This window comes from Xenopus laevis, chromosome 6L (assembly GCF_017654675.1).
Source record: "Xenopus laevis strain J_2021 chromosome 6L, Xenopus_laevis_v10.1, whole genome shotgun sequence".
Taxonomy (NCBI): Eukaryota; Metazoa; Chordata; class Amphibia; order Anura; family Pipidae; genus Xenopus; species Xenopus laevis.
Window position 1 is genome coordinate 94,255,471 of NC_054381.1, and position 144,179 is coordinate 94,399,649.

The following is a 144,179-nucleotide window of genomic DNA, read 5'->3' on the forward strand; positions in this document are numbered from 1 at the left end:
CACCTGCCACCAATGTTTTTAAAAAAAAAAAAAAAAAAATTGTAATTTTTTTTTTTTGGGGCCCCAATTTTTTATAAGGGGGCCCTGACCATCAATAGCTTTTTACAACTTGTGTGGTGGGGGTTACTTTTTTAGCGCTGCGATGTGGAGTGGGCGGGATATGGGGTGGAGCTTGGTCGTCAGTGTTGTCGGGGCCCAGGGGGCCCCAAAAAATTTGTTGTACGGGGCCCCGTGATTTCTAATGGCGGCCCTGACCATAGGGTTACCCCAGACTACACCAGGGTAAGCATATCTATCGTCTTTCATGTAAAACTGATACTTTTGCAGCGCATTGTGTTTGTTTGCTTATTTGTTTATACAGTTAATGATGACTGACAGGCACCTGGGTACAGGTGTTGTGGCGCCATTTGTAACCTATTTAAGTTTTATTACACTTGTGCACTGTTCTACCCTGACGAAGGCTCCTGTGTGGAGCCGAAACGTTGGACCACAAATAAAATCTCCACTTTATTTGCCATATTGACCTGCTGTGAATTATTGCCTTGGAGTGCTGTCAACCCTTGCAGCCTTTTATATATATATATATATATATATATATATATATATATATATATATACAGTATATATATATATATATATATATATATATATATATATATATATATATATATATATATATATATAAGCATTCACAAAGTACCTGCACTCCTTCCTTGTTGGTCGAATGCGGGTGCTTGGTCAATCAGCGTATACAATGTTCAAAGTGGACCAGCACACCAAAGTTTTCAATCCAAAGAGTTTTATTTCAACATCACAGGACACATGAGTGATGTTGAAATAAAACTCTTTTGATTGAAAACTTCGGTGTGCTGGTCCACTTTGAACATTATATATATATATATATATATATATATATATATATATATATATATATATATAATATCAATAATCACAAACCGCACTCCAAGGACTTCAAATAAACACAAAAAAAAAAGTTTATTTCAACGTTTCAGCTCCTCTACTCGAGCCATCTTCAGGAAAAGTTTTGTATGACATTTTTTAACCTGCACCTAGGCATTGATGTTTTTGTGGCTTGAGTGCACTCATTTTGGAGAAACTATATATATATATATATATATATATATATATATATATATATATATATATATATATATATATATATATATATATATATATATATATATATATATATATAGTCAACTACAAGAGGTCCTCTGCACTCAACCCATTATCAATATATTTAAGACAGAGCCCTTGTTTGATATATATATATATATATATATATATATATATATATATATATATATATATATATATGTTGTAGCTCCCACCCTTCCCAACTATAGTCAGGTGATCCCACTGGTGTCTAATAAAAGGGCAGCCAAGTATGGAGGTTTACTTTGAAAGCAGCAAGTTAAGTTGCAGGTAAAACCAAGTCCCTTTGTAAAATGTATAATGAAGCAATAGAATTCTTAATGAATCAGATAAAATTGAGCATAGGACCGGCCAGATATGGGATGACTTTGACGTAGTTGGCCAGCTTAAATATATTGCAATATATGGACAAACAATCCCTGTTTTGTTTAAAGGGTAAGGCATTTTTCAGTAGCAGTATGCACAAAATGTCTCTGTCTTAAATATATTGATAATGGGTTGAGTGCAGAGGACTCTTGTATTTGACTATATATATATATATATATATATATATATATATATATATATATATATATATATATATATAAGATATATATAAGAATAGCCTCAAGGCATAGTGAAAAACATTGAGAAAACTCCAGATCCCATGTACTCAGGATAACAGATCCTGTACCTATCTGTATTACTCAATTATTTTTTGCCTGTGTAAGCTACCTGACAAAATATACAATGAATGTGACATTGCTTAAGGCTGTTTAATATTTGGAAACGGTTTGATAGAAAGGTAGGAAATTGTCTAGGTTGCTGAGTAAGCGTTACATTAAACAAGAAAAAAAGATCACTCTAGCTAGATTATCTTAAGGTAGTGTATTAGCTAAACGAAAAACATTCATTTCCAATAGACTTTGTTTAGCCTGAAAATATAACCACTTTTTTACCCTTTAAATTTTTACATATTTTATCATATTTTCTTGCTTTTTGTTCTTCCCAAATTCCACCTTTTTGCTTCCCCTGTCATTATATTCTTTGAAAGCACCTTGCACATAACATGCACCCAGTGGGCTGGGTTTAACAGCTGCTCCAGCTTGTGAGTCGTGACATCAGGGTTAGTCAGTCTGTGTGCATGTTATAGAAAAGGATTTCTGTTTTGGACTGATGTAGAACAGTGAAACAAGACTCACCTCTGAAGCTTCTAAGCAGCTATGCCTTCTCTACCTGACCAAAAGGTACATTAACCCCTCTGCATTCAAGCACCCTCCAGTTACAAGAAACTTCTTCATTTTATCAAAGGTAAGTTTAGCTTTTTTTTTTATTAATTTTCAAATGAATGCACTACTCTAAGCAAATACAACTGGAGAGCCTTTCTTCTAATAATAAACAAGGTTGATATAACACTCAAATTAATTGTATTTAATTATTTTGACACTGCTTGACCAGATTCCACTTATTATTCCACTCTAATTATATATTAGATTTTTCTGTCCTCTGTTTTTCTCCCAGTTTTGGTACAGAAAATGCCATTCAGATGCAGATTACACTTGTAATAACAGTGTCATGCTTAGAGTGACATTATTGCTTGAAAAAAACAAATGCCTGCTAATAATTGGAATAGTAATATCACTAGTGACAAAACAATGGTGATGTCTGCTAGACCTATCACAAGTTAAATGGATTGTTCACCTTCCACTTTTTTCAGTTCAGTTATTTTCAGATTGTTCACCAGAAATAAATACGTTTTTTTTTACATTTTTTATTTTATTTATATTTTATTTTTGACTAGTTGAACAGTTCCTGTAGCAAATTTTGCACCTTACATTATTAGACTACCCCGTATAAATTGGTAAGTTATAGAATTCTGCAGGAAACTTAGGGCATCCAAAATGGGCAGTAAATTGTGATATTATTATATATCTGCTAGTATGCTAGAATATATCATTTAGGAAGTTCTGAACTGGGAAAAGTGTAAGGGAAGCCAAAACACCTAAACACAGCTTGTTCAGATATGTTTGTTTAAGGCTTGAGGGGTTATTTACAACTGCAGGTGAGGTTGTGTTTTTGCATTAAAGGTACTTGCATCAAAATGCACTCTTTGCACTCCTGTATAGTTGCGCTCAGCACTACTCAGTCCTTCCTGCCTCCCATTCTGAGTCAAGCACAGATACATTTGAAACAAGTGCAGAGGAACACTGGGCCTACCGCCACCTCCGGACCAGGTAATAGCTCAAGAGTTCCCTCAGCTCCTTCTCCATCAATAGGAGCAGCTCACTCGATTATAGTGGAGAGGGCAAAAAAAAGGGGAGGGGGAATATCCAGTTATGTATAAATGTAAGCAGTAAGCTACACTTACCAAAAATGACAGGGGGTCCAGGTGCTCAAGCCGCTCACTTGAGTCTAAAGAATCAGAATGGGAATTATGCCTTGAAAACTTTTATGCATTGGACACAAATGTGTCAGGCTCAACGCCCCCTGCAACAACTCTGTACTCATTCCACTGCACTTGAATTTTTTAGTAATTATTTTACCTATATGTTCTCTGTAGATTTAAAAAAAAGTAACTAAATAGGTCATCACATCATAGCCTTGCACACAAAATAAATGTTTTAAAAGGTATTTGAGCAGACTAGGGGGGCTGATTTACTAACGCTCTGATTTCTACAAATTAAACCTTTTAGCGCAAAAAAATTGTGTATTTAACAAATTACTCTAACCCATAAAAATGTTTATATTTATTAACCGTAAAAACCACAAAAAACTCTAACACAGGAATGGGACCTCTTGTCAAGAATGCTCAGGACTTTCTGGATAATGGATAATGTAATATGGATCTTCATACCTTAAAGGATAACTAAACCCTCCATCCTAAAGAGAGTCCCATCTACTAGCCCCCATTGGCCCCCCTCCCTGCTTTAAAGTTGCACAGACCTCTTCATAGCGCAGTGGAGCTCACAGGCGCCATCTTCAGATCCTCTTCTTCCCTTTGGCTATCTATGGAGCTTTCCCACTCATGCGCAGTATAAGAGAACAGCAAACCGGCTCCTACTGTGCATGCACGAAAAAGCTTAGTGTCGGTGGTACTCTGCATGGAGAGGTTTGTGCAACTTTCTGCGACACTTTTTTAAGTAGTGGGGAGGGGACCAATGGGAGCAAGAGGCTAGTATAAGAGTACTCTCTTTAGGAGGGGTTAGTTCTCCTTCAAGTCTACTAGAAAATTGTGTAAACATTAAATAAACCCAGTAGGCTATTTGTACTTACAAAAAGGATTAATTATACATTAGTTTGGGTCATGTACAATGTACTGTTTTATCATTACAGAGAAAAAAGAAAAATGTTTTGAAAATTTTGAGAGGTTTTGGAAATTTTATTTTCATGATCTCCGATGACATCTTCTTATGAACACCTAACACATTGTACATTGTTTGGGGAAGAGGAAATTTACAGCATGACTTCAAAGGCATGACCCCAGTTACTAGCAGCAATGAAAATTTGTGTTGCAAAAACAGCATAATTAAAGGAAGGCAAAATTGTTTAGAGGTTATGGTATTATTAGCTCTGCAATAGCATTTCTTCCATGGGCTGGGGAAGACTCAGAACCCAATGGTTGATGTGGAAAGCAACAACAGATCATATTTTTGTTTCGAAACAGTGTTTTGTTGGCAAACACATGGAGAAATTCTAGTACAGATTCATGAAATTTATTACCACTTTCCAAACCGTCTCAGGCGAAAATTTTTGCTCATACCTAATTATAATGATCTTGTTTTTATCATGTCCATAGAATTTTCTTTAATAAATGTTATATAGATTTCATACAAATAATTGGTTGGCCTTATCTTCGGAATTAAACACTGTATTTATTAAAGTTCTGTGCAGGAATAACATTTCAGCACAATCAGGCACTTTTTAATGTTTACAGTTTGATTTGAATTTTGCAAAAACAAGGATGTACTTGAATATTCGGTGACCCTCAGGATATAAAAGGTGACTTTAGATCCACAATCCATTAAACTCAAATGTATGACTTCAGGCACAAACTCAAAAAAGCATTCACACTAAACTCTATCAATCACCATTGATGTACTGTAAATCTGTCCTTATCTCCAGGTGAATTTTGCTTTTTAATGTAGAAACTTTCCAGGAGGCGATAGCTCGATGGCCTGTGACTCTATCAATGAAATGAAATCAGCCATTACATTCCTGACTCATTACACTTAAGCAAAATAGTAATTCAGCCTTTGGGCTTTAACATGTGCTGACTGGTTGGATAAGTTCCTGTTTGGGATTTTGGAATACAGAGAGTATCATGGCACATTGTGTGCAAACTTTAATAACCGCTTCTATTAACTCTGGTAGTAGGTATGTGATACAAGACAAAAATCATCAATAATGTCTATAGATAAGGGTGGTCATTTAAAGAGACATGGGGGCATATTTACTAAAGAGCAAGCCACAGTTTATCAGAGTGAAATTCCTCTGCTCTGTATTCAGTTCTGTGGGATTTATAGGGGCATATCTATTGATGAGTGAAACTGAGTGTTCACTGTATGGCAAATACATATTTAACATCCCATAGAGATTAATGACAACAACAGGATTTCACTCTGGCTAATTGTGCTGAGCTGTAATTTCACGCTATCATAAATATGATCCATGGTATTCTCAGTATAGGCTATACGTTTATTTACAAGCAAATGCGCAACATCAAATGTGTCAGCAAAGTTGCCTATGCATACAGTAAATGCTATTCACAAAGGTACTTTACAGTCCATCTAAATTGCATCTAGCTTTGATGAACGCTGCATTCAAGATTCAAAGAACATGGAGCATGGATTCATGGAGCCCTGAAATTAACATCTGTCCTGAGCAAGTGTTCCCTCAGCTTTTTGTAATTACATTAATGATGGCAGGAAGTGATACTGTTTACATACACCAGTGGTGCAGTTTGTGCGATTTACCATTGGCAATTAACATTAAACTAAAAAAGTCCCTCCTATTAAGGGCAGAGACACACGCTGCTATTTTGGGAGATTAGTCGCCCAGCAACTTGTTCTGGTGACTAATCTCCCCGAACTGCCTTCCCGTCAGCTAGAATGTAAATTGCCATGAGGCAACTTCGGGCGACTTCAGAAAACGAATCATTCCGAGTGCCATCTCGACAGTGATTTACATTCAGGAAGGCAGTTCGGGGAGATTAGACGCCAGAAACAAGAAGTGATTTGTCGCTGGGCGACTAATCTCCAGAAATAGCATTGTGTGTCTCTGCCCTAAAAAAGGCAATGTCCAAAAACAAGGATTTGTACTACAGCCTCTCCTTTTGAAATGGCACCATGCTCAATAATTTTTCGACAATGGGTATATGAAACTAAGCAAAATAGATCCATGATTAGAATGGTGGAAGACTTTGCAAGAAAAAATGGTAAATATTAGTACCTGTGTGCTTTGTAATCACTCACAAAGCTGTAAAGTGTTGATTTTAATGTAACATAGTGATAATATAGTTGCCTGAGTATATACATGTCATCGATTCCCCGTAAATTTCCTGTAGATTTTCTTCACAACTGTTGCTTTAAGTAAATCTGCATTTTTTGCTTGCTTGTTTCAGATCATTTACAAAAGAGGAAACTGAAAACATGAAACCAACATGTATATATAGAATATTAACGATGAGTCTGCTGCCATACTTGTTTCCTGGACAAGAACTTTTAAATGATGATACACAAGTTGGTATGTTATTCTTCCTGGCAATCGTTTTGGAAATACGTGTATAAAAGGGACTCCTTGAAAAACCATGTAAAATGTCTTTGCTTGATTCATTTACTACTAACACAGATCTCTGAGGATCTGTTTCTCCTCTGCCCACGCTCTGACTTACTGTAAATGATTATGACACAAGAATGACAGATGGGCTTTAAGAGGAAATTTGGGACTGTGGGAGTAATGCACAACACTGCTTATAGGGAAATGTAAAATTTGTAAGTACCGCTACCTTTACAGAAGTCAGAGCAACAAGAATATCATTATATATCTGTTTATTAACATTGCCAACAGGTAAAACAGCATAAATGGAAACATACCTTAAAATGAGAACTAAAGCTCAACACAGAATTCATCTATACATGATAGTCCTTGTGTTTTGGGTGTGTATATCAACTCAAAGCTACCACAGCCTTTAAGCAGTGAAAATCAGTGTCTATATAAAAAAAAAAAAAACAACTTCTGCCACTTAGGGCAGAGACACACGTGGAGATTTGGGGAGACTTAGTCACCCGACGACAAATCACCTCTTCTTCGGGTGAATAATCTCCCCGAATATCCTTCCCGCCAGCTAGAAACTAAGTCGCCGGCAGGATGGCACTCTGAGCATTTGTTTTCCGTACTTGCCTGAAGTTTCCTGGTGAGGCAACTTCAGGCTGTTCGGGGAGATTAGTCGCCCGAAGAAGAGGTGATTTGTCACCGGGTGACTTATATCTCCGAATCTCCATGTGTGTCTTTGTCCTTAAGGTGACCATACACGGGCTGATAAAAAAACTTCCAATTCAGTCCTTCTGGACAGTTTGAAACAGGTGTAACATCTGTGGTTTTTGGTATTTCTTGAGCTAAACAGGAACTTTACGCTTGGTCCATGTGAGGTAGATAATGGGATTAACAGTATACAACCCCCTCTCTTCTCATTTTGATGTCACTCTTTTGTTAGCAGGAGACCATTGTCTAATTATCTACCTCACAGGGACCAATCATTCACTCAAAGAATTACAAAAACAATTAATTTAATTAATGATTAAAACAAAATGTATGCTTAGCATAAGCCCTGTTCATTGCCCTCTTGTTGATAAAGTAGGTATACTGCCCCTTTAAAGCATGCTTTTCTAATACATCGTTTATGAACATTCAGCTGTTTGTGAAATCCAAGATCAAGACTGGCACCAGTATAATAAATTACCAAAGCATACACTGGCAACATTTTTGAAACAGATGTTGAGATTTTTCACATTACTGGAAATAAATATAGCATTCAGGAAATTAATTCATTCTGTTTGATTGGTGGACACATATTATTTTGTGTATCTTACATTCAATGCAAAATACAAGGGACAAAAAGTCTAGTTGTGAAGAATGTTGCCGTTTGGTTTACATTTATTTTTACTTTTTGTTGAGTCACATCTAGATTCAACTGATGGAACTGGAAGGCGTGTAAATACTGTAGGTAAAGATGGCCTTACCATGTGCACTTATGTGCTACTTTCATTTAGGCAGATTATGCCCCTTGAAAATAAATTCAGTTTCATGGGAAGAAGAAATACACCGATAAGCATAAGGTTTGTCTGGTTCTTTTAGAGGATTAGATGTACGGCATTCTGTAATCAACTATAAGTGCTTTTATACTTTTAAAAATAAATTATACTGTAAAGGGGTCTATTTAGTATGCTGTGTAAAACAAAATTCGCCAAAAATGTATAATCTCAAATTTTAAATGTTTTTAATCTACAAGACAATTGAATAGAGTTGTCTAAAGTATATATGGGAATACTTGTAGCTGACTATAAGTAGATTTCATTAGTTTTCATGGTGTAAATAGTTTACTACGGCACCAGAGATGCCAAGGAACTCAACTTACAAACAGCTATTAGTGAACATGTCTAGGAATGGCACGAGCTCCTGTATATTCCTAAAATATAAGTAGACTGTGTCAATCCACTGAACATATATCTATAGTATGTCCATGCAGGGATTTTTCACACAATATCAATGGAAACCCACTGTATTAAGTATAAGTTACCTGCATCTTGAGAGCACTTTATTGTTGAGTTAACACATGGCAGCACCAATCTCTTAACACCGAAAGTGATAGAAAACGCAAGACATTGCATTGATGAAACGTGTCCTTATCCTTCCTTAACTATGGGTCAAGAAAATCAGAATTCATAACCATTTTCAAAAATACAGCCCTTCTAGCAGTCTCTGTCTGTTTTTATATGATAGCCTTTCTGTCCTGCATCTTACATAACATCATTGGCTGGCAACTCTATGAGAGATGAATATTTTACCAATCCTTGGGATGATCAACTTGATTTCAGTACAATTTAGCCACGCAGGTGAATGGCATAACGGCATTGATTTGGTCACTTTCTTGGATTGTTGGAAGTACAGCTGAATAACTGACAAAACAGAATGAATCCATTGGCAAAATTATAGATCATTTTAAGAGACCAACATGTCACTGATGATTCTGTAGTTATATCCTAAATTAGGAAGTAGTAATAGATAAATGTCAGGACATTGGTAACTGGAGTCCTGGTTGAGAAATTTTGAATGTGAATGTTATTATCACTAAAGCACCTATTAGGTTACAAAACTAGACACATAGGGGCCCATTTACTTTGGTTGAGTGAAGAAATAGAATAAAAAAACCATCGAATTTCGAATGTTTTTTTTGGCTACTTCGACTTCGACCATCGAATTGGCTTCTTCGACCTTTGACTACGACTTCTACTTCAAATAGAACAATGCGAACTAAAAATCGTTAGACTATTTGACCATTCGATAGTCTAAGTACTGTCTCATTAAAAAAAACTTGACCCCCTACTTCGCCACCTAAAACCTACCAAGGTGCAATGTTAGCCTATGGGGAGGGTCCCCATAGGCTTTCTAACAATTTTTTGGTCGAAGAAAAATCGTTCGATCGATGGATTATAATCCTTTGAATCGAACGATTCGAAGGATTTAATCATTCGTTTGAATGATTTTCCGTTCGATCAAACTATTTGCGGTAAATCCTTCCACTTCGATATTCGAAGTCGAAGGATTTACTTTCGGCAGTCGAATATCGAGGGTTAATTAACCCTCGATATTCGACCATATAAAAATCTGCCCCATAATATTGGGAATTCACTTCTGAAATGTTAAATCTGTGTCTCTCAGTATGCTCTTGCAGTTTTATATATTTAAATTTATAACCCTGATCTTTTATAGGATGCCGAACTGCAGTAAATGACTTAGTTTTCATTGTGGATGGATCATGGAGTGTTGGATACAGAGACTTTGATACTGCCAAGAACTGGCTACTGAATATAACAAGTAGTTTTGATATTGGTCCCTCATATACTCAGGTGGCAGTGGTACAGTACAGTGACTTCCCCCAACTGGAGATCCCTCTTGGGCACAATACATCATATCAGCAACTTTTAAGTGACCTGAAAAATATTAAATATTTGGGAGGAAATACTCATACAGGACGTGCAATCAAATTTGCCACCGAAGAAGTTTTTCCCTCTTCTAAAAGGGCGGATGACTCTAAAAACAAAATTGTGATTGTTGTCACTGATGGCAAGTCTCAAGACGATGTAGATACTATTTCCTCAAGCGCCAGAGCTCAGGGTATAATCATGTTTGCTGTGGGAGTTGGATCTGAAATCATGAAATCGGAACTGGTTGCAATTGCTAACATGCCCTCTACTCAATATGTGCTCTATGCTGAGGACTATACAACCATCAACAGAATTAAGGAGACAATGAGACAGAAGATTTGTGAAGGTGAGTTAATCTCTATGCAAGGAAAGTTGACTTGCTAATTAAAGGGGTTGTTCACCTTTGAGTTAACTTTAAATATGATGTAGAGCAGTGTTCCTCAACCAGTTGCTCACCGACCCCTTAGATGTTGCTCCCAGTGGCCTCCCAGTGGCCTCAAAGCAGGTTCTTATTTTTCAATTCCAGCCTTGGAGGCAAGTTTTGGTTGCTTAATAACCAGGTGCCTCCTGTAGGCTGCCAGTCCACACAGGGGCTACCAGTAGCCAATCACAACACTTATTTGGCACTCCCTATAACTATTTTCATGCATGTCTTGCTCCCCAACTCTTTTTTTACATTTGAATGTGGCTCACGGGTGAAAAAAGGTTGTGGATCCCTGATGTAGAGCGTCATGTTCTGAGACAATTTGCAAACAGTTACAAGAAAAAGGCAAATAGTTAAAATTGGTCATTTTATAACATACATAAAATTATGTTAAAGGTAAACCACCCTTTTAATGCTATTAATATAATAAATGGCATAATTGACCATGTTCAATATTTTATCTTATAATGCGAACGTTCTCTAGTTACAAAGTTACATTTATATTTCTGATAAGAATATTATATTTTTCTGTATGTGCTGTGGTTGCCTTGTTATTTAGAATGTAAGAAAGCAAACTTCAAAACTACAAACATTATCTTTGGACACAGTTGAATAAATCAAGTATTATAGGTTATTTGAACCTCTATTGCTATGCTGCTCATAGTAAAATGGAGCTGACTGATGTGATCAGCTGATCTGTGGAGATAACACAGTGGAGGCGTGTGTTCCCTCACAGCTATGGAAAGAAATGCTGCATTGTGGCTAAATATACGGGGATTTACAACCAAAATTGCACTTTGCACACTGTATTTGTAAATGAGCCTTTATATGTCATTTAATACAGAACAATAGTTTACTTGGCCACCCCTCTTTACTCCCATTTCTTACAACAGCCAAATCTGTGCTTTATACTGTGCATACTCCTACACTCTTTTCCATCAAGGATTAACCTAAATTAGCCTTAATTCATGTATAGATAAGAAGCATGCATATTTTTAAATCGATTTGGATGAATCCTCAATCTTTCCTGAACTAAATTCGAACTCAAATTTGTGAATGCAGATTACTTTAAGAAACAAGTGAAATAAAATAAGCAATTCTCTTATTTATGTCACCTTAATAGTTTGGATTTTGTTCAGCCGAGACATTGGATTCAGCCGAATCCTGCTTAGAAATGCTCAGAATTGGCAGAATCATGAAACAAATCCGGAATTTGGTGCATTCCTACTTGTGTATGCTGAATCTCATTTGCCTCTTAGATGCTCATTTCATCAATTTCTTTAGATCCCAGAGCAAATATTGTATGGTATATTCTGTATATGTTGTACATAGTTTTGTGAAAATGGAAACTACAGATACATTGCTTTCAAGGTCCAGTTGCAAGTCAACAAATGTAGACTAGACAATATTAGCTCCAATTCAGAGGCCTGTGGTATATCATTTACAACCCTTATGTAGTTACCAACTACTTTATATATGATGCATCAGTCTGTTTCTACCTATGTGCAAGTAGTGCTAAGAAGGATAAGAAGGAGCATACAGCATATATTTGATTACATTTGTATATCAAGATAGAATTGACTCCTAGTTATAGATGATGTATGGCAAATACTTTAAATGACTAAATTATTAACTCTGCATTGCATTGATATGAGTGTTTTTGTTCCATAAAAAAGCTTACTAGGTAAGTACCATAGTAATAAGTACAGTCACAGTGCAATTAACATTTGCAGTTCAATAGTAAATAAATGTTTTCATTAAAAGATCCAAGGATACTGTAACACGCAGGCCCAGTTTTTGTAATGCAAGAGTGCTTTTATTGGCTCAAAGTAGACATCAAAGTTTGGCAATGTTTTGGGCCACACTGGGCCCGATTGACTTTTTCATTAATGCAATAATCAGATAAGTGAGCTTTCACTATATAATATTATGCTTTATGTATATAGTGCTGACATCATTCACCTCTCAGTGGAACTTGCAATCTAAGGTCATGTCACAATCAAACACAGGACCTCGATATTGATATATACATGCATTCTGGGTCAGTGAAAGCAAATGCTTACCTTGAGGGTGTGTTTACAGGCTTGAAATGAAGAAAAAATTCTCGTCTATGCCAATTGTGGGAGAGCAAATGTCACAGGTGTGAAATGAATCGTGTTGCTCTTAGTAAGGGTATCTCCAAAAAGTTACCATATCATCCAATGTTGTGTTCACTGAGAGAGGGTGAGTTTATTGTCTCTGTCTCACATATTCTAACATGTTAACACTGACAAGTACTTCTCCTGTAATTTATAAAAACAATTTATAAAAAAACATATAATGTCCCAAAACACAACTACAAAAAAAACACTCATAATGTCTCCCCGGGGTGGAACAATTGTGGTTACTCTTGGCATTAATTTTAACCTAATACCAACTGGCTGTAGATGCAATTCATATTCGTATATAGGTATCATGGGTTCCCATGCTGTTTAGGGTAGGTCCCCTTATTAAAATTAAATGTATTGCTTTTAGTTGTAATAAAATAAGGTGCAAAATGAATTATATATGAGTTGTTTTCGGGTTGGCAAGCAGACCCCAGATTTAATCTGGGTCCCCTCAGAAAAAGGTTAAAGAACCCTGTATAACTTTCATCTTTGGGCAGATCACTCTGGCACTATATTTTAGTGGATCTGCTCAGGTCCTGGTTTTGGTAGGTGGGCAGCACCAAGCCTAAATGCAAATGTGTTGAAGCAGAACAAAGGACCCTTTGAGCTATATGGATGGATGCAGTCCATCCATTTCTTTTTTGCCAAATGAGTGAAAAACATCATCTAAATGTTTCCTCATGTTGTAAACGTAACTGAAATCATACAAAGGTAATTAGATTTCCATGACATTTTAGTATTTAGGCAGTATTTAAATTTCCTTTGATTCTGATGGACCATTTTTCTTGGCTTTTTAAACTCTTTCCCTGCATAGCTTTTCAGAGTGCAACTGTATTCAGTCTGAAACATTTTAAAAGAATGTGTGGGTTCCTGAATATCTGGATCCACAATTGGCCATTCATTGCTCCATATTTGTGTGCCCCCTCTTGGCAGTTTTATTGTTGCATATTGGAGAAGATAATTTCAGGTAATAATTTATGATTACCCAATGGCACATATTACTAGAAAGGTATATTATTATGAAAATGGTTTATTAACATGAATCAGCCTTCACGATGTTCGAGTTTTTATTAGAGGGTTTCTTTCGAAAACTCTATCAATTCGAGAGATTCACGTTTTTTTCTGCCAAAAACTTGATCGATTCTAATTTTCGAATTCATCGATTTGAGTTTTTTCCATTAAAGTTTTTTCTTAAATTAGAAACCATTAGAATTGTGAGTTCATTCGAGGTCTAAAAAAACTTTAAAATTCGACCTTTGATAAATAACCCCCTTAATGGGATTATTTCGTGATTTTTATGATGTATTTTTTTTAGAATTTTAAATTATACTGTTTACGCTGTAAATAATTCACTCTACAATATAAAATTTAATTCCTGAACCAACACGTGTATATTTTTGGTTGTAATATTGGTGTGTAGGCAGCCATTTCAGGTTATTTTGTCTGGTCAGGTGCTTTCAGAAAGAGCCAGCACTTTAGGATGGAACTGCTTTCTGGCAGGCTGTTGTTTCTCCTACTCAATGTAACTGAATTTGATACAGGGGGGCCTGGATTTTACTATTGAGCGCTGTTCTTAGATCTACCAGGCAGCTGTTATCTTGTGTTAGGGAGCTGTTATCTGGCTACCTTCCTGTTGTTCTGCTGATGGGCTGCTGGAGGAGGGGGAAGGGAGGGGGTGTTACCACTCCAACTTGCAGTACAGCAGTAAAGAGTGACCGAGCAGAGCACAAGTCACATGACTGGGGGCACCTGGCAAACTGACAAATTGTCTAGCCCCATATCAGATTTCAAAATTAAATATATTAAAAATCTGTTTGCTCTTTTGAGAAATGGATTTCAGTGCAGAATTCTGCTGGAGCAGCACTATTAACTGATGTGTTTTGAAAAATAAATTCCTATGACAGTATCCCTTTAAAGTTGACTTAAAGGTGAACGATTCCTTTAAGAAATTGAGTCTTTGATTTTCTAGTATTTTCACACCTAAGCGTATATCCACAATTTACAAATATTGATAAATCTGCCTTTAATGCCATGTCTTTTTTTTAATAAAAATACTGTATATGTTTTTGGATTGTGGGTGTAAATAGGGATGGGCAAATTTTTTCGCCTTGTTTCGCCACAAAAATGACGCCCATAGACTTGTACAGCGGCATGCGTCAAAAAAAAAAAAAACGCGTGTCAAAAGAATTTCGCCACGCGACAAAAGTTTTTTTGACGCCCATAGACTTTAATGGGCGTCGGTGACATTTCGCCAGCGGCAAATTTTTGGCGAAACTAAACGGGTCAAATTCGCCCATCCCTAGGGGAAAACTTGAATTCCCAGAGAAAACCAACACAAGAATAGGAATAAAAGACAAACCTCCTTGCAGATGTGTCCTGACTGGAATCTAACCAGTGCTGCAAGGATGCAAAATTAACTACTGTACCACCATGCCCCTCCTTTGTCGTGTTTACCCTTGACTGCTGCCCCCATGGTTACACAGCAGCTTATTTATATGAACTGTAGTAGTAGTTTTTCTGAACCAAACACACAATGATTTACAAATGCAAGGTATCAATGTACATTAGTGTTAAATGCATGCCAAAACATATTTTTTGTTATTACTTGTTTTTAATAAGCAGCCTGTCAACACTGCAGAATGGGGCACATGGACCAGCTCTGATGCAAGTAGGCAGCACTGTATTCACGAGAGGCAGTTGGGGGGAGGCACATTTGTGTTCCTCACCCCTACCCATCCATTACCGAACTTAGGGAGCAGCAGTGGATTTTTAAATTGGTGGGAAGTGTAGAAATCGGACATAAGGGCTTTTTGAATGAGCACTAAGAGAGTCGATTTTGTTCTCATTAGTGATGTAGCAATTGGGGTCTTTTTAAATGACCCCTAGAGTCAAACATGATTTCAGCATTGTATATTGGTGACTGGGCTGCATCTATGTTAGAGGGAAATTATTTATTTCAAAATGCCTCAGTTAATAATACTGCTCCAGCAGACTTCTGCACTGAAATCCTTTTCTCAAAAGAGCAAACTGATTTTTTTATATTTCATTTTGAAATCTGACATGGGGCTAGATATCCATATATTGTCAGTTTCCCAGCTGCCCCCGGTCATGTGACTTGTGCTCTGATAAACTTTAGTCACTCTTTACTGCTGTCTCTTTACTGCTGTACTGCAAGTTGGAGTGATATCACCCCCCACCAGCCCATCAGCAGAACAATGTGAAGGTAACCAGATCTAAGAACGCAATAGTAAAATCCAGTTCCCACTGTGACAATTCAATACATTGAGTAGGAGAAAAAACAGCCTGCCAGAAAGCACTTCCATCTTAAAGTGCTAGCTCTTTCTGAAAGCACATGACCCAGCAAAATGACCTGAGATGTCTGCCTACACACCAATATTACAACTAAAGGAATGACATTTTATACAATAGAGTTAATTATTTGCAATGTAAACAGAACAGTTATTTAGAAATAAAAAGTAAATCATAAATATCATGACAAATTCCCTTTAATATTTCTTGAAGTAAGAATTAACAACATGAACAAAAACACTTTGGCCTCTTACATTTTATACAGTAATAGTAAATATCTAGCAAAGAGGTAGCAGTCACTGAATTTGGTTTCTGTTGAATGGAACAAAATCCATTTAGGAAAGGCTGTTCTCAGTCAACTGGACTGTTGATTGTTTCCAGAATTCGGCTCCGGGTTGAGTATTTTGTTTCAGTGTGTGTCTGCATTGGCAGGACCATCATTTTTTTGGTAGGTTCCCAAAACCAATGTGTACAAGTCTTACTTATGTAAAATATATCAGGTTGAACAAATAAATGATTTCACCATGAACAGATCTGGCCTTAAACAGAGCAAAGAATATGCTTCCTTAGTAGTGTAACTGAACATTTCTTAAAGAAATTGGCATTTGTAATCACAGAGACATACATATACATGCAAACAAAGAAACATACAGTCACAATAACCCTTACATTTGCCATTTCTTTTTTCTAAAAAAATGGTTTTAAGATGCGACAGCTGGGCAGGATGGTAGAGGAGAAGAAGGATAGGACATTGTACATGATATATTAAAGTGCATATGGATGGGGCAAGGTTTAAATTTTTTATTTTAAATATGAAGCACTGTCTGTCACATAATCCAAGACTCCAGCAACTTGTTTCAAATGATTCACTCTCGCATCCACTGACACCTGTAGCACTTTGTGAGCCATGCGTAATCGGCTCTCCTACAGGTGGCAATGCACCTTAAGTGGCTGGTTCACCTTTAAGTCAACTTTTAGTATGTTATCGAATGGCCAGTTCTAGGCAACTTTTCAATTGGTTTTTCGTTATTTATTTCTTTATATTTTTTAATTATTTGCCATTTTCTGACTCTTTTCAGCTTTCAAATAGGGGTCACTGACCCCATCTAAAAACAAATGCTCTGTAAGGCTACACATGTATTGTTATTGCTACTTTGTATTACTCATCTTTCTATTCAGGCCCTCTCCCTATTGCAGTCTCTTATACAAAATAAATGAATGGTTGCTGAGGTAGTTTGAACCCTAGTAACCAGATTACTGAAATAGCAAACTGGAGAGCTGCTGAATAAAAAGCCTAAATAACTCAAAATTCACAAATAAAAAATGAAACCCAATTGCAGATTGTCTCATAATATCACTCTCTACATCATACTAAAATATACCTCAAAGGTGAAAATCTCCTTTGAAATACCTTTTAATCTGGAAGATAGGGGATCAGCACATGTAAAACATTATGTGGTAGTCCAGCATAATCGCAGAAAAATCTGGCAAAAGTAATTATACCACAATAATGGCAGATCCCCATTCTTCAGTATTAAATATATTTTAAGGTGATTTGTCGCTTGTGGGAGAGCTGACTAACCATGTTACATGTATGATAGCACTGGAGATTCATATGTTTGGTTTGGAGAAAATACTACCATATAATCTCGAGTATAAGCCGAGGTACCTAATTTACCTAAGAAAACTGGGAAAATTTATTGACTCGTGTATAAGCCTAGGGGTGAGAAATTAATTTTAGGTCATGGCCAATTTAAAGCTTTAAAGTTGCTGCTTACTCACTGATCTGAAGCATGCAGTGACTCCTCCGTGCTGCTGCCCATACTTCTCCCCCCTCCTAAGCCCTCAGCCCCTCCCCTCTCAGCTCTCGTCAATCAGTCCTCCCTCTTCAGCCCTTCCCCTCCGTGCTCAAAGCTCAAATGACAATGGTAGCTCACAAACTTACACGGAGGGTTAAAGGAGAAGTAAATGTTTAAAATAAAAAACTTTTTTTTTAAATCATAGCAAGCCATAGGACACGATACACAATTACAATTATCTGGCACTACCTTTTCTCCACAGATTGACCCATGCTTCGCCTCTCTTCTTTCTGACAGGCGCCATATTTAAAAAGTATAACTCCAGAGCTGCAGCCCCTCCCGCAACTGAAATCAGGCTACAGGGAAGCGCAGGATACAAACGGAAGAAACAAAAGCCAAGGGATGTGAGGCCGCGCCCCCTTAGCTCTCAAGTTGCCACCTCCTTTTCCCCTTTTACGAGGCTGCAGCGTCCCAGGGCACGTCACAAAGGGAGAAGACGCGCGCCTCCGCTCCCTGTACAGGTGCGTGCTCATATCACAGAGTGAGCGCGCACCTCAACCAACTGTCATCTCAAGCGCTCCTCTTCCTACTCTTGCGGGCTCCTATTAAAAATACGGTAATGCGCACACATTTACCCACATCTCCTGCGCAAAAAGGGGAAGGGCTGAGGAGGGCGAGTACTGAGTGACGAGAGCTGGGAGGGGCTGAGGGCTAAGGGAGCCACAAGGGGGGAGAAGTATGGGCAGCACGGAGGAGTCACTGCACGCTTCAATCAGTGAGTAAGCAGCAACTTTTTTTTTTTTACTTGGCTTATACTCGAGTATATACGGTATTCGTCTGTGAGCTTACCAGTAGTGATGTGCAAATAAATTGGGCAGGCATGGATTTGCGGTTAATTTTACAGATCGTACTAGAAAGCATAGAATAGTTCCAGTAAAGTTGATTTGATCAGTATCTATATTGATTTGATTGACTTAAACAGAATATTATCAATGGCAATATAAACTAGTGGTTCATCTGGCATATCAAGCACTGCAGGCTCACACAACAATAATATCAGTTAAAGTAATATTGAGGGGATTGATCACTTGGCTAGTTGAATCAATTCCATCAGTTCGAATAACTGAATCTATAGATTTATCTTAATATAAATATAAATATATAAATATATATATATATATATACTGACGATACTCAGATCTATCTCTCATCTCCTGATCTCAACCCAGAACTCCTAATTCGCGTCTCCTCCTGCCTGTCCGCTATCTCTACCTGGATGTCGCAATGCTACCCTAAAATTAAACCTCTCTAAAACTGAAATGGTTCTCTTTCCTCCAACTAACACCAATAACATCCTGGAAGTATCCATCATAGTTAACAATTCCACTATCACCCCCTCTCCCCAGGCCCGGGGCCTTGGGGTTATCCTAGATTCTGCCCTGTCATTCACTCCTCATATCCAGTCACTTATTAAATCATGTCACTTCCACCTAAGGAACATATCCAAAATACGATCATTTATCACCCAAGATGCTGCCAAAATTTTTATTCACTCTCTCATCATATCACGTCTAGACTACTGTAACTCTCTTTTAATTGGCCTCCCCCTCCAGAGACTGTCACCTCTCCAGTCCACAATGAACACTGCTGCGAGGCTCATATACCTCAACAACCGCTCCTCCTCTGCCACGCCATTCTGTCAATCCCTGCACTGGCTTCCGTTACCTTTCAGATTCAAATTAATGACCCTGACTTTCAAAGCACTTCATAACTCTGCCGCACCCTACATCTCTGAATTCATCTCTATATACTCACCCAACTGCTTACTACGCTCCTCTACTGACCTGCTACTCAACTCTTCTCTCATTACCTGCTCACATGCTCGCATTCAAGATTTTGCATGGGCTGGAATTCTCACCCACGGTCTGTCCGACTTTCTCCCAACCTTTCTGCTTTCAAGAAATCTCTTAAAACGCACTTCTTTCGAGAAGCCTACCCTCACTCTGCTTAAAGGAGAAGGAAACCCCCAGGGCGCTAAACCCCTCCCCCCCTCCCCTGTGCTGCCCCCCCTCCCTCCTCCCCCCTGGCCTACCTGTCCCCCTGGGCAAATGCCCCTAACTTTTTACTCACCCCTCTGCGCAGGTCCTGTCCACGGAGTACGCAGTCGCCATCTTCTCCCACGCGCGTCTTCTTCCTGCTCTGATCGGCGTTTTCTGGCGCATGCGCAGTAGGAACAGGTACCGGTACGGCTCTACTGCGCATGCGCCGAATGTCACGAAGTGAAATCGGAAAACTTCGTGACATTCGGCGCATGCGCAGTAGAGCCGTACCGGTACCTGTTCCTACTGCGCATGCGCCAGAAAACGCCGATCAGAGCAGGAAGAAGACGCGCGTGGGAGAAGATGGCGACTGCGTACTCCGTGGACAGGACCTGCGCAGAGGGGTGAGTAAAAAGTTAGGGGCATTTGCCCAGGGGGACAGGTAGGCCAGGGGGGAGGAGGGAGGGGGGGCAGCACAGGGGAGGGGGGGAGGGGTTTAGCGCCCTGGGGGTTTCCTTCTCCTTTAACTACCAAACGCAACACCACATACAGTACCACATTTCTCACCTACTTAATTCGATCTTGCCCACTCCCACACCTTGTGTATTACTCCCTTCCCTTTAGAGTGTATGCTCTTTTGCATAGGGCCTTCCTCACCTTTTGTACCGGTATTGATTGTGATGTATGTAACTCCATATGTTCTATGTATATAATTCATGTGATTTAGTTGTATAATCACATTTACTTTACAGTGCTACGCAATATGTTGGCGCTATATAAATACATTTTAATAATAATAATAATATTCCAAGCTCCAAACCATAGACCGTGTCATCACCCGGGTGCCCGCATCAAGGGTATATATAATTTTAAGCAAATTGTGGCAAGCAAGAATTTCTTTATTAGACTCAACGTTTGAGTCTAATAAAGAACTGCAATATATATATATGTGTATATATATATATATATATATATATATATATATATATATATATATATATATATATATATATATATATATATATATATATATAAAGCTGCAAAAGAACCGCACTCACAGGACTTGTTCAAAGTGTACAAAAATAGAAAATCAAAGAAAAAATAAAGATTTTCTATTTTTGTACACTTTGAACAAGTCCTGTGAGTGCGGTTCTTTTGCAGCTTTGTCTATTATTTTTAACCAGCACCTGGGCAGTGACCTACGAGGAATTTTGAGTGCACCGGCTTGTGGCTATATATATATATATATATATATACACATAAATTAGTAAATGGTAGGCAGGCAACAAAGGAACAATAAGACACTGACACCATGGCTCTTCATAGTAAACAAAGGTTTATATTACCAAGTTTCAAACATACACAGTACATTTGAGCCCAGGGGTGACCATATCAGCATACAAAACATAAATCATGAAAATAATTCCTGCACACTGGGCGCTACTTTCACACATATGAAGAGGTCCCTTACTAAACTGGGCTCCTTGTGGACAACCAAAAAAAAACAAACAGTTGGCTCACCCCTGTACTCACAGTACTCCTTTTTTTTAAGTCCTCAGCCTCCTGGCTTTCCTCATTCTCACTCAAGACTCTCTGACACTTTGTCACGGACTCCCTCTGCACCTTGCAGTGGCAAGCAACACCCACAGCCCCTCTGGGAGTTCCTAACACAGACATGCTTCCTGCTCTGTGCCCTGCTCTGAGAGAGACACTCCAATTCTCCAATTAAGTTTACATTCCTATTACACAGGACAGCTTTCTTTTGGAAAGTGAGCTCCTATCTCTGGACTAGACCTGGGGAATGGCATGTCTGGCTACTTTATACAGAGTACAGGTTCTTTGTTTAACAACTACCTTCCTGGAGCATATCTTGGTCCACGGGCAGAAACTGGAGGCTAGCGTGACCCTTTTCCAGACCCTACATCAGAAATATTTTTAGTTAGTTAGTTAGTTTACATAATAAGATAACTCTACCAATAGTACATTGTTATCAAAAGGGTAGACATATTAGATATACTATTTAGGTGTTCATTGAAACAATTATGGTTGCTACTTAGCCAGTATTTTACAGGCCTAGTCGGTAAAAACCAGGCTAATGTAATAAATAGGGAAAATATACAAAAATATAGGAAGCATTTTTTCCTAAATACTGCCTAAACACTTCAAAATAGGACAGAGTGCATCACAGTATGGGATTTACATACAACAAACCTGTCAGGACCGCTCGCACGGTCTTATCTCTCGGGGCCTCTGTCCACTCCAGCGGCGCATCCAAAATGGCGGCGGCCATGGCCACCACGTGGGTAGCGGCGCCGGCACGATGACGTCACATCCGGGGTGAAGATTTGAAATAAAGAGAGGCCTAGGTCACGTGTTCGATGCCCGATAATAGGATTTCTTATGTGACTCCTGGGTGTTTCTAAAAGCTTATAAAGTTACCCTCTTAAATCTCTCTTTTATGTCACAAAAAATCTTATACACTATACAGCAAGTTATGTACAGTATAAGTCCTGCTATTTCTTGTGCTAATGGGACTGATCAGGGACTTGTGCTAATGGGACTGACAGGATGTTGCTTCATAGTAACAATAAATCTTGCACCAGGTTTAGTAACCCATAGCAACCAGATGTATGCTATCAACGAGATGACCAGTAAATGTTTTGGGGCCCCAAATTGAATTTATTGTTTGGCCCATTAACATCTAGGTTAACTAGATGGCCAGTTTAACCACACCAAGTAGTATATTCAGTATTTTTATAACATACATGCACTTTTGGCTAAATAATGTGCTTTAGTCTGCCATTATCTAACTCGGATTAGCAACATACCAATCATCAGCTCAATATATGTAAAGCAGAACCTAGACATAAACAGCAAGGATCATGCCAAACACTTGAGGGAACACACTGCACTGAGCATGTTTATTTTACATTATGAAAAATTCACAACTGGTTTGTTCCAAAAGCCTGACTTTTCCAAAAATAAAAAAAATGATTTTAGACTACGGAAACAGAGGCATTTACATTTAAATAAACGGAGCAAAATATACTCTATAAAAATATACATGGAAGGCAAACTTTGTAACATGGGTTTTGTTTTAGCAGAAGGTTTAGATGTCATGCAGACCATGGCATCCCCTGTTTTTGTGCTTCTTTTAACGCTGAGTTTATTTTTGGGGAACAAAATAAAGTAAAACATTTCTAAAACTGATTTGGCAATAGTTTTAAATGCCCTCAATTTCCCACAGAGTCGGTGTGTCCTACGCGAATTCCAGTGGCTTCACGTGACGAGAAAGGGTTTGAACTGCTTGTTGGAATGAGAATTAATACAAAAGGTCAACTAGTAATGGGTTCTTTGGCTTCAGAAGTAGCCTACCTTCTTACACCCAACGTGGACATCACTGAAAACACAAGGTAATAAATGCGTCTATGAAGATTTCCATTCATCCAGGTCATGATATACAGTATCTAGTAGAGTTAAGTCTAAAGCAACTGGATTTTTCTGAGTTTTCTTAAAAATGTTTCACCACTCATCTGAGCAGCTTCTTCCATTTAACTGAGTGGTATGAACAGCGCATCGCCTGAGGCAGCAACCCAGATGCCGCCCTTCCTCTACCGCTCCGTGCTTAAAAGTCAGCATCGGATTGGGTCAAAAGGGGGCAGCATTGCTACTACATTGAGCGCAATTGTGCTCTTTGCACTAGCCGAGCCGAATTTCCGAGTTAAAACCCGGAAATTCTGCTCTTAAAGGGGAAGGAAACCTAGTCGGCGCAAACCCCCCACTCCCCCTCCCGTTTGTTGCCCACCCTCCCTCCTCCCCCATGGCCTACCCGTCCCGCTGGGCAAATGCCCCTAACTTGTTACTTACCCTTCCCAGCGGGACGGGTAGTCCATGGGGGAGGAGGGAGGGTGGGCAACAAACGGGAGGGTGGGGTGGGGGGGTTTGCGCCGACTAGGTTTCCTTCCCCTTTAAAGATACAAGAGGCGGCTTTTTGCCACCCTCGCAACCGGCCGCTCGCTGCCACCTTAGGCAAGATTCTCATCTTGCCTCATGGCAGGAGCGGCCCTGGGTAGGAAATTCTCCGGCTATTGAAGGAGAACTAAAGTTTAACTAAAGAAGTAGCTATAAATGTTATACGTTATGTTTGGGCTTCTGTAGCAGCCTAAGGCACCCACAGCCCTTTAGCGGTAAAAAGCCGTGTCTCCAAAGATGCCCCAGTAGCTCCCCATCTTCTTTTCTACTAATTCGATGCACATGCTCTGTGCTGTTGTCACTTACTGAGCTTAGGGAGCCACTCACAATATACAGTACATATAGAATATAAATGTCACACTATAGGGCTGATTAGTAATTAATACAGATAATTACTACATGGCAGCACAGAAACCAGTGCAACTAGCATCAGAATTTAATAATCATCTTCTATTACAGACCAACCTAATTTTCTCAACAGCTCCTCAGAGCCCACTGAGCATGTGAGTGTCACAGACACTTTCTAAGATGGTGACCCCCTGTGACAAGTTTGAAGTCCTGGATCATTGCTGCTATTGAGAAGCTGAAACTTTAGGCTGGTACAAAAATTTTAGTATGTAACATATGACATTTTTGGTCATTTATTTTTAGGGTATAGTTCTCCATTAAACCCTTAAAGGTAGTACAGTCACAATGGTACCATGATCCTCTTTGAGGCAGGTGTTGTTTTCAATGTACATGACTGTAAGTGTGAATTGTTGTGAAACCGCATAGGTAAGATCATCAAAGTGGCATTGTATGTTGATCACAAGCAGTGTTGCAAACCCCCTCCTCTGTTAAGGGATGGTATTTCTAGTTTGGCATAAATGGCCTCATTCACTCATCTTTCAAACCATCTGTCTTTTCGGTCCAATATATGTAAGTTGCAGTCCTCAAAGGCTTGTCCCTTTTCTTTCAGATAGGTAGACTGTAGATATAGACTTAAGGTGGCCATACACGGGCAGATTAAAGCTGCTATTGGTCCTTTAGACCGATTCGGCAGTTTATCTGCCCATGTGTGGGGGTTTCTGACAGGTCCCCTGGATAGATATCAGGCCAAAAATCGACCAGATATCTATAGGGCAAGTTTGATTTCTTCTTCAATCCAGAACCACATTTTATGTGGTCCTGCGACCCGTTGGTGCTTATTCACATCATTGCAATCTGATCGTTTGGCCCCAGGGCCCAACGTTTGGATTAACAGGATATCGCCCTGCCATTAGTGTGCATATAGGATTAAGGTGCGCTCATTTGGTGACCTCCCCAAACGAACAGATCTAATAGTGTATGGCCACCTTTAGATGAAGTATTTGCCACAATCACATTTTATTTCTCAATTGCTAGTATATTTATGAAAAAACTTGCATTCGCAAAAATTTGATCATGTTGAACTGAAGAAGTTGCTCGGAGGAATGATGAAATGTTCTCAACAAAACCCAGAAAGTCTAGTTGCTTTAGACTGTATCTACTACATAATTCACCAAAAAAAAAAGTTAAAATGTAGGATGAGTCCCAAGCAGTCGTTGGTCGTTGAAGCTGCAAATTTCTTTTATTGAGGAAGTCTTCCTCAATAAAAGACATTTACAGCTTCAAAAGACTGCTTTGGACTCATCCTACGTTTTACAAATTTTCTTTGGTGAATTCGCTTTGGGATATCGGCACAGGATACCCCGTGGGATGAGCAACAAAAACTTTATAGGTGAGCAACAGTAAAACGTACTTGATTTGCAATTACTAGATACAAGGTAAGAAAGTGCCATGATCCATGAAGGAGTATACATATATAACGTGGTTGGCATTTAGATGACAGAGGTATAGCCATTAAAAAAGTAAGTTTAAGTAGGGCTCAAAATATATTCCAGAAAAAGCCATTTTGTGATTTCTCCTTCATTATCCATTGTTATATAGTATTTTTTTCTTAGGGACATATTTCCTGAAGGACTTCCGCCAACCTATGTTTTTGTGGCAACCATACGTGTTAAGTCTCCTGGGAACAACCAGATTATTGACCTTTGGAGAATATTTTCCAAGGCTGGGGAAGTGCAGGCAGCTGTTACTCTGAATGGGACAAATAAATCAGTGCTTTTTACGGCAGTGAAGATAAATGCAGATGCCCAAACTGTTGTTTTTGATGATCCAAGGCTGAAGGTAAGATGACAAATATAAGGTATTCTGTAGGTTTTTTTGTACCTTCATGTAATGTATTATTTTAGATTTTCCAGTGGAAAGTCACACTGACGTTCTGTTGTGCATGCTTAATTATGGGTGCCACGTACTATGTGCCATCACCTTTAAAAGGAAGTAATCAATAGGTCATAGATAAGCAAAGATAATAGGATAGATAGGTATAGATGATATTAAATTGTTAGAAATAGATCAAATTTGATCACATAATTCATTTCCATTTTAATCTATAGACTTTAATGACGCTTGCAGAGAATGAAAATTATTATTATACGGGGAGGGTTATTTACTATAATTCGAATTTATCTCATTATTTTAATAAAAAAACCATGATCAAACTCCCATACCCGATTTGACCTTATTTATTATTTAAAAAGCTTGATTGGTGCGGGGAAAAATCGTACGAAAAATCGTATTGTATGATTTTTTCTGGCTTTTTCCCCGAATCGAGATTAAAAATGAAAGTAGCTTGACTGTTAAAAATATACTTCCCATTGACTAACTAAACTTTTTTAGCTGCTAATTTTTTTCCATAATAAAGATCTTTTTGCATGATAAAGATTTAATTGTTTCACTGCTATTTAATCACGGAAAAAACATGATCTTGACTTTTAATAAAATGTTTATATATTTATATTTTCTACCAGGCTGTTTTCAACGAAGACTGGCACCAGCTGAGAATCGTAGTAAGGGATAAATACACAGTGTTGTACCTGGATGATGATCTGATTCAGAGACACCCCCTTGAAGAAACCGGACAAATTTTCATCAATGGCAAGACGCAAGTGGTGAAAGAGTGGAAGACAGATATAACAGTAACTGTGAGTAACATTGTAGGGCTTATTTAACAGCAGCAATCTGTGTAAGCTGAAAACTTCGGATGCAACACACCATGCTGTAACTCCCAAGGCATGGCCATCCTATCCCACTACCGCTAATTCCAACAGTTGTCTGCTCATACCCCCTCACTGTTACTGCTGATCACTTTCTTACCTTCATTAGACAGGGCTTTAAATGGGTAATTTAAGACATTCATCCTGTTGTTCACAAGTCACTCCAGTGTTACTTTGACCTTGTGTTTGAAATCATTGTCCTGCTAAAAGATAAGCTTTTACTTAAGATTTAGTTTATTTTAAAGGAACAGTAACACCAAAAAATGAAAGTGTTTTAAAGTAATGAAAATATCATTTTATGTTGCCCTGCACTGGTAAAACTGATCTATTTGCTTCAGAAACACTACAATAGTTTATATAAACAAGCTGCTGTGTAGCAATGGCGAAAATTGAAAACAGGCTATATGGCACAGGTTAAATAGTAGATAACAGATAACACCATTATGTTCTACAGCTTATCTGCTATCTGCTGTGTAACCTGAGCATTTTCTCCTTTGAATGACTGCCCCCAGTAGTGTTTCTGAAGCAAACACAGCAGTTTTACCAGTGCAGGACAACACTTTTGTATTACTTTAAAAGACTTTCATTTTTTGATGTTACTGTTCCGTTAACAGACTGATAATAAAAAGCAACCTCCCAATATGGTGCTCTCACAACCAGAATTTGTCTTAAAAGTATGGTCTTATATGACCACAAAATGTTTCTCATCGCAACAGGGTCACTATTACGTTTTTTGGAAACTCCAGAATTGATGTCACATAGCTTTTTATAAGTGTTGGCTTCTTCTGTGTAACCCTCCCTTACAGGCCAGACAAGCAGGATGCATTAACTTCATTCAATTAACCTGAGAACAAATCTGACTGTAAGAATGGATAAAAAACATCAGTTTATACAGTACATACTTAACCCAAAAAGAGATGTAAAACTTCTTTTGCTGCAAAACATATAGGGATTGACTTCTTATTGAAAGAGCAAATTGTGATGCAAAATGTTTAGGGGTTTAAAAATCTATCAACCTCCAAAGTTTCAATAAATACAAGCCTGTGTGCCATATGTAGTGAGATTTAGTGAGGAAGGCTGATAAATCTACTTACAGAACTAAAAATTTGCCTTATCGCTCATCTCATGGCATATGTTGGTGGTAGAGTTACTGCAAGGTGTGTGGCCTTACTGTAAATAAAGAGTTAGAGGCTGGTAACATGTTATGCAATCAGAAGTTTCATGCTCTGCTTTATTCAGAGGGCACATTTGGCTGACATTAATTAACTGGGCCACTTAAATGTTTTTTTTTTTTTAAAGCAATATACTTATATTGTTTATAAGCATAGACTTCAGAACATTTCTTTTTGTGTTTAGATGGAAATACAAAAACTAAGACTGTACTGTGATCCAGAACAGAGTGAGCGCGAGACAGCCTGTGAAATCTACTCCGTGGTGAGTAACATAAATCCTTGTTGCAGTAGTGATCTACCGCTAGTATGATAATTGCCTTTTTTTACATTAACTAAACTTCTCATTATGAACAGAAGACTGCAAAGGCAGTAGACTGATATGATATAATATATCCTACCTCAGAAAGGGGAAAATGGTTGGCATGATCACTGCTCTTTTCCTGGAGACCTTCAAATGGTCCACCTTTGTCCATATTTCAAAGCCTACTTCTCCCCAACATGTCGTAGGAGGGGCTAACATTAAACATAACAATTCCAGTAGTCACTGAGAGGTTGAAACAGTATAGAGAGCACACCTTTCTTCTGACCGATCTGTAATTTCAACATATGTTTGAAGCACATTCTTTATCCACAGGTGTTACTGGGGTGGGGGCTAACAAAATTATGGTGGGGCCCAGTAACTTGTGGGTATGGTCCTTCTGTAGTTCTATTGTACTGCGCTGCATAGAACTGATTTTATATCAGTAAGTGATGCCTCTTTTGCACAGACTGGCCTAGCCATCAGTACACTACATTGGTATTAATATACTAGGTTTATAACTACCCAAATAAATCAAATGAACAGATTCTTCTATGACAACATTTTATATTGCAAGAACACCTACAGTGAATTGTGCTTTACATCAAACTGATGTATGAATATTACAATAATATTTAATTTTTATTTTCATTTGCAGGATGATCCAAGGGTAAGTGGCAGCTTTTTTATTGCATTTTATGAATTCTCACACATTAACACATTTTTAGAGTTGCATTTTTTCAATTTGTACAAATGACAGTGCCCCCTGGAAAGGAAACAACCTATATCAACTTGCCAGTGTCCTGAAGGCCCTCCTGGGGCTCCAGGACAAGAGGTAAGCACCATTTTATTTTACTTTATACATACATAATGTAAATCAAATACATACTATATGCATGTAGGTGTCCGTGCTTATATTTTTTGTATATAGTATATTTTTATACATATATAGTGAGTTATGTACAATAGTGACAAAGAATAAATTCTCCATACACTCGCTATTACCCAGGAACGATCTGCAGATTCTTTCACAATGAATCTGCTGTAAATGTATGTTAGATGTTGCTATCCACTTTTCTTATATTTTACACACAGGGCATTAAAGGGAAAGCAGGAGTAAGAGGAAGCCCAGGTGCTGATGGGAAACCTGTAAGTTGTTTTTATTCATGCACTGACTATGAATTTGTTGTGCAAAGATGTCAATGCCTGCAGCAGATAACATGCTATCAACAATTGCTATTTTGCATGATAAATAATACAATATTAATTATAATGCAAAATAGCATCTACAAAGAAAATAAACGGTAATTAAGGTTTCATATCTATAATGCCCATAATCTAAATCTCTGAAAAACATTGACAACATCAGTATGCTTCATATCATGTTGAATCTCTATATTTCTATTTAATTGAACTGTTTTTGTATATTTTCCCCATTTTTAACTTTACACTTTATAGACTTTCAGAGGGACAGTGTAGCCAAAAATGTATTTGTAGAATTGTGTTTAGTACAAGGGAATAGCTATGCTGACATATTTTATGTTATCTCTCTATACAGACCATGAGAAAAATGATGGTGTAGTCTCTGCTAGTGCTCTTTGCAACTTGTGCACACTGTAGTCAGTCACGGTAGCCTGAGTATGTAAATCAAACATATGTTTTCATATGATAATATTCCAATGAACAAACTGAAAAGAAATTAAATTAAAAAGTTATAGTGAAAAACTTTTTTTTAACTTGCACTGGTTAAACAACACAAAAACTTTAGATAAACAAGATAACATTCCGATTCTTCTACTCTGTAGTTAGTGAGGCCCCTGTATTCTCTGCAAAGATCTTTGGTAAATGAGCATCCCGAGTGTTAGTAGAAAGCTCTTCTGACCAATTTATACAAATTGAATAACTTTTCTTAGTATAGCACAGACATATGGGGGTATATTGATCAAAGAGTGAAGTTAATAGTGAAGTTCCGCCACTAGAGTGAAATTCCGCCACTTTCCATTCATTTCTATGGGATTTTTAAAGGCGTATTTATCAAAGGGTGGACTTTCACTTTCACCCATTGATAAATATGCCTTTCAAAATCCCATAGACGTGAATTGTGAGCTGCGGAATTTCACTCTAGTGGCGGAACTTCACTCTTTGATAAATTTACCCCACAATCTCTCACTCCAAAAATCTAGGGGTATAAGAAAGCCATTTAAAACCACACTCCCCAATAGTTTTATGCCATGCATATTTGCCATGTGTGCTTCTGGCTTAGTCATGGTCAAACTTGGCCAGTGGGACACTGGGAAAAACCAGATGGGCTCTGGCCTTCATGGGCCCTGCCGGCCCAGACCTGCTCCCTGCTTGAAATCATTGACACTGCCCCCGGCCTCTCTCCATGGCCCCAGTCGCGTCCATGAGAAGAAAAGGGTATGCATGGGGGGAGCAGAGGGGGCTTTGCGGCTTGGGCAGGGTGTGGGGGCCCCTGAAACAGCAGCCCCAGTGGGACCCCAGTCCAAAACTGGTTTTCTTGTAATAGGATTATAAACACAATATGGGCCTTATGAGAGCTTGTTGTCTGCCAGTGATTTCTTCGCAGAATCTTTAGGAAAAATAGCAATAAATACAGAAATGAAAAAAAACACATATTGTTTATTATTGCAGGGATTACCTGGTCCCCAGGGACCTCCTGGACGAGATGGGACATCGGGAGTAAAGGTTTGAAAATTTCCCTTCTATCACCTACTAAGTATTCTTCTAAAAGGGGACTTGCACAGCTATAAACATGCATCTAGATTGTAATGAGAGTTTGTATGATTTCTTTTAATTTCAATTGGCTTAACCCTTTGCCTGCCAAGCAAGTACAGTGCATGTGTTGGCAGGCAGGGGGTCTAGCTGCCAAGAAGTAAGTTCTTATGCAGATGAGCAGTTCTCTCTGCATTGGTGGCTTCAGCTTCCGCAGAAAGTGGGCAGCAGTGACAGCCCCCTGGGCAAAGAGGCTGGGGAGCTGTCATGTCCTACGATACAATTGTTGCAGGACCGACCTCAAAGCAGCAGACGAGATTGGATCTCTTCCCCAGCGCTGCCCACTTCCTACTGTGCAAGACTACATGTATACAACGGTTTGTGTTTTGTTTTACCCCTAAACTGTTTATTTTGGCAGCGTGACTATTAGATCATCTATTTTGGTCACTAAGTACGCTGCCAGATCAGTTATTCTGCTATTTCATTGATTTGCATTATTGTTTTGAAAATTCATTTGCAACTGCATTAGGCATGTTGTAAAAACATTTACGTTTAGAAAAGTTTGCAGTTTGGTAATTTGGTGTAGAAAGACATCTTTACCCTTGTTGGATTTATCAGAATGTGTACTTTCCAAAAATATATGGTTTTCAGGGGGTCTTTGTATAGTTAGGTGGTCTTACTGCACATACTGTAGTACACAGTTGGGGGGCACTGTTTTCAGCAACTGAGTTGGAAGGTGTGAAAAATCATATGCACGTTTTTCATTTGGGTTCCATACATACCACATACTTTGAAAAATCTATGCATATTGGGCAAGAAACTGCTGTGTTCCTATTTAGGGCAATGTTCCTTTATATTTAAACATTTTGTTTGATAAATGCAGCAATTTGCAAATTTTTTGCAATTCGGTGTAGAAAGACAGCTTTACCTATTTTTGATTTGTCATAATGTGTCCAAAAATATATGGTTTTCAGGGGTCGCCACACGTAAATCTGCACAATGTACATTTTGGGGGCAGTACATGTCACATTCTTAGATAAACCTAGACACATTTGCAGCTTTTTTATCCTGAAAAATTTGAGTTTTCAATTAAACTACCCTCGAAAACTAAATTTTTCAGGGAAAAACACAACTCAACCTTTGATAAATAGCCCCCTTAATATATAATGATAAAAATCTGTTTTTGGTGGGGGACCCCTTTAATCCCCAATGAAAATTGAAAGTAGGGGAAATGTACCCTCTCTTAGTATAGTTTATCATGTAGTTAACATATGAATGTCTAGCTTTACATTTTTAAGACCACTCTCATAATACATTGCATTTAGGATGTACATAGTGACCATTATAATTTTATATCTTATCTTATTTAGGGTAATGAGGGTCTTCCTGGACCTAAAGGTGATCGTGGCCTCCCTGGATTACAAGTACGATATTTTAATACTATGCAATACATTTAACATTTTAAAATTTCAGCAGAAACCTATTCATCACACAGAAATTTGTCCTTTTGTAAAACGATAACTGATGACTTTATATAGGATACAATTCACACACCCACATCATCTATAGTTGGTTTAGGCTGTTGGGGGTCACTGCCTCACATATGAAAGCTGCAAAGAGGTAGAAAAGGAAGACATTTCAAAAACTATATATTCTATGCCTATGTATCCTGAGGTAACAATAGCATAACAGGCAGCAGTCCATTGTAACAAGCTGCAGAGTCAGAAAGAGAGGTAAAGGGATATGAGTCCATACATAGTAGCAACTGCACGTCGCACAAAAATTGATGCAGTTGTATTGATCCTTGCACATGTATAGTTGTGCTCTGCACCTGTGAATTCACCCCACCATCTGTTTTGAATTGTGCCAAAGTGTGTAGAAACCTGCCCCAAAGAATATAGCACTTCAACATTCTATTCATGAATTGTGGGAGGTGAGAGCCAAGTAGTTAACCCTCCTCATTCCCCACACTCAGTCATCACCCATCTGATGAATGATGTACAAGGTAGGTGCATAGCACAATCGATTCCCCAGGAAAAAGATCTGCCTAAACGAATATTAAGGGGTACGCTCTGGCACTTCTGCCCAGGGGAATAATAAAAACCCCTTTAGTACTGAAGTGTAAGACATGAAAAGTGGATAAACAAGGGCATTATAATAGGAAGGGCGTGCTTATATAACATCATTAGCCGTAGAGTATGCTTTTGGTCCTAAAGTGAACCACATGGCTAGAGAATGTATTATAACATATTTATGTTTTAAGAAGTTCCCAGTTTTTCAAGATATACATTTTTAACTATTAATTGTATGGTATATAGTAGACAGGCCAGTCACTAATTATTGAATGTAGTAGTTGAATGTGAATACTAGAGGATCCAGTTACATATATTCTTTTTTTCATTATATTATTCCCCTGTGGGTATTATTTTTGCTGGTTGAGCCCCCAGCAAGTGAGATTGGATACCTGTGAGATATTATTACAGGAAATATACTGAGAATTGGAATATTGGGTGTTCTAATTAGGTATATTAACCATTTGCTGGCCAAAGGCATATACAGTATACTACATTATTGGCAAGCATAGCGACAGACTGCCAACAGCATACAACATATGATTCCGGGTTACATGCTTTTTAATTTGTTCCCTTAACGATGAAAAATGCTGGCAGTGAAAGGGTTAAGACTAAGCTTTGCTAGAGTATACCTGGCTTGTGGCATTATGATATTCAGAACAACATTAGTTAGACTGCTATGCCTGACTAAGCAGTACATTACAATATCATAGGAGATGCAACATGCATTAGGAACTGTGTAGTAGTGCAAGACATACATAGGGGCCGATTCACTAACTTCGAGTGAAGGATTCGAAGGTAAAAAAATTTGAATTTCGAAGGTTTTTTTGGGCTACTTCGACCATCGAATGGGCTACTTCAACCTCGACTATGACTTCGAATCAAACTAATCGAAGTAAAAATCGTTCGACTATTCGACCATTCGATAGTCGAAGTACTGTCTCTTTAAAAAAAACTTCGACCCCCTAGTTCGCCATCTAAAAGCTACCGAAGTCAATGTTAGCCTATGGGGAAGGTCCCCATAGGCTTGGCTAACTTTTTTTGATCGAAGGATATTCCTTCGATCGTTGGATTTAAATCCTTCGAAACGTTCGATTCGAAGGATTTAATCGTTCGATTCGAAGGATTTAATTATTCGATCGAAGGAATTATCCTTCGATCGAACTATCTGCACTAAATCCTTCGACTTCGATATTCGAAGTCGAAGGATTTTAATTCCTAGTCGAATATCGAGGGTTAATTAACCCTCGATATTCGACCCTTAGTGAATCGGCCCCATAGTGTGTGTATAGTTAGGCAGTATATTGCAGTTGTCAACATTTTATCTGGAGTAATATCATAATTGCCAGGGCCAGTGACAAATGTCCGTTGTACTGATGTGGTGAGAAATGGTGCAACAAAAGTTGTAAAAATGAAAATTTATTTTCAACTGAAATTGGTAGTATATTTAGAATTGATTATTATATTTAATGTTATTAGGGCTTATCTGGAGAAAAGGGTTTTCAAGGACAACAAGGCACCAAGGTATGGAATAATTATAAGGGTATACATTAAATGCAATACAAGTATTATATTCAGTATAAATAACTATGAAGCTGCTTCTATAGAAGTAAAACAGACTTAACCATATAACATTTACAGACATTTGTATTCAACTCACAGAATATATGCACTGGGCCTCCTTTGTTTGGTTATGGATTTGCCTCTGACATTGTCAGAAACACTTGTATTAACCTTCCTGGCAAGGAGGCATGTAAAGTAGGCACAAACCAAAGAGGCCATTCGTATTTGTTAACAAAATCTACTCCCCAAATATAAATATTGATGCAAATGCATTATCCTGTAAGCAACCTGCTTGCCATTACTACTTCAATCATCTTGTTGTTATCCAACATACATAGAACAATTCTATAACATACCTGGAAAACTGAAGAAAGACTTTCATCCTTGATATTGCTGTAGTAAAGCTCTCATCATCATTTACCCCTTGATGGTATTTTGAAGGATGTAGTCCAACAAAACTTGGGCAAAAATGCCACTGAGCAATAGTGTTTAGAGCCTAAACAGCATTATTTTTCTTTTAGGGTTCAATTGGCCCAACAGGACCATCAGGAGGAGCTGGAATTCCAGGAAACAAGGTCATAAATACTTGCTGATTTCGTGGTTCTTAAACAATAATGAATGTTATTTGCTGGATCATAAACAGTCTCTTTCATGTGATTTCGAATGATACAGAATACAATATTTCACGGTATTTCAATAGTTAATTCCCTTGAAGCTCAGGTAACTGACATCAGCACAGATGATATATTGTGTCAGGAGAAAATAAGATGGGAGCTGCTGGATCTTCAGAGGTACAGATTTTACTGCTGAAGGGTTGTGGTTGCCTTGAGCTGGTACTTTATATCAGTGTCTCATTTGAGCCCCATTTAGCTCATGGGCCCTCCAGTAGTCAAACAGGCTGTTTTGTCTAATGTTTCATCCCTGTCCACCATGATTACAAATTAATGCATGTGAAATATAAACAGTATAAGTTTTTTAATACCTCGAATTAAATCACAACTCAAATGGTATATTATTCAAGAAAAATTGCAATGGAAAAATTATGCGAGTTGTGAAACCCAAAAACTCGAATCACTTGAATTGAGTTTTCGGGCAAAACCTCAGAAAGAATTGAACAGGTTATTAACATCTTCAAGTGGTCCCCCAAATGAGGGACCTCTGCCATTGACTTCTACATGACCTCGAAAGGTTTTAGATGGTGTATTTTTGGATTCAAGCTATTTTCCAGGGTCGGGGGTATAATAAATCCTGAAAAATTCTAGTTTTTTAAATAAAAAAAACTTGAAAAATTTGAGTTTTTTATTTAACACAAAAATGTGAATTTTGACCAAAATGCAAAAACTCGAATTTACATGAAAACACAACTTGAACCTTAATAAATCACCCCCTATGTGTCAGGTTTACCATTATGACAATTATCCAGTTTTCTATTACAGCATAATACTTTATATATTATATATTTTAATATTAATTAGCATTTTTTTGTTTGGAAGAGGCTGGATACCCTGTTGATTCACTTATTCACTAACATGCCTATTGTGTACAAAAAAACATACAGACATCCTGTAATTTAACAATTTTTGAGTATGTGTTTTTTGGCATTTATCATTTGCAGGGAATTAAGGGTGATCGAGGATTATCTGGGTCACCAGGAGTTCAAGGGCCAATGGTAAGTGTTGTATAAATTTGATGAAATCCTTTGTGTGGATTCACACAAAAATGTTGTACCTTTTCCTTTTGCTCATAATGTAGGTAGCGGTATGGGATCTGTTATCCAGAAACCTGTTATCCAGAATTACAGGAAGGCCATCTCCCCTAGACCCCATGTTAATCAAATAATCCATATTTCTAAGAATTCCCTTTTTTCTGTAATAATAATACAGTACCTTGTACTTCATCCTAAATAAGATATAATTAATCCTCATTGGTTACAAAACAATCCTATTGGGGTTTTTTAATATGTTTTTTAGTAGAATTATGGAAAGACCCCTTATCCAGAAAACCCCAGGTCCCATGTCTGTATACAGATTTGGCAGATTACATCTGAATTGCATTATATAGCATACACAAATCTGTATAGTGAGAATTATTTTAAGTAATAAAGAATGTGTATAACAAGGATACATTTACGATCTTTCCAGTGACCATTGGAGTGGGAAAGATTGTTTTGTTTTCTCTACTAATGTTAAGTGCTGAATCATCAGATTTGCAGGTAGAAACAATCAAATTCCACCTCTATCTGAGATTTCAACATTGATTTTTTGCAGATGGAAACATTTTCCATCCTGTCCAATTGATGAGAACAGGAGGGAGTTGAATGGGAACTGAAAAAGCTGATATACTTCTGAAACTCTTTCTGTTCCCATGTTGCCAATTGCAAAATTCAGTTAAGTAATGGTAGAGTAGGAGTTCTCTAAAGCAGGACAAACACAGGTCATGGAACTCCACAGTAACTTTTACTAAGTATGGTTTTTGTGCATTATATATAAATAAGTACATAATTCACTTATAACTCACATATAAAGTATAAGGAAGGCACTGATTTGTAAGAGTAACTTATATTTCTTGAATTATGTTTTAGGGGGAGCTAGGATTACCTGGAAGAACTGGAAACCCAGGGCCGAAAGGATTAAAGGTGAAAGACCCGATTAACTATTATATACAGTAGTTACACAGTACTTCTAGCTGATCCAGAGGAAGGATGAAAACCCCATTTGAAACTGTCCCCAGTTTACCTTAGAAGGGAAGCAAACCTTCCTAACTATTTGGGCCACTCCCTTGATTAATATTGCACTATAAGGGGTCGATTTATCAAGGGTCCAAGGGAAATTAGAATTAAAAAAATTTGAATTTCGGGCTATTTTTTGTCTACTTCAACTAGAGAATAGTCCAAATACAATCGAATTTGAAAAAAATTCAAAAATTCGAATATCGACATTTATGTACTGTCTCTTTAAAAATTCGACTTCGACCATTCGCCATCTAAAACCTGCCGAATTGCTGTTTTAGCCTATGGGGGCCTCCTAGAACGTATTTGGTGGACTTTGAAAAATATACGTTTTTTTTGTTGAAAAAAACGAAAAATCGAATTTGATCGCATACGATGTTACTGCGATTTGTACGATTCAAATTCGAATGAAAACAGCCTAATCACCAAAAAACAAAAACAAACTTTGATTCATTTAATAAATTTCAGTTAATCTTTTTGTATTTTAATTTTTTCTATTCAAAATTCGACCCTTGATAAATCCGCCCCTAAGTTTCAATCTACATGTAAGTAGCCAAACTATTTAATGTATCTGCTAGTACTTCTGCTTTAGGGAAAGATTTTGATCGTAGCACATTTCCAGCACTTGTATCAGGTGTTAAACTAAATTCTCTACAGGGGTGCATACATAGGAATAAATACCCTGTGAATATGTAATCCTGTTGGCGCTCTAAAAATACTTGTTCATAATAAAATAATAATTTTAGCCCCTTCTTGCTGCTTCCTTCCATTGCAGTCCTTGTTTACTAGCTGTGAAAGGACACATGCAATGCAGTAGTGCAAAGACTTAAAGGAACAGTAACATCAAAAAATAAAAGTGTTTTAAAGTAAGAAAAATATAATGCAGTGTTGCCCTGCACTGGTAAAACTGGTGTTTTTGCTTCAGTAACAGTACAATTGTTTATATAAATAAGCTGCTGTGTAGCAATCCCATTCAAAGGAGAAAGGCTCAAGGTATATAACAGATAGCAGATAAGCTCTGTAGAACATAATGGTGTTACATGTTATCTTCTATTTTAAACATTGATGTTATCCCAAGGCAGAGCTAAAGAACTGCAAAGCCAGGTTAATGTACAATGATGCTAAGGCTAAACTGAAATAAAATGCTATTTTAATTATTGTGTTTAAGTATTCTTGCAATGAATTTTGATGTGAACGATATATACTGTATGTGTATATATATATATATATATATAAAAGTAGCGACACTCACAGGTTTTGTAGAAGGTTTGAAAAACACAAAGAGTTGTTTATTAAAGCTCCAATAAACAACTCTTTGTGTTTTTCAAACCTTCTACAAAACCTGTGAGTGTCGCTACTTTCGACTTTGTATATATATATATGACTATGAAGATTTTCATTCATCCAGGTCATTGTATATCTAGTATAGGTAAATCTAAAAACATCTGGACTTGCTGAGTAAGTCCAGTTGTTTTTAGATTTACCTATACTATATATAGTATATATATACTATATATATATTCTTGGTGTGTCTATCAACTATTTTAGAGTGGTATGTGAGTTATCAGTTCAATTTTTCAATTTTATCTTTCTATAGGGAGAACAAGGTCAGCCAGGCCAGCCTGGAACTGATGGGTCTCAGGGGATGCTGGTAAGGATGGCTATATAAATTACAAGGGGATTTCAGAATGTAGTAAATAGTGCCATCTATTGGCAGTGAAATGTAATTTAGCAGATCATATTCTCTTGCATTTCAGTGAATATATTTTGAAATTTTGTATATAATATATTTTAAATGAATGTATATGACATATGTATTTATTGCATGTAGGAAGAAGGCAGAATAAAAGGCAAACATTTAAAAATGACAAGACAAAAAACAAGGTGACCTTCACCTTGAAATATTTAGCATCTTAAACCTTTCTGGGTTTCTCCCTCCACTACAGGAAATATACACCTAGAATAGCCATCTATTTATATATAGTTATTACAGGTAAAGAGTCCTTCAGAACTATGGTTAAAGGGCATAAACTCAAAATTTAAATTTTGCATGAAACAAATGGAATTCTAAGCAACTTTTCCATAATTTGATTAAAAAGTGTCAGTGCTCTTAAAGCTTTTCATAAATATGTTTATAATTGAAAGCAGCCTTTGTCTGGTTTTTCTCTGGTTGACTCTTGAAACAATGTAGAGGAAATCAACTTCCTTCCAGCCAAGATTAGATCCCCAAAATGCCATTTGTGCTTCTTCACAGGTCTGTTAATCAGCTGATGTCTGCTACAAAGTTTCTGTAATTGGAAGGCAATCAACAGCAATAACATTTACAAATACCTTTTTACCAGTGAACATTTGTAATGATTACATTGGCTATGGTGCTTAGAATTTATATTTTCTTTTATTAAGAAAATGTAACTTTTGGGTTTACAATCCCTTAAAAACCATTAGTGCAATCTGATAAAGAAATGCAAGGTACCATCTTCTTGTAATGTTTATTGTTTCTTCAGGGTTTCACTGGTCCTACTGGTCTTCCTGGTCCTGCAGGTTTAAAAGTAAGTATACAAATCTTTTAGTATATCAGTAATGAAAAGTCCAAAATGTGTGTGTGTTTGTGTGTGCGGGGGGATGATTTACAGTTATATATTGTATTTATATTTACCAGAACTATGTAACGGATCCCAGCACTTATTTTTTTTTATCTTATTCTATTTGATTTTAATGTTTTCTCATATGGTTTCTGTTAACTTTAGTCTTGATTTTTTCTTTTCCCTTGTATTACTGCTGGTTTTGTAAGTATCAATATAAAAAATCTTGCTATACCACTCATTTGCATTATTGCTCCTTTATATAAAATGTCTACTTAGGTACACATGCTGGCACTTGTTTTTCTGCGTACAACAGAATTTCACATACACGGCATTAGGCTCTGATTGTTGTATTTTCCCAGATCTTATAAAAAGAAATTGCCCAGCATAGGCACCATGCAACTATTTATGCTGAGTATGACTTTCATTTACAGGGAGAAAGGGGTGTCCCTGGTGTGAAAGGTAATACTGGATCCACAGGCCCAAAGGTAAGACCACAGGCAACAGTTCAATAAACTAATAACACAAAAATGTATTTGGAATGGTGGCTCATTCCACAGAGTTTAATTACTGTGGTGCAATATGCTGGTGCAGCATATTTATATACTATAAGCTACAGTTGTGTTTCTGAAGCATACACACCACTTTGCAGGGCAACATTTGAATTTTCTGGTGTTATTGTTACTTTAACTGTGCAGATAGTATAGATATTTGTTATATGAGGTCTGCAACCATCATTGCCTTTGAACCACATTAAAACTGTATTAAATAATATTTAAAACTTAGGCTGACTGATTAGCTCAGCAACATCTCATCTCGTCTTAAATGCTAACATAAATTTTGAACTCATATGATTAACAGAGGAATAACATTGTTATCCATTTCTAAATGCTATAAGAAGACCTAGGCAAAAGTTCCTGCTACGGAGATTATTTTGACATACCCCAATTGCCAAAAGTATTCAGACATCTCCTTATCCAACATCTTATTCTGAATGCAATTTTATCAAAATGAAGTTGGTCCATTCTTTGCTGCTATGGCAGCCTCTAGGTTTCTATTACTTGTTGAAACATTTTTTTAAATCATGCACAAGAGCTCTAGTGAGGTTGGCCATTAATTCTGGCTGATCAGGCCTTGTCTGCAACAAGCATATCAATTGCTCCTATTCATATATCAGCAAATCAATTCTGTATAGACCATGTTGTGGTGGGGAATTTTAGACCAAAAAAGGTGGCATTTTCACTACAACCGATTTTACTGCCAATGTTTGTTGCTGGAGATTCCAGATTTGCTTTCTTAATGAAACACCTGTGTCAGCAATAGGTGTGGTTTAAACAGAAATGTTTGAATCTATTGCTGCAATGCTTAACTATATAAGATTTTGTGATGTGTGGCATTTAGGGCATTACACCCATTTATTTTGTACAGGGAGAAAATGGGTCACCTGGACTCACAGGAGCCGAAGGACAACAAGGGCTAAAGGTGAGATAATTTCCAGGCCAGTGATTTTTTTTAACTGTTCAGAAAAGTTGCAGTCAGTTCATTTCGCTTTATCAATCTTAGGGTATTCCAGGTGAGCCTGGACCACAAGGATCCCAAGGACATCAAGGACTAAAAGTATGCACATTCATTTATTATATTATTTTGCCATCTCATGATGGATGAGGGTTCTTCTTTAATATCCAAAGTATATCTTACACTGTTTCAATTACATCACGCATAGGCAACTAGTGACACTCTACTTGACACCTTGAGCCTATGGACACTGCATGTTTCCTTTTGCAACAACTTCAATGTCATTCAGTTGCTGATGCCTTTTTTATATCATACACTACTATTCTTTGAATACATCTATCACTCGTATATTGTCAGGAATGTATTGACCCACCTTTGCTTATTCCAGCTAGAGCTATCAATGTGCTATTCTGCATTCTTAAATTATGCAGATATTTGCATTGATGTCCTGTCTGTTTAACAATTGTATAAATGTACCACAAGGTATTTTTAGGGGTCATTTACTATCTGCAGGGCAAGGTGCAAAGTGCAAATGGAGGAATCATAATTAGGCACATATATGTCCTCCTTCCACACTTCCCTGGGTCATATAGATACTCAAGTTAGGGAATGCCAGAAGGCCACAGTTGAGCCCTGGATTCACTCCAGAACTACTTCATAAATTCAAACTATTTGGTGCTCCTGCATTGCTCCCTTTTATTACTACATCACATAGACATCTGGTATAACAGAAAACAATAAAAACCTTGCCATTTATTCACTAAATGGAACTATATATATTTGATGGTTTTACTTATTTCAAAGTGACTGTTCTAAAATTCTAGGGGGGTAAAGGAGAGCAAGGACTCCCTGGTTTGGATGGATCCATGGGACTTCCAGGACCCAAAGGGCATAAGGTAAGTTCAGAAAATCTTTTTTTGCTTGCACTCCAACAATATGATCAAAGATGTTCAATGATTGAATTAGATAGGCATTTTTGTTAGCTGTCCTTGCATTAACAGGTGGCAATGTACACATTGGATGTAGTTGCACATGCCTAGAATAATTTGTGGTTTCAAATCTGATCTGTAAATTATACAAAAGTTTCCCCATCTGGAATGCTGATTTTTTCATCAGACATGGAGTTGGATAGATTTGTATGTGTATGTTGTACCTTCTACTGTGTTTATTACAGGTGTTTATGCATGGTATGTTTCAAATCCATAGATATTAGTTATTTTGCATACATTTCTCTATTAAAAATTTTAGATTTGCAACATACACTGAGAGCAGACATAACAATTCAGCAGGAAACTGTGCTTCTCTTTGGAACTATTTCACCCTCCACCCATGCACATAACTAGGCTGCACCCATTTTCTATTCCAAATTGTTTTTCAGGGAGACAGTGGTGATGATGGATTAAAAGGTGAACTGGTAAGTTCCTGTTTTGCTGACTATTCAGGTAACATTCACATTTCGTAGATCTGCCTATGAACATATGATTACAGTGCCTCACATTCATTCTAGAACTTCATTCTAGTACCTTTCCTTTATTTGGTCTTTGAGCCTGAATATCTCTTCACTTCATGAATATCCTTAATTAACAAAGCTTAGTTATGACAGTGGCTCAATGGCTTGCAGTACTACCCCAGATCACTAGGATGTAGGTTTTGATTCTGATCAAGGCACTTTCTGTGTAGGGTATGTTTTGTCCATGTGTGCAAAGATTTTCTTCTACAGTTCAAAATAAAAAAATCAGATAAACCTGATGTGGCATAATATATTGACACTTTTATATAATAAACAACTTTAGGGTACTTTCATTGTAAAGATGTACAGTATAAGGTAATTTTCCTTTCTCCCTCTTATTACAGGGAGAAAGGGGAGAAATGGGCCAACCAGGAACTCCTGGGTTAAAGGTAAATGTGGTGCTAATTTATACTCACGCAACAGATATTTGATAAAAAGGGTGTTAACAGTTTTATTTTATCTGAAACACCACACAGGGTGAAGGAGGCAGTAAAGGAACAAAAGGGGAGGTAAGCCCTCAGATATATTTGTCTTTCAATTTTCTTTAAACAACTTTATAAAATGGGGTTTTAAAGTTCTATATGATAAATACTCTCTTCTTTGCAAACTGTCAATACTAAAGGCAACAGAGCTGCCTACAGATAAGCAGCAGTGAGGTGTGGAATGTAACATTACAATCTAATTTAACAAGAAGACTGCTGCTTTACAATGCTGAAGAAACCTTGGTGTACATTCAAACGTTATTAAAGATAACTTCTGTTGCTTGTAGATTAAGAAATAGTGGACGATGTGTGAAACCATTATTCCCTTTAAGTTTTGAAAGTTTCCAATATGGTATATACTTTAGAGTACATTACCTTCTAGTGAAAATGTTGTTACCAATAAAAAGAGCAATGTAACATATAAATTATGTTTGCATTGACTTATAATAGCTCTGCCTGTCCTACTCTGCCTGTCGGAAGGTGAACATGGGGGTTTGTTAGCATTTGGAAATACTTAAGTAGAGGTGGCTAAGTGTGGGTTAATTGTAGGCTCAATTCTGCAGTACACACCCCTGCCACAGGTGTAATCGCAATATGCATTAGGAAAACAGGAACTGTGAATGAGCCAATGAAGCAGTTCTTGCTGCAAAAAGTGTTTATTCCAACAACATGTTTCGGGCACACAGGCCCTTTATCAAGTATGCATACTTGATAAAGGGCCTGTGTGCCCGAAACATGTTGTTGGAATAAACACTTTTTGCAGCAAGAACTGCTTCATTGGCTCATTCACAGTTCCTGTTTTCCTAATGCATTTGGAAATACTTGTTAGGGGTCCCCAATGTGTTTAATCGTGTGCTGGGGGGGGGGTATTGTGTTATCCAAAGGGGAGGATGAGGCATGTGGATTTAAATTTATGTCTTAATATGACTTAATAAACTTGTTTCACATATGAGAGATATCCCTGCAGTGAGCACCAACCATTAGGTTTTTTGGTGTGCTACCACCATTAATGTAGACATGGTCTTAAAAGTTCTTGTGGTAACATGGGTGTGGTTTGAAACAGGGAGTTCTCAACACTGGCTTCCATTGTCAGCTCTACGCCACGTAGGCCAGAATAATTCCGGCCTCAGTGCCAAAGAAGTTGAACAGCACTCGTGTAGAGCAAAATATAGAAAGCTGTTAGCTGTGGTCTAGCTATGGAATAAAATATATCACCATAAAAAATAGATGGCACCATTTCAGCATAAATAATGATTTGCCTATAAACTATGGCAGAGGAACAAGGGGAGGTATACAGTGGTATAGGGGCAAGGGAATCCTGTACTTTACACCTACAAGCTGGAGGTATTTTCATTATGCTTTGCCTCTATGATCTAGCTTATTTAAATTAAACTGAGTGCAAATTGAGAGTATGTAAGGAAATGCTCATGCATCACCCTCACCCTACTAATGCAAAAAGTACAGCAAATGGAATACATGGCACACAAGTTTGTGTTCATTTTAGGCTGTGATTGCAATTGTTTTTAAAATAAGCCTTATAATTCAGTTTTACCGACAGAACTGCTTCAAACTGCTCCATGTCACTTGACTTTTGCTGGAACCTGCTGGAACCTATCCTGTGGTTGCAGTTATAAAGTAACCCATATGGAAAAAACAGTTAAGACAAAGCTTTACAATGCAAACTCTATAAACGTTTACCTGCCTACACACAAATAATGCATATTTCCTAGGCCTAGGATAAATTAAGCATTACATGCATGTATTTAAAAACATTTGGTTGAAAGTCTCAAACATATAACCCTACAAAAATGCTAAACTACCGTACCCATGCCAAGGCCAACTATTTACATTTGATCATATTTGTAGGTGGCATCCCCTTTTCTAACCAATCAAGTGGTTCTATAGACTCCAGTTGTGGATTTTTATATTTAATACTATATAGGGGGAGACCACTATTAAAGGGGCAGAGTTGGGCATAATGCAACTTGGAAGTTACTCCAAAATAATTTGCTACAATACAAAGTTACATTCTGTTTTGTCCCAGTGATCATGTTTGATCAAGCATCTTTCTCTGTTATTGTGTTTTACTCAATCTAGAATTATTTTATTATGCAGTATTTTGTCACACCAAATGACAAAATAAAACTGTTATATATGGTTATCTGCTTTAGAGAGGTGATATTGGTGACATTGGTCCTAGAGGGATAGATGGCAAGAAAGGAGAAGCTGGTTCTCTAGGACCTCCAGGGTCTCGTGGCTTTCCAGGTGAAGGAGGACTACAAGGAAGATCTGGACTGCCAGGCATTCCTGGAAAACCTGTATGTAAATTTTGGTGTATGATTTCAAGCAAGTAATATGACTTTCTACTAAATAATTTCTATTTGACTTTAGTATTTTGTATACTAAATATAAATATGAACTTACTGCACCACAAGCCTAATCAAACAAATGATTTATGCTTTTGAAGTTGGCCACCATCTTGTAACTTTGTTAAACATCTTTGCAAGACCAAGACTGTGCACATGCTCAGTGTGGTCTGGGCTGCTTATCAAAACAGCACAAGTCAAATAATATCTGCCAGAAGCCGATTCAGCAAGACTGATTAATAATCAGAATATGCAGACTGCACTGGGTTCTGTGTTGTCATGTAATATAATGTGGAATTTATAGTTTTTGTATTGTTTAATACAAACTTTCTCCAAATCTGCAGAACCAGTGGTTGTTGCAAAATAATCCTCCAAATAGAATCCCAGTTTATTTGTTTGAATCTGGCTTTGTGATCTTCGTCCCTGTAGATGGAGTTGGAAACTGTAAAGGGGATGTAAAGGCAAAAATAAAATCCAATACAAATCTCTACACAGTTGCCAATTGCTCTACAGGGAAACAAACAAAGCTGCTTGAGTTCTGCATGGCTGGGAAGTAAGGCGGGGGCTCCCCCTGCTGTTCATAAGTATGATTGTTTCCCTGCAGAGCAGTTAGGGACCGTCTGACAATTCCTATCCACAGCAGTAAATGAAGGGAGAATTTCACTGTATACAGTCAGGTTTTGTCAGGGAGCCGGGAGCTCCCTCCAGGGAGGTTGTCAGGATCAAGGAGGAAGCCCTCTTGAGGGAACAAGGTCGCGGTGTCCAAAGGGTTAAACGAAGAATAGTCAGGATCAGGCAAGAGTTCACAGGCAGGCAGAAGTCCAGGCAAAGGGTCAGGAAACAGATCAGGAACACGATTTAGGCAATAAGGCAGACAGGAAACCCAGGATACTCTTTAGGGAAGAAATCCTATTCTTGGGCGCCATTCTGGCGTCTAGTTGCCGCTTTTATTTTCAAATTTGGCGCCATTCTGATGTCATTGACGCTCTTGCGCCGACGTCGGCGCGCTGACGTCATCGCGCCGGCGCCGCTACCCACGTGGCGGCCATGGGCGCCGCCATTTTGGGAGCGACGCCGGCAAGGAGGGACGCGCCGCCCGGAGCTCCGGGCGGCGATCGTGACAGTATCCCCCCCCTCACGGGGGGCCTCCGGACCACCAGGACTTGGCTTCTGGGGAAATTTGGAGTGGAACTCCCTCACCAGACGAGGAGCGTGAACATCAAGGTGTCCTTCCCAGGAGCATTCTTCAGGGCCAAAGCCCCTCCACTGAATGAGGTACTGAAGGGACCCTCTGGAGATCCTGGAGTCTAGGATTTTCTCCACCTCGTACTCGAGTTGACCCTCCACAGAGATGGCAGGAGGAGGAGATTGACCGCCAGAGAACCGGTTGGTGATGGCGGGTTTCACCAGAGACACGTGGAACACGTTGGGGATTCTCATCTCTGGTGGAAGCTGGAGTCTGACAGCCACAGGGTTGATTATCTCCAAGATGGGAAATGGACCCACGAATTTTGGACCCAACTTGGGAGATGGTATCTTCAACCGGATATTTCTGGAAGAGAGCCAGACATTATCACCCACCTTGTAGGGAGGAGAGGATCTTCGACGACGATCCGCGAAAGTCTTATGAACAAGAGCGCTCTTCTCTAGGTTCAACTTGGTAGCAGCCCAAATAGCAGACATATGGGCTGCGGAATCGTCAGCAGCCGGGACGTCAGATAGCACAAAGTCTTGGGGAAAAGCTTGAGGATGCTGACCATACACCGACATGAACGGAGACCTCCCTGTAGAGGAATGACAAGCATTATTATGAGCGAATTCCGCCCATGGGAGGAGATCAGACCAGTCATCCTGGCAGAGGGATACGTGGTTCCTCAGGAACTGTTCCAGGGCATGGTTGACACGTTCGGCTGCCCCATTCGTCTGCGGATGGTATGCAGATGAAAACTGAAGAACAATTCCCAGGTCTTTGCATAGGGAACGCCAGAATTTGGCAGTAAACTGGGTGCCTCTATCGGAGACGATCTCCACCGGGAAACCATGCAGGCGGAAGATGTACTGGATAAATAGCTGGGACAACTCCACCGCAGAGGGCAACTTCTTCAGAGGGATGAAATGGGCCATTTTGGAGAATCGATCAATGACAACCCAAATCACAGTGTTCCCACAAGAGGGAGGAAGTTCGACAATGAAGTCCATGGACAGGTGGGTCCAGGGACGGGAAGGAACCGGCAAAGGCTGTAGTAACCCACTGGGGCGGGAGTGGCTTGACTTAGATGTGGCACAAACATTACAAGCAGCAACAAAGTCCTTCACATCTTTGCGGATATCAGGCCACCAGACCAGGCGTCGTAAGAGTTCAAGAGTCTTAGCTGGGCCAGGGTGTCCGGCTTGCCTGGAGCAATGGGTCTGTTGCAGGATAGGCAGACGCAGCTCAGGAGGAACAAATGCCATTCCAATGGGAGTATCTGAAGGAGCAGAAGACTGACCAGCCAGGATTTGGTCGGCAAACTGTGGATACAGGGAGGCAATAATCTTGACTGGAGGGATGATTGGCTCTTGTCTCTCAGGAGAGCGGTCCACCGGAGTGAAGCTACGAGACAAGGCATCGGCCTTTCCGATTCTTGGAGCCTGGGCGATAAGTCAAGATAAAATTAAATCGAGAGAAGAAGAGAGCCCACCTTGCTTGTCTGGGGTTTAGCCTCTTGAGGGACTGGATGAACTCGAGATTCTTATGATCGGTGTAAATCTGAACAGGAATCAGAGAACCCTCCAGGAGGTGACGCCACTCTTCAAGGGCAAGTTTAACAGCCAAGAGTTCTCGGTTCCCGACATCGTAGTTCTGCTCTGCGGACGAGAATTTCTTGGAGAAATAAGCACAGGGATGCAACTTCCCATCAGCGGGGTGTCTCTGAGACAGGATGGCTCCGGCTCCGACTTCAGAAGCATCAACTTCGATGCAGAAGGGTAGTTCGGGATTGGGGTGTCGGAGGACAGAAGCGGACGTGAAGGCCTCTTTCAAGGACTGAAAAGCTTCAATGGCAGATGGAGGCCACAAGCTGGGTTTACCCCCTTTCCGGATGAGGGCCAGGATAGGTGCAATGCGGGAAGAGAACCCCCGGATGAACTGTCGATAGTAGTTAGCAAATCCGATAAATCTCTGGATTGCCTTGGTACTCAGCGGGAGAGGCCACTCCTGGATGGCAGACACCTTCACGGGGTCCATCTCAAAACCCTCAGGAGAGATAATGTATCCTAGGAAGGGGATCTTGGAAACCTCGAAGACGCAATTCTCCAACTTGGCGAAGAGAGAGTTCTTCCTCAAACGAGAGAGTACCTCCTTCACCTGGGATCGATGGCTTTCTAGGTCTTTAGAAAAGATCAGGATGTCGTCCAGGTACACGACTACGAACCTTCCTAGGAGATCCCGGAACACATCATTAACAAACTCCTGGAAGACGGCAGGGGCATTGCAAAGGCCGAAGGGCATAACGAGATATTCATAGTGCCCGTCACGAGTGTTGAAAGCCGTCTTCCATTCATCACCCTCACGGATGCGAATGAGGTTGTACGCCCCACGGAGATCCAACTTAGTGAAGATTTTAGCCCCCTTCAGTTGGTCAAAGAGTTCGGCAATCAAGGGCAAGGGATACCGGTTCTTAACCGTAATCTTATTAAGACCCCGGTAGTCGATGCAAGGACGAAGGCCTCCATCCTTCTTTTCCACGAAGAAGAATCCAGCCCCGGCAGGAGAGGTAGAAGGGCGAATAAACCCCCGCTGAAGATTTTCTTGGATATACTGCTTCATAGCAGTGGTCTCCGCTGGAGAGAGAGGATAAGTACGACCTCTAGGGGGCATGGTTCCAGGCAGGAGATCGACAGGACAATCGTATTGTCGATGTGGAGGAAGGAATTCTGCAGACTTCTTACAGAACACATCAGCGAATTCCTTGTAAAAGGGGGGTAGAGTCTTCAGATCAGACAAAGAGATATTCACCCTCCGGAGGGGTTCAGCAGGAAGACAGTGCTGCTGGCAAAATGGGCTCCAACGGGAAATCTGTCCTGCGGACCAATCAATGGAAGGATTATGCCGGCGCAGCCAAGGAAGACCCAACACAACTGGAACGGATGGGCAGGAAATAATTAGGAACGAAAGTCTTTCTTTATGCAGCGTCCCAACCTGCACAGGCAATTCCCCAGTCGTCATGGAGATAAATTCAGCCTCCAGGGGTCTGTCGTCAATGGCTGTGACTCGGAGAGGAGTAGACAATGGGAATAAGGGAACTTCCAAGTGTTTGGCGAACAGAGCGTCCATGAAGTTCCCAGCAGCTCCAGAGTCAATGAAAGCAGAGCCAACAATAGTCTTAGTGGCTAGGCGAATCTGTAAAGGAAGGAGAAACCTGTGAGTGTTCTCTTGAGACTTTGGAGTAGTGCCCCCTACATGAGTTACCCTAGATATACCTCGGGGAACAGAACTCGTGGGCTTCACCGGACAAGAATTCGCAAAATGAGACTGCCCGCCACAATACAGACATAAGCCAGCCATTCGTCTACGGAGTCTTTCTTGTTCGGAGAGACGAGCCCTTCCAACCTGCATCGGTTCCTCCGGAGGAGAAGGAGAAGCTTGAGCAGCTGGAGTTTGCAAGAGAGGTCTCTGGAAGCGAGGTGCCAACACGGGTTGAAATCGTTTACAATGCTCCCTCTCTACTTGATGCTCTCTGAGACGAGTGTCCACCTTAATGGATAGTGCAATCAGATCTTCCAGCAGATCAGGGAACTCCCTGGAGACAAGATCATCTTTAATGCGAATAGACAGACCTTGATAGAATACGGCCTTATAGGCATCGTCATTCCAGGAAGTTTCAGCCATCAAAGTTCTAAAGTCAATAGCATAGTCACTGACGCTGCGATTTCCCTGTCGGAGTTGCAGGAGACGAGAAGGAGCATTAGTGACCCGACCCGGGGCATCAAACACAGTACGGAATGCTTGAAGAAAAGCCTTGGCATCAAAAGTCAGTGGAGAATTCTTCTCCCAAAGAGATGTTGCCCACTCAAGCGGTTTGCCCACCAAACGAGACATCACATACCCCACCTTGGAACGTTCATTGGGGAAGTGCGAGGGTTGAAACTCGAACTGGATCTGGCACTGTGTAGCAAAACCTCTGCAGGCCTGTGGGTCCCCACTGAAGCGAGGAGGAGGCGGAATACGAGGCTCACCAGACGAGAAACCTGTGTTAGATGAGACGTCCGCCATGGGAGGATTTGCAGCCGCTTGGGAAGCAGGAGGCGCTGGAGGCACACGGGAGAGAAGGGTATCGAGTGCCTGTGCAATGTGGTACTGCTGGGCTTCATATTCCTCCATGCGGGATGCCAGTCCGCGGAGCGCTCGTCCGACATCAGGCGTAGCTTCCTCAGTAGGATCCATGGCCCAAGAATAATGTCAGGGAGCCGGGAGCTCCCTCCAGGGAGGTTGTCAGGATCAAGGAGGAAGCCCTCTTGAGGGAACAAGGTCGCGGTGTCCAAAGGGTTAAACGAAGAATAGTCAGGATCAGGCAAGAGTTCACAGGCAGGCAGAATACAAACAAAGTCCAAAGTCCAGGCAAAGGGTCAGGAAACAGATCAGGAACACGATTTAGGCAATAAGGCAGACAGGAAACCCAGGATACTCTTTAGGGAAGAAATCCTATTCTTGGGCGCCATTCTGGCGTCTAGTTGGCGCTTTTATTTTCAAATTTGGCGCCATTCTGACGTCATTGACGCTCTTGCGCCGACGTCGGCGCGCTGACGTCATCGCGCCGGCGCCGCTACCCACGTGGCGGCCATGGGCGCCGCCATTTTGGGAGCGACGCCGGCAAGGAGGGACGCGCCGCCCGGAGCTCCGGGCGGCGATCGTGACAGGTTTCTTATAAAAAAATGGTACACATTTTTTTAATTTAAGTTTATTGGATATAGGTTTCTTTTCCATTAAATAAAATGTATTAAAGTAAAAATGCCTTTACATGCCCTTTAAAGGAGAAGGAAAATCTAAATCCCGAGCAGGTGCCAAATGTTAGGCACCCCCCAATGACTGTAATACACAACCTGATACAGTGGACTGGTGCTACTGTTAACAGAAAACTGCACTGCCCAGGTACTTCTTTGAAAGCAACATGGAGCAATCCTCTTCCTGCGTCTTCTTACTTTGTGCCGCCGCACATGCACAGTAGAGTGAGAAGCCAAACTTTAACAAAAAAGTCAGCTTTTTTCCACTCTATTGCATACGTCGAGGGTATTATAAAGAAGCAGAAGAAGAGGATTACTCAATTTCTGCTAACAGGAGCACCAGTCGGGGGTATCAGGCAAGCACTGGTGATGACAGTTGAACCCCCCCCAGTGATTGTGGAGTCAGTCACGGCCTACCATAGATTATCTACAGGTAAAAAATATTACAGAATCACAAAAGGTTGTTTAAATGTGTGATTAGTAATGTGGCTAAGAGACCAGCAGAAGTACTACTATAATATGAGCTCAAAAACCAGCAGAAGTGTCAGGATGGCCGGTGCTTCAGTTGGCTTTGCAGTAGCTATTGAACATATCAAGTCATGTGGTATTTTAGGCTCATATCTTTTTACAAGATTTATAGAGAATTTAAATTACATTTATTTTCATACTGTAGGGGAAATTTATATCAGATGACTACATTATGAAGCTGTGCAGTAATGTACTGCAAGGTAAGTACACACAATGCTTGATTTCAGACACTTGGGGGCAAATTTACTTAAAGGGGAAGGAAACCTAGTCTGCGCAAAACCCCCACCCCCCTCCCGTTTGTTGCCCACCCACCCTCCTCCCCCTGGCCTACCCGTCCCGTTGGGCAAATGCCCCTAACTTGTTACTTACCCTTCTGCGCAGGTCCAGTCCAGGGAGTTCACAGACGACATCTTCTTCCACGCGATCTTCTTCCTGCTGTGAACGGCGCATGCGCAGTAGGATCATTTTGCCGGTACGATCTACTGCGCATGCGCGTGACTTTTGGTGCATGCGCAGTAGATCCGTACCGGCGAAATGATCCTACTGCGCATGCGCCAAAACGCCGTTCATAGCAGGAAGAAGATCGCGTGGAAGAAGATGTCGTCTGTGAACTCCCTGGACTGGACCTGCGCAGAAGGGTAAGTAACAAGTTAGGGGCATTTTCCCAGCGGGACGGGTAGGCCAGGGGGGAGGAGGGAGGGTGGGCAACAAACGGGTGGGGGGGTGGGGTGTTTGCGCCGACTAGGTTTCCTTCCCCTTTAAGGTCGAATAATTAATTAACCCTCGATATTCGACTGTTGAAGTTAAATCCTTCGACTTCGAATATTGAAGTCGATGGAATTAGCGATATTCGTTCGATCAAACGAAAAACGATTAAATCCTTCGAAGCGTTCAATTCGAAGGATTTTAATCCATCGATCGAACAATTTTCTTCAACCAAAAATACTTAGGAAGCCTATGGGGACCTTCCCCATACGCTTACATTGACTTCGGTAGCTTTTTGGTGGCGAACTAGGGGGTCAAAGTTTTTTCTTAAAGAGACAGTACTTCGACTATCGAATGGTCGAATAGTCGAACTATTTTAGTTCGAAGTCGAAGTCGCCAAAAAAAACATTCGAAATTCGAAGTTTTTTTTTTATTCATTCCTTCACTCGAGCTAAGTAAATGGGCCCCTTCATATTTGGCAAGACTTATTTACAACATGTCCCATTAAATACTTACTGACATAATAAAATCTGAGAATTCGTCAAATTTATTTTTATGTTCTGGATTTTGTTTATACACATTTACAACCACAGCAGAGAATAGAAAGGTACATATAATGCTTTCAATAGCACTTACATTTATATACTTAATATTTATCAATGTCTGCAGAAAGGTCACACTCACCCACATTTTTAAGAAGTCACCCCCTCTTACATAATTAACTGCAGTAACAGGCCTGTCATCCAAATTCTTAATTTTTACATTCCATTGAAATGCATAAAAAAGTCAATTGGAATCCTCTGAAGCAACACAATCAGGGAATAGGGTGTGGGCAGGGGTATAACAGGGGGAGTCAGTTTCTGAAAAGGTTGGCATAACTGTACACTCTTTGGAGAGTCTTACAGTTATTGTCTCTTTGCAAAACTCTAAAATTTCCAGAACGATTACCTTTCTTACTTAATATTTTATTTGTTTTCTAGAACAGTTACCTTTCTTTCTCCAGTCCATGAGACCTAGCTGTTCACCGTGTGAAGGAAAACCAGGTCCACCAGGGATACCAGGCATTCAAGGCAGAACTGGTGACCATGGCCCACCTGGATTCCCAGGTAGAACTGGCAGAACTGGCTACCCGGGTCTTCAGGGTTTACCAGGTTCACATGGAAGAAAAGGTGACAAATGACTTCATATGTCAGCATGTGTTCTTTGCTATGCACTCTACATTTTAATGACCACCAACGAGAAAAACAAACCCAACCTCTGAAATATAGATTTTATTTTAATGATTTCACTTAACAGACCATTTCTCTTTTCTACAATTGATGATGGTGTGTATTTTAATATTTTCTTGAAAGTTTGATATGCTTTTTTTCTTAAATCAGAGAAAATAAAGTTAAATCCCTTACTATTAAACAAGAGTGTTTGACTAAGGGGAAGATTTCCGAAAGTGTGAAATTAGAGTTCACCACAGTAAAATTCCACCACTCTCTACTCATTCCTTTGGAATTTTTAGAGGTGTTTTTATCAAATGATGAACTTTAGCTTTTGCTTGTTGATCACCTGTGATATTCCAGAGGAATGAATATAGAGAGATAGAGGTTGAATTTTACTGTTGTGAGCTCTAAATTCACACTTTGACAAAACTGCCCCTACAGCTGGACTTAAGTTAAACGTTAAAGTACACATATCGGAGAAAATGTCCTCCATCTAACAATAGCTACATTCTAGATGCAAATAAGTTCATTGGAGAGGGCCCAGCACACAGAAGGAGCCTATTTCTGACAAAAACTATACATGCTAAAACAAATCTGTATGGTTTTATGGACAATGTAGGGGTTAAGTTGGCAACTTATATGAGCCTGTGTGTGGTCAGCTTTTCATCATATCTGACCAATCATCCTACAGGTCAGCTAGACATTAGTTCAATTTAGCCACTCACAGATGCTCAAAAATAGATCAAATTGATTAGCCCAAGGCCAGTCAGCTGGATCGTGTAGCAAAAGCTCGAGAAAATGAAACCTCATGCTGTTCCAAGTCAGTTGATGACACGTACAATACATCTTGTCAGTGTGTTCCAGAGTTCAGCTGCACTAGATCTGCATGAAATTGTTGCTCTATCCCCAGAAAGATACATTATTTCCTGTGTTCAGTACTGTTCTGAATTCTCATGGTTACAGAGGTGTCCAGCTTAAAATGCATGCCAAGTGCAACCTCAGGTTTAATTGCACATAGTATGCACCATAACCAACATATGTAATCCAAGGCAAAATAGTTTGCCCAGGTGTGGTTTTCATAGCAACCAATAAGATGTTTCCTATTAACCAAGCAACCAGTAAATGCTAAAAACTAATTGGTTGCTACTGGTTACTGCACCTGCACTGACTAAGGAGCAGATTTATCAAAAATGTAGGTGTTGTTTTTCTTCTTGATTCAATAAAAACATGTGAAAAAGCACTAATAAAAGCTGGCAAGGTTGTATAGAAGTCAATAGCAATTGTCTTTAACAAGTTTATTTATTTTCCTAGTTTCCTACATTTGAACCATATTGAAAATGAATAGAAAATGTGATTCTCACTGGCATGCAACTTTTTTTCCAGAAGTTTTGTTGTGTTTTTTTTTTATGGTGCACACTTTTTTTACACCCCAAACTCGTATATTAACAAATAGGCCTCTAAGTTTCTTTTATAACATAATCCCATAACAGTTTTACAAATATTTTAAATAGTTCTACTATAATTCTCATGTGTGTTGGAATATATATATATATATATATATATATATATATATGGCAATGTCAATATCCTGTACATATTTCTTACAGGGGACACTGGAGAAAGAGGGGATAAAGGTTCCAAAGGGGAAGCTGGCAGAGGACAGCCAGGCCAAACAGGACCAATAGGTAATTCATGTCATGTGGGAATTAAATTGCAATAGCTTAGCAAAGTTAACCTTGAATGAAAGAGAACTTTCTTTAAAGGTGAAGGAAAGGCATGTTAAACTTGGGGGTGCCAAAAGTTAGGCATCCACTAGTGATTGTGACTGCACCAGCCTAGGGTTATTCCAGCAAGCACTATGGAGCGATTGCCTTCCTGCTTCTTCTTTCTTCTCACGGTTGCGCATGCACAGTAGAAAACAAAAAGCCGGTTATTATGTTCTACTGCGCATGCGTCTGCCGGGAACTTTGAAGAAAGAAGAAGCAGGAAGACTAACGCTCCATGGTGCTCGCTGGAATAACCCTAGTTCGGTGCAGTTTTCTCCTGATAGGTGCACTGGCCCGGGGTGTCAGATAAAGGGACACTGTCATGGGAAAAAACTTGTCCTGTGCTCTGATAAACTTCAATCACTCTTTACTGCTGTACTGCAAGTTGGAGTGATATCACCCCCTCCCTTTCCCACCCAGCAGCCAAACAAAAGAACAATGGGAAGGTAACCAGATAACAGCTCCCTAGCACAAGATAACAGCTGCCTGGTAGATCTAAGAACAACACTCAATAGTAAAAAACCCATGTCCCACTGAGACTCCTTCAGTTACATTGAGAAGGAAAAACAGCAGCCTGCCAGAAAGCATTTCTCTCCTGAAGTGCAGGCACAAGTCACATGATCAGGGGCAGCTGGGAAGTTGACAAAATGTCTAGCCCCATGTCAGATTTCAAAATTGAATATAAAAATATCTGTTTGCTCTTTTGAGAAATGGATTTCAGTGCAGAAATCTGCTGGAGTAGCACTATTAAATGATGCGTTTTGAAAAAAACATGTTTTCCGATGACAGGATCCCTTTAAGTAGATAAAGTCACTTGGGGGTGCCTAACTTTTTAAAATGCCTTTCCTTCTCCTTTAAAGGTTAACAGTCCTGAAGTTAATAACACAGTCACCAGCCTCTGCCATAGACAATGCGTTTCCCATTGTATGAATGATACAAAGCAGATACAGGTGTGGAATGTGATTTTAACTTCTGTAGTTCTCTCTGAGAAGCAAAGGCCCAAGAGTAAGTAAAGTTTGGCTTAGCATAGATTGGATTTATACACCTCAACAAAGAGCAAAAAAGAAAACTAAAAGAAGTGTAATGAGTTTGACTCAAGAATATTGAGATTTAGAAGTAGATGCTGACAATATAAATAATTGTCCTTAATTTCTACAGTAGTTCTGTTAATGCAAGTCTTGTATTTTGGTAGGACCACCAGGATTAAATGGAAGTAATGGAGAAAGCCTACCTGGTCCTCCAGGTAACCCAGGAAAAAATGGTGTCCCTGGCACACATGGGAAACGCGGGCTACCTGGGCCTCCTGGTGTTTGTGACATCTCATCTTGTTTCTCTGCATATGGCATGAGGAATAATCCATTCATTAAAGGACCAAACTTCTAAAGCAGCAAGCTTGCCCACTGATGATTTTTTAGAACTTAAGGGAAGTGACTGGATTTCCTGATTTACAGCAGTGTTTTTACAGTCTGTACTTTTGCACTGGAACTTTATTTCCTTTGAATATTACATTGTTATGTTTATTACATTCCATAAACTGTAAATAAAAACTGAAGTGATGTTACCAACCTGATCTATGACCTTTCAGCCATAGCACTTCAACTGTACATGTTACTAGCATGTTAAGAAGTGAAGACCATAAAATAAACCAGATTTGAATGCTAGCACATGTAATACTGTATTCTGAAGGTTAACCATTATGCCAATGATGTACCTTCTATCTAAGGCTTACTATACCAGCCTCAAAGTAGAGCAGCAGTATGAGAGTGAAGATGAATGCTTCCGAATTTTCTTCTCCCATAGAAAATTTCTGATCTTGGTTGGATGTCTGACTGGTGATGCCACCACTCCTGATGAATTTTTGGCTGAAGAGCACTTTTAGGGTGTAGCTTTTATAAAAACAACTTTAATGGTCTTCAAGTTCAGAGAGCAGGATGGTACACGAGTCCTCTGCATAAGGCTTGATAAACATACACGTTATGGTTATCCAATCGATCAAACCCACAACCCAAACTGTCAGAAAATGTCCAGTATAGCTATGCACATACATGGCCACATAATTTTGATCTGCTATATCAACTAATGACTAAAAGTAGTATATCTGAATAAAAATTGATTTTGATAACTTACAGGCATGTCGCATGCAAACACAAATAGATGGCAGATTGCGACTGTAGGACTCAAATTGCCTTTTTAGGTTCCCATGGGTAAAAGAATGGATCAGTGCTATGATGGATCAAATTAGGAAAAACAGCCAGATATCTGATTGACCTGATAAGTTGCCAATTAGCCATGTATAGCTAATATATTATTATCTTCTGCCTCTTCTTTTTACTATCTATGTAAACATCATACAACTAACTAAAAGCACTCATGGGGGGTTATTTATCAAAGGTCAAATTTTAGGGTTTTGTGTACCTCGAATGAACTCACAACTCGAATGGTTTCTAATATAAAAAAAACTCGAATGGAGTAATCTGCTCTCCTACATATAGTCTTCAATTTCTACTCCCAACATCAACCTAGAAGTTTTAGTTAAAGTATAGCTGGGCAGCTCAAAGCTAGATAACACCAATATATAACTGATATATCTAACAACTGTTACAAAATAGTTTCTGTAATATACAGTATGTTCTTCCTCTTCAGTGACTCTCCAGTGATACAGTTCAAATGCCCTTCCCTAAAATAGAAATGACTGAAGTGACTTATGAATAAATCCTGTTATGTGCTGTGTATAGTCTGACACATATAACATAAGGCTTTATAATATGCCATTATAGGAAAAAACCCAGTCAGCCATAATGTGCAAGCTTTCTGTGCCACCTATTGGCCAGTTTTGGGATTGTGATAATTATGCTTTCTTTTGTATGTATGTATGTATGTATGTATGTATATTTTTATTTGTAAAGCGCTCCTTGAGGGCAAAGCACTGTACAGCAAAACAATAAATTAGTAGTAACAAACAAGGGGTCATTGGAATACAAAGTAACAATAAGTGCATTATTGAAATACAATTCACATAAATATAAAAAATATAATTATACTACAGATTAAGTGCTCATTGTCAAGGAAACAAAAGGCTAGAGGACCCTACCCCTAGGGCTTACAGTCTAATTCAGCTTCTCTGAATATGTGGGGTTATTGTTTGGTAATATGTTTAAGGTCCATAAAGTATATTTATATGCAGCCCATGTATGTTAACATGAAGCCTATTCCATATATATATATTTTTAAACAGGTATTGACCGGTTATCCATAATGCTCTGGACCTGTGGTTTTCCAAATAAGGGTTTTTTCTGTAATCTGGATCACCATACCTTAGGGGGCAAATTTATCAAAGATCGAGGTGAATTATCGAATTAAAAAAATTCCAATTTCAAGCTATTTTTAAGTACCTCGACTAGTCCAAATTAGATTTTGAAAAAAGTTTGAAAATTCGAATATCAAAATTTATCATGTACTGTCTATTTAAAAATTTGACTTCAATCATTCGCCATCTAAAACCTGCCAAATTACTGTTTTAGCCCAAGGGGCGACCTCCTAGAACCCATTTGGAATCAATTGGTGGACTTTGAAAAATCAAACTTTTTTTGGGGAAAACCTTTGATTCGAAATCGATCTAATGCGCTATTACTTTGATTCGAATTCGGTCACATACGGCCCTATTCGATCGAAAACTGACCTATTCGGCCAAAAAAAACTTTGACTTAATTTCAGTTGGTCTTTTTGAATTCGAATTTCGAAGTTATTCAAATACGACCCTTGATAAATATGCCCCTAACTCTACTAAAAAGACTATTAAAATATTAAATAAACCCAATAGAATTTTTTGACCTCCAATAAGGATTAATTATATCTTAGTCAGGATTAATTGACTAAGTGAAATTACATAGACTTCTCTAACTTCTGGAATGCACTGCCACAGCTTAGGGTAGGACTACACAGACATTTTTGGCGCGATCCGACGCGCTGCGACAAAATGTCCGTGTAGTCCTACCCTAAGAGTGTAAATTCCCTCACTTGAATATTTAAAATACTCTTTAATTTCAGTGGAAAGTCTGTTGACTTTTATAAAAAAAAGGTCTGGTGTGAGTGCATTTTAAATGCAAGCAGTTTGAATACCTTCTATCACATATAATACACAGGCATGCATGCAGGCATGCATGAGTCCTTAGGTCATTACACATTTTCATCTATCGCATGATTGTTGAAATTGTCAATTTGGAAAACACAAGTTAGAATATGTTACGTTTCATTATAAAAATCTAGGATGTCTTGTTCTATTGTCTTTTTGTTCTTATAACCCTGGAATTGTGCAAGTACAGTGTAAAGATTTCTTAAGAACACGTAAACTGCCTTCATACGTAAATCTTTGTGCTATGAGTCTTTCTATATTGCCAAGCTGATAACAGCATTGACTAAAGTCCACGTGATGCATGTTTTCCATGCTGGATTAAATAAATACTCTTTGAACAAACTAGCACAGTGCTGTCCAACTTCTGTGGTACTGAGGGTTGGAATTTTTCTGGCCTGCATGATGGAGGGCCAATAATGGGAGCCAGTGTTGACCACTCCATGTTTTAGAATTTGGCAATGATGGAGACAAAACAGGACTGTAATTACTACCCGCCAGAGGAACTAAGTTTAGTGATTGGGTCAAGGCAGCAGTAGGCCTCAGTGGTTGGCATTGCTGCCTTAAGATGGCCATAGATGTGTAATTTACCTTCATATCGGACAAACGATTGGTCGGAGCCATCGCCCGACCTGCCACTAACCATTTGGATCAAATAAAGTAGTAAAAGAACAGATCAGACAATGTTCTGCCCCTGACAGCAATCGTTCGAAAGATAGGCCCGACAAAAGCTGGTGACAGTCTCCCACTGATATCGTCAGATCGGCAATACATGCAGAGATATTATCGTAGCCGACAGAAATTTTTTAACCTGTCTGATCGTCTGAATGACAGATCGCCATGGCACGAAAAATGTCGGGACTCTCCACACACGGTCTGAAAATCGTACAAATCTAAGATTCGTATGATCAAATCTTTGCGCCTAAGGCCAGCTTTACAATACTAGGGTGCAGAGTTTGACTGCAGCGCTATCTGCAAGGAACTGGCTTGTTTATTTGATCATTTGCTTTCATAGATTGCAGTAACAAAGTGATGAACATTCTGTTGCTACTTTATTGCCACCTTTCATGAGGGTACAGCAATAGGCAGGCTACTAGTTTCAGAACTACCAGAGAAACACTGCATAAGAGAATGCTAGCTCTCAATTACTATTATTACAATTTGAGAAAACCCACATCAACATTTTTGTAGTTTTTATTTATTTAGAAATTCATAAATATCACCCAAATTACATTAAGACTGAAACAGCATGACAGCTCCAAGTGTTCAAAGCTAATATGTAACAAATATTTAAAAATCATGCATTTATTTTCAAAGTTTTCAAAACAAATCTGAAAATGCATGTAAAAGGTGTAAAGTAACTGTTTAGTTATGAATACGTCCCATAATGAAAGCTACAAAACTATGGAAGCAATTTCACCTCCCGTAATATGAAACTCCTCCACACAAACTTCGTCACAGCTTTTGAAAAGAAGGTCACTTTGCTGATGCAGCATTAACCAATCACAAGGCAGATTACGAATGAGGCTTGGAACTCATCCAGTGAGTGTAGAAAACTTGAATCTCTGAGTGTCAGCACAGACATCAGGTAGGGGTCGCCCCGATTGTATTAATATTCTATTTGTCTTTGCAAAGCTTGCCAAACATATATACAAACAGTTAAAATACTGTAGACCATATTTTGGAAAAACAGAAAGCAGCAAAGGACTTTGCACTTAGTGTAAAGGTAGCTGTGACATATTTGTACAGGGCTTTACCTGGGTAGTTTTTAGTTGAGATTACATGACACATGACATCTGAAGGCATATTGTTTATGAAGTCCTGTCAGCAGAGATGCCAAGAAGATTTTGCATATACTAATACCACTAGTGAGCAGGTGGTAATCTGCAATACAATAGTACTTCTGATATTGCCAACTGTTTTGCAAAGCAGACAAAATGCCCTTTTCAAATGTGCTGTACGCAGTACTCGAAAGTAATGTTTTCTCCAAAATAACCTATTGTTCTTAGGAATATGTATAGTTTTCTTTAGGCAGAATAACATATCTTCTAACTTAGAAATCAGTTGTAAAATAGAATTAACTCCCGATCCCACAGCTATATATAAACAACCACCATTGCCACCCTCATTACCAGTTAACTGCAGCGGAACTACCCTCAAATGTTTCCAACCCCAGTCCAGTGAAGTATGATGAACAATATTTTGTGGTAAACAAATAATTTTCACCAGTTTAATGCCAAGTTTGCCTTAAAGGGGTTGTTCACCTTCCAAACTAGGGATGCACCGAATCCACTACTTTGGATTCAGCCGAACCCCGAATCCTTCGCTAAAGATTCGGCCGAATACCGAACCAAATCCTAATCTACATATGCAAATTAGGGGTGGGAAAGGGAAAACATTTTTTACTTCCTTGATTTGTGACAAAAAGTCACGCAATTTCCCTCCCCAGCCCTTATTTGCCCATACAAATTAGGATTCGGTTCAGCCTGACAGAAGGATTCGGCTGAATCCGAATCCTGCTGAAAATGGCTGAAAATCCCGAACCGAATCCTGGATTCGGTGCATCCCTATTCCAAACACTTTTTTCATCAATAAAAACTTTTTCAGTTACTTTCCATGTTTTATTTTTGACCATATGTTCAAGTTTAAAGGTGTTATTCACCTTTAAATAACTTTTGGTGTGATGTAGAGAATGCTATTTGGAGACAAATTGCAATTTGTCTTCATTAGGGTTGTCAACTGTTCGGTTGTCACCCGGCCTGCCTGGTTTTGTAAGGGCTGTCCTGGTGAAAACCGCATGTCCGGATTTCTAAATAAGGAAATTCGGACTGGACATTGAATTAATGGCATGGAGATCAGCCACAGGCTAATCACCACGTCATCAGTCCCGCCTCTGATGTCACCCATCTTGCCCTCCAACGCCACCCGTCCCACCCCCTACCCCAGAGTTGAGTCCGTGAAAAGGTGCCAACCCTAGTCTTCATTTATTGTTATTTGCCGTTTTTAAATTATATCGTGTTTTCTGCAGCCACTCTCCAGTTTTGAAATTCATCAGCTATCTGGTTACTAGGATCAAATTGAACAACCAGGCAGTGGTTTGAAAAAGAATATGAATAGAGAAGGGCCTAAATAAAAAAATACGTAATAAAAAGTAACTAACAATAAAATTGTAGCCTCATAAAGCAATAGTTTCTTGATCCCCATAGAAAGCTTGAAAGAGCTGGAAGAGGAGGGTAAATAATTCAAAAACTATATAAAAAATTAAGATCATTTTAAAAGTTGCTACGAATAGGCCATTCTATAATATACTAAAGTTAACCTGAAGATGAACCACCCCTTTAAAGTTTAATGTTCCTTTCTCTGGGGTTTCATTCTGGCACCAATTTTACTATTGCATTACAATGTGAAACCTTAATTTTACATTGCCTGATTGTATGTTTTCCCTCATTTTACATTGCTTTCTGTGGTCCCACCTATAGATATTGCATGTTGCATTTCACTGATTTTACATTTTCCTGGATTTTACACCATTTTTTCTGGTCCCCTGAAAAATGTAAAATGGTAGTTTAACTGTATGCCCCTGTCTCCCTGCAGGTCCCTGTTTCAGACTTGCACCAAGGCTTCTGTGGCCAGTGTCTCAGTAGTTGATATTGGATTGGAAGGGTAGGGCTAAGTCCTATAGGGGGTACAGCATAATTCCAATGCAAGATTACTTAGGTTGTTAAAGGTATTTTTGCTGAAAGTGTCACTACTCTCAGCTACATATACAGTGACTACTAATAACAGCTTATACAGGCACTTGTTTTACAGATCCCAGAAATAGAGATATTGCACTGATTTCTGCTTGTAAATGCCCATTGAGCACCTACTGTGGGCAAGCTCATTTTACACAAAAGGCACATATTTGTGTGAATGTGGGCAGCAACAGAATTTAAAGAACATGTTCTTTATTGTCATGGAGCTGCTGGATGCCTGCTTTTTGTACACAGCTATTTGAGATAGATACTTTGACATTTATCTTGGTGAAGCCTGGATAATAATAATTTTAGGATTTTCAGTATTATATTTTACAGCCCCATAAATCTTATTTCTATGTAGTTAATATACATTTTTGGTTGCCTTTACAATTCATTTTCTCTGTTATGACTATACATATCCAGCTTTGTATCCTAATATGTAACCAATGATCTCCTTCATTGTATCAGTTTTCTTGATCATCACCTTGGAACGTCAGCTTGGAACTTCTGTGGCACACCCGTTTAATTATTAGTTTTGGACACGCTATACAATATAATCTACCCTCCAAAGCCACAATCTTGCTATAAGGATGTCAATAGCTGCTGTTTTCAGAATAAACCACTTTGCTCGTCAAACACCTTGGTATGGATTGGGTGAGGCTGTAATTTCTGGTAATACTGTTGCTTCAAGAAGGCTGCACCGCAAGGCCTTTGATCAGTCACAACAGAAGGGACATAAAGGTGTGTACTCACATATAGGTTTAAGTTTAAATTCATTACCGTTTGTTGCTGTTTTGATGTGAATTCTGACAGTGCTTGTTGGCCAAAGTAAAGGACAGTGATTAAACTTTGTCTTTCTGTTTTATCTCTTTACAGAATGTGTATGATTTCAGTGTTGTTTTAGTCAAGTTTCAGCTTCTAACCGTGAGCTAAAGTGCAAATATGAAAATGGCAAAACCTATTTCTATTTTACATTCAAATTATATATTTGCCTCTGTAGAAATGACGAATGTGATAACCCAGAGGCACGGGACTATTGTCACAATTGGAATTAACAGGCCAGAAGCCAGAAATGCTGTAAATCCAGAGACTGCTTCCCAGCTCGTTCAGGCCTTTAATCAGTTTGAGAATGATCCAGACTTGACTGTGGCTGTAATCCATGGAATAGGTACAAATTATTTTTTCTTGTTAAGTTTGCACTCAGTGTACTATTGAGCTGTAACACCCCATAGATCTGAACAGGCACATGCGAAAAAAAAAAAAAAAACTCTGGGTAATTAATATGTATATATAATGATAATAATAGTAGCTGTTATCATATTACCTTTGATTTATCTCCTAGGAGGACATTTCTGTGCTGGGCTTGATTTAAAGGAAATAGCTCACAATGCAAGTGCATTGAATGTAGAGCGAGAGGTGACTAAAGGAAAAGGCCCAATGGTAAGCATATTCATTATACAGAGTGATAGAGCAACAACAGATATTTGTTAATCTATAGTGAACAGGAAGATATTTTTTACATCACCAGTGAGCATTTAATTTAAATGAAGAGTGTAATATTCTTATTCTTATTTGAATATACATATATATATATACATGATGAGACACGTTGACCCATCTAAGCCAAACAGAACAGCTGGTTGAATATCTATCTGTATATAGGCAATAATAATATATATATATATATATATTACTCTGGTAATTAAGAGGACTAAATGATGGCTCCTGAAAAGCCCCACATTTTCTTTCTATCAAGTGTGTGCTATTGGTTTTGCTTTTATAGGGCCCGTCTAGGATGGAGTTTACTAAGCCAGTAATTGCTGCTGTAAGCGGATATGCGGTAGCAGGAGGAATGGAATTATCCCTTTTCGCAGATATGCGAGTTGTAGAGAGAAGTGCAATTTTTGGAATCTTTTGCAGGCGTTTTGGTGAGTTACAATGCAATTCTATGTATATTTAGCATTTTCATTAGTCCCTCCATCATTGAAGCTCATAAGCAGGCACAAAATACACACACACTATTTTATTACAAACCAATTACCCTACCAACCTGTTAGGGAATTGTGAGAAGGCTAGAAAGGGGGTTGGTGGGACCAGAGCAGTTGGAGCTGGGGTGTACAAAGTAAAATCAGTACCCGGTGCAATACCCAATTTGTACCCTGCCTTTCACTCTACTACAGGTCTCTGTGCTTTGTTTCAGGATTGGAGAGTGGTGGCATGTAGGCGCTATTAAAACCCATTAGTGCTCTTGCACTTCTGCCCAGGGTAATAGTAAATGACCCCTAAAAGCTCTGTGTACCACATTGCAGTCACTTCTAGTACCAAGTACTAGTACTCTAGTACCTAGTACAGCAGCTCTTACATGATAGCTTCATACATGGTTGTATATGCCATCCAATATTTACCAATTAATGAGTTAATAATAGTGCTTTATGTTGGCAGGTGTTCCTTTAATTGACGGTGGAACAGTAAGACTTCCCAAACTCATTGGGCTTTCCAGAGCCCTGGATCTTATACTTACAGGTCGCCCAGTTAATTCTCAAGAAGCCTATGAATTTGGATTAGCTAATCGCGTGGTACCTGATGGCCAAGGTGAGCATATTCTTATTCTCAATAAGGATGGCTACACAAGTTGTATGATGGAATCAAGTTCTCATTACAGCGATAGCTATAAGGGTACTCCAGTTGTAGATGGAGTCGCAGGTTCTTACCACTATGACTTCTGGGGGACCTGCATTTCTAGTGAAACATACCCCCTCAGCTATGCTGCAATGATGTTTTGTTATTTCTGCTCTGTAACTGTACAGCCATGCAGGGTATACTCAGTGCTGGCACTATGAATAAAGCATATGAGAAAGTGAAAAAGCCAAATCTGGGAAAAGTTTTATGTTTTATAAAATTCATTCAAGCATGAAACTTGTTTACTAAATCAGTTCACCGCTTAGTATGAAGTAAAGTTGTGACACTTTGTAATTGTTATTTTTTTATAGGTCAGTTCCTAATGGACAAAAAAAAAAAATAATAATATGGAACTGTGATTTGCTAAAATATCCAACAACTTTAATGCCAGCCTTGTGTGAAAACAGTATGTTCCTAAACTGTGAATATTTTAGATCCTTTTTTCAGTTTGTGTTCAAATAGAATCCGAAATAATGACATTTTTACCCAGTTGCTTTATATTTTTTAATTTTTCACGATTTCCCAAGATTAAGATCTTTGAGCTCCATGCAAACACAAGAAGGAGTCATATACAAGTTAAACCGTGTGCATAATGAAGCACTGCATAGATGTGCAAAATACAAGACATAGTAAATCTGTTTAGTGGACAGCAGTGAAGACATGCCATAGGCCAGCACTGCAGATAGTCTTACAGCTGATGCAGTTCATGTCATCTGTCTTACTATCTGCACTCACTGTTCCTGGAACATTAGCCACAATAAATCCTAAATCCATAAAAATACTACAAAACATGAAAGAGTTGGTTCACCTTTAAGTTAACTTTTAATATGTTATAGAATTGGCAATTCTAAGCAACTTTTAATTTGGTCTTCATTATTTCTTTTTTATAATTTTTTCAGTTTTGAAATGGGGGTTGATGACCCCACCTAAAAAACATATGTTCTGTACTGCTAAAAATTTAATGGTATTGCTACTTTATATTACTTATCTTTTTTTTTAGTACTTAATAATACTTATTTAGTTTTTTGTTTTTTTTTAAAAGGTTTTATTTTTTGTATTTTCAAAAAAGAAAAATTTTAAACATTACAAAAGGGAAAGAAATTAAAAAGAGTAAAACATAAATAAAACATACATAGTACAGTCTAAGGTTGAAGTACAAAATAAATAAAGCATAGTGAAATGGTCACATTGTCAATCAGTGCAAAAGAAAAAAGCTCATACACAATGACACGGATGAAACACAGCAAAAACCACCTAGGTCACTCCATAAATTAGATCATCCAGTTTTGCATTAGTCGTGTACCGGGAGTTATATTAGGGAGCAGCCGTGGGAAGCAGATCAATCCAGGGACCCCAGATCGCGTGGAATTTATCAGGACAGCCTCTAGCTAGGTAGACTGCCTTGTGCAGTGGCAGTGTGTCATTAATAACTTTTTTCCAGCGGATAAGTGTGGGAGGGCTGGTGTCCTTCCAAGTGAGAAGGATGTTTTTTTTTGCATAGTACAACAGCTGCAGGTAAAAGAGCCTCTGATAGGACTGTAGCACTAGGGGACCCGTGGAACCTAGCAAACACAATTCCGGGGATCTAATAAATGGAAGGGAGAAATTCGTTGCGAGGAACCGAAGGATTTGGTCCCAGTATCTTTGAATAAGAGGACAGGACCAGAACACATGCATGAGGGTCCCCACCTCTGTCCCACATTTGTAACAGGTGTCTGGGGTGCCTGGATAGATCTTTGCCAACCTTTGTGGAGTCAAGTACGCTCTATGAAGAAACTTCAATTGAATCCATCTATCTCTGTTGGAGATAGTGAGATCAGGGACCTGGTCCAAGACGTCCTCCCAAGCTCCCTCTTCCATTTCAGGGATATCTACAGCCCATTTCAATCGGAGCCCGTTTAGGTGAGACTTATAGGAACTGCCCAGAATCGAGTATATCATAGTGACTGGTTTCAGCAGGGCTGGTCTCCTGAGGTGGAGCTCTAGCTGGCTCTGTGAGATGTCTAGTGGCATGGAGGGGAACTGTGCCCTAAGGGCATGGAGGGGAACTGTGCCCTAAGGGCATGTCGGAGCTGAATGTAGCGGAACAGCATGTGAGAGGGTAATTGGTGCCCAAATTACTTGGGCCAAGTATTTGATCCCCCTCTGGGCCCACAGTTCAGCCTGTGAAAAATTACACAGATGTGGGAGGTTTCTGTTTCCCCATAGAGGGCTGCCTGGGGACCAGATGTTAGGTTGAGGGTAAAGACGTTTTAGGTAGATCCCAAAAATCCTTATGACTGACACCATGGAGGGAGTAGAAGGAAACATAGAGCGCTCCCCCCCTATATAAGTGATTGGCCAGGGCTTCTAATGAGGTGGCACTGGCTGCCTCTGCCAAAAGAGCAGGGTTAGATAGGTCTTGGGTCAGCAACCAATGAGCATAAACCAGTTGTGAAGCATGATAGTAGAGCAAAAAATTGGGTAACGCCAGACCCCCTTTTGTTGTCGGGAGTTGGAGGGTTGCAAGGCTAATACGGGGTTTCAACCCCGCCCATAGAAAAGCAGTGGTGATTTTGTCAAGTTGTTTGAACCATAATATGATGATATAAACGGGAGAATTATGCAACTTGTACAAAAACTTGGGCAAGTAGATCATTTTTATTAGGTTGGCCCTCCCCACCAGAGACAGTGGGAGAGTCGCCCAGACGGTCGTTTTCCTTCGATAATCTTGCAACACCGGGGCAAGGTTGTCTGACATAAAGTCCCGCATCTCAGTGCGGACTTCAATACCCAGGTACTTAAAAGAGCGGACTCTTTGTAGTGGGGCGGGGGGGAACATTATCTATTGGGAGGATGACAGACTTATCCCAATTCACTTTCAGGCCAGAGTACCCCCCAAACGTATCCACTAGCTGCAGCAAATTATGCAATGACTCCTCTGAGTCCGCCAAATATATCAGCATGTCATCCGCATATAACGACACCTTTTCCTCCAACTGCCCTAGTTTGAGCCCTCTAATGGTTACCTCATCACGTATCTGTATAGCCAAAGGCTCTATTGCCATGGCAAAAAGGAGGGGGGACAGGGGGCATCCCTGCCTAGTACCTCTGTGCAACTGAAAGGTGTCTGAGAGGAAGGAGTTGACCCTAACTGCTGCAGTCGGGGATCTATACAATGCCTGAATCCAGCCTATAAACTTATCACCTATCCCAAAGCGTCTCAGGACCTCCCAGAGATAAGGCCATTCTACTGTGTCAAAGGCCTTGGCGGTATCTAAGGAGACAACCACCCTAGACCCAGCATTCTCATGTTGGGTTTGGAGATTCGTATATAGACGTCTGATGTTAATGTCAGTGGCCCGGCCAGGGATGAAACCCGTCTGATCAGGGTGAATTAGATGGTCGATGACCCCCTGGAGCCTGATAGTCAGAATTTTGGCAAAAATCTTGATGTCTGCATTCAATAAAGATATTGGCCTGTAGGAATCGCAGCAATGACTGGGCCTTCCCGCTTTGAGCAGTACCGATATGATGGCTTGAGTGCAAGAGTGTGGGATGGCAGTCTGTGGCGAGAAGGTATTAAACAGGGTTGCTAGTGCAGGGGCTAAGGCATCGACATTCGCTTTGTACCATTCTATGGGTAGGCCGTCAGGTCCAGGGGATTTGTTGTTGGGGAAGCTGCCTATAGCTACCTTGACCTCGTCTATTGAGATGGGACCCTCTAGTGAGGAGAGTTGTTCATCAGTCAGGGTGGGAAAGGGTAGCGGTGATAGATACTCTAAAGTTGGGAGGTCAGGCCGCAATCTCGACTGGTACAAACCATTGTAAAATTCTCCAAAGGCATTGGCTATGGATTGCGGGTTGTGTAGCTCCTCACCAGTAGCTGTAAGTAGTCTGGGGATGGAGGTTACCTGAAGGGGGTCTCTGGCAAGTAGGGCCAACAACCGGCCATTTTTATCTCCCCTATCGTACCAGGCTGCCCGCCTGACAATATCTAGTTGAGAATATTTGTCTACATGAAGGAGGTCAATGGACCTCTGTGCCGCTGACATAGCCAGTCTAGCCTGGGGGTCATCCGTAAGACTAAGGGAATTTTCAGCCTCGCTAAGAGCCAGCTTCGCCTTCTCTATGCCTGCCTCTATCTGGACTCTTTCCCTTTTTATAAGGGAGATAAATTGACCCCTGGTCCAGGCTTTGCAGGTATCCCATACTGTTGCTACAGAGGCAGAGTCTTTGTTTGTGGACCAAAATTCTGCCAGCAGAGGGGTAAAGGATTCACGGATATTATTGTTGTGGATCCACTTGGGAGCTAGACGCCACATTCGAGAGCTTTTTGGGCCAGGGAAGGTGAGGGTAACCTGTAAGGGGGCATGATCAGAGCAAACTCTAGGTAGGAATTCTGCTGCCTGAATGTAATGGAGGGCCTCCGGATTAGCTAAAGCCAGATCTATGCGGGAGAGGGCCGAGGTCGCTACCGTAAAGCAGGAGTATTGTCTCAACTCTGGGTGCTTGGCCCGCCAAGCATCCAGAAGGCCCACCCCCACCATCCAATTGGCCAAACTCAAATTATCCTGGGGAAGTGGCCGAAGCCTATCTAGTAAGGGGTCTGGGACTGCACTGAAGTCGCCCAACCACAGTGTGGGCCAGTGACCCATGCCTGCAATTTTAGCTATGATCTCATTAAGTAAGGCCAAGGCAAACGGAAGAGGGAGATACACATTGATCAGAATAAAGCATTGACATAGAGTTTACATTTGAGCAGAATGTATTGCCCTTTACCATCAGTAATAAGTTGTTCTACCTCAAGTCGTAGTGATTTCCTTGCCATTATTGCCACCCCCCTAGAGTGGGTAGAGTAGTCTGCATGATAGAGACTCCCAATCCATGCGCGCCGCAGCGCCCTGACTTTTTGACCCACTAGATGGGTTTCTTGGAGCAGCATCAAGTCAGCTCCTGATTTTTTCAGATAATCCAAGACCACTGATCTCTTTATGCGGTCATTAAGGCCGCGTACATTCCAGGAAACTACCCGGATAGGCTGCTGAAGTAGAGCCATATTAAGTGGAGAAACAGATATGGTGGCAATAGTGACAACGTAGACACAATAGACTGTACAGTGCAAACAGTATAACCAACCTGAAATAAAAAAAACCCCAGTAAAGCAAAAAACCCCCCACCCGGTATCCCTACCCTATATTGGGGATACATTAAACCCATAACAATAACAATGTGCGGTAAGTGTAAGACCAGCAGCTCAGTCCGCAGCAAACAGTCCAGATGTAATAAACAGTGCTGGGTGTAAAAGTCTAGCTCCTGAAAAGGCAAATATCAATACTGCCTCAGATGTGGCCAGGGGTTGCAGTAGGACAACCAACCCTAATCGATCATCAGTAGGGGCCACTGTATGCAGGATCGTGCCTAAACTGTTCTTGTTCCCATATAATCAACGGTGGGAGTACAAGAAATCAACAGAGTACAACAGTCAAAAAATCTTGGCCGCATTACCCTCCACTGTGTGGGCCTGGTAAGAGTGGCAAACAAATACAAGTATACGACCTGAGTAGGCTTCAAGGCTGGGCAGACGCCCGGTTAGCCGTGGGCACTTGACGTTCCAGCCAGCGAATGACATCTTTGGGGGCCTCAAAGAAGAGCGCTTTGTCACCATCTTGGACTCTCAACTTGGCAGGGTACAGCATGGCGTACTTTAATCCCTTTTCGCGCAGTTTGCGTCTGGCCTCCGTGAACGTGCTTCTTTTCTTTTGTAGCGCCAAGGAGTAATCAGGGTAGAGCGATACTCTTGCGTTCTGATGTAGGATTTCCCCCTGGTCTCTTGCAGCGCGAAGGGCGATGTCCCGGTCTCTAAAGTTGAGAAGCTTGAGGATAAGAGGCCTTGGAGGGGCCCCCGGCGGCGGTCGCTTGGCAGGCACCCGATGGGCCCTTTCAAACACAAAATGCGGTGTAAATTTGGCCTGTGTGAGAGATTCTTGCAGCCATCTTTCCATAAAGTCCTTCCACTTGGGCCCCTTCACAGTTCTCGGGGAGAGCGACCACTCTGAGGTTGGACCTCCTGTTGCGATTTTCCAGGTCGTCCATTCTGGAGATAATCTGGTGGTAATCCCCTTGTAGTTGTTGGACTTGGTGCTCTAGAGGGCGGGTGACATCTTCCAAGTCGCTGATCTGGCGTTCAGCCTCGGTGGTGCGGTCCCGCACTGCCTGCAGATCATGGCGCAGCAGGGATAGGTCTATACGCACTTCGTCAATCTTGGACGTGAGTGTCGTGCTAGCGTCCGCCAGCTTTAAAGTAAGTGCCTCCTTCGAGACCGCAATCGCTTGCAGGAGAAGTTGAGTGGCCGGTCCAGCTGCGTCCATTATCGGATCTGGCGGTTCACCCTGGTCCGGTGTGGTTGGGCCTGGGGTTTTGGCGCCATTTTGTTTGGGCTCTCGTGGCGTGGAGGGTGGTTTAGTGTAGCCATCAATGCGTCTCTGGCCTGATTTCCCCATCAAAAACGTCGCTGTAGAACTCCCACCGTAGTAGCGAAGAAATCTGGCAGCGTTGCACGAAAAACTTAGTAAGGCAGTTGGCAGGATAAAGTCAGGATCACGGAGCTACAGCACCACAAGTCTGCTCAGCTAAGCATCCCGGCCACGCCCCTCAAGTTTTTATTTTTATTTTAAATTCAAACATTTACAAAACCAATAGAAAACAGAGAAGGTAGAGAGTACAAGTTGTCATACACATTATATGAGTTTAAATGTCTGAATATTTAGCCGGGTACCCCATATGGCTCAAAATTTATCTGGGAAGCCTCTAGCCAGGTAAGTCAGTTTCTGGTTTGAGAGAGAGTCATTTTTCAGTTTTTGCCAATATTGTATTTAAGGGGGGTTGAGGGATTTCCGAAGCATTAATATGTTTTTAGTAAGTTTTTTTTAAACAAATGTATCTTTGTTTTTCAGGTCTACAATGTGCTATTGAGTTAGCACAAAATATATCATCCTTTCCACAGAAGTGCATGCTTGCTGACAGAGCCTCCGCCTACAACAGCACTTTTGAAGCATCAAGCTTTACAGATGCAATGCAATATGAATATGATTTTGGAGCTAAGGTTCTTATAGAAGAGTCTATTCCTGGAGCCAAAAGGTTTGCTGCAGGAGAAGGAAGGAAAGGAAAATTCTAGTTTTGAATTTTCATGAGTATTGAAGTTTATTAAATTAGAATTGGGCCCTTACACAGTGTAAATTTTCTTAGCATCCTTTTATTGGAAACATTTGTGTGCATTTAAACTATGTGCAAATTCATCTACACATAAACTTTCCCCGCACCAGAATTCAGTCTGCTTTGGCTTTTTTGCATAGGATTCAATTATACAGGGCACATGGAATTAAGGAAGTCTTTGAATTCATATCTGCTTTGAAGAAGGACTACTTCCAGGGGTCCCATTTGCAACTGACATACAACTAATTGAATGCTAAGCACCTTCAGCATTATGGCTTTGTGCATCCATGTTAGCAAGCTACTTGCGCATAACTCACTAACAAAGATGCTAATTTGGGTCCACGTTGATGAATCTTGTGCAAATTGTACCATGCACCATTGCCCTTAAAGGGAAACGTTAAAAATAAAAAGAATATAAACAGTTTGTAGAAACAATATTAGATTAACTTTATTACTCCCCACTAACCACCTACTCCCTTACATGACATCCCATTGTTGGTGCAGATGAATGGAGTGCTACAAGGAAGGGTATTACTTTTTCCTCGCTGGTCTTTCCCCCTCTAGGCACTGTATACTTTCCCATAAGATCTTTTTGCCAGAACTGGGTGTGATTACTTCAGCAGGACTTGGTGAGCTCATTGCACCCTGAGGCGGATCCTGTAATGCCCCTCTCTCATCAGCTCTTACCTTTCCTGTGCCAGAGCGGGTCCAAAAGGGGTGCATTGCTAGATAGATAGTAAGTTAGGTTGAAAAAAGATACACATCCATCAAGTTCAACCTTCTAACTCTATTTTAACCTGAGTAACTGCTAGTTGATCCAGAGGAAGGCAAAAACCCCATTTGAAGCCTCTCCAATTTGCCTCAGAGGGGGAAAAAATACAGACCAGTCCATGGATCAACTAGTACTATGAGCTATCTTTCATAACCCTGTATTCCCTCTCTTGCTAAAAAGCCATCCAACCTAATCTCAAAGCTTTCTAATGTATCAGCCTGTACGACTAATTCAGGGAAAGAATTCAACATCTTCACAGCTCTCACTGTAAAAACCCCTTCCGAATATTTAGACGGAACCTCTTTTCTTCTAATCGGAATGGGTGTCAGCTGGAAAGACCTACTAGTAAAAAAGCATTATAGAGATTATTATATGATCCCCTTATATATTTATACATAGTTATCATATCCCCCTTAAGGGAATTGTTCAGTGTAAAAATAAAAACTGGGTAAATAGATAGGCTGTGCAAAATAAAAAATGTTTTCAATATAGTTGGTTAGCCAAATATGTAATGTATAATGGCTGGAGTGACTTATTGCTGCTCTCTTGTGTAAAGCTTTTATTCAAGACTGTAAACTCTAACAAGCTAAGCAATCTATGGGTGTATACTGCCATCTGTTGTACAGAGTTATGTATTGTATGTTACTTTATGTAAGGGGCATTTTCATCATGCTATGAAAAAAATGTGACCTAATACACCACACATCACCAGACATCACTGTGTAAAAAAAAAAAAAAAAAAGGTGTACTTATCAAGCTGTGTTTTGATTAATAGTGGTCGTGTAACTCTGTGTTAAACTTTGGTGTAAAAGAAAGCAGCCACTTGCCAATGCTATGTGAAAATATGGCATTAATTTATGTGTTTTTTCCTGCATTTATTTCTATGCAAAATTAAAGGAATCCTGAACTTCTTGTTAAAAAAAGCAATATGGGGGACCCAATGGTCACCTGGGCCCCCTGGTGGAGAGCCCCAATGAAAGAACATTGCCACTGCACACCAGGTCACACCAAGCATCTGTACAAGTCACACCTTCATCCTCCCAAAATTCCATTCCTAAAATCTGGCCCAGCCTCACCCACTCCCTGCCCAAATATCAGTACCCAATACGGCACTTTGACTGGTCTTGCAGCCTTGCATTCATTGCTATTTCATCTTTGCTGGAGCTGCCATAACGCCAAACACCATATGCACAAAATGAAAGGGAGAATGACCCAGGGGGACCCAAGTATTAGCCCAACGTTTACCAGGAGACGCTGGGCGGAGAGAGCGCTGCCCACCAGGAGCATGGTGCAACAATGAAAGAATATTGCAACTGCAAGGTCACGCCTTTATTTGCCCCTCAAATCTGCCAAGCCTTGCCCTCTAACTGCAAGCCATGCCTATATATATATATATATAGCCCACCAAGTGTACCATTTCAGCTTTTGCAGCCATGCTTATATTGCAATTTGAGCTTTGCTGGAGCTGCCATACAACCAAGCACAGCTTTTGAAAAATGAAAGAGAAATTTAACCTGTTGCTTAAAACAATGCAAAATGGGGGGACCCCAAGTATTAGCCCAACAATACCTTGGCCCCATCAGTGAGAAGTCCTGTCCCCCAATATCATGCTGCCCCAGTGAAAGAACATTGCCCCTACAAGCAGGATTATTCCAATGATTCACCCTGGAAACACGTTTATCTTCCCAAAATGCCACCACCAATATCTGCAATATAGCCTCACACCCACCATTCAAACCCCCCCCCCCCCAAATACAGGCCACCAATATGGCACCTACTGGAACACAAGTCATGCCCACATTTTCCGAAAATGCCACTGCTAAAATCTGCCCTAAGCTCGCCCACTCCCTGCAAACCCCACCCAAATCCACCAATGCAGCACTTTGACTGTTCTTGCATTCATCTCTATTTATCTTTGCTAGAGCTGCCAAATAACCAAACACCAGAATGAAAACCAGAGTGGCCCAAGTATTAGCTCAATGGTTACCAGGGTATCCTGGGTGGAGTACCCTGCATGCCAGTAGCAGCAACAACATGCATTCAAATTAGCAAAATTACAAGAGTGCCCACATTTTTGCACAGCCAGTTTTTCACATTTGATTTAATTTCATACAACTGAACACTGCTTCACTAAAAATCTTTGTTCAAAAAACACCCCAGTACTCAGATGTTCCTGGGAAATGAAAAACATATCACTGTTATCTTTTTTTTTTGTTGAAAGTGGAGTAAATTATCATGCAGGCTAAGGTGGGTTCCCAAACATGAGCAATTTCAAATTACATATTTTAAGGTTTACTTATTCCTTAAAGGGCACCTATCACCAATGTTCCCTGTAATTCCTTGGCAATGTGGCCAAAAAATCTTTTGTGCACACAAACTTGGGTGTGCATTTTTAAAACTGTGAGCTCAGGTCTGAATGAATACAAAATTTTTAGTTTTTGCCAAAAAATTTGTGGATTAACTAAAAGTCAGCTTGCACCTGACCCTTACAATGCACCTCTATATATAGACCCATGCCCATCCCACCCCACCCCATTATTTTACATCACGAAGAAGGCAGAGTGGGCAGGCCAGTGCATATAAAAGAGCCTGCCAGAGGTGGAAGCCAGTTAGAGGAAGGTCGTAGGTGGGCGGGCAGAAGGGGAAGTAAGCCCAATTTTGTCTACGGACCGCAAATCATGTGCCAAATGTCATTTTCGGCCAGCCTGCATGACTAGTGCACATGACAATCTGTTGTATTGTATATGCAGGTCTAAAAATTTGCACAATCAACCAGCTTAAACGAACATTACCTGTCACCCAAGGGCACCTGTCTTCCCGGTGCAGGAGGCCTAGCACTCACAGGGGACTAGGGTTACCATCTGGCCGGTAAAAATGGTGGCTGATCCCAATGTTATTAATAGGGAAAAAAGATAAATATATAGGAAGGCCGGTATTTTTTTCCAGAAAAGGTGCCAACCCTACAGGGCACCAATCTAAGAAAAAAACTTATTGTTACTCCCACCTGGAATGTGGGCTCTATTAGCTTGCACATCCAGTGGGGGAAAGAATATAGGGGTGATTTATGTAGCCTTTAAGAACATACCAGAAACAAATATAATTTGCAGGTTTTCTGTGCCACTTAATGACCAGTTTCAGAGATAGGCAGGGATCTAGCTTTGCTTTATTCAGCACAAGTGGTCTCCATTTAAAAAAAATAATTGCACAGTATCATAACCTTACTATTTCACTTTTCTGGTATCTGACACTGGGAATTATTTATTTAGTTGAAACTTGAAAGTAAGCAGTAACTGCTGGTTTGATTTACATTTTTAGTTTCCTTTAAAAAATCATTCAAATGTATAGAAAAAACACAATGTTGTAAACTTTACACTATGTTAATGACTGAAGAGGTATAGAGCGGTAAAAAAAACCTTTTCTTGAGTTTCATAAACCACAGAACCTTCCCGTGTCACCTTGTCTTCCAAAAAGTGAAATTGCCTTCACGAACTTTAGCTCGCAGCCTTTCAAAAGCCGATCTGCATATCAGCATTTAAGCCAATCACAGGGCAGACTTGAGAATGAGGCTTGGAACGCACAGTGTGTGCACATAACATGTATTCTTCATGTTTGCATAAAATAAAGGTAGGGTTGTTTCAGTTGCTTGTTTTGGTAAAATAAATGATTATGATGCTGTTATAAAAGAAGATTTTGCTGGGACTACTTTTAGTTTTAGTGCTGTGCGATAAAAGAAGATTTTGCTGGGACTACTTTTAGTTTTAGTGCTGTGCGATTTTGAAGTTTTATTTCACGGTCTATTCGTGTCGCACTCGCAGCCCGCAGGTCATGCAAGAAAAAGAAAACGCATATAATACCACCAAAGACAGAACGTACCCTTAGCAGCAGAGGACTTTGCACTCCGTGTAAAGGTTTGACGTAGCTGTTCTTTTCTGTGCAATAGAAGAGTTTGCTGCAGAGCACAAGGAATAATTGTCATACTTGGAAGGCTGGGAGGAAGCTTTTGGTAAGTTTTGTGGGCAAACACATCGGAATTAAATGATATTTCACTGTTCAGAAACATTCATAAATGTATACCACTGACACAACCATTATCATTATCATTACACCTGTAAAAAAAAAAATGAGGCTGTTCAATTCCCTAGTTTCTGGTCTGGATAAAAGATGGTATGCTCTATATAGAAATAACATTGCAGTGTAACCCTGATTACAGCAGGGCATGAAAGAATTTAAAGGGACTCTAAACGCTGCTGTGCTGCACTTCTAAACCACATTTACTAAAAATCAGATTTTTATTTTTTCACAAATCTGATTTTTTCCTCTTAAAATAATTTTTTTTATTTCTCTGAAACTTCTAAAATTTGAGATATATCAACTGTAAGAACCGCAAAAAAACTCAATACAAAACTGCGCCAAGTAAAAGCAGTTGAGGGCCTATAGAAGTCAGTGGGAGCTGCACTGATCCCATTTTGTAATCAATTTGACTTTTAGATGTTTTCTGGGGGGGGGTTTCGTTGGTAATTATCCGAAAAACGTACATTTTTAGAGGTATTCGTATTTTTCCCCAGATCATTCAGCACTTTTTTTGGTTAGTGCTTTTTAAATTTGGATCTTTAAATAAACTCCATGGCATTCGTGGTTTTAGAGAAAGTTTATTTGTGGTTTCAAAAACCCCTAAAATGAGTGTTGATTAGGGATGGACGAATTTGACCCGTTTCATTTTGCCAAAAATGCGCCGCCGGCAAAATGTCGCTGACATCCATTAAAGTCTATGGGTGTCCAAAAAATGTCATTGCGCTGCGAATTTTTTTTTACGTGCGTCTTTTTTGACGCATGCCGCCATACAAGTCTATGGGCGTCATTTTTGCAGCGAAACAAGGTGAAAAAATTTGCCCATCCCTAGTGTTGATAAATATGCCCCCATTTCCCAGAATATTTTAATATACTGTATTATCAAGATTAATGCTGGTAGCTGTAGTCCAGCAACATCAGGGTTGTAATATCCCCCCAGCTCTCCAGGACCCACTGCAGCATCAAAATGCTAAATAATTCTCCAATAAGAATCCCAGCTGATCTTTGTAAATCTGTCTCCACATTTTTTCTTGCACTGAACAAGTATCCATATGTCAGATAACGGTGTGATATAATGTTAAATCACATAAATATCTCGGTATGTAAGATAAGAGAAAAATAAACCGTCCAATAGTGCAATTCTTTTCCATTTATAATGAAGTTTAGTCAGTAGAATTTTTACTGGTGTATTTTTGGGTAGTGAGACAGCTTTGCAGTTTGAGTTTAGTTTTCTTTAAGGCCTTTAGGTCTTTGAATAGCTTAGATGTGTACTGTTATCTTTTATTTATATGTTATCAACAAAGTTACTTAGGGGTTTACAGCAATTGTTCATTCATTTCAGTCCATGTCCCAACAGTCCCCAACCTTTTATACCTGTGAGCCACATTCAAATGTAAAGAGATTTAGGGAGCAACAGAAGCATGAAAAAAATTCCTGTGGGTGCCAAATATGGGCTGTGATTGGCTATTTGGTAGCCCCTATGTGGACTGGCAGCCTACAGGGGGTTCTGTTTAGCAGTAGAACTTGTTTTTAAACAACCAAAACTTGGCTCCAAGCCAGAAATTAAAAAATAAGCATCTGCTTTGAGGCCACTGGGAGCGACATCCAAGATGTTGGTGAGCAACATGGGCTATTGAGCACCTATGGTGGTCCAACTCATACTAAGACAGAGACACAGCTTTGCGTGGGCAGTTGCAGCATTTGAATTTAAAGGCTTTGATCTTTACTCTGATGGGGCTGTTGTACTTCTGTCTTTGTACAACAGCTCTCTGAAAAAGGTACCTTGTTTTACTTTGTTGGGGCATGTTATTGCCTATAATACATGTAGTATACTGTTACTGGAAGATAAGGCAACAAGTCAGCCCCATATATCTTATTCTTCAAGCTAGAAGACTCAAAAAGATCAACAAAACACTTTTTAAAGTTGAGAAAAAAACTGTTTCCAAATTATATATGTTGAAGTATAGTTAGCTTTGTTATTAATTTTCTATTTTTTTAACTACATATATTTCCGAGATCCCAACATTTAACCAATTCTAACTCTTGAATCATTTAGTTTCTTTCTCCTTTCTTGGCCAGCAGTTTGGAGAGACAAGCTTTTCATCCAGGAAAAAAGAAGGAAAGACAACACTACACTCCTGTAACTGAGATGCCCATAGCTTCTGTATTCAGAATAAAATTACTCACTTGTCACACACCTTGGTGCATATTAAGTGAGGCTGTCGCTAATTGTAATACTTACACTTTAAGAAGGCTCCACAGCAAGACGTTTGACAAATCACAACAGAAAGGTAAGCACACAATTATATATATACCTAGATTATTTTAAAATTATTTTGCAAGCAGGGTATGTATACACTGCTGTGGATGTTTTCAAAATAAACATATAGTTTAGTTAAAATCACTGAACATTACAGATATTATCCATGTTCTGCAGCCGTGTAATGATAGCTGTGTATTCAATATAGTTGCTTTCTAATGACTAATTATTTTTTATGTTCTGTTGTAATGGGAACTGTTACAATACCTGTGAGTTCCTTAATAATGCATACATTTCATATATTTTGTGAAGGAGATCAAGGTTAGTTGGGACCTAAAATGATTTAGGTGTTGAGTCCACTAACTTTTACTAACCCTTTCATGTTTCAGCTCTTAATTGGGTGTATTTGAGTTACATACCCAATTTTTTGCAAAATAGCACTTGAATATTTGTGCTTGTGTTTAATGGGGTGGTTCACCTTTCAGTTTACTCTTAGGGGCAGATTTATCAAAGGTCGAGGTGAATTTTCGAATGCAAAAAATTTGAATTTCGAGCTATTTTTTGTGTACTTCGACTAGGGAATAGTCCAAATTCGATTCGAATTTGAAAAAAAATTAGAAAATTAGAATATCGAAATTTATCATATACTGTCTCTTTAAAAATTCGACCGACCATTTGCCATCTAAAACCTTCCGAATTGCTGTTTTAGCCTATGGGGGACCACCTAGAACCTATTTGGAGTCAATTGGTGGACTTCTTATTGAATTTGATCGGATGCGATATTCCTTCGATTCGAATGATTCGAATATGGACCTATTCCGTAGCATTAAATCCAGGATTTATTTGAAATCACATCGAACTGTATGGATACACACACAATTTCCAAAGTTATTTACTCTGCATGTTGCTTGTGGCTTCATCTGTTTATCAGACCATCAAGATTATATAATCATATGAATCTATAAATAATGCAGAATAATATGTTTAAATGATGTAAAAATTGTAAAGGGGTAGATCATTGTTAAAGTAACATTCACAGTTATATAGACAATGATATTGTAAGGCAATTATCAGTTGGTCTTGCCTTTCAGGTTCAGAGACCCTAATTGAAAAGCTGGAAAGAGGCAGTGGAGGAAAGTGAATACTTCAAAATCTGTTATAAAGGAAGACCAATTAAAAAGTTCAGAATAAAGCATTCCATAATTAGTAGTCTACTAAAAAGTCATATAAAGATTATTTAAACCCAATAGTACTGTTTTGCCTTCAATAGGGATTAATTATATCTTAGTTGGCATCAAGTACAAGCTACTGTTTTATTATAACAGCGAAAAAGGAAATCATTTTTTAAAATTTTAATTATTTGATTAAAAGGAGACTGCCTTTCTGTAATTCGGGGCTTTCTGAATAACTGGTTTCCAGATAACCGATCACATACCTGTACTACATTTAAGTACCCTTTTAATATGATTTTTTAACTATCCATGTGAATGATAAATAACATAGGCATTCGCCAATAAGAGAGTAGTACTTTACTATATTTACTATAGGGTCAAAGTGAAGATCTGGAGTATTTTCACCAAAAATTCTATAATTTACTAAAAAAAAACATTGCAAACTAATTTGGCAGTTGTGAAAATTCACTTTGCAGTTGCCTAAATTCACATTTTTTCACCATGTGAAATTTCTCAAGTGAATATTTGTCAATTTACTAAGAGCACAAGAATGCATTTTCATGGGGAACTGCCATTATAAAGACAAAGCAGCCACCTTTGACTATCATTGTCTCTGTCGCCTCCTCCTACATTATTTCTTATATTCTGTCCATAAAATGCTTTTTTTAGATTAAATTCTTGGCACTTTATTGCATATTCTTCATTTTAAAGGAAGGGGTTGTTCACCTTCAAAACACTTTTTCTGTTCAGTTGATTTCAGTTCACCAGCAATAAAGACTTTTTCCAATTGCTTTCTATTTGTGACCATTTTTCTAATATTGAAGTGTAACTGTTTTAAATTGGTACGTTAGTTGATACATGTCTTGTTACATCAAAGGCAGCTGTTACAATTGATACAATAGTTGCAAATACTCCAAAGATACTGCTGAGAAATGTATCAAATAATATAGCACATTGTTACAGTTCAGAATGCAACGACTACTGAGCTGCCAGACACCAGATACAGGAGCATCAAATTTACTACATCTTGTAGTTTAGCAACACCTAGGTATCACTGCTATTTTATATTACTTTTCAAATAGATATGCATTTATATGTTGCTGAAACAGACTCTCCTGCACTGAATGTTTTCAGTATGTTGAAACATGAACCAAACTCCTAAGCAACATATGTTTGTGCATATGGACCCTCGTTCATATTTTGTGATAGGATAAAAAATAATGGAATTGTGGAATTGATGCTAGCATTGCCACTTTTGTTTACAGACTCGCATAGAGAGCATTTCACAAATATTACCAGAACCCCAACCATTAGGAGGTGTAGCGAGATATCACCTTACATAGGCACAAACACACAAGTATTGTGTGCTGATTTAGTTATAAAATACAAAGTTCTGTTTTTTAATGATGCAAGAGTTGAGAGCATTTATCTGATATGGAGCAGCTCCAAAGTCAAATCACTTTTAGTGGAAAGAACGTACAAGGCGGGTCCACATAACTAAGCTGTGACATGCTTTCCTGATACTTAGGCATTGCCTGTCTCTAGTGCACAAATCTGTATACCCAAAACCCTGACTCGTGTGTGCAATGTGCTGGGCGATTTGTACTGCTGGAACTTATTTTTGTCCCTGGTGCATGGCGGTATTGTATTATCAGAGCCGCAGATGTTTCAGACTGCGTCAACACCACCCGTGATGTGTCAGATTTGGATTTCAGGTCTATGATTTGTTTTCCAAATATCCATCTCTGTTCTTTCCTAATACAGTGGAAAAGAAAACAACACGTCTTTCTTATAATATATTGAGCATTTTTAGCTGTTACAACAGATACATATATGTGCTTCTATGAATGGGTTTTTGGTTGGATGGTTCTTATATACAGTAAAGAGAGATTAATAAGTGTCTTCTAAGAAGGTTCCATCTATGGGGTATATTCATCAAAGAGTGAAGTTAGAGATCACCAAAGTCCTCTAGTGTGAAATTCCACCACTTTCCATTAATTTCTATGGGATTTTGAACTTTCACCCATTGATAAATACTCTTTTAAAAATCCCATAGAAATAAATGGAGAGTAGCGGAATTTAACTCTAGATGACTGTGACGATCTCTAACTTCACTCTTTGATAAATATACCCTAGTGTCCTTTGAGTACTTCAGTTTTGATAAGTGCTGAATTAATTATGTATGTATATACACTACTAAAGCTCTAGTATAGTCGCTGTGTGTACAAGTAACAACAACAATAATAATAAATAAATAAATATATATATATATATAGATATATCTATATATATTTATATAGATATATATAGATATATATATATATCGTCTGCATGCAATGAATATACTGAGTCCACAAGTAACTATATAACATTTCTTTCACATACCATGACATGGTCTCAAAGGACTGAAAGTCATGGTATGTAACAGGTCTGTACTGAGATTCAAAGTAGGCCCTGGCAATTCAGGTATACAGAGGCCCAAACAACCACCCTTAGCCGCAATAAATAGTGACTGTCTATGGCATGTCAAAACATCTTTTATGTAAACATCAGTAACACAACCAGGCATCATTAACTGGAAGCAGGATAAAATCTGCAGCAGTGAGAAGGTCCGTATATATATATATACACAGTATGAATGAGTCTTCCATTTGATTAATTGAGAATAGTTGGGGAATCTCTCCATTTTCTTATTTGTACTACATTTGGTTGTGTCAGAAGGCACTACCTGTGTAGAACAACAGGGTGTGTTCCTGTTACACATTCATGATATTAGCAGTGTTAAACACTTTGTGTGGGAGGGTGTATGTATCTTGAATATGAAATGATAGAAGACATAAGTATATAGATAACAGCAGCTATCCGTGTCCACTTTCAGAAGTTGGGAAGGGTTTCACTGTAGGGGGCAATTTATTGGATAAACAAATAATTTCACATTAGGCCAATTATTAATTCGGTTGTCATAATTAACTTTTCTCTATTTGAACAAGAGGGAATATACCAAATACTGGTGTATTATGTTGTAAACATTCCAAATTGTTTCTATGACTTAAAATTTATATATCGTTTTGCTTCTTAGAAAGACTGAAATAAATGTCTCTTAGTTCCATGTTATTGCCACACAGCCACAAAAGCCAAGACTTTTTTCTTTCTTTTAATATGAATTCAGTTGTTTGCTTTAGCAAAGGTCTAAACACCTACATATGTCTATTTCTGAGATCTAGGTTACTTAGTATACCGCCAAAGAAAACTGGCCTTTGCCCATAAAGTCTTGTAGACCAATATATGGACAATGGAACTCTGTTAAATGCAGCTGATGGGATGAATACGAAACCTGCAAGTGACCAAATCTGGCTAGGTTCTGGAACCATTGATATCTGCCCAAGATCCTCTTGCACCTTGTATGAGACCACATTTCCTTCCTTTCACGTCAAGAGTAACCTGCTTTGGAGCTTGAGGGACTTGTGGCAGATGGATCTCTTGATAACTAAACTGTGTTTCTAGTCAATGCAACGGCATTGCTGCTTTAGTCAACAGGAGACATAAATTCATATAATTTTATAGACAAGTTATTTTACTATACTACGTTTTCCACAGAAAATGTGTCATGTTTATTTATCAGGGACTCCCATTTATATCTCAATGGGGAAGTAATCTGGGTCATCCGTCAAGCGCTGCACAGCCAAATCAGTTTATGTTTTGTGCCATGGCAGAGATGTAGCAATTAGTAAAAATAAAAAAAATTGAAATTGATTGAAATCGGTCTAATAATGTATTGGCACCTAATAAGTGTGTGTATATATATATATATATATATATATATATATATATATATATATATATATATATATATATATATATATATATATATATATATATATATATATATATATATATATATATATATATATATATATATATATAGGCATAAAAAGCTGAAGCACACCAGGATTTTCTTCAAAAAGATAAAGTGTTTATTACATCAACATTTCGGCCCTCACATGGGGCCTTTATCAAGATGATAAAGGCCCCATGCGAGGGCCGAAACGTTGATGTAATAAACACTTTATCTTTTTGAAGAAAATCCTGGTGTGCTTCAGCTTTTTCTGCCTTTGGATATTTGAATTCTGAATTGCACCCAGGTATGTAACTTTTGAAGTGTGTGCTAAAGCCCTTCACAGTATATATATATATATATATATATATATATATATATATATATATATATATATATATATATATATATATATATATATATATATATTAAGAACCATGTGATGCATAATTATTTTAGACCTGGAATTTGATTTCTTCTCTACTATGGAGAAGCAAAGTAAGAGACATTGCCTCTGCTTTCTTCTTTAAGTTACTAGTGAATGGACATGTCTGCAATAATCAAGGGCTAAACAGAGATGCTAGATATTACCAAGAGTGGGTTAAGTCCACTTGCTTGGTATGTTATCTATTCAATAAAAATCCCATATATGTCATAGATAACATTAAAGCCTTGGTATCAGAACTAGGTAATAAGTTGTCAGAAACTCCAGGATAATTTAAGGAGCTCACTGAATGTGGTTCTACATGAAATAGGCTGTCAAGGTTCTGGTCATGGCTCGCGCTTCCACCTATAACACAAAACAAATGTTTTTCCCTTCCCACCCCTAATTTGCATCTGCAAATTAGGATTCGGATCTGGTTCGGTATTCAGCCAAATCTTTCACGAAGGATTCGGGGGTTTGGCCAAATCCAAAAAAGTGGATTGGGTGCATCCCTAATATAAAGAGGGGGTGTATAAATAACATATCAGGAATAGTAACATGTCACATCGAATTCGGAGTTCATACCTAGAGGTATGAAAATCCAGAGCACTTCTCTTCTAGAAAGAATTTTCGATAGGGCATGGATGGGCATGGGCAGTCCACACACCTTTTTTGTCACATATAAAGTTCCCTTTGTCATTAACCACGTGGAATTGCATTCTTTTTTGATGTTTACCATACTAGGTGTCAAAATATTCCTAAATGTGAGGCCTTTTCTGGTAAAAAAATTTACACCCAGAAGCTCAGAATATCATTTAGTTTATCATCCGTCCTTAAAATTGGCACATTTTTTTCAATTATTCGTTTGATCATGGGGAATTGTGGGCTATATGTTATTATACATAATGGTTTATCGGTGTTGGATGATGATCCTGAAATACCTCGGGGTTTGGACATACGTTTCTGAAGAAGAGAATTCCTAGGTGTTACAAGAGCTTTCTTAAAAGCTTCTGTCAACAAACTCACATTATATCCCCTATATAGTAATCTGTCTCTTAAATGGCATGCTTCTGTTACAAAAGTGTGAAAATCGGAAAAATAGTCGCCTAAGGCGTAAAAATTGCACAATTGGTATATTATTTAAAAGATGTTTGGGATGTGAGGAAGTGGCTTGCAAGAGGGTATATGTGGCCTTGCAGAAGGAGTAACTACACTTAAAAAAACCTAATTAATCACACATTCTAGACAGAGCCTGTTGGAGGAGGTCACTGGAGATCCACATCAGGGTGGTATGAATAGTATAGAATAGTAGACTGGATTCTGACAAATTAAAACGTATTAGTTAATCTAGTAACCTGGGTTAACATGCACTATTTTTTTTTAAAACATGGCAGCTCATGGAGAAATTATAGATTTAACTAGTCTTTATCAACCACTTATTGTTTATCTCACAGGAAAGGTAGGAGGCCAAGATGTATATAGCTAACTTTTTGGTAATTGAATTGTTTTAACATTTGGAAAGTTAACCAGTTATGGGTTTTTTAACCAACCATTTTAAAAGATGTTATATTCCTTTACAATTTATACAGTAAATACAAACAAGTCAGACAAAAGATACAGAGGATTAAAGAGATTTTTTGTCTTTGCACAACTTTCTTGTTTGCACAGATGTAAAAGTATGGATGTGTTATTGTTGTCTTACTTATAAACAAAAAAAAAAACTAGTGTCTTTTATATTTGCCTTTGTAGAAATGACAAATGTGATAACCCAGAGGCACGGGACTATTGTCACAATTGGAATAAACAGGCCAGAAGCCAGAAATGCTGTAAATCCAGAGACTGCTTCCCAGCTCGTTCAGGCCTTTAATCAGTTTGAGAATGATCCCGATTTGACTGCGGCTGTAATCCATGGAATAGGTACAAACTGACTCTTCTAATTGTATATATTTATTTTTCTTGATTAATGTCTGATGTATGTTTATGTGATAACCAGATACTGTATTATTGAACAATGATGAAAGCATGCATTTACGAGTAAGGCTTTTGGGATTAAAAACTTGAAATAAAACTTTTAAGACTATTAAATTAGTACATTAGGATTAGTAAAGCTTCCCCTGTCCTATACATTTTTTTCTGAAGTGTTTTGCTTTCAAGATTTGTAGCACCTTCCCTCAAAACTACTACTTTACAGTGAAAGAAAAAACATGTTAGTATTCTAAATTAGGAGGATTTTGCACCTGGCCTCATGCCTGGGGTGAATTGGAAATTAAAATCTTGATGATCAAGCATCATTGCTTGATAAAAAAAAAAAACCAGGTTGTTGATGTTTTTTCAAATTTAGAAACTATGTGTCTTATATTTGGGGTGGCACTTAGTTCTGTCTAAAGAGCTGTTTAGAGCAATAGCAACCTGAAAATAGAGATACAAATATAAACAATCTGTCAGGCATTTGGGTCAGCACTTTGGAAAATACTAAGTGCTATTCCCCAAAGACTGTGGCTAAAAATAAAGCTGCATATAGTAGCTCTACATACTAAACCGTTGATTAGGGATTCATGTAAGGCGATGGGAGATTTTGGTTTTGCTCACTTCTAAAGGTCACTCCCATCGTTAAAGCCATAGGCAATAGTGTAGCTTTTTTTTTGCATTTAATTGAAAATTTGTCATTAATTGGTCATTTACTAACAAACATTCAAAATATAACTTCACTGCTTTACACTTAGAGAAAACAGATAATCCTGTAGTTAAATTAAGCTATTGTACAGGCCAAAAGTTTGATCTAACTGCGTTAATTGAGGGCATCGTTGAGTTGCTATACTGTACTGGTCTCCAGCCCATTATTAACTAGTAGATTACAATCTACCTTTTTTTGTTACCTTTAGCTGCTATAGGTGAAAAATGATTAGCAGAGCTCATGCCTATGTAAGAATAACTACATAGGGTTTGATCGTTCTCTACAGTTTCTCTTGCCACCAGGTGGCACTATATCCCTTATTCTTGAACATCATAATCTGTTTTATGGGGGATTAAATCATCTAGACCAGTGCTGTCCAATTTCTGTGGTACAGAGGGCCAGAATTTTTCTGGTGTACATGGTGGAGGGCCGATATTGGAAGCCAGTGTTAACCACTCCCTGTTTTTTAAACCACACCCACTTTAAACAACACCCATGTTACCACAAGACCATGTCCACATTAATGGTGGTAGCACACAAAAAAATCAAACGGTTGGTGCTCACTTCATGGATATCACTCATTAATCATATGGGAAAAAAGTGGTCATATTAAGACATACCCTTAAATCCATATACCTCCTCCTCCCCTGTGGATAACACGGCACCCCCAGTACATGATTAAACACCTTAGGGCCCTTAACAATAATTTTCAAATGCTAACAAACCCCTAGAACACCCAGGCAGAATATGGCGTACTCAGGGAGCATGGGGCAGATCGAGTATGGCACACACAGGGTGTAACGGTTGGCACCCAGAATCTAGAACCAATGCCAAGCACCCTGGTCTCGGCCGCCTTTGGCCTCGGGAGGAGCCCTCAGCTACTCAGATGCCACCAGGTCTTAAAACGAGAGGTGCAAGGCGAAAGGTTCTAAACAATCAAAGGGGCACAACTGTAAACAAAGTCTCTGTGCAGAAGGTCGTGGTGCAAGGTGACAGAATCATAGTCGGAACAGGCCGGGTCGAGGCAGACAGAAAGTGAGCGTAAACAAATCAGGCCGGGTCTGGGCAGACAGAGTTCAAAACGTGGTCAGACAGGCAAACGGTCAAAACCAGGAGATCAAACAGATGGATAAGGCAAAGATAGTCTGATTTCAGGCAAGGATCAGGATACAGAGGTCAGAATCGTCAGGAACAGGCAGGGGTCACAACAGGTAGTCAAAATCAGGATCAAGATCAGAATAGCAATAGCTAACCGCACCAGGAACAAATCCTATAACGGGCAAGGTCTGAACGCCCAAACAAACTATTTATACATTTAAACTTTGCGCCCTTGTGCGCTGGCATCATCACGCCAGCGCGCCTGTGCCTTTAAAGGTAGCAGCAGCGTGCCCCGCGTGCCCTAGAGAACAGAGGCCTGCGGCCTACCAGAAGGCACAGCGTGGCTGACATCCCTGTCGAGGGGGCGGCAGACATCCCACCACTAGACCACCACGCTACACAGGGAGCATGGGGCAGACCGAGTATGGCACACATAGGGAGCATGGGGCAGACCGAGTATGGCAGACCTAGTAGCGCAGGCAGAACAGAGCAGGAGACAGGGAAACCTATCAGGATCTATCACACCCTCTGAGATGTGCTACATGCAGTGACAGTGCTGGTGCCCCTTCAGCAGTTTGTATGAGTGTGAACAGGTGAACATTGTGGGTAGTTTCAGTCTAAATCTCAGTGTGAATACTACAGGGTTTTAGTGAACAATACAGGTGTGAACAATGCATGGGGGGTTACATGTGTGATCAATACAAGGTATTACAGACTGAATTTGAGGTTTAAACAATGCAGGGGCCAGTTAATCTCTGTAGTGAAACCTTTTAAATGTTACGCGTGTTAAGCAGACACAGCAGGCAGGCTTTCATGTGGGGGGCCACATAAGGGGGGGGTCACGGGCTGCCGTTGGGTAACTAATCTTTACCGTTAGAATAAATAAGGTCTATATTGTTTCAGATACAGGGGCAGTTCTTAGCGCTTCTTTCAGCACTCCAATAGTGCATTTGCATCAACACAATAAAGTCTGTTCAGAGTGGTATCCTTTAATTTAACTGCTCTTGAAGATAATCGGTAATTGCAAATTCATTTTGCTTCATTACTGCAGCTGTACCATGCTAACAACTTTTCGGACAGTCGGAAAAGTGTTTTAATGAATTGACCCATTAATCAAAGAAGATACAATTGTCAACTTGCCTGAATGTGTTCGGGGTGCTTTGAGCAGCCAAGAACATTTCTGCTTTATGGTCGGTTAGAGCTCTTCAGCAGTGCTAAACACCCCACTGATTCTTTAATGGTGAGTTAGAGCTGTGGAGAATTGCTAACGTCTCTCTGATTCTTTAATGCCAACTGCAAATTGTAAGTGGGGGTTAGGGATTCAAGCAATCTTTTCCGTACTGGAACAAATCGTAAAATAAATGGTTGAATATACAAATAGTACAGTAATAGTATTACTGAGCAATGATAGATCTGCCACTTGATTACGAATGGTTTGCATGCATAAAAGAGGTTAATTTGTATTTCTTAGTTTTTGCTTTAAGCTTGGGGGCAGCTTTACATTTCTGAACATTGCTTAAATAAACAAAAAAAAATGTGAGACAAGTTTGTTTCAAAATGGATTTGCCGTCAGACTCTGTAATTCTATCCAAAATATACTAATTCCACCAGTCCTTTTGACGTTTAGGCAAAGGGGCCAGGTGTAAGTTTCCATGTTCTGCGTCAGTTTGCTCTGCCCATAGGTACAGGCAACAGTTTTACCATGTTTGCAAAGGAAATATGACTTAAACCTTTTGTTAGAACACTAGGATATCAAAACTTCACATTAGGAAACTATAAACCTCAAAGCTTGTGAAAGATTATGTGTGTGTGTGTATGTATATTGCCCTGGACGTGTGTTCAGACCCATGAACAGTTCTCCTCTGTTACTTGATAAGAATCTTTAACTCCGAATTAATGTAAAATAATTTTTAATTTTAGACAAAACTCTTTAAAAAATTAAATAAAAATCTAATTGTATTAAGTATTTAATACCTAAATTCCATATAAAAATATTCCAGGACTTATCCTTTTATTTTTGCCTGTAAGTTACCCACACACTTAGACTATAAGCCCCAAGTATCTCCTTTCTTTTGTGTCTTTAAAGGGGAACGATTGCAAGAATGAAAATTTAATATAAGTTTCATCCTACTGAAATAAGACATTTTTTAATCAAATTTTTTAATTAATTAAAAATTCTGAACTGTTTATGAAGTAATAAAGTTGTTCTTCACTCTCCCTCTCAGTGTCTGTCTTTCTTCATTCTCTCTTCAGGCAACCATTCATTGACAGCCTGATTTTGAATGACAGATTCAATATATCTTTAAAGGGGTCTCCTTTTGCCTAGAAGATATGTTAGAGCTCACTCTGAAAATCACCAGAAATCCTGTATCTCTACATGTAGGATTTGTGCCAATGGCAGTTATCTTATTAGATTTTGTTTCTACTGGAATCAGTTATTTGAGTTAGCTCTAATGCATCTGATAGGAAAGGAAGCCCCCTATAAGATATATTGGATCCAACTGTCACCCAACTCCTGCATGAATACACATACATTAATTTAGTTCTTTCGTGGTAAGTATAGGCAGCTTTGCCAAAGATCAGGTGTAACTATTTTTCCAGGTTAGAAACAGATTGGACTGGTACTAAAGAACACGAAGCAGATGAATTATGTCGATTCCTTATTGTACCTCCGCCTAGGGTACAGTATTCAATATAAAGGCACAGTTGCAGGATATAAGGAATGACCAGGAGGCAGGTAAACTTCTCAATGGGATTTATTCTTTGTCAAGGGTACAATACCCTGTGCAGGTAAGAATTTAAGGTGAACTACAGGATATGACATCACATTATACACACCATCTTTGTCTCCCTCCCTCTCCAACATTTAGTGATACTTTGAATGAAATCCATGATAACAAGTCTTATAGTTCATTTGTTCACTTGAAGTCAATCTGTCCAATTTTTCAACTATTTTTTGACCAAGTCCTTTCTACTCTATTGCACTTCGTCTGGTCTGAGCTGGCGAAGGCAAGTCTAGCGCAAGAGGTAACGTTCAGTCAAATCTCAATCTTAGTGAATTAGCGTAGTTACGTTAGTTCGCCAGAGCGCAACTTCGCCTGGCGTTAGGGTGCGAAGTACCGCTAGAGTCTATCTCCTTTGCTAGCGAAGTTACGCCAGCACCCGTTAGTAAATCGGTGAAGTTCCGAAATGACGTCACGCTGGTGAATTTTTGTCAGCGTTAGTCACTTCGACCTTTAGTAAATTTGCCCCATATTGCGGGCGGCGTAGGTGGAAGGTGGTGTGGCTAGCTCCCACTCTTCCCAACGTAGCTAGGCAGGGTGTCTGCGAAGGGAGGGGTGGAAGGGTGGGCACCAATGGTGACTGGAACTGTACTACCTACCCATATAACGCTTGATTAGCATTACGGATACTAGAAACTTTCATTGACTTATTTAGAATATCCACCACCTATCCACTCTATGCAGCAGTTTTTAATTAAATGTTATTTTAGGGACATGGTCCTGCACAGCTCTGAGTTAAATATGCTGTGAGTCGTTGTTGGCTGTGCTGGAGATGTTTTTATTGCAACTAAGCGTAAAAGTTATGTTTTAGATACATTGTTGCAACAGTTGCCTGAACTAGTTTGCTTGTTACAATGAGGATGGGACGTCGTTTGGCTTATATTCCATTCCTTTTTGTTACAGTTAATGTTTGCTTATCTTATATAGTTTGATTGATAACTTGCGGGCAAACTGTTGCTGCTAAATTAGTTCTGCTCCAAACTCATATTGTATCACTTCGACCTTTAGTAAATTTGCCCCATATTGCTTTAAACTTTGAATTTTTTGACCCAAAGTTTCTGTTAGTATCCAGGGGTTTACTATAATAAGGTTGCCATATTTCTGTTTCCTAAATTTTACCTGTAAGACTAAAGTATGACAGTGATGCTCATATCTAAGGGTTGGGTTTAACAACCCTACTTATAGGGTAAAAATGGTATGTGTATATGAATGTTCAACATATAAGGAGTAAGCATTTTTCTTTACAGTATTTTGTCTTTAAAAGTTAAAACACAAGAAAGCCTTGTTAGCCCCAGTTGCATAATTTATACCTGTGAATAAAGAAATACTTCACAGTGGAACATTGCTATTTAAGAAAATGTACCAAAAGGTTCTGTTCTCACAATAACCTATTCACTTATACTTGACCTGACAAAAGGGTAAACATGCCTTAAAAATAACCTTAATTTCACTTGTAACAAAGTATTTTATTCTTGTGTTGTTTTTTCGGCAATTCCGTGTTCCTGGCAGGTAGAGGGGAATCTATTTTTTTTCCATAAAAAAAAAACAGCAGTGTAACATATACTTGTAATCTTGATGTGACCTGCTTTATTCCACTAAATACAGCCACATGTATATTGAAAATTGTAACTTTCAGAGATAGTATTCTCCTGCCTGTACAAGCCAGTGCTTGATTTGACTTGAATCCTATGCCATACTACCAGAAACTGTATTTTGTCTGTTTTGTGTTTGTTCTTGTTAAAATCAATAAAACATACCTTTAATACAAAAAAAGATCCAGCAGGCCACCCCTTTAGATTACAGGAAAATAACTTTTTATTTGTAGCAGTGTAGATGGTTCTTTGAGGTGAGGGAAGTGAAGTTTCAGCTTCTCAATAGCAGCAATGATTCAGGACTTCAAACTTGTCATAGGAGGTCACCATCTTGGAAAGTGTCTGCGACACTCACTCTGAGCAGCGGTTGAGTAGCTAAGCTTAGGGGTTGTTGCAAATTATCAAGCAGAAAATGAGGTTGGCTTGTAATATAAGATGATGCTACAGGGCGGATTATTACATTCTGATGCTAGTTGCACTGGTTTCTGTGCTGTCATGTAGTAATTATGTGTTAATTACTAATCAGCCTCATATTGTGACATTTATATTCTATGTGTACTGTATATTTTGAGTCTGTCCCTAAGCTCAGTAAGTGACAGCAGCACAGAGCATGTGCATGTGAGGCATCTTTGAAGACACAGATCTTTAATGCTATGGGCTGTGGTTAACTTGGGCTGGTACAGAAGCCCAAAACATAATGTACAACATTTCTAGCTACTTTTTTAGTTAAACTTTAGTTCTCCTTTAAGATTGGCTTGGGCGACTTCTTGAATAAGCATAATATCCAAGGCTATTGTAATCTCAAAATCTAAACTTAGGTTATTTATCTGAGAATGAATATGGCTGCAAAAAGTTTAATCTGAAAATCTGCCATCTCAAACCTGTCGAGGTCATGTTTACGTCAATGTCCCTTTTACAATTTGAAGATATGATCTGCTGAGTTTGGTCCGATAATCCAAGATTTTATAGAGTTTTTTCCCAAACTGATTTTTTGAGTTATTTTATTGAAAAATATAAAATAAAATCGTAATCGTAAAATTGGTGGAGCTTAGTTCAATATAAAGATGAGATAAATTCGATTTTTAGTAAATAACCCCCTTAGTATAGATATTGGCATATATATAGCTTATTTATGCGAGTGTATAGATAGATCAAGAAAGTTGGTCATAAAAAATAGTTCTTCTCCTCACAGACCGGGAAGGAGGAGTCCTCGGCATGTATAGTAGGTATTGTACAAAAATTAGGATGCCAGTATATGTATCAGATATATATTCACATTTTCCTACGTTTTATCTGTCTCGTATGCAGTTCTGGGGAGTGTTTTTCAAAATTATTGCTTTACTTTGATTTGAATTTGATGTGACCCTATTGCCCTAAATGCCATATGTATGTACTCCAGATTTAATTTTTGAAATTACTGTCTTGGATTATAATAGTACAGAATGACCATTACGGCACTTCTATTTGCAGAAAAATATAACTCAAAGGTGGAACCAACCTTTGTTCCCCATTTGGCATGGGTTTCTTGTTCTCTGCATGATTTCACCTTAAACTTTGTTTAATTTAATTTATGTGGAATTATATCATCCACAGTTACAGAGACCCAACACAAAATACTTACATTCACATAACTTATTTGAATACATGGTATTGTATCCATCTATAATTTATTATCTGAATGCCAACTAAACACCCAAGTCTACAAGCAAGTTAAATCTGTATCTTAAATGTTCAAATCCTGATTCTTTGTGGAAAGGCTGTAAGTTTGTCAGAAATAATCTGGATAAAAGGAATCTCTGACAAATTCACTTCACATTTAATAATAATATTTATTAGTTAACAATCATTGTTATCATATTACCTTTGATTTCATCTCCTAGGAGGAAATTTCTGTGCTGGATTTGATTTAAAGGCAATAGCTCACAGTACAAGCTCATTGAATATAGAGCAAGATGTGACTAAAGGACCTGGCCCAATGGTAAGCATATTCATTACAGTTACAGAGCAACAGAGTGTATTATTCTACAGGAACAAATGCTTTTGTGCACTACAAAACAAGATTATTTTCGCTGGAAAGTTATCATATGGATCTGTTGAAATTTAGTGACAATGAGGAGACATGTTGAACCATCTATGCCCAATGTCTAGATAACTTTGCTCCATTCATAGGCGTCCATGGGCAATGGACAACATAAGCACTCCCCCCCCCCCAAGTTTTTTTCCAAAAACAGGGCAAGAATAAGTGCCCCAGATCCTCATAATGATTTTTAAAGGAGAACTAAACCCTAAAAATGAATATATTTTATATAATGACCTTATTGCATCAGCCTAAAGTTTCAGCTTCTCAATAGCAGCAATGATCCATGATTTCAAACCTGTTACAGGGGATCAACATCTTGGAAAGTGTCTGCGACACTCACATGCTCAGTGGGCTCTGAGCAGCTGTTGAGAAGCTAAGCTTAGGGTTCGCCACAAATTATCAAGCAGAAATTTAGGTTTGCCTGCAATATAAACTGATGCGAAATGGCTGAGTATTAAATTCTGATACTAGTTGCACTGGTTTCTATGCTGCCATGTATTAATTACCTGTATTAATTACTAATCAGCCTTATATTACAACATATGTATTCTATGTGTACTGTATATTGTGAGTTGGTCCCTAAGCTCACTAAGTGACAGCAGCACAGAGCATGTGCTGTGAATTTGCAGAAAAAAAGATGAGGAGCTACAGGGACATCTTTGGAGACACAGATCTTTACTGCTAAAGGGCTGTGGTTGCCTTTGGCGGGTACAGAAGCCCAAAACATAATGTACAACATTTCTAGCTACTTCTTTAGTTAAGTTTTAGTTCTCCTTTAATATCTCAGATAGTGCTGTCTCTCCTGATAACACATCAGGTCTCACTGGCAACTGCTTCACCTCAAACTTGTTACATATATCTTCTCTGAGCCTCACAAAAGTATCCGTTTAGGGGAGAGGCTAAATCTGTTTGTTTCTGTCTGTGTGATTGTGTCTGTGAATTTGTATGTGTCAGTTTGGGTGTGTGTATTATTGTACAGTAAGTGAAGGCATAGCTACGTGTTGCTTCTGTACCAAGTGAACCCACTATATCCCAAACTCCTCTGTATTTATTTATTTATTGGAAGAAGGTAGGTTTTATTGTTTGTATATCTCTCCTCTTAAAGTCTCTCTGTCCCAGTCTCCCCATTGATTGACAGCTTTGTTACTGTTTGCCAGTCTGGCTTATAAGGTACTTGTCCCATTAAGTATCTCAGTATAAACATTTATTAACTATTTGGGAGCCATAAGGATAGAGTTGTGTTGCAGGTAATGTGATTAATTATCTTTGAATTGTGAGTGCAGTTTATTTATATATTGCTAATTAAAGGCTTAACATGTATTATGCATGTGTCATGCAGCCAAATAAGCTTTGCTGACACTGTCCCAGCACCCCTTGTTATTCACCAAAGGTTGATTGTGACCATTGCATTAGATAATTAAATGTATGTGATGTATGTATTCTAGCAGACACTGGCACAGGCAATACTGTAAATGCGTTGAGACTCAACAGCTATAGTTTTTCACAGTAATTGAGCTATTTTTTTTCTTACATTTAAAGTAAATAAAATATATATTATTTGCTGCCTGAAAATATTAATCGCAAGTTCTGTGAAAATTATCGAAACTGTGGGCTTTGCAAATAAATCATTTTCCTGCAAACCTGGTGTTACCTTAGCACCTGTATTCCGGCTTAAACTATAAAAATAACAGCATATCTGTCAACTCCACAGGGTTACCCAGGAGTTACCTGATTTAGGATCCCACCCTCCCCACACACACCCTTTAATTACCCCATACAGTAAGATATGCACAGTGAACATTCAGTGATGCGAGAAGGGCCCTTCCAATAGGCCATGCCCTACAGCAAATAATTTATGCTCATTTTTGGTAGAGTGTTACACATGCCACTGATGCCCTGGGCTACTGCATTAGAAGTTGGCATCTCTGTAAGAGATTGATTTAGTTTGATGATTTAGCCTCTCCCTGGAAAATTTTGTGGGGACGCCCACCTGTTTATTAGCAATCTTGAAAGAAATGTTATTAAAAAAGAAGTTAACAAGTGTTTCCTGCAAAGCCCAATATTTTGTTTCAAGTGTGTCCTAATTATGTGTATTGGTTTTGATTTCATAGGGCCCATCTAGGATGCAGTTTACCAAGCCAGTAATTGCAGCTGTAAGTGGATATGCAGTAGCAGGAGGACTTGAGTTATCCCTTTTAGCAGATCTGCGAGTTGTAGAGAAAAGTGCGATATTTGGAGTATTTTGCAGACGTTTTGGTAAGTTTACATGCAATTCTATGTACCAGTTATTCACTCGGGTCTCTGCATCATTCATGCATGCAAGCAAGCACTAAAGCACATACAAAACACTAAAGGCCAACAGTGCTAATCATTGTGCCACAATGTGTGCTCCACTGAAATATCCCTTACTCCCTTACTTATTGTGGCTCTTCCCTATTTCTCTTCATCCTCAATGTACTGCCATTTTCATTTGCAGAACATATATAGAATTAAATTTGTTCTCATACAAGAGACTGGAATTCTCCCAGCCCACAATATAACCATTTTTTTATTATTTAAACATTGTGATAAATGGTTGTGCTAAATTTACAATGAAAAAGGAAAATGAGTGTGACAGGGTATTTGCAACACTTGAATAGCAAAGTGCAAATAGCAGCCTTGAAAAAGTCTGCAAGCACTGACCTTTTTGCCAGTTGTGGAGCTTTATAAATATATAAGGTTTAAAGTCCTTTTCTGTGCCATCACTGAAAAAAGCTGTACTTCTGTAATAAATGAGCAATAATCCCCCACCTCCTTCCGTTTTGAGTCCAAGCCATAAGGATTCCAGAAATTGCTATAAAGATATGAACTAAAATAGGATAGATCCCTGGATTAAGCTGAACTTGTATCAATTAAATGTTTAAAAAAATTATAGTTGCAACAGCTGGAGTTTCAGCTTGTGCATGTATTAAACTTACTCATTTTCTTATTAGACTACATTTCTCCTTGATGAACTCCACTGTATATGATTTTATGTCCTTGTTTTTTGCAACAAATGTTTGCTGACAGCTGCACTAGTCTTAAAAACACCACATGCAATGAGGATAAGCAACCCTCCTGGATAATCTGCTGTGTTTACACTGACGTGGTTTTTCTTACAGCCACACAAACAAAGTACATATTTTGTATTTATTTTGAAAACTGTGGTAGCCATACCTGCCTTTAAATTTTCCAGCTCCTAAGGTACAGTCTGCCCTCTTAATTCTCTCATTGGCAGGCATGCACAAGCTTCATCTTGCTTGCTGATTTTGTGAACACACTAACAAAAAAAATTTAAAAAAATATTTTGATACTGATATTTGGAGTCTTTATGTTTTTTATTGATGATATCCAGTGATATTTGCCACTGTGGCAGTAGGCTGCTATTGATATATTATTATGAGTGCAGATTTGCCTGGGTACTAGCACAGCACTAGCAGGATAACTGAGGTGGTACATTCTGTGTGTAGTAAGTATTTAAGTATGAGTCCTGCACTAGCCCTCCAGTGATTTGAGCAGACAAATATAGGCCTGCCAGATGCACATCACAAAATAAACACTGTACTTTTATATTTTATATTCCTTTTATGTTTGTCCCAATGGAAATATTAAAACGTAAACATATACTTGTTTTTCCACCCATTTTTATGTAGGTGTAGGGAGCCACTTAACCAAATGATCCCCCCAATGTTTAGAGTAGGTAATCCCAGGAAATCATTTGGGATTTGCCAGAGCTCCATCTGTATGTAAGCATAGGGTCTTCACTAAGCATAGTCATGCACTGCTTAGGATGAATACAAGAATAACAAATTCATAGTTATTACTGGAATATAATTAAGTTTATATTTTTAAATGTATCCAAGTTTAAAATATGCAACACAATTCTAAATACTAATTAGCTGATGAGAAGTTCACTTTTCAGCAAGAAGCTCTGCCATTCCTCAGAAAGGTTAACCTGGCTTTTGAGTTCTTTATGGCAAATGTTAACCAAACAATGTGGCAAAAGAGAACAAAACATCAATCCAGACTCACCTCTTCGGCATCTGCAGTACATATGTAGCTTTATGTGTGTATGTGTCTGTGCTCAGTTTTCTGGATCATTTGTGTCCCCGCCATGTGTTACATCCCAGATGCAGGCCCTCAGCATTTCAGTCTACCACATAGTAGTCGGCTTCAGTACTATTCACAGCAGCTCTTCCATGGCAGAATCAAAGACCGTTTTACACTCTTTTTTTTCACCATTTTTTTTGTAAAATATTCTTTCGTCTTGAACAATTTGTAGTAGTAATAATAAGGGTGTAAACACACTGGTTTATTTTGGCAGGTGTTCCTTTAATTGATGGTGGAACAGTAAGACTTCCTAAGCTCATTGGGCTTTCCAGAGCCCTGGATCTTATACTTACTGGTCGCCCAGTTAATTCTCAAGAAGCCTATGAATTTGGATTAGCTAATCGTGTGGTACCTGATGGCCAAGGTGAGCATATTCTTATTCACAAGAAAATCAGTCCTTCCAAATGTTTTTATCTCACGTAATCACTGTAAAGTTAAGCTTTAGTTCTCCTTCAAAAGATTGCCATGGTTGTGTAGACAGGAGATCTGAGCTTGCTATCTTAAACAGTTCAGATTTGTTTGCACTTGTTTTCTTCCAAAATTTAAATTTCACACTCCATTGAAATCTAAATGAGATTTAATTTATTTTGTTAGATTTCTCAGATATCATTAATCTTGCTTCTGCTTCCAGTCTCAGTGCAAAATCATCTGTGTCTGTGCTTCTTCCAGAGCTATATTCTTTGTCTTGAGAGAAACATGTCGTCAGTACAACCACAGCAATACAAAATCAAAATCTTTGGCGTTGATTAGAGTATTCTCTTTGGCTGGATGGCAGTTTAAAAATGACCATAAATTGACCATTGTACAACTATAGGGCATAATGTGCATGGGAGCATGGGACAAAGGATCTGCTTTAATCTTGCCCACAGCAAAACAGGTTAAAATGCGAAATAGTTCTTAAATGTGTATTTGGCGCTCAATTATAATCAGTCCTTATAAACGGTGTTTAGTGATTTCATCAGTTGTAATCGTGCTTAGTGATGTAATGTGTCACATGACTTGCTGAAACTTGTGTATTATAAACAAAAATGTGCCCTCTGTTGTAAAATATGAGAATATTGGAACAACAGAACGTCACTCTTGCACTCTTGTCTGCCAGACAAACAATAAAAGTAAGACTAAACTGTCATTATCATACCCATTTTTCCCAAAGCAAGTGCTCCTCCCTTTCCTGTTTCTTTCTTGTTGTTTTTCTTTCTTATTAAAGCCATAAGATGCATGCACAGGTAAAGTAGTAGTGTAGAGCCAATGCAGTTTAGTCTTCTAATGAGCACGTCTCTAGACTAGGACAGTAGGGTTGCATTATGATGAAAATAAGCAGTACAATTGTGCTGTAAAACCAGAGTTCATTAATATAAATCTTTTCATCATGACTGAGCTAAATCTTAATGCTATAATTTATGATGTAATGAAATCTTATTTAAAAAGCCTCTGTCATTTTTATATATCAATCTCCTATATAATTTTATCTTATTCAAAATAAGGGACTGGGTGGCAGTTATAACCAGGGTGTTAAAGGGAGGAATGTATACAATTATGCCTGGTAATGCTGAATACTGCTACACAGTGCAGTATTATAATTTTCTATGAAAACATAAAGCTGATCTCCAAGTATTGGATTTCTGCTAAATTTCTAAATTACCGTACTTGGTTTCTGTTAACAGCTGGTCAAATTCATGTTCGTTCTCATATTAGTATTTAGTCAGTTCAGTCTGAATGCCAAGCTGGATCAGTGCTCTGACTCATTGCTGCTGCTAAAGAATTCGGGCTCACTTTGGAGGATTTCTCTTTCCCCGTATACAGAACAGGCCTTTGTCACACTTTCCAAAATTCACTTGCAGGGTAAAACGAACACGTGTTGAAAATCCTCTACTTTTAGTCAATGCAATTTTCACATTCCATCATCCACTCTGTAGCTGCTATTACCATTCTTCCCTTGTACATCTGCAATATAAATTAAATGGTCAAAAGGTGAGTTTATAAATGTTACCCAAAGCCTTCTGTTTCTTATTGCCATGAAGGTCATTTGTGGCTACGCAAGAGACCAAAGCAAAGTATTAGTCATAATTGGTGGTGCTTGGAAGAAATTATTTTTGTTGAATGTATCACGCCATTTACTCATAGTCAAAACATATTCATAAATTTGGAAATATGTCTTTGGAATCTATTACTGCTTGAGGTGTTATGATTTACGCAGTCTATTTTTTTCAGTTCTAACACAACTATATAGTAATATTAAAGCATAAAGATCTGTAACATAAATAAAAATGTTGATAGAGGCATTACATTCTTTTTGCTTTTCACTCTCCAGGATAAACTATAGGCTTTGCTAGCCGTCTAAAATTGCTTCAGATATATTTATGTTAAATATGAGCTAAAGTAATTGTGCCTGTTGAATCTGCTGATGCTGTTCTAGTACTAGAGTCTTATGTATAAGGCTTCCTGTTGAATCTGCTGTTATGTTTTCTATGCTACTTTTATCTTACTGAGTTATGGAGTTTCCTTCCTGTTAAGCATTACACAATTACTCCAGCAGCTACTTGTCTGTGTGTTTCACTATATTCCATGGACACAACAGATTGACGACGAGGATGAGATTTTAGCAAGATCTGCTAAATGTGAGACACCAAAAGCTGCAGTTAAAAAAAAAAAAAAAAAAAAAAAGACACAGAACAGTGGTAAGTCCCTGCAGAGAGTTGTATGCTATCTGGAAATATGGCTGGACATATTGGGAAAGTGGAAGCATTTGACAGCTCAATAGAGGACTGGGCTACATATATAGAGAGACTGGAACAGTATTTGGAAGTAAATGACATACCCCTAGAGAAACATGTGGCAGCATTACTCAGTGTAATAGGGGGCAAAACGTACAGCCTTGTGCGCAACTTAACAGCACCAGAAAAACCATCTTCTAAAAGCTTTAAAGAAATAGTGCAAATTGTTCAGGAACACATGTCACCTAAGCCCCTGGTTATAGCAGAAAGATTCAGATTTCACAAAAGGAACCAGCAGGAGGGTGAGACAGTTTGTGTGTTTGCAGCAGAGTTAAGGAAACTGTCAGAACACTGTGATTTTAAGGATGGACTGAATGATGCACTAAGGGACAGATTTGTATGTGGTTTATGCAGTGAAAACATACAGAAAAGGCTGCTAACAGAGGATAACATCACATTTAAACGAGCAATAGAAATTGCAGTAGCAATGGAGACCGCTGCTAAGGACACATTAGAATTACAGAACAGAAGCAAAGCAGAAACACTAGAGAAAGCAGCAACTGATTTGCATAGAGTGGTGGCAGGTCAAAATAAAAGATATTCTAATCCGAATTCTGGATCTTGCTACAGGTGTGGGAAAGGATTCCATAATGCAGCAACCTGCAAATTCAAGAATGCTTACTGCAGAAAATGTAATAAAAAGGGCCATATCCAAGCAGTATGCCTAAGTGACAAAATGAGCTTCCCTGTTTCAAAACAGCCTTTTACAAATACACATGATGTTCATAATGCTTGTTTAGCTGATAGCACTGATTCTGAACTTGGAAGTATTGATGTGTATCATGCAGATACCGGTGACCGATCTGTCATCTGGCTAACACCAAAAATAGCTGGTATTCCAGTTAAGATGGAATTAGACACAGGGTCTGCTGTTTCAATAATAACACACCCGGAATATAAAAAAATATTTAAAGACACACCTCTTCAAAAAACAAAACTGCTACTAAAAACATACACTGGACAGAAGATAGTGCCACTTGGAGTTTTAAATGCTGAGGTAGAGTACAAAAATTTTAAATGCCAGCTGGACTTATATGTGGTGGAGACAGGTGGTCCTGCATTATGGGGCCGGGAGTGGTTACACAAAATACCCATTGACTGGAAATCCATAAAAATGTTACATTCAGTGTCTGCTGATAACACCAAACCAGTGGAACATTTAAAGGCCATTTTAGCTCAAGCCTCAGAAGTATTTAAAGAAGGCATGGGTACTTTAAAACACATCAAGGCTAATATATGCCTTGAGGAAAATGCACAGCCCAAATTTCACAAAGCTCGTCTAGTGCCTTATAGTATTCGTCCAAAAGTCGAAGCAGAATTGGATCGTCTAGAACAAGATGGAGTAATTTCAAAAGTCTCTTGGAGTGACTGGGGCACACCTATTGTGCCTATTATAAAAAGGGATGGTTCAGTTAGAATATGTGGAGATTTTAAAGTTTCCATTAACCCCGTTCTACAGTCTGATAAGTATCCCTTACCTTTGATTGAGGATATATTTGCCTCTCTTGCGGGTGGACTAAAATTCAGCAAAATCGATCTTGCTCAAGCCTACTTACAAATGGAGGTAGTGGAAAATGCCAAACACTACCTTACAATCAACACGCCAAAAGGACTATACCGATACAACAGATTAGTATTTGGCGTGGCCTCGGCACCTGCCATATGGCAAAGAGCCATGGATCAAGTTCTACAAGGCATTCCACATACTAAATGTTATCTGGATGACATAATTGTGACAGGCACAGATGATACAGAACATTTGGAAAACCTAAAGAGGGTTCTAACACGGCTGGAAGAATATGGACTAAGAGCCAACAAAGAAAAATGTGCCTTCTTTAAGGACTCTATACAATATTGTGGACATATTATAGATGCCAATGGCTTGCACAAGTCTCCAGAGAAAATCCAAGCAGTGTTACAAGCACCACTGCCCAAGGATGTAACACAGCTCAGATCATTTTTGGGATTTATTAATTATTACAGCCGGTTTGTTCCAAATCTTGCAACTGTGCTATACCCATTAAATCAATTGCTGCAGAAAGGTCAAAAATGGGAGTGGACTGTACAGTGTGACAAAGCCTTCAAGGAAGCAAAGACATTGGTCACGTCTGATGATGTCCTCGTGCATTTCAATGCTTCCTTGCCATTAAAACTGGCATGTGATGCTTCCCCATATGGCATTGGAGCTGTGATATCTCATGTTCTCCCAGACAAAAGTGAAAGGCCGATAGCATTTGCTTCAAGATCACTCACAAGTGCAGAACGCAACTATGCACAGATAGACAAGGAAGCACTTAGCCTTATCTGGGGAGTGAAAAGATTTAATCAATTCTTATATGGCCGGAAGTTTACACTCATAACAGACCATCAGCCATTGGTTGCAATACTTCACCCAAAGAAAGGAGTTTCTGCAACAGCTGCTGCGCGCATGCAGCGCTGGGCTTTGTTTCTTGCTGGTTATGACTATGATATTGAGTTCAAGAGGACAGCTGCACACGCAAATGCAGATGGACTGTCACGTCTGCCACTACCAGATCAAGACAGTTCTGAGGAAAATTCTGAATATGTTAATGTACATCAGATTGATTGCCTTCCTCTAACCTGTAAAATGCTTGAGAATGAAACCAAAAGAGATCCCACTCTAGCATGTGTCTATGAGGCAACTCTTAAAGGCTGGAAGTATACAGATAAGGCCCCACTAATTCCTTACTACTCACGTAGACATGAACTGACCATACATGAAGGATGTGTAATGTGGGGAGTTCGTGTTGTTGTTCCCACAAAGTTGCAACCAAGAGTACTAGATGAGCTGCATGAAGGCCATCTAGGCATAGTAAAAATGAAGTCACTTGCAAGGAGTTTTGTATGGTGGCCAGGAATTGATCAACAAATAGAGCAACTAGCAAACAAGTGCATTGGATGTCAAGAGGTGCAGTCTATGCCACAACCAGCTCCAGTTCATCTGTGGGAATGGCCCTCTACTCCTTGGCAACGTATACACATTGATTTTGCTGGACCATTTCTGGGACTGATGTTTTTCATTATTGTGGATGCTCATTCTAAATGGCCAGAGGTTTTCTGCATGAAGTCTACTAGTACCTCATATACTATTGATATATTGAGAACCTTGTTTGCAAGAACTGGAATACTTGAACAGATTGTTAGTGATAATGGTCCTCAATTCATTTCTGAAGAATTTCAATTGTTTATGAAACGCAATGGAATTAAACATTCTACTTCAAATCCATACCATCCTGCAACAAATGGTTTAGCTGAAAGATTTGTACAAACTATGAAACAGTCACTGCGGTCAATGGCACATGACAGTGGATCCCTGCAGCATAAACTGGCAAGGTTTTTGTTATCCTATCGGAATTCAATTCATACAACTACAGGCTGTACACCTGCAAGGTTATTTATGGGCCGCGATCTTAGGTCTCGGTTAGACTTGCTGAAACCAGATCTCAATCGTCATGTGAGAAACCACCAGTTTAAAATCAGGGGAGGAGAGAGGAGAACCTTGCGGCAGCTTAGTGTTGGGCAAACCGTCTTGGCAAGGAACTACAGAGGGCCTAATAAATGGCTACCAGCAATTGTCACTGCTCAAAGAGGTCCATGCAGTTACACGGTAAAAGTGGCAGGCAATCTATATTGGCGTCGTCATATTGACCAGCTACGTAATACTGCAGTTACCACTGAGCAAAACCAGACACAAAGCCTTGTTGGAATTCCCTATACTAATGGGGTACCCCTTGAGCCCCAGATTGTGACATCACCAGAGGTAACAACCCCTGCAAGTCCAACCGAAATGGAGAGTACGTACTCTGAAGCATCGGTGGTACCTGATTGTTCCGAGCACCAGTTTCCTTCCATAGAAGAGGGCAACATTTCTAGGCGTTACCCACAAAGAGAGCATCGACCTCCTGATAGACTTAACTTATAACTTGTGACTTTTATTAACCATTCATTTTACAGGTGTTACCACCATGAATCTTGATGGGGGAGAGAACTGTTAAATATGAGCTAAAGTAATTGTGCCTGTTGAATCTGCTGATGCTGTTCTAGTACTAGAGTCTTATGTATAAGGCTTCCTGTTGAATCTGCTGTTATGTTTTCTATGCTACTTTTATCTTACTGAGTTATGGAGTTTCCTTCCTGTTAAGCATTACACAATTACTCCAGCAGCTACTTGTCTGTGTGTTTCACTATATTCCATGGACACAACAATTTAGAGGGAGGATAGTATTGATTCTAATGCTTTTTCCCAACAACTGCATGTTTTTAATTAGCATGCTAAAAAACCTCAGTATAACTGTTAAGTTCTAGAGAAGATGTTATTTGCCCTTTGTACCTGTTATTACATTATCACCAATATTTGGGATTTGCCTATATGGCAGCATGCTGCTGGTAGGGTGCAATGATACAAGCAGGGTTGCCATCAGAAATCACGGGGCCTGTGCAACATAATCATCTGGGCCCCCAAAAAAGTTATTAAACAAATCACACATTAGTGGCAAGGGTTAAAAAAAAAAAAAAGCACAGATAGTAAGATTCAGAAATGTTCACACAATGCTAAGTAGGCCAATTGTATTTATGTCAAACACCAACTTTTTTAAAGAATCTTTTCTACTAAAATATAATTGTGTGGGGTTTAGCTTTCACTGACCATCAATTTTATGTTAATAACTTTCATAATAGGAAAAAAGGACATAATAAAAAAAAATGCCTTTACCATTTAAAGTGCTCACTCTGTGGCCGGGCCCCCACTGCTATCAGGGAGCTGCAGAATGGGTAGTGTGCCCAGAGCTGTAGTGCCTGCATGTTCCTCCCCAGCTTCTATAGTACTGGTTTTCTCTTAAAGGAGAAACAAATCCTCAAAAAAAACCCTACCCTACATAGACCCCCCTCCCTCCTCCCACCCAGCCTAGCTGCCCCCCCCCCGGGCAAATGCCCCTAACTCTTTACTTACCCCTCCATGCAGATTCTATCTAGCAGAGTTCACTGCAGCCATCATCTTCAGTTATCTTCGCAAAGAGGTGCATGCGCAGTTGGAGAAATTTTCTATCGCGACAACTGCACATATGCTGAAATACACAGAAATTACCAAATCGCCGGTCTTATTCTGAAGATTGCTGAAGATCTGCACGGAGGTGTAAGTAAGAGTTAGGGGCATTTGCCCGGGGGGGCAGCTAGGCTAGAGGGGAGGAGGGAGGCGGGTCTATGTAGGGTAGGGGGGTTTGTTTCTCCTTTAAGTCTCGGTAGATCTGTACAGGGATTGTATAGGCTCGAGGATGAAATTTGACCTTCCCTCCCTGCTTATCCAATCACTGTGCGACTCAACCAAGACTTCATGTAAATACCAATAGTTTGGGGGAAGAATTGTGCAGAAGAAGTCCGCCCTCCCCGTCCAATTCTGCAGCTCCCTGACAGCAGTGGGGGCTCGGCTACAGAGCGAGTACAGTGGCCGGACCCCCTAAGTCCCAAAAAGCACCAGGCCCGGGACAACTGTCCCCCAGTCCTCCCCCTGATGGCGGCCCTGGATTCAAGTAGGAGAAGCAAAGTTTAGAATGCCTACACTATTTCATATTCATTCCTATTCTGCTCCTAAGTTCTTCACAAAGAACAAGGCTACAGAAATCCAAAGTAGTTTTACATAACACCATATTTGTATTGGAGGTTTAATATACTGCATAGAGAATTTGTCTCACTCTATATGGGTCTCATTGTTATCATAAAGCCTTCTATGCAAAGTGTGCAAGAGGAAGAAAGGACACAAAATGTGAAAGGCCGAAAAAGAAACAGTGCTGTATGCAGCAACACAGTATGAAATAACTATGGGTGTGTTAAGTGATTAAATCATTAAATGTAATCATTAAATGAGACTTTGATTATGCACAAATTGTGTTGTTTATGTTCTTTTTGAGAATTTTCTGAATTTAATTGTGCATGTTGTGTAATATACAGTAGAACCCAATTTTATGTACCTGGATTTTACTTTTCCCAGAATTTACGCATTTTTTTTCCTTCCAGTTTTTTTTAGTTTTTACTGGAATTTATGCTGTTCTCACGCCATCCCCTGGCAAACATAAAATCCGTGTTCTACTGTATTAATATTTTATATATTTGTTATAAATTTATTTTGGACCTTATGACTTGCATCAATGAATTTGTTTACCAAGTTCTTGATGCTTGTGAGACATTCATTTATGTTTGATCAATGTTCAATATAAATTAATAGTTTTATCTAATTTCTGGCAATTGTATATTATATGATTCACCTTGTTTTAAATTTTACTAAAAAAATAACTTACACTGAAATGTCGGATGAAGTCGCAACGTGTTGGTTACAGACGCACCGTGCATCGTCTCATTCGACAGTCGTGTCGCGTCAGATCAATGCTGCGACACCATGTGACAATGCATTCACTTACCTTATTTTCGTTGCATGCTATTTGATGCCGGTGTTTTGTTGCAGCATGTCGAATTGCGCCAAAATGTCCATGTAGTCCTACCCTAAATAGGACCACAAAATGACTAGTAGCTCAACCTAAAAAAATACTAATATTTTACTGTTTTTTTTTGCCCACTACTTGCTGTGTGCAAGAAAACAAGGAAAGACACTTAGGGGTCTATATATCATGCTGTATAAAACATTGGAGAAAAACATAGCAGATGATTTTGCCCATTGCAACCAATCAGAAATTAGATTTCAACAAAGGTCCCCATACACAGGCCGATATAAACGGCCAACAGTTTAAGTCAGTAGCTTATTGGGCAGTGTATTGGACCCTCCGAAGGGCTTCCACAATTGATATCTGGCAGTTGGATCCAGTCGGATCAAGGACCGTATCAGTTTGTTGATTTGGTAATCAAGCCGACCACCTGTATTCCCCTTTGTTGTGCTCCAATTATTGGGCCCTATGGCCGAAGATCGGATCAGCCCGATATCGCCAAACCTCAAGGTGGGCATGTCTGGGAGAGATCCACTCGAGTGCAAAAGAAAAGATCTGATTGGTTGCTATGGGCAACATCACTGGCAATATTTTTCTCTAATGTTGTGTTACTAGCTAATAATTTTAAAATAAATTTTTATTGCAACCTAGAGTTTCTTGATAAAAAGAGAGATATTTGGATGTCTTGGATAAGAGCAAAGTTGTTGACTGAGATGCAAACTTTGTTTCACTTCCCAGATTTTAGAAGGTGGCATAGGTTATCTATACAACGCGTTTGGACACTGCTATAGAGTATTTATGATAATGTTAGGGCATATGTGTAATAATATTCAATAGTTCTTACATAGGAGTAAGGTGGCCCACACTAAGGATGTGCAACAACTACAATTCCTTCTCTCTCTCTCTCTCTTGTTATATTTTAGAACTGTTCTTATGAACCACAATGCATGGTCTTTGCAGCTTTAGTTTAAAGAAAAATCTTTATTTAGTATGCATTCTCTGCAGGGCTCTTTAACTTTGCAAACTTGCAAGATTTTTGCTTGGATTGAAACCTGTAGTATGTTTGTTGTTTGTTTGTCAGTTAGTCAACCATATAGCCTTTGATCTGCTGATTTTGTTTTTTATATTGCCAGGGTTAGTTTCATGCAAAAGACAATGAATTCTTACTAAAGGGAAATATCAAAGCAGTTTCATGCTTATTCATCTCCATCAGACAGGGTGCTAATATTTCTTTCATTACAATGAAATGTAGTGTTTGAAGTTTTTTGCCTAATAATACCCTGATGTTTATTGGCCTTTCCAGTTTCTTCTTATATGTGGTTATTGTATCATCCAAGGCACCATATATCAAAGAGAGTCAGTATGTGCTAGCTCCATTTATATGCTTAACTAAAACTACAGACAGGTCTTCAGCACTACATAATTATACTAGAATAGAGGAAAACCAGTGAAGGTGACATTTATGAAATTGGAGGAGGAGCCCAACCAGCAATACTAAGCAATTTCATAAACACATACAGGGCCAGTACAGATTTAGAGCAAAAATAGTAAAATAATCATTGTAAACCACCACAGATTATCGGTGTTATTTCTGTCACATTACATATAATAATAAATAATGTACAACTTGTTGTAAAAAGTGAGGATGTTACAAATAGAGTTCTATGACCTGTATAACAGGATCATTAAATTTCCTTAGTACTTGAAAAACAGCTATTAAATGTTCAAGTGCATAAAATAGCATCACATAGTTTAGTCAAATGCACTCCCCATTAACGAACCTACTAAATTTGAAATGCTAATATCGCCATCTGAGATCACCATTGCAACACAAATAGTTGGACCACAAAATGTCTGTCTCACTGTCAGGATAACGCTGTAATCCTTGCTAGACTCAAAAGAAAATAATAATACAATTTTAGCTAAAACCAAAACACATGCCTCTCCTAATGATACTTAGCAGTACAAGCAAAAACAGGAAATATTTTTGAGAATAAAGGACTCATTTAGCAAAGGAGTGGAAAGTGCAAAAATCGGCACAATTTACTGTGGGTTTTTTTTCCAGAATTCCTTGATAATTGCACCCATTACAGCCAGGCATAGATTTTGCACCAGATGGTAGAAGGGTAACCTTTTACACTGGTTAGTAAACTGTGCCTGTGAGGACAGGAGTGTCACATGGACAGAGCATGGCTGCACGCTGATTCATTTGGTGCATATCATGCAAAAGGAGCCTTGCCGTTAATTCCTGCTCAAGGCAAGAGCTTTTACTTGCATACTTGTTCCTGTGCCTAGACCTAGTTTAAATGGGTCCTCGTCTTGTGTTACAGTCTTGTTTTGTCAATGAACCAAATACTGATTAATCCATCCTATATTCTACCATCTTCAAGGTCATTTTCATGGCATATAACATAATTGGGAGGGGTTGTTCATTACAAGGTGTACCTTGCAAACACAAATAAAGAAATAGCATTTGGCCTCTGTTTTTTATTTTGCAGGAATGTGATCTGTTCTCCAGAAAGATCCAAATTACAGGAAAGGCCATCTCCCATTGGGGTATATTTATCAAAAAGTGAAGTTAAAGATCGACACAGTCCTCTAGAGTGAAATTCCGCCACTCTACATTAATTTCTATGGGATTTTGATAGGCGTATTTATCGAAGGATGAACTTTCACTTTCACCCATTGATAAATACTCTTTTAAAAATCCCTTAGAATAAACGGAGAGTGGCAGAATTTCACTTTATATAAACATACCCCCATTGTCTCTGTTTTAAAAGGGTTATTCACCTTAAAATTAACTTTTTGTATGGTTTAGAGAGCAATATGCTGAGACAATTTGCAATCGTTTTTCATTATTATTATTTGTGGTTTTTACATTATTTAGCTTTTTTGTTCAGCAGCTCTCCAGTTTGCAGTTTAAGCAATCAGTCACGGTTACCCTATCAACCATGCATCAATTGGCATAACAGACTGGAATATCAATAGGAGAGGCCCTGAATAGAAAGATGAGTAATAAAAAAGCATCAATAACAATACATTTGTAGCCTTACAGAGCATTTGTTTTTTTGATGGAGTCAGAGACCCCCATTTGAAAGCTGGAAAGAGTCAGAGGAAGAAGACAAATAAGACCAATTGAAAAGTTGCTTAGAATTTCCATTCTCTAATATACCAAAAATTAACTTAAAGGTGAACCACCCCTTTAATCAAATTATTAAATTTTTTAAAAAATAGTTTCTTCCCAACTAAGATATAATTAATCTTTACTGGAAGCAAAACAATCCTACTGGGTTTAATGTTTTTTTTTTTTTTTAGGTATTACGGAAAGACCCATTAATCAGAAAACCCCAGGTCCCAAACATTCTGGATAACCAATCCCATACTTTTAATTGAGAGTTGAAATATTTTGCACCTGTTCAAGACAAAGTGCCAGTGTGCAGACGAAAGCTTCCCAAATCTGCCATATTTCCCCAGATGAGGCTAATTATGTAAAGAGCAGTGCTGCTATGCTATACAGAGGGATTCATAATCACTATACTGCCTGCTCACTAGAGTAGTTTATAGAGGAGCAGACCTTAAGCAGTTGTTAATATATGCAAAAGAAACAATCTTTTTTTTGAAGAGGAAGGGAAATCTCCATTAAACAGAATTAATTCAAGACACATCATGGAAGTTTCCTTAGAATAACAAAGATGTAACAGAGGAAAAACGACACGTCTCAGCTGCTAACCTTGGAACTATTGCTGTGGAACATTTACTCCTGTGAGGTGAACTCCTTCCTAGAGTCGTAACATTTCCTGCAGAAGGCAAAATGAACACCTACTACGCAGTCACCACAAGCAGAACTGTCATAACAGCACATTACAGTAACATGCAGTTCATTTGTTTTTACTTTTAAAAAGCTTTCAGATTAAGCTGGTCTGTTCTCTGGGCTCCAAAGTCATATAAGGACATTATTATCCAGTAAGGAAAAAGGCATAGCAGAGCAATAGCAACATTTGCAGAGAACAGCTACATTCATGTAAGGAGTAGTTTCCCTCTACCAATTGCTCCGGGTAGGATGCTGCAAGCAGGCAGACAGGCTTTCTGGGGTTAGGATAAGGAATATAATGTGTGGTTCTTGAATCTCAAAAACATACATTTCATGCACTTGTGGTGTTAGAGGGCTAGTGTTATTTACGGCAATGCTGTATGACTCACACTTCAATTGTGATGAAATGTCACAATTGAATTCACAATTAGCCTTCACGTGACTGCAAATGAGCACAATTTTGCTCTACTGTATTTGCCAGTTACTGCTTATTTTAATCTCATACATTTTACTTCACCATGAAGGCTAAGTGTGAATGTTAAAAACTTGTTTCTGCCCATTAAAATATTCTGGGATCAAAACTTAATTCTTCGGGGTTGCAGTCGGATGCATTAAGGCATTCAGTAATGTTTAGCTTGTTTAACATTTTACAAACAATTAGAAGAGCTAGCATGAGCAATGCAACCAAGGGCATGGAGTGAACAGGAAAGGTTGGTTAGCTCAATAAGATTAACTATACCATGAAGGCCAGCCCTGTAAACAAGAAGACAAATGAGAGGTTGCATATGATGCTGCTGGCATGCAACATGGTGCATTGACCTTTCCTAGATCACCATAGCACCTAGTGTATCTGAAAAGAGACAATAGGTGAGAAACACAAGACTTTGCGGATTCATTGTACTCTTGAATATAGAAGGAAAGTGATATAAAAGTAGTGTTTCAGGCTAATTTATTGAAAGTTTCTCCAAAAACCCTATTCATCCAGTTCATCTGCTCCACTTCCTGCTGCCTCCTTTTCTAGGCTGTGCAGGGGAGCCGGCGGCACTCAGCACACTGCACTGTTGGATAGGAACCAATCAGCAGCTAGGCTGACCTGATATGGAACGGAAGTATTTCTTTGCTGGTGTGACTGCAGTGCTGTGATTGGCTATCCCCCTCCTACTGTGCTACTGGCAATGACCATTAGGGTCCCCCCCTAATTTGATTGATTAGGGTGATTTCACTTATCCTATATACTACCTTTAATATATTTTTATAAATATAAATTATAATATAAATGTACCTTTGTTTTTCAGGCCTACAATGCGCTATTGAGTTAGCGCAAAAGATATCGTCCTTCCCACAGAAGTGCATGCTCGCTGACAGAGCCTCAGCCTACAACAGCACTTTTGACTCATCAAGTTTTGCAGATGCCATGCAATTTGAATTTGATTCTGGAGCTAAGGTTCTTATAGAAGAGTCTATTGCTGGAGCCAAAAGGTTTAGCGCAGGAGAGGGAAGGAAAGGAAAGCTATAAATCTTTTTTCATGAAGACTTGGTTTTACAGTGTAATTGTAAATTATTAAATAACAATAATACTAGAAGATGACCAAGCTTTGTTTCTTTTGCATTAAAGGGGACTCATATTAAAGATAACAAAAATATATTTTGCCTAATTAAAGAAGAATTCTAAGCAACTTTCTAGTATGTGTTAACATTTTATATTGTGTTAAAGGTAAATATAATTACAATTAAAAACAATATTTGTGTGTTTCTTTCTGTTGACTTTTGATAAGAGTTCTCTGCCAGCCAAGACTCATTTTTGCACAATGCCTTTCATTTATCTTTACAGGTCTGTTGATCACAGAGAATGCAGAGTATTGTGGAATGATAATGGCTGACCTAGCTGTGGATCTGACAGTAATTACTTCAGTCTTCTTACAACAGGTTGAGATTAAGGAGAAAACTGGGATTGTGCTTGTATTGGGGTTTTAGGTTGGGGTGTTATCTTGCAATGCATTTTTCACTGAGTACCTTTAAGCCAGTGGTTTGTTTGTAGGCGGAGGGTTAAAGGGATACATTTGTCAATTTGTTAAAACACTTAACTGAGTGTATTTCTTTTATTCCTGTAGGAAAATATTGATAACTTTGGGAGGATATCACTGTAAGAAAGAAAAGCAAGTTGTTTTAGCCTGCTTGAATATTTAATTAGGAAGTAAATGATGTCAGCAATATACATTATGACATATGGCATCTCATTAGTCTTACTGAACGATTTGTTGCCATTATGGTAGCTGTGTAAGGCAACATCAGATTTAGATGTTTTTGCTGCCAACAATTATTTTCTGAATGACAGGATCCAATTAGTGATCCTGATAAATGACGAACGTTTTCATCAAAATGTATTAAATTGAAAATTACTCTCCAGTTTTCTGATGTGACTTTTTGTCACCTCCCATTATACCAGGGAAAGTAAATTATGCACATAAAAATGGGCCAAATATAGGTGAAATGAAAAGACTGGAGGAATAGCAGGACAGCTTTAATAAATGGGCAGAAGTAGCATGTGCTCATGAACAGCCATGTCATTTGCAATAACTTTTGAATGAAGCTTCTCCGTGAATTGGCAGGTCTATAATTTTGATCAGCTAAAAGAGGTCTACATTACTACCATCATCCCAGCAACACCAGGACAGGAATGCATTATGTTAATTCTTAAAGATTTATTCTTCTATCCACCACAACTATTTATATGAGCACAGGGTGGAGGTAGAGGTGCAAAAACAAATTACAAAATAATAAAGTAGTAGAACTGTACTAATTATGAAAAGAACTTGGGATTTCTATTAATTTAATTCATGGATTCTCCCATCTGTAGCCCCTCTCTGTGGCATAACTACCATTCTCAACCCTCTCTTCTGCTTTAATTTTGCTTGTTTCTAGCAGGCAACCAAGTGGATAGGGGAACTGGGAAACCAAAAAAGATAAGATTTTGCACACCAGGCCCCCTGAAGATTTTTCTGTGTGGGGCCTGGCCCTTTTTTTTGGGGCCTTTCTTTTGCTAAAATCTGAAGCACAAATATTAAGATAGCAGCTGAATTGAATATTGACGGGGATTGCTCAGGCACTAAAAACAGAAGGAAGGGAAAGCTGCAAAGATGAAAGGACCCGAAGCAGACAGGGCCACCAGGAAGTTGTGATGTAATGCACAGACCACCTTTGCAATGCAATAATTGTTTTGAGAAATGAAGTTTGGCTCATGTACATGATGCAGATTTACTCCAGATGTTTCGTTGTGTATTGTACTTGTAGCCAGTTTGCTATAGCACTATCACTGCTTGTCATTTGAAAGCAAATTCTCAGGGTTATTTAATAATAACAGCATAGCCTGTTTCTGATCACTAGCTTAAATCAACCAATAAGATGCTTGGTTTTATTATTCTACTTGTAATAATAAAAGCCAGATGCTTATTGGTTGCAGTTGTTTTATTTTTTGACCATTGTAATCGTTGCCCCAGTTCATTTAATAATACAGCATTTTTGGAACAGCTTGAGGCAGTGAACAGGCACCAAAAGCAGGGCTAGATAAATGGGAAATGTATTGTATCTTCCAACCTGAGTTTCTGCTAAGTATTTTCATTGGGTCTGCTTCACGGTAAGGAGCACACATATCAACATTTGAATTTGCTGTGTCTCTGCAAAACTCACAAACTCTTTTTTAAGTGGGAAAAAACTCAAATGCAAAAATTAGCCAGCTAAAGGTTCATGAGTCAATAGTTGTCCTAAGCAAAATGTAAATAAGTTTTTAATCAAGTTTTAATTTTCACATTTTTAGTCGATCGAGTTTTTGAGATTTTTCGAATGAAAAAAACATATTTTCAAATATTGCTATAGACCTCCCCACATTCGCTGCCCATGACCAATAATGGACTATAAATTCGGATATCTCTAGATTGTGTAGTTTCTTTACTATGTTTTGTTAAATTAAAGAATTAGGTAAATAATAATAATAAAATGTTGGCACTTACATAATTACTCGTTCTATGCCTTTGGCTATATGCTCTTTGCACAAAAAGCATCAGGATGTTTTAAGAATGTTTTGTTTAGGCTTGACAGGCTCAAGTGCTTGTCACTTTTTTTGAATTCTGATATTACTTCCAGGTGGCTTAGGATGTGAGATTTGACCTCTAGGATTCCACATTACTACAGGTATTTACAGGTATTTTGACCTTGTAATTTTTGCTTCTTTTGGTGCCCATACTTCTCCCCCCTTCCTAGTTTCATTGGCTTTGTTAATACATGCAATTGCCCTTTAATACATGCAAAATGCCCTCTTTTTCGGTTACCTACTTCCGCAGTTGGGTTTTGTTATCCTTGGTTTCCCAGAACTTGGAACGCACACAGAAAAATAGGTTTCTGTTGATCATGGTTACATGGAGTTGTACTTTATGGACTACTCAGTCGCCCATCCAAGGAAAGCACAGTTTCATCACTGTTTTCCGATTATTTATGGTTATTTATTTTGCTTGCCGTTAGTTAAGCTATCATTATGCACCATAAGCATTATGAGTAGTTGCAAATTCAAGTGCATTTGTGCCAAGGTTGTGCTGTGTATAATGTCTAAAGCACACAAATACTGGGCCCTTCTCTTTCAGGTTCATGAACAGTGCCTAGCACAGCACAGAGTTGAGCTACTGGATAACTCCTTACCTACTCATGAAGCCACACTCACCAAACTTAAAACAAAGAGTCATTGGGTCACCCCAAATGAAACTGTCATTTTTGGATGCCTGGAAGTGTGAGGAGCCAACAGCCAATCAAATGTCACCCAATTACTTTCAATGGGGAAATTTAAACTGCAGCCAATGTTAAAGCTTTGAGGCCACACTCACCAAACTTGAATCGCATAGTCATAGGGTCAACCTGAATGAAAAGGCAATATTTGTTGGATGCCAATCAGATTTCACCCATTAATATTCATTGTGGGAATTGAACCTAATGCTATTCTCACAGTATTAATGTCAGGGTCCCCAAACTCTTCACAGGTGGTCACTAGGGGAATGCAGTTTAAGGTTTGAAAAATTTGGTGGACCCACAACTGCCTGATCAGATCAGATTTCATCTAATAAATTTAACTGCTGCCAATGTTAGAGCTTTGAAGCTGCACTCACCAAACTTGAATTACATATTTATGGGGTGAACCCAAATGATATTGGTTAGATGCCCTAAAGTGGGAGGAGCCAACAACAGTATTGACTGTGACTGAGGAATTTCAATTACTGCCACTCTTAAAGTTTTGAGGCTATACTCACTAAACATTAATCACATAGCTATGGGGTGAACCCAAATGAAAAGACCATATTGGTTGAATGCCCTAAAGTGGGAGGAAACAACAACAGCAGTGAGTGTGAATGGGGAATTTAAATTGACAGCTAAAACCTGGGTGGAGCCAGCAACAGCCAATCAGATTTCATTCAGTGAGCTTACATGTTTTTTCAAACCAACAAGAAGTTTGTTCTCAAACTTCCCTTTCTAATTACAAGATGTCCCTTATGGGATGATTACAAAAATGAAATCCTTTAAAGCTGCTTTGGCAGCTTTGGTGCATGAAAAGGGGAAGTGGAGTCAAACCAAACATTACCGCAATGTTTTGGATATGATCATCTGTTTCAAAATCAGTAGCAGATTTATCTTAAAGTAATCTGTTCTAATTACTTACATTTGACATTAATCTAAACAAATGTGCTCAGTGCTCTTCCATAAAAAGCCCCACTCTTGGAGAAATGCTCAGTGCAGGATTAAATCTCTACAATCTGTTATTATTATCATGAATGCAAATCTGTTCATGTGTCCAGTATCTCTAGCACAGATACAGCAGTAAGTGGTCATATAGCGTTTGTGTGACCCCAGCAAATCAACTTCAACTTCAATTGTTTTGTTATTCTTATACAGTATTTCAATGATTATCTTTTTTTCTTTATCCCTCTCCTAGATTTTGAATTATTTGCTTTCATCCTGACTTTCAAAAAGGGCAGTCATTGACCTCGGTAGCCAAAAACGATTGCTCTTTAAGGCTAGAATTTTATTTTTACTTTTTATTAATTATCTTTCTGTTCAGACCTTCTCCTATTCAAATTTCAGGTTCTCTTGCAAACCACTGTCTGGTTGCTAGTGTAATTTGGACCCTAGCAACCAGATAGCTGCTTAGATTCCAAACTGGAGAGCTGCTTCACAAAAAGCTAAATAATTTGAGAGCCACAAATAATAAACAATGAAGACCATTTGCAAATTGTCTTAGAATATCACTTTCTAACACATAGTAAAATTTAATTTAAAGGTGAGCAACTCCTTGAAGGTAGCCCTTATCAGGCTCTCCAATTGACATCTAGGTAACTTAATGGGTTGGAGTTTTACTCCACTCAGGAAGCAAACAGTTTGGACTGAACAAAATTCTACAAGACAAGCTAGGCCTAAATTAATAGCACAGTCTGAGAAGATCCACAAGAGCTAGTTCTATAGTGACAACAGTAAGAGGCCTGACTGAGATCGTACTACAAATGCTCAGCTGCTTTTATTATTATCTGCTGGAATTTGTCTAGTAGTTCTGGAATTCTGGAAGAAAGCTACACAAACTTTTCCCTGGTGACAAGCATTACCCAGGTAACAATTCCTGGGCTCATAAGCAAGTGACTCGGCTGACAATTAAATTTGTGGCTAATAACCATGAACGGTCCTGACAAGCATTATTTGCAACTTTCTTACATTTTTTTATCTAGGGAAAATCATTTAATGGCAAGTTAGGAAAGTCTCCAAAATGCTTGCAGTGCCTGTGAGGTGGTAGCCATACTGCAGGCTGATTAATAAAATTGAGCCACATGTTTGTGAAAGCGACAAACATTATTCCCCTAGTACTGGTTATCACTCAGCTCAATGCTGAGCTGACAGTTTCTCTTGCAGGTGTCGGCCAGCAGACTGCATGGCTTATTTTGTTCATCGTAGCCTAGCTTGGATATCCCAGAAATCCACCTATAGATATGTCCCCGGCCTGCCAAATGATTCTCATTTGCCAATAACTCAAAGTAACTCAAACAACATATGGTAAATAAAAAGAAAATCAGCATTCCATATTTAGAGTAACTTCAAGTGCTGTGAGTTTGTTGCAATGTTAAATGCATAGGGTGCACTTATTGCTAGTGATGTCTTTAATCCATTAACATTTAACAATGTTGACGTTTTATCTGACTTTCATCCACCTTATTAGTATGAACTGGAATTATCCTCAACAACCAATTCAGTAGGTTCAAGCTTCTAGTGGAAATATCGCTAAGGCTACTTACTTACTGGTAAGTTCACTGTGTGCATGATGTACATAAATGCAGCAGCTATTTACACAAGAAGCTGGTGATCATAGAATATTAGAGAATATAACGTACAAGATGGACATTTCTCTTGCATCTTGTTTACATCCTTTGTAACTCAAAGAAATATCAGCATAACAGGCAATGCTATGGGTGAAGTATGCTGATATCACTGCTTTTGCAATATACCCTGTCCCACTAACCCAGGGGTCCCCAACCTTTTTTACCCGTGAGCCACATTCAAATGTAAAAAGAGTTGGGGAGCAACACAGGCATGAAAAAGTCCCTTGGGTGCCAAATAAGGGCTGTAATTGGCTATATGGTAGCCCCTATATGGACTGGCAGCCTACAAGAGGCTCTACTTGGGACTATACTTAGTTTTTATGCAATTAAAACTTGCTTCCAAGCTGGGAATTCAAAAATAAGCACTTGCTTTGAGGACACTGAGAGCAACATCCAAAGGGGTTGGAGAACAACGTGTTGCTCACGAGCTACTGGTTGGGGATCACTGCTCTAACCTTTTTAACACTATTAGAACTTAACATGGAGATCTATGACCTTAAAGAGATACTGACACCAGAAAATAATCTTTTTTATATCCATCATATCAACATCATTGAATACTATTTATAATTTTGCCATAAAGTATTTGCCTGATGCTTTTCCATTACCTTCCTTACCCAGATGTTTCTCTATGAGGGGGCTGCCATATTTGTGCTGCAGTAGTTGGTTAGGAACTTCAAGTAACAATTACTTACAAAAGCAGAACTATCAGCAAAAAATGATCAGCGTGACTATAGGTACTGTAACATTTAGTGTAGATTAATATTTTGAAAAAGGAAAATATTAGTGTCAGTATCACTTTAATACAGAATAATGCAGCATAATAGATTACAATAGGGAATATAATTTTCTCTATTAAAACTGCGCTTCACTTGTACAAAATGGCTCATTAAAATGTATACAGGTATGGCATCCGTTATCCCGAAACCTTCAAATTAGGGGACAGACATCTCCCATGAACTCCTTTTTAAAAAATAATAAAATGTTTAAAAAATATTTTCTTTTTCTCTGTAATAATAAAACAGTACCTTATCCCAACTAAGATATAATTAATCCTTATTGGAGGCAAGCAATCCTAATGGGCTTATTTAATGTTTCAATTATTTTTTAATTGACTTGACGTATGTTGATCCAAATTACAGAAAGGTCCCTTATCTGGAAAACCCCATGTCCCTGACATTCTGTATAACAGGCCCCATATCTGTATATGTATTATAATAAAATAACCTACCCCTTTTTTATTAAATATCCCAATATTATTAACCACTTTAGTTAAACAGCCTGTAAATGTACCCAGTCTGCAGACTTGCACAGGCTATAGAACTCCTTATAGTTGTTATATTTTATAATAGGGAAATATTATTCCCTGCATATTTAATAGTAGTAGATGTGTAATCCCTTGTACTTATATTTAGAATTTAAGAAGAAATGAAAGCACATATAAACATGCTATTTACTTGGGAATTTTCCAGCTCAATACCTTTATACCAGAAACCCAGGGTAAGATTTATTAAAGTGATAAATGGTTAACTTGCTTTACTGATGCCAGTACCTTCAGCTACTGTGCTGTGTGCTGAAATAATAATTAGCAGTTATTAGGAAACCTAGTTGAAAGCCAGCTACAAGTAGCAACTAGTAGCCTCTTTGTGTCCCAAGCAATAAACTACAGGTAACTTCAACCTGTGCTGCCTCTGTAGCTGTCAATGTTCTCTCAACAAACTCTCAAGTTCAAGTGGGCAATTTCTCAATCCCAACTGGATGCAGTCTACAAAGTGTACAGTAGATGGCGATAAATGACTCGTACTTTCCCTGCTCCATAAACCCAAGTAGATGAGATGTGAGTCAGTCAGTGTGAAGCAGGGAAAGCGAGTCACATAGATGAAGTTTTCTGTAAAGCAAAGGCTGCGTGACACTGAGGAGACGAGACCAGTGTGGGTGATGCTAAAGGATAAAATCTGAGGCTTTAATGGTCCTCCCATCATAGCTGCTCTGCCATCAATCCCTCAGAGGTTCCCAGTGCACATTGGCAGCCACATGGACATGCTGAACTGATGCTGCGACTTTGAGGCTTCTGAGGCTTACCTGTCATGCCCACTGCTGAGTTGGGATACCAGGCAGGGAAGGGTTGAATTTCCAGCAGGGCTGCAAGAAAGGAAACATTTTGACAGGTTGTTTCATTTTTCATTTCTTTGCTGGCAGATTTACAAGAATTGTACAAGCTATTGTAGTGTGACTTCAACCTCAGGCAGAGGGCAGGGGGCTTTTTAGCTGTGAGAGATGCTGGAGCAGGTGGGCACCTACTGTGGCAACCAGCAACAGTGAAGGAAGGGTGGGACACTTGTGGCTCTATGTGCTTTGTGACAAGGAGCATGTGGAAGGTGGCATTGCCTCTCTGGGGGGCATTCTGGCTCTTCTACACCCTGCTGACCCTGGCACAGGGCACCTTGGTGGACAGGAGATCCAGTGTGGACAGCGGATTCTTATACAGACGTCTCAAGAGTCATGAGAAGCGAGAGATGCAGAAGGAGATCTTGTCCATCCTGGGGCTTCCCCACAGACCCAGACCTGTCCATGGACTTAGCCCTGCCCAGCTGAACCAGCCTGCAAAGCTCAACTCAGCTCCTCTTTTCATGTTGGACTTGTACAATGCAATGTCTGGGCAGGACCAGGGAATGGATTTGAAAGACTGGTCACACAGGGCAACTTTGCACAGCCATCAACTCAAGGTCAAGAGCCTACTGGGTAGTCATTTGGGCAGTGTTCAGGACAGTGCCTTCCTCAGTGATGCAGACATGGTCATGAGCTTTGTCAACTTGGGTGAGTACTGCCTGCTATGGCTGCTGGGTAATTAAACTCTAATGGTTGAAGATTGGGCTATTGAGTTTGGTCTTGCTAACTGGTGCTACAGCTGTATTGATGTCATCTCTGTGCTGCATGTCATTGTATCTACTGAATTCTAGCCCCCATGCATTGGCAACTGATAATGATTATGGATTATATGAATTATACTTGCATAATCCACCTGTGTCTTCACAAACACTATGCAGCTGGAAACATAAAGTTGCATTTTATTTAATATAGTATTTGCTGACAAGCATATGGAGGGGGTAGAATTACAGGTTCCTGCATGCCCCTCCAGCCCAGAAATAAGAGTGCTTAGAATGTGCATCTGAACTGCTTGTGCTCCTCTAGCTTTATGGAAACATAGTCCTGGTTCCCTTTTCAGAACCACAACAATTGCCCAGTTATATGGTAACTTTGTAGCAATACAAATATAGACAATATGTTTTTTTCTGAGATGCAACAAAGTAACCCTCATCTGTGAAAGCCATGTGCTTCTCCTAGCTTTATGTTTTGGTGCTAAATGTACAGTATACTATATACCTGTTGCCTACCATACCCGGCTTCCTTGCTGTAACCCTAATTGTGCCTCAGGTCTGCTTTAGAGAAAGCAACAGTTGCAACATCACTAGCGGAGGTGACACAGCAGTTTTCTTTTGGTAGCTGGGTAGGAAGATGGCACTTATACAAAACAGAATATATCCCACAACAAAGATACTGATGAACAATTAGCATATAGCAGTAGCATTTATTACATGAGATTTTCCTTATGCTTGATTCCTTTATATGCCGTTGGTCAGCAGCCAGGGCTTAGCAGCATGTAGCATATATAAAAGCAGATACAACAGTATATACTGTATAGCTGAGGAAATAGAGATGCTGTGTAACCAGATTTATAGTAGAACAGTTAGAGAAACTTGTATGTAGTGTGACAAGTCTCATGCCTGACATTATTGCACAGATGTACTATCATACATTCAATGCCTATTATATAAAAACTATACAATATCTACATAGCCCTTTTGATAAGTCAAATTACCATTTTAGGATATAGGTAGTTCAGAATAATACGTTATTAAACCGAGCAGACATTCTTGCATTTTCATAACAGCTGAGGCAACTTCTTACCTGGAATCTATGAATGAGGTTTAACTTGGCACTCAGATGAGGAACAATGTGGCCGATGCCATTCAGCTGAAGAAACAAACTTATTATGATATATCAAGCTCCTGGGCAGATACACCTATTTTGTAGATACTTCCTTGAAGCAATGTTCATAAATTCTTTTAATGGCTCACCCAAGTGGTTATATGCTATTCGTATGTTCATTATGGATTGGGCTTTTTATGCTACAGTATGTCAGAAATAAGAGTGTCCAATTAGTGGATAGTGAGGATGTGCCAATTAATGCAGTTCATATAACTTGCCATCCAAAAAGAAATATATAGCTTTCTTTAAGGAGTGTTCTATTTCTCCAATCACTTATAGGTGCTTTCAGACATTACTGCACTGTCTCCAGACTTGCCTACAAATCAGCTCTCCAGTCAATTGCACAATTTTGTCCTACACCAACCTATGGCAGAGAATTATGACACCGAGTCCATCCAATCCAATGCAATATGACAATAGATAGAATATTAACATGTACATTTGACCTATTTAGCTGGAAATATTGTTTTACCCTTAAAACTGGAAACCCAAGAATCTACAGTTTCTGCATTACTTCCCCTTTATTTAATTCTTATTCATTTATGCGTTGTATTATTGTGGGGAACAACATTATCCATGGCAGAGATCATACAGCATTTACAGACTCTATTAGGAAGCAAAATTCTGAACTTAAATTCATATATCAATATTTTGACTAGAATCGGTTATACTATGGGACCAGTTATCTGGAATGCTTGTGACCTGGGGTTTTCTGGATAATGGGTTGTTCTGTAATTTGGCTCTCCATGGATAAAGGCTACTAAATAATAATTTTAATTAATTAATGAAACCCAAGGATTGATTTGCCTACATTTTATCTTAGTTAAGATCAAGTAACAGGCATTGTTTTATTATTACAGAGATAAAGGTAATCTGTTTTTTAAAATTAGATTATAATTATATGTTGTCAGTTGAACTCCTAGGGGCACATTTACTTAGGGTCGAATATCGAGGGTTAATTAACCTTCGATTTTCGACCATCAAAGTAAAATCCTTTGACTTCGAATATCGAAGGATTTAACGCATTAAGTACGATCGAAAAATCGAAGGAAAAGTCGTTTGATCGAACAATTAAATCCTTCGAATCGGATTTTAATCCATCGATCAAACGATTTTCCTTCAATTACAAATTGTCTAGAATGCCTATGGGGACCTTCCCCATAGGCTAACATTGATGTTTGGCAGGTTTTAGGCGGCGAAGTAGGTGGTCGAAGGTTTTTTTAAAGAGACAGTACTTAGACTATCGAATGGTCGAATAGTCGACGATTTTTAGTTCGAATCGTTCGATTCGAGGTCGAAGTCGTAGTCGAAGTAGCCAAAAAAATACTTCGAAATTCAAAGTATTTTTTATTCTAATCCTTCACTCGAGCTAAGTAAATGTGCCCCCTAAAATTGGGAATGCCAATTTCTGGGCCGCCAATTTCTGGGTAATTTGATTTTCAACGGAAATCAAATTTGGATCAATACAGCATATCCACAAACAGGTGATGATGTGAAGAAAGACATTGAAGAAAACAAGGGTGACATTCCAAGAAATAGGACGCGAGCAGGAGTTTTATATCCTCTCCCGGGGAACAGGAATAAAGGAAGGCAGTAAAGGTTCACAGAGCTATAGACAGAGAAATACAAGAATAAATGGTAATTTATTAGCTGCATGTTTTTGTGTGAAGAACAGCCGCTCATGGTTACATTATAGCTTCCCTAGCATTGTTAGAGTATGATAACCAAAACAGAAGAGACCTTTGTCCATTGCTATTTAACCCCAGGTTATTACTGGGGCTGTTTAAAGCTATAATCTTCACAAGCCTTAAATCTCATTAACAAATTTATTCGGTGTACTGCAACCATGAATCTTCTCATTGTTCTATTAGTTTAGGCCAATAGCACAATCAACTGGAACTGCAGAAAGTGAAGAAGAGTAGCAGCTCCTCTTCACTTCCCCCATACACTTGCTGACATGAGGCATCAACAGGATTTACAAACATGTCTGCTCATCTGTGATCAAATAGAATTGGAGGATAATCCATCAAATTGTCCATCTGACCTGACATACATGGTATAAATGTCCAGGTGGTCAGGCAGTATGGTCAAAATAGGCCAAACTATATGTGACCAAATCTCGACATGTATAACCAGCTTTACTGTAACATGAGAATTGCTAATCTTTAAAAACTACTATACAAGACTAAAGCTGGCCACATATAGAAAGATCTGCTTTTGTGGCCTGGTTAACATAAGAGAGATCTTTGCCTAATTTGGCCAGGAATATTGTGTACCAAAGTGGACTGATCCCGTCTTTTTGTTCTCTGGTCAATTGTAACCATATCATGTGAATTATATTTTTGAAGGTAAAATAAGCAGCTATAGTAGGCAGCCATACCATTTTATTTTGCTATTGTAATATATTTTTGTGGTGCTTTTATGGAATAGCATTTACAGCTACAATAACATCTGTTCCTTAAAACAGTAGTGGGTGTATTTTACATTTTTTCATTTTTACAATTATTTTCATTCTTCTTAGAGCAACTTGATGAACCTATTTGTGGTTAGAACTCTTTGTTTACCTTTGTCTCCTCCATCATGGTAGGAGGGTTGTTTAAAGAATTGAGGGTACATTGCCTAGCTCAACTACGGCTGGAGCTGTAATACAATAATTTTGTAGCTCCTTGCCAAATTGGATGATTATGGCATTTACACATCTATAGGCAGCCAGCTCTGTATTTTGTTCTTACTTAAAACAATATTCAGAGACGCCATTGCATGGGATACAATTTATTTTACTTTCATAGAATCTTCTGCAACTAAAAAAAAAAATATCTCTCCAAACAGCTGTTTTCCCATTTAATGACTGGGAAGGAAATTCTATCAAAATCACTTGCAGGTGTCACTGAGATCATATTCGGTTACTAGCAGTTACATTTTAGATACATAAGAACTACGAGGCCCAGTAATGCTCAGAAACAGGTAGTCAAGGGAAGATTAGGAGCATTCATATCCACTGCCACTGGAAATTTAGAAACACTAATGGAGTTAATATAGTTCTGTCCTGGTGTTCATCTTAGCGTGCACCACAGAGCAATCCATATTCATGCGCAGTAGAGTGAAAAGCCAAACTTTATTTTTAAAAAAGCCACCTTTTCCACTCTACTGGCTCCAGGCTTTGAAAATCACTCCATGGTGCTCACTAATTAGAACCCTGTGCCAACTCTCCTGTTATCAGAAAACTGCACAGGCCCAGTGCTCTTCTTAGCAGGACCCAGTAGCAGGTAGGTAATTACAACCATTGGGGAGCCTAACATTTGGCACCTCCTAGTGATTTACATTTTCCTTCTCCTTTAACCTACTTTATTATTGATTTGAGGCCAGACTATTCAAACTACTAGGTTAAAGATGTAACTGAAAGGACGAGAACCTGTGTAGCTGCAGGTGGATCTGCTGTAGATTAGGATACAGGCTAATAGCAGTGAACACAGGGGACAACTCAACATTAGAAAATGCAATTGAGTGTTGCCTCAAGTAAAACCTATCTACAAACACAAATGAAATAATAACTGTAATAACATTGGAGAGGAAACATCAGTTTATTACCTTTAACAACTGTTTCAGTGTGGCATATTGTCCTGGTTCACTAATTACAGACATTTTAAGAGCAGCATGAACATTTCTGTTGGCATTACACTGGTGCACCTCACAGGACTAACCACTGTTGGCCTAGATATATAACAGAGGACCAAGTCTTGGAGTCTGCACAAGTTTGAAATGATGGAAAAGAGCAGTTTATAAGGTTTCCATGACATAAATGATGGCATTGCGTTAGCTCACACATTCTCCTTCAAATGGATGATAAGTTACAATCTCCACTTGCGTCAAGATACGTATGTCATTGCTCAGTTTGAAAGAAATTGGAATCCTATCAATAAAATATTGTTTTTTTAAATTAACACTGATGTAAAACATTGCTTTTCAAATAAAAACATGATGTCATTGTTTTACTGTAACTGTTTCTTTTTTACTAATGCTTGGCAAGAGTACCTGTAATTTACAGCATTTGCTCAACTTCAGACTTAAAATAACTGCAGTAGCAAAGGTTGTTTTGGTTACTCATTATTGGTCTTTATTTGTTTATGGTGCTACATTCAACAACTACCCCCCGAGCTCTGGATTTTGAAGGAGTAAATACAACTGTGTTAGTCAGTGACCATACAACTTGGAGGTCCCATTCAAATAGCTGTTTTGCAGACCATTTTAAACTTACGGTGGCAATAAATACCATGAAGGATTTGTTGGAGCCCCCGTGGACACTCCTTGAGCATACATCAACCCAATGAGTCGTGAAAATCAGAGCTATATACTTTATGATGTTTGAGTTTTAAAATTGAAGGTCCTCCTTAACCTTCTCTGACGTGAAATGCGTGGTGATGTCAATGAAGGAGAAAACAGCTTTTGGTACTTTTTATAATAAATCTACAATTGCCAGCATTTCTCCAGTACCTCATCTGATATTAGAAAACTGGGATGGGTATGCTCATTGCAGTTTGCGGCTCATAGAAACACTTGCCAATGCTTTTTTTTCTTTTTGGACAATCTGCTGTTGGGGCCAGACCTCTGTAACAGAGTATTAGCATACTTGAATAATAGCTGACACTCATAAGGATATTTTCAGGGGTTGTGAGTGCCTAGAGGATATATAGGTTCCACGCTAACCCTGTAAATTGAAGATTCTAAAATGCATAAGCATTTTCATAAATAAAATAACAGTCTACTCACATCCTCGTCTCTGACAGATTTTGTTCACCAGAAAACTAAGACACTTGTGTGAATATGTAGAACTGGAAAAAAAATCAGCTTTCATGATTTTTCCCATATAATAGAACACAGTCCATTGACAAGAAGGGATGTAGTCTCACAGCCTGAAATACTAAACCATAATTTTCCAAGTAGTCCTCAAGGAGCAGGAACAGTCCATGTTTTCAGGATATCTTCAATGGAGAACAGGGGGGGGGTGAATGTGTCAGAATGATTCATTTGCTGATTGATTCACCTGCGGTTATTTAGGGACAAGTGAAAAAATACCTACGCTCCTAAAGTCCTTAGAGAATTGGGAGCTTAAGCTAAACCAATGTATGCTCAAGTGGAAATGAATTATACAGTTTATAAAGACATACTGATTAGGGTATAAACTCTCCTACGTAGGACTCGAAGTGCTTCCTAAATGTGCAATTTCTGGATACTAACAAACAGCTACAGTCTAGTGCAGTGAATATTTTCTTGCATAGAAAAATGTTACAAAGCTTATTTACTCTCATCAAGTACACAGTACAAATATAGGGCAATTCCTGTTTTTGGCTACCAGTATTTCACAGGGAATGAACTCTACCCCAAGTCCCCACATGCTCAAGACCCCTCTGGTCACATGCTTAGGGCCTGCTAAGACAGGAGCTAAACTTAAACTAACTACAAACTCTTATACTCTGGGTCCCTCTACTCAGCTGCCACTTTGTGCCTCAGGTTGTCCAGCAACATCCAGCTCTTGTGCCCCTGGGTTATGTAAGAAAAATGACCCCAGCTGTCAATAACAGGCAGCTGCTAATTGGGAGCATCAGGACAAGAATTTCTGTTTCCAGTGCTTTTAATTGCTAAAGGCCAGCCATCAAAAGCTGTTAACTACTGCAGTTTTCCCAGGGAGCATTCTGTGGGTCAAATGGTTGAGCCAGTATTACCTTAACAGAATCTTAGTAAAACCATTGGAGAATAAATGCAGTACATGCTTAGTTTTCCATATGTGAGTTTTGTAAACTGTCCCTATAAGTGCTGACTACTCTTACGGGGTCGTTTATTAAGGCACCATTTTTTCCCACGGCATCCATTTTTACGCCAAAAACCCAAGAAAGTCGTGGTAAAAAAAGACTACATTTTTTTACGAATTATTATGTCCGAATCTAAAACCTGCCGAATTCATGTAAAACTCATTTGAAGATGTTTTAACCCTCATGAAATGTTCTGAGTTTTCTGGATTTGATACTGGTTTTTCTTTGAAAACTCAAGGAATTCTGATTTTGATAACTAACCCCCTTAAAGTATAAAAATAAAAACTGGGTAAATAGATAGGTTGTGCAAAATAAAAAATGTTTCTAATATAGTCAGTTAGCCAAAAATGTAATGTATAAAGGCTGGAGTGACTGGATGTCTAACATAATAGCCAGAACACTACTTCCTGCTTTTCAGCTCTCTTGGTTTCCACTGATTGGTTACCAGGCAGTAACTGTTGCTTTTGAATGAGACCTGCATGCTAAGGATCAATTGCAAACTCACTGAACAGTTAAGTCCTCTGTGCCCCCCCCCCCCCCTTACAGACCCTGACAAACTAGTGTTCTGGCTATTATATTAGACACCCAGTCACTCCAGCATTTATAGGTTGCATTTTTGGCTAACTAACTATATTAGAATTTTTTTTTATTTTGCATAGCCTATCTATTTACACAGTTTTTATTTTTACACTGAACCTTTAACTATTTTGCTACTGAATATTCCAAAATGGTCTTTTTCTTCATCAAACTTCTATTGCTTATTTAAAAACCGCTGGTTTAGTGCATATTATAATATGGCATAATCTTCCACTTATTTAGCCTGGGCCCCAACATGAGTGGAAGGTTCTTAATGTAATTTGTGCTCATTATTCTACAATCTCCCACAGTGCGTTTTCATTTTGAGAGCGCTACCCATAGTGCTCATGCAAACCTTCTTCCTGAGGGAATCGCTGTGCTGTGTATCTCAAAGATAAAAAAATTATTGCGAGTTGCAGAGCACAGCATTGGATGGTGCTGGCCAGGCCTGTCCCCACCACAGGTTTTAATCCATAGTGGCCTGCTTCTGTCACCACTCCTTAACTTATGTATCTGAATGACATACAAGTTAAGTGGTGGGTAAGGGGGACACAAAATTGTGAAAACAGACAGCACTATAATTAGTGTAGTAACCACAGGTCTCTGTGCTCTGATCTGGATTTCAGAGACCTGCAGCCATTCTTCAAAACATGTCATTATTAAAAACAATCCCTTTAGATGTTTGTTTTCCAGCGACTGGCCAGTAAATGCTGCCTGCTGATTGGTTGCTGTGGCTCACTAGATTATTATAACATTTTGAAACATTTATTCCATTAGCCCTCAGTGCGTAATACCAAACATAACTATTTGTAGCTTTACTAATTCTGCATTTGGAGGCCGATGCATCAAAAGTCTTTTTTGAAACTGTTTGGCTGCTCTTAGGTAGTGAAAATCCTTATAACCTGAATGATTGGAATTGCGCGCTCAAATGTCGCTGGAAATATCTTCATACCATGTGACATTTTTTTATAATGAGCTACTGAATGTCTTGTCTGCTCAAGTACAGTATATTTTTTGCATAATTTGTCGCAACTAAATTGTCTGCAGTAACATTAAAAACTTGAAAAAGTGAAAAGTCATTTGTTCAGATTTATAAATCTGCCCCTAAAAAGCAGTATTATTAAAAATGATAATGCATTGAAAATTTTCATTTTTATTGGCTGCTCTCCTGCTCATGTGTTCAGAGAAATCGGTGGGTTTAGTAATAACAGACATAAAGATAATGGTACACCAGGCACATCAACCACCGATGCCCTCAGACAGAGAACAATACTTGTCAAAGTGAAGCTGTCTACTTGGATGCAGAAGCTTCATCACACAGGGTGCATTCCATTCAACAGTTAGGAGCAGAGATGGGCAGACTGGCATTTTGTCAAGTGCAGTTTTTCTACAGATGGCAGTGGTGGACAAAATGCCACTGGCCATAAATTGTGCTTCATGTCTAGTAACCCATTAGTATCATTTAAAGGCTAAATTAAAAATTTTGCAGTTAGACTTATCAAAGCAAACATCAGATTAGTTGCTAGAGGTTACAAGAGCTGCAGTAAACTATGAACTTGTAGATTGTGATACTCCTTGCTATTAGGTGTGAGTGAGAGGTAGGCTTGTGCTATAAAAATGAAGACCTTCCCATGTCTGGAAATACCATCATCACAGAGATAGTAGGCCTCAAGTATTAAGCTAGCATAGCTTACAACACTCTATGGGGCAAATTCATCAAGGGTTGAATTTCGAGGGGTTAAATCCCTCGAAATTCGACTGGGGAATAGAATCGAATAGGCAATTCGGGTGAATTTACGCGCTGGCGAATAGTCGAATTGGCGAATATTCGCCAGGCGAATAGGCACTCGATCGAATATTCGCTCGAAGGATTTTCATTCGATCGAATGCCTTTTTATTCAGTAGGTTTTAGGTGGCGAAGTAGGCAGTCAAAGTACTTAGACTATCAAATGGGCGAATAGTCGCAGCGTTTTTGAGCTCGATCCAGTACTTCGATTATCAAATGGCGAATAGTCGCAGCGTTTTTGGGCTCGATCTATTCTAATCATTCTACTCAGGCGAATTTACGCCAATTCGATAGTCGAGGGGCACAAAAAACTACTCGAAATTCAAGTTTTTTTACTTCGAATCCTTCACTCGAAGTTAGTGAATCGGCCCCTTAATGTGCACCACTAACTTTTCATTAACTTGCTAAAACCCTATGCCACTCTAGCAACTGTGTAATAGACATGGCCAAAATGATTGTAACCCAAGCACTAACTTCAATGTAAATTGAGGTCACACACCAGGACTGTTCTTACCCCCTGCCACGAAGCAGGCTATAAACACATTTGTTATTCGATTAAGACAGACCATGGAGACAGAAGGAAAACACAGGAGGCAACTGTAAATTAATTAGAGACGTGCAGAGACAAACATCATAAAAGTAAATATTTTGGAAAATCACAAACATTTTGCGGGATTACCCATTTTATAAATAGCAGATCTCATTTATCCTCCTTTCCACGCCAGAGGGAAGGCTAGGACTTTGCATCGTTATGTGCTCTGTAGAATGTTTCCTTCATCCAGGCAGAGATTCAGAATTCTGGTTTTGGGCGAGATCTGTGCTGAAAGGGCAAGAACATATAACCATGACAGAATTATTACAAGAAAAATACTATTTGCAATATTTCCAGATAGTATTTATTATATGGTAACATAGTGAGCACTCAGTGAGCTATACCCATATGGTATTTTTAGCTAAGCCACATTTAACATTACAGAGTGCACAAACAAACCAGGCTAGGCCACAGAAATGATCATTCACTTGTCCCATGTTTGTATTTCTCAAATATTCCAACCAAGGACCAAAACCATTAAGGCAGCTAATATTTAAAGGAGAAACTTGAATTTGAAGTGTAGTGTTTATGCTGTTTATATTTTATGGAGGGGTTAGATCCCTTTAATCAACAGCTCAAACAAGTCTCTTCATCATATAAAAATGGAATAAACCAGCATTCATGGGAACTGCCATTGCTTTGCCTTAATCTCTTTGTGGCCTGCTTCACAGCTTGGAGTCGCATTCTCTATGCTCCTACTGATTTACAGGTGCTGTAACTTTTTAAATTGTGTTATTCTTACTGGAATGGTGAATTTAACTGGTTACATGAGAACAGGATGTGCCAAGCAGAAAGGCTCACATGGTATTGATAAGAGAATGGCTTCAACCACACATGACTTGTTTCTCGACTACAAATCCCTCCCTACTTTACATGAAGAGTTAAAACATGTCGCTGTAGTCCGACAATATCAGGGTTGTATTCTTAAAGTTACGGATATGGTTAATCACTGGGGGGATGCCAAAGTCTGCCAATTATTATTGTTAACCTCAGACCTCGGCACTCTTCTTCTCTGAAAATCACATAGGTTACTATTCTACTATTCACTGCACTGCCATCTTGTCTCTTGTTCAAGGGATGGCTTGTGGCTACTCTGGCCAGTGAACATTGTTGTAGTGTTGTAGAGTAAAATCAAAAGCTGAAAAGTAAAATTCAAACTTTAACTCTTCTGCACATTTGCACCGCCCAGAGCAGCTGCAAGGTGCATTTTTCAAGAGTAGTGCCAGCCTGGGGTCAGGGGTTAGTGATTATAATCACTGCCAAAGTAATTGGCACCCCCAGTGATTAACCCTTTTCTTACTGAAAAGCAGTATTGCAACATTACATTTTTTCACCAAGATCAGAGGTAAATGCATAAGAATCCTCCACTTAAAATCCATGATCTGTGTAAATGTGGTTCTTATTGGTGAATTCTCTCACATTCATAATTCTGTTTTTTGGTCACATTCTTTTAGGGCACAGCAAGACTTTTAATGGAGGGTTCCGATTGCCTTTAACAGCAAGATGGCTGGCATTATGCTAGTAAGCAGGATTTAGAGTGGCATAACTACTGGGGGTGCTACATATGCCATATAAGGTATATCACCGGTTGTAGGGTTGGGTAAATCTTCAGGGTGCATGTCTAGTTACACTACTGAGGGTTTACACTAGCAAATACTTTTTGCAACTGTTATTAAGATTAAGATTCCAGTCTTCATAAATCCTTAGACATTGTCTTTATTTGAAGGTAAAACTCTCTTGCTGTCTCCTTCAATTCCCAATCATGACAGTTTTTTGTTATTTTGTATGCAAGTCTCGGTAGCCATAGTTTACATACAGTTTCAGTTTGTGGTTGCTCATAGGCTACAGCTTTTTTAGCATATGTTGATGTGAGGATTCAGCTGAAAGAAGACAAATGATGTTGACCTTCCTTTTCACCCAGGATCCTTATGCCGTAGATTTTTTTTATTGTAATGTTTCCTGCTTTTCAGAATGTATTTTAATTTCTGGGATTCAGATGTTATCGTTCATTCTTTACACAATCACCAAGTTGTTTACATCCTCAATAAAAGCTGAAGTTTAACTATTTTGCTGGGCATTTTAAAGGGAAATTGCATCACCAGCACCAAGAGGTTCTTGAACTAACCAAGCCTGCACAAGACTCTTATCAGAAACTTTACATATTTTTCATATGCTCTTGTTTTCTGGAAAAGTGAATTGAATATTAAAGAGGATTATTAGTCAATATCATAAACTCGTAAAGGGGATTTTTTCCAACCATTAAACTGTCCCACTGCATCTGCCATGTCCCCATGGAAAGCGATGCAATTTTGCTTTAAGAATGCAACCCTGACGTTGCTGGACTCTAGCCCCTATCATACCTTAACCTTGATACTACTTTAAAAATATGCTATGATTTGTAGTCCAGGAACAACTGAGTAAAGTGTTGCTGAGCAGCGCGCTGCAGCAATGTTTACATCCCCTTTAAGTGCACATGAAAGTACCTGTAAGCACCCTGCTGTGTTCCCTTATGCAGTGAGATGGAGGACTGTTTTCTTAGCCATTTCCTGGAAATATTGTACTGCAGTGATCCCCAACCAGTAGCTCATGAGCAACATGTTGCTCTCCAACCCCTTGGATGTTGCTCCCAGTTGCCTCAAAGCAGGTGCTTATTTTTGAATTCCAGGCTTGGAGGCAAGTTTTGGTTGTATAAAAACCAGGTGCACTGCCAAACAGAGTCTCAATGTAGGTTGACAATCCACATAGGGCCTACCAAATGACCAATTACTGCCCTTATTTGGCACCCCAAGAACATTTTTCATGCTAGTGTTGCTCTCCAACTCCTTTTACTTTTGAATGTTGCTTACTGGTTCAAAATGTTGGGGATCCCTGTTGTACTGTATGCAGTGTAGCTTATTTTTCAGCAGTCAACAAATTTGCACCTAAAACCCTATTTGTCCCCACTGCAACCAATCACCTCCTTGTGTTGGATAAAAAAATCTGAAGTTGAGTTTAAAGACCCGAGGCAGTTATTCTACATGGTAAATTATGCCCATTTTTTGCACTTTGCACCCTACCCTGCTGGTAGTAGTAATTACTATAGTGTTCTAAGCAACACTTGCTTGTATCCTAGGAAATGCAGGAGCATCATCTTCTGGCATGTTTTGGGCTGCTCTGAGTATTGCAAATATCAGCCCTTGTCTGCACCACAGTAGTAGATGTTGCAGCCAACTGCCAGAAGACAATCACCTTGTTGATAACAAACATATTGGGCTTTATATGCAATTAATATCTCTGTAGATGCAATACAGATCTCCTAATAAAGTAATATAAAAGTGTGTCTGTTCCAATATACTGTATTCATTGTATTAATTGTATTCCTTCAGTACTTCAGTACAAACATATTGCACAATATGGTATTTCTATTATTACATGAATTTTAAGAACTGAGCAATCCATTTTCAGAACAGATCTGCAAAGGCTATTAAGGATTCCAGTGGCATTAATCATGTTACATAAATTGCAATCCTTTATCGCCCTCTACTAAAAACTTGATTGCATTGTGTCACTTTGTGTTTGATTGCAAAACCATATAACATTTTGCTTTCTGACACGACAAGCACTGTGACTGTAAAATATGGTGTTTTCATTAGTATTTAGCCTTTAGTATGTAACCAATTGTGCACTGTATTGTAGAGTCATTTTGGTCCATTCTTACAGGAGTGTTTCAGGTTGTTCAGGTTAGTAGGATGACACTTCTGCACCTGAGATTTGCAATAGTACCACAGATCTTCAGTCTGACTGAGATTAGAGTTTCCGGGCGATTTTGTCCATGAGTCACTCTATTGTTTGTTTGGTTTTGGATCATTGTCTCTTGCAGGATTTCTGTATCGTGCACCATCCAATCTCTCATGTAACAGAATGTATCCCTACAGCATGTTTTGACCCCCACCATGCTTTACAGCATGTATGAGGGGTCATTTACTGAACCTGGATATGCTGCTCTCTGCATCAGGTGATGGATCAAAAATTGGGTGCTTGGTGCAGAGTGCAGATCTGCCCATAAGGCAGATGGAAAGAACAGGGCCCCAATCTGAACTGCACCCCCTGACATGCAGGTACACGTTAGGAGGCATTTGGGAGGACGCCTATGAACCTCCCACTGCCTTTATACAAGTGGCACTCAATCAACGGGGCATGGCACAGATCTCTGTGCTCTGAAAAGCATTGCTACGGCAAATTACACATGCATTGTAAATTACAACTATAGCGTTAGATTTATCAGGGACAGTTCAGCCTCCCATGCTGACCTGAAGTGGCCTTCCCAATGCAACCCCTCACTCCCCTCATCCTTTTTTTTCCTTTGCCTACAGGAGTGAGGAGAGCCCACATCACTAGTGCAGAGAGTGCAATTCTGCTCTCTGCACTAGAAGTGCCCAAATTAGGGAAACAAGAATTGCAGCTCTTAAAGTTACTAGGAGCAGCTTTTTGCCAACCCTGGTAATTTGCAGGGCCCTGCTTCCTATTGCAATGTTCTTGTCTTGCCTCATGACCAGAGCGCATATGAGATGTGCACTACATATACTGTATATATATATATAAACAAATATTGGAAAAAACGCACACACAGGATGAAAAAGAAAAAAGTTTATTACGACGTTTCGGCTCTGATACTAGAGCCTTCCTCTGGTCGTAATAAACTTTTTTCTTTTTCATCCATACAAGTCCTGTGTGTGCGGTTTTTCCAATATTCGTTTGTACGCATTATCCTTAACCTGCACCCAGGCAGTTGGCCTTTGTGGTATGAGTGCTCCAGTCCGAGGAGGATTTTATATATATATATATATATATATATATATATATATATATATATATATATATATATATATATATATATTTGACCTTTTTGGTCTGATCTGACTATAAAATCATTTTCCTTCATCACAGTAGGGTCAGTATCATGCTCTTTGTGTAACTGCTTTGCAATTCTAATTGTGACATCCTTCCATATCAGTCAACGTTATGCAGCGTTCCTGATAAAGTTAACTGATAGCTACTACTGTATATTGCCATGTTGCAAAATACAGGGGAATACTGCAATATATTGGAACAGTCTACTGAAAACTAAAGCTTAGAGGAAAATTTGTCTTTCAGCAAGACAGTGATCCCAAATATAATCCAAAGTGAACAAAAGAGTCAATGTCCTATTATAGTCCATGCAAAATCCTGATCCAAGGGAGAATCTGCCTGAAAGAATGGACCAAAATCACTCCAAACAGTGTGCAAGGTTAGTACATGCTTACTTTGAAAGAGTTAAAGCTGTTACTGCTGTAGATACTAAATGCTAACAGCAAATTTCAGTTTAATTCGAATGAGAAATAGAAGTGGCAGTTTCATTTGCTATACTGCCGGCTAAAATACAGAGGTGGAGAATACACCCCATGTGCCGTACCAAAAGTATTCCCTCGCTCCCCCTTGCATGCCAAGAACAGTAATAAGAAACTAAGTCTACTGATTAATTTATACTTTGTCTCAGAAGTCTTGATCCTAAGAAAATAGTCAGTTAGGTTTAGGATAACTACTTTGAAGAACTAGGGGGCAAACTGGAGAGTTCTAGGGAATGCTGTATATGAACATGGAGTATTGTACAACAGCCAGCTGGAATAATTGTATAGCAGAGGCTGTGAATTTGAACCCAGACAGACACTGTGTTTGTTTTTCTATTTTGTTACTTTGAGACTTTTGTTAAATGCATTGAAGCAGCTGAGGTTATTATTAACTGTTTGTTGTTAGTATATTAATATATGGACTACACTCTGAATTGAGTGCCGTCTGCGTTAGGCAGCACTCAATTCAAGAGAGGCGGGTGGGAGGAGGCATGTAGGTCCCTCCCCCTCTCATTCCTCTGCTCGTCACTTAATGCCACATTTTTCATTCAGTTGTCAGTGCATAGTATGGCACCAGTACTTCAGGAATGAGCACTAAGGGGCCCGCGATTGCACCACTTACTTGCACCATATTTTCCTTACCCCTCTAATTGCTTACCTTATTAAAGCGACTCATGTTTTAAAAAAACTGCTTTTAATTAATTAATAATTAAGATGCAGGATTTCAGTTCCATGGGGTTTGACATGGACAGTGCATTTGACATAGGGAAGGCAGAAACTGTGACAAATACAATATGCCTTGTACAAGGTAATCTGTGTAAAACCAATATAACATGGGAAGAGCCCAAGGGGCAAATTTACTAAAGGGCGAAGTGACTAATGCGGTCGTAACTTCACTAGCGAAGGAGATAGACTCTAGCGGTACTTCGCTCCCTAACACCTGGCGAATTTGCACTCTGGCAAATGGACGTATCTGCGCAAATTCACTAAGATGCGGATTTTACTGAACGTTACTTCTTGCACCAGACTTGCCTTCGCCACCTCAGACCAGGCAAAGTGCAATAGAGTAGATAGCACTTCCTCAAAAAATAGTTGAAAATTTTGAAAAGTCCCAAAAAACGCTGGCGTCTTTTCCTTTTTTCAGGGTGATAGGCTGCAAAAGAGCGTACATTTTTTTTGGGGTAACCCGCTTCCCCCCTACATTTGCTAACATATGGCACATAAACTATACACTGGGCTCATGTGTAGGGCATTATAACAACTTTATTTTATTTTATTAAGGTTCTCTGGGCTTGATGTAATGTATTTGCTGCAACATATACATCCATTGAACTTTAACTTCCCCCTGTATGCAAATTAGGCAACGCTAGCGCAACTTTGCTTCGCTTGGCGCAATAACGATATCGCAACTTCGTCAGCGTTCGGCGCCCTGGACACAACTTCAGATTTTAGTGAATTAGCGTTGTCCTGGTGAATCTACGCCTGGTGAAGTGTTGCGCTGTGAGCGAAGCCGTCGCTGGCGAATTTTCGGAGGTTAGTGACTTTGCCCCCAAAAGTGAGCAAAAACACAATGTAAAAGGCAACAAGTATAGTGTTCCTATACAGACTTCCCAAAGCATTGTCACAGATGCGAGTGCTCCATGCATCATCCTTAAGGAGTAACCCTTAACATTTGGGCATTAAATGTTTTATTTTGCCTATCATTTAGAAACCTTTAAAATATGTTTGCCTTTCGTGTCTCTTTAAGACTAAAAATGTTGCAAACTGTAAGAAATATTAATGTTTAAAAGGCCTAAAAGGGCTTGGAAGATGGCTTTCTTAATGCATTTATTTAAATATATAAGGGCTAGTGGGAATAAACTGCTCTTTCATATGCTAAGTTTAACTCAGAGTGGATTTTGGGCTTGGTTACACCTTTACCACATGTGATATTTTTTCTGTAGTCTCAAACCATTTCTTGCTAAGTCCTCTAAGTGTTATATTTGAACTCTTTGAGCCACCTAGATCAAAGCCTCTTTAAAATAAATAACTCCCTCAATCTTTTGCCCGTCCTAATTATGACTTTCTAGCTAAAATTAATTGCTTGGTTGACTTGGCATGAATTTTTTTCCCTAATGACGTGTTAGTGAGAGCAAATCTTACCCTTCTCAGTAGGTTCCCTGTAGATGTATTTAGGATGATGAAGTCTGCTTCAGAAGGCAGACATCAAGTATAGCTGTCTCTATTTATTTTAAAGACATGCAGCTTCTTACACCTTTTTAGGCAAATACAGGTTATATGTTTTTTTTTAAATGTTTATTAAAGGGCATATAAACCTTATATGGTAGTGTAAGTTTGCTTGCATATTGCTGGACAACTTTCACCATACCCATTCACATATTCTGGGACTGAAGCTGAGCTAAACCATTTCTAACAATGTTGCATGCATCCCCTAGCACTCATAAGTAACTACGTAACTGGGCCACGCTTTATAAGCCTCGTGCAGTAGACTAAGTGCAGAAAAGGCATCAATCAGCCTTTTTTTTTTTTTTTTTTTGCAAAGCCCACATCAGATCCAGCGCTGGACTGTTGTGTGCGAGGGCCGCCAGGGCTGCAACCCCGGGGGCCCCACACCCCTCTGGGGCCCTGCCGCCCACCTGCCCGCTCACCCACCATTAGCACCCCACGTGCACTTTACTTACTTTTGCAAAGTGGGGGAGGTAGGGTAGCTGGAGAGTGACAGTGGAGTGCAGACATGGGAATGATGGCAGAGGGCAGGTGAGGATTGAGTCTGAGTTAATGGGGCCCATGAGGGCCGAGGCCCACTGGCCCAATCGTTCCTGGCACCAGGTGGCACACTCTTATTACTTATGCAAAAATACTCTCCATTAAGAAAACAGCTAACCAATACAGAATCAGAGTTCTAGCTAAGTCATCTTGCCACAACAAATTAATGCAAACAAGGACAAAAAAAAGACATTAGCAGGCATATGTCAGTTATCTCTATTATTTAGCATACAGAGATTACTGTGCAAATATCAGCTTCATAATATTACACTGTAATCAAACATAAGGAGAGAGGACAAACTGCTGTTTAGTTGTTTTGTCATAGAAAAATACAATGTTTTTATTCCAGTTTGGAATTTCGGCAGCTAGTAGTTGCTATGGTCCAATTTACCCTAGCAACCAGGAAGTGATTTAAATGAGAGACTTTAAGATAAATAGAAATACTGTATAAGTAATTAAAAAGTAGCAATAACAATAAAATTGGAGCCTGAAAGCTGGAAAGAGTCAGAAGAGGAAGTCAAATATTCCAAAAACTATAAAAAAAATAAAAAAGATAACATGCTAAAAGTTAACCAGAACTTGAACCACCCCTTTAAAGCTTCCATCTCTGGTTGCAAAAACAAATAGCATGAATAGAGAAGATCAGGTAGGATTCTTTTGAATATAATATGGCAGTGCTGGCCTTGCAATGTTTGGGAAAAGTTGAACCTGTCCTTGCACACACATTTGAGTTGTGCATCAGGTAGGCCAGCTTTGCAAGAGCAGCTTCTGCTCCACCACTAAGGAAGTAGTATGGAGTTAGAAGTCCTCCGATGACATAAATGGAAAGAAATACTTTTCTTCCACTGGAGGGCATCAGTTTCAGTGAGGTATCTTTTTACTGGTGAGGCTATTCCTTGACATCTTTAATGATACCTTATAAACTGCTCATATTTTCTATACCACTATGCTCTCACATAGCTTGTGTACTCAGGAAATACCTTAGTCAAGTTACTGTGGTTTAACAAACCATCCGCCATCATTTAGTTTACTGGCACAATTCTATCAACATATGGTCTCTATGCTGAGATTTACTGTTTTAAAAATTATTTCACTTTTATCTGGCTGGTGCAGTTTTTCACTAGGGAAGTCACATGTTTCAGGCATCCAGCAGGCTGAGGATGCTGGGGGTTGTAGTTGACAGCTGGAGGCTGTTGAGTTCTCATCCTACCATTCCACAGCTGTAGAACATCTGTTCAGTTTGCAATTAGACATCATAAGACTTAATTTAATTTTAGCTAGTATTTGTATGGAACATTTTCATTCTGTTTCCCATTATTATCTCTTAATGTGCCTTTCAATTTAATAAATTCTTCTGCACATTTTGCCCATGTTTGGAACGTAGAAGCTGGACGGCTTGGCTATTTATCTCACATCAACAGCTGCATAAAACTTGGAGGAGCAGTGAACGGCCCCCATTTTGTTCATGAGCACCAGTTTGAATAATTCTTCCTGCAGGTGCAAAATTGTGTACTTATCTTGTCAACATTAGCATTACGCTTGCCTGGCACAAGTTATTTAGGTGTTAGACGTTATGTTGACTTATGCCAAAGAGGTGACATAATGTCTATTGAAACGTAGTCACTGGTGACTGACAGGGAGCATTAAAAACAGAGAACAGATCAAAGTTGCAAGAATGCTAGATTCACTCAATTAATTTGCAGCAGCAGGAGGGGAATCAAGGGAGCCATATTACGTGCTGTGGGTTTCATATAAATAAGCCACATTTAAATCATGTACTGACAAACTTACTAAAC

General features: G+C 38.9%; 4 protein-coding genes across 6 annotated transcripts in view; all 4 read left to right on the top strand.

Annotated features, from left to right (window-relative positions):
- Positions 1-2,301: 2,301 nt before the first annotated feature.
- On the top strand, positions 2,302-57,938 carry LOC108719126 (collagen alpha-1(XXI) chain). Its single transcript, XM_018267781.2, has 30 exons — positions 2,302-2,466; positions 6,776-6,897; positions 10,144-10,704; positions 23,324-23,489; positions 26,010-26,235; positions 26,919-27,092; positions 28,521-28,598; positions 29,293-29,304; positions 29,395-29,469; positions 29,730-29,783; positions 31,287-31,340; positions 32,738-32,791; positions 34,919-34,963; positions 35,524-35,577; positions 36,618-36,671; positions 37,584-37,637; positions 39,328-39,381; positions 40,235-40,279; positions 40,747-40,800; positions 41,741-41,794; positions 41,876-41,929; positions 42,652-42,723; positions 43,206-43,241; positions 43,682-43,726; positions 43,814-43,846; positions 45,991-46,137; positions 52,841-52,895; positions 54,381-54,569; positions 56,219-56,296; positions 57,570-57,938. The coding sequence occupies exons 2-30, from the start codon at positions 6,804-6,806 to the stop codon at positions 57,758-57,760; spliced, it is 2,862 nt and encodes a 953-aa protein (XP_018123270.2). The 5' UTR covers positions 2,302-2,466; positions 6,776-6,803; the 3' UTR covers positions 57,761-57,938.
- A 4,037-nt stretch (positions 57,939-61,975) lies between these two features.
- On the top strand, positions 61,976-74,229 carry LOC108719127 (probable enoyl-CoA hydratase echA8). Its single transcript, XM_018267782.2, has 7 exons — positions 61,976-62,094; positions 64,712-64,984; positions 65,244-65,411; positions 65,586-65,683; positions 66,027-66,171; positions 66,686-66,835; positions 73,859-74,229. Exons 2-7 carry the CDS (start codon positions 64,834-64,836, stop codon positions 74,077-74,079), a joined length of 933 nt encoding a protein of 310 aa, XP_018123271.1. The 5' UTR covers positions 61,976-62,094; positions 64,712-64,833; the 3' UTR covers positions 74,080-74,229.
- Positions 74,230-78,412: 4,183 nt separating this feature from the next.
- On the top strand, positions 78,413-115,780 carry XB941699.L (uncharacterized XB941699 L homeolog). 3 transcript variants are annotated; one of them, XM_018266149.2, is made up of 8 exons: positions 78,413-78,513; positions 78,705-78,892; positions 81,040-81,248; positions 88,398-88,565; positions 96,676-96,773; positions 98,987-99,131; positions 101,218-101,367; positions 115,336-115,780. In XM_018266149.2, exons 3-8 carry the CDS (start codon positions 81,107-81,109, stop codon positions 115,554-115,556), a joined length of 924 nt encoding a protein of 307 aa, XP_018121638.1. In that variant the 5' UTR covers positions 78,413-78,513; positions 78,705-78,892; positions 81,040-81,106; the 3' UTR covers positions 115,557-115,780.
- A 7,498-nt stretch (positions 115,781-123,278) lies between these two features.
- Positions 123,279-144,179, top strand: part of bmp6.L (bone morphogenetic protein 6 L homeolog) — an 84,847-nt gene continuing 63,946 nt past the window's right edge. The window contains exon 1 of the mRNA XM_018267784.2: positions 123,279-124,257. Coding sequence (XP_018123273.1) covers positions 123,789-124,257 — 469 coding nt within the window. The 5' untranslated portion in view covers positions 123,279-123,788. The remainder of the gene's footprint in view (positions 124,258-144,179) is intronic.

Excerpts from the sequence above, each read along its gene's own strand:
- LOC108719126 (XM_018267781.2), top strand. The coding sequence starts at position 6,804 with ATGAAACCAACATGTATATATAGAATATTAACGATGAGTCTGCTGCCA. Across the intron at positions 41,795-41,875 it reads AAGGACAACAAGGGCTAAAG|GGTATTCCAGGTGAGCCTGG; the intron begins GTGAGATAATTT and ends TATCAATCTTAG. Across the intron at positions 42,724-43,205 it reads CAGGACCCAAAGGGCATAAG|GGAGACAGTGGTGATGATGG; the intron begins GTAAGTTCAGAA and ends ATTGTTTTTCAG.
- LOC108719127 (XM_018267782.2), top strand. The coding sequence starts at position 64,834 with ATGTCAATAGCTGCTGTTTTCAGAATAAACCACTTTGCTCGTCAAACA. Across the intron at positions 64,985-65,243 it reads ACAACAGAAGGGACATAAAG|AAATGACGAATGTGATAACC; the intron begins GTGTGTACTCAC and ends TTGCCTCTGTAG. Across the intron at positions 65,684-66,026 it reads CTAAAGGAAAAGGCCCAATG|GGCCCGTCTAGGATGGAGTT; the intron begins GTAAGCATATTC and ends TTGCTTTTATAG.
- XB941699.L (XM_018266149.2), top strand. The coding sequence starts at position 81,107 with ATGCCCATAGCTTCTGTATTCAGAATAAAATTACTCACTTGTCACACA. Across the intron at positions 81,249-88,397 it reads TGACAAATCACAACAGAAAG|AAATGACAAATGTGATAACC; the intron begins GTAAGCACACAA and ends TTGCCTTTGTAG. Across the intron at positions 88,566-96,675 it reads GGCTGTAATCCATGGAATAG|GAGGAAATTTCTGTGCTGGA; the intron begins GTACAAACTGAC and ends TTCATCTCCTAG.